Genomic DNA, 144,179 nt, shown 5'->3' with positions numbered 1-144,179 from the left:
AGGCTTGCAAGAACACCCTCCCAACCGTGAAGCACGGGGTGGTAGCAACATGTTGTGGGGGTGCTTTGTTGCAGGACGGACTGGTGCACTTCACAAAAGAGATGATATCATGAGGAATGAAAAATTATGTGGATATATTGAAGCAACATTTCAAGACATCAGTCAGGAAGTTAAAGCTTGGTCGCAAATGAGTCTTCCAAATGGACAATAACCCCAAGCATACTTCCAAAGTTGTGGCAAAATGTCTTAAGGACATCAAAGTCAGGGTATTGGAGTGGCCATCACAAAGCCCTGACCTCAATCCCATAGGAAATTTGTGGGCAGAACTGAAAAAAACGTGTGCAAGCAAGGAGGCCTACAAACTTGACTCAGTTACTCTGTCAGGAGGATATGGGCCAAGATTCACCCAACTTATTGTGGGAAGCTTGTGGAAGGTTACCCGAAACGTTTGACCCAAGTTAAACCTTTTAAAGGCAACTCTACTAAATACCAATTGAGTGTAAGTAAACTTCTGACCCACTGGGAATGTGATGAAAGAAATAAAAGCTGAATTAAATCATTCTCTCTCTATTATTATTCTGACATTTCACATTCTTAAAATAAAGTGGTGATCCTAACCGACCTAAACAGGGAATTTTTACTAGGATTAAATGTCAGCAATTGTGAATAACTGAGTTTAAATATATTTGTCTGAGGTGTATGTAAACTTCTGACTTATATATTTTTCACACCTATTTAGGCCCTTTTTTGAGTGGACACAAAACTGCTTTCACACTTCCATACATTTTTTAAAACGGGCACCGGTTCCCTTCAGATGAGTCCCGTGACACTTGTGGGGGTCGTAGAGCAGAAAAACGGTAGGTCAAATCGCTACAGACGTTTTCATTACAAGACCAATTTTTGTTATGTCTCATGGTCTGACAAACATCGCTCTCGCTCTGCCACCTTTCACTGCAGATGCGGAAGTGCAAAATCAGACGCATCGGATATCTGTAGCGTAAACTGATTGATTTTGATGGGTTGTTTGATGTATTATGTTACTAGGGGGTTAACCTGGTTCTCTCATCCCCACCCCCCTTCTAACAAAATCTCCGCCCAACACAATCACCCCCTCACTCGCTTTTCTGAATACGTCGGCTCTTGCATCCACCCCTAAAGCAGAATCTCCTGCCTCCACTCTCACATTAGAGGAAAGAACATGGATTACCTAGAGAGGTTGGATTAATGTAGGTATCTGGCTGAAACCTAACATCCATTTTAATATCACCCCCACATCCTCCAGTGAGGGTTAGATACTGTATGTCTGCACCAAAAGTCACAGATGAACATGTGACATGTCTACCGTTTCGTTGGAATGTTACAGTGCAAGAGAGGGGAATTTACTTTGTGAACTGAAGCACCCTTGTTTCCTTTAACATTATGGTTTCAGACAAGTGAAAGGAGTGCATTGGTCCTCACTGTGTTGCATTCGGCTGTCCTGTCAGTTCCTGGTAGCCTAGCATAACCCAGCACAGCTTAATTACTGAGCACATGCTTTTTACTGAAAGGGCTATATTTAGAAACACACACGTGCATGGACAAACAAGTACGCACACACACAAACAACCAGGGCCAGCGCATCAGTAAACAGACAGGACTCTTTCTTGTCTGCTAGGAGTTAATATTCATCAGTGTTTATTAAATACACCTGGCTGCCCGTACGACGGGGTGGAGATTAGAGGGAACACACCACAACAAGGTCACAGCATGTGCCTCTCCTGGTCACCCTGGTAACTGGCAAGGATGGTTCCCGGAGGCTCTTTTTGAGTAGATAGAAAGTCAAGGGAAATCTGGAGATATGCTTCTGATGTGAACAATTTAAGTTGTGAGTAGTTGAAGTTAGTCCCTCAGCTCAGAAGTCTCTTATCTTTTGTTTTTCCCTCCCATGTGAAATAATGAAAATAGGATCATAGAGAGTCTCATCAACATACTGTACAGGCTTAGAAGCTTTATTTGATTAGTCATCTTCCACTTAAAACAGAATCAGTTTCATTGCAACACACAAGGTTTGGTCTTTACAACAATTTCACAGCAATGGACTCATCACACCAAAAATGGACAGAAAGGTAAGGAATACAATATGGAGGGTATAATTATGTCAACATTAGATGACTTATAAATAATCATCTTTATAAGTAAATACATGTATGTAGGTGTCTTTTTACACTGTGTATTGCACTAGTTTGTTTGTTAGGTATATTACCATCTCAGAGTTTAAGTGAAACATTGGACATTACCTATTTGGGACTGATAATAATTGTTGTTGTTATTGAATATCCTAACTTATCATGTTTGCAGTGCAGTGTACACATTTTGGTGATAAATGTTAAAGGGTCTTGAGTATTTTCTTACTTGAGATGAACACAAACAACTCAAGTAGTTATAGTCAGGTTAGGATAGCATCCAAAACGTATTAATCCACTAAGTGACAAGAAATATATTTACAAATATATTTTGATTCTTGCACATAGTTAATTAATTACAAAAAATATATTTTGGAAGTGTATTTGACTTTCAGAGATATGGACAAAACTCGTATTGGCCATATATTTGTGTGTCATTACAACTGAGATATGTCTGTAAAAGCCTTTCTTATGGATAATTCTTGGCATTCATTTTCATTTACAATTACATGGCAGTAAATCCATTGCACTTTATATACAAACTTTTCACATGATATAAAATATATCTTAAGATTAAGTGATAAGGATGAAGTCATTAACACATACAAATTGTTTGAAAATGTTCATACCTCTGAACAAAACACACAAAACATACAAACACTCAATTAAATCCTTACTCTCTGTCTGTCTGTCTGTCTGTCTGTCTGTCTGTCTGTCTGTCTGTCTGTCTGTCTGTCTGTCTGTCTGTCTGTCTGTCTGTCTGTCTGTCTGTCTGCCTGTCTGTCTGCCTGTCTGCCTGTCTGCCTGTCTGCCTGTGTCTGTCCCTCTCTTACATAAAAACACACACACACATACTGAAAAAAGTTGGAAATGGCACAATTTCATACAGGACTCACATTCACATATTCAAAATGTAACATTTCCTCCTTCTTTTGGTTCACAATAAACATATTAGTTTACATAACAATTTATCAGAATACATTCTCTGTAAAAGATGCACTAATAATCGTAACATTTTTTTGGGGGGGAAATGAGGCAAAGCTTTTGATATATATGCGAAGTTCTTGCATAATGTGCTAAACATATTTTAGCAAAGGAAATGTGACACGTATTGTAGTCTTCACTACGCCACAAGTGCCACTTCAAATATTACTTTTCTTCCTAGTTTAGCATTTACAGTTTGTCCTGAATAGGTGCAGAGTAAAGCAAGGGAAACATCTTTCTCCTAGACTGAATGTAATTAAGCAGGCAAACACATGAGTAATAGTGAAGCAACAGATAGCTATTCTATTATATTCTATACAAGTAAATGAACAGAAGAAAAGTTCAATGATTTAAAAAAAAAATCTAATCTTGTGGTGAATATTTCAGTACAACAGACACCTACATGAGATTAGAATGATATCAAGCCCATTACGAGAAACATGAAATTAAACCTGTTTTATGGTCATCTACAAAAGTGTTTCCCAACCCTGGTCCTCAAGTACCCCCAACAGTTCACAGTTTTGTTGTAGCCCTTGACAAACACACCTCATTCAACTCATTGAGGACTTGATGATTAGTTGACAAGTTGAATCAGGTGTGCTTGTCCAGGGTTACAATACAAATGTGTACTGTTGGGGGAGCTTGAGGACCAGGGTTGGGAAACACTGATCTACAATACGCTACAGAGGGCACTCGGGAGAGGCAATCAATCAAAAGACACACAAATATCAATCGGTCTGGCAATCTGTCACATAGGGAAAGTGCTGTTACAGGTGGTCTAGGAGCTAAATCAATGTACTGCAAGGAGAAGTTATCAATTTACGCATTGTGGTGACAGGACTGATACAGAGACAAAATAATCAATAAATGTAGAAAGAGATCGAAAAACTATAATAACTATTTGGGAAGCTCCATCCATTAATCAACCAATCCATCCATCCATCCATCCATCATAAAGTAAATTCTACAGCCATGTGTGAGTAGTTGACATGTTAATCAGGTTGACGGCAATCAGATGTATTACTGGCACCAATGAAAATGAGTTTTGATGTAGGTTGGCCATCACTGTCACTAAAATACGAACAACATTTATGTCTGTAGAATATGCTAATAAGCTAGCCTAAGCCTCACAAGAGATGGAAATGCCAGAAACACGAGCTTGTGTGATTGGAGGATAGAAACAGTTATCGTTACAGCAGATTTGAAGCGAAGCCAAGCGAAGCGTCGTTAAAAACCAATTGCCCTTTTGACCCCCAAAACAGATAAAACCAAACATTTCTCATTCACTTTCGGCGCTCTAAACGAGCACCAAAGTCCATCCTCCCTATCTCCACCTCCACCTTCCTTTCTCCTCCTATCTTAACGTCTCCTTCTCCCTCGTCTCTCTCTCTCTTCCTCTGTAAACTCTGATAGCCCTATACAATAAGTCAGAGGAACGCCTCTCCTGAAAATGAACACCAAAGAGAAAGTGAGACTGAGCTGAGGACTTAACTCTTTGGCACCCCCTGTCTTTCAGTCTCAGGTGGCATTTTCCTCCTCATCATCCATATGATAGTTGAGCGTGATGACAGCGCTGATGAAGTCTCCCAGCTCCACAAAGTCAGCTGTGATGATGTTGATGCCGCTCTCTCCTGGCCTCTGGGCCCGAATCCACAGCATCATACTCGGAAGAGCCCTGCAGGGGAGTCCATGTGGATGTGAAACCATGTACACACACACACACACACACAGTTGCATCTCTGTAGTTTTGTCTTTTGTGCACTCAAGGTGTTATGCATAGTCAGTGAATAGGATGGGGTTAAGCAAAAGGAAAGAGAGCGAGAGAGAGTGACAGAGCGAGATAGAGAGAGGTATGTACTGTTTGATGATTCACAGTTGGTTGGTGTAACAGTGAGCTGGCTGGTGAGCAGCTAGACCGGTTAAGGGCCAGTATGAGTCAGCATGATAAGGGCTGTCTGCGCTGTCTGACAGACTGCTGGGTGCAATCATGTGGGGGGCGAGATATTATTATATACTCTGTACAGATGTAGGATCTTAATTTGAGCCAGTTTGCTTCAGCAGGACAACTATCCAGCAGCAACAGGAAATGTGAATTGTTATGTGGATTACAATTTATGGAAATATTTGTAGGGGAAAAGTGAAAATTACAAACTTCACAAGCCTTTTTAAACCTCAAATACAAATCAAGTTGTACTTTTCTGCCACTGCAGGAAAGTTCTCCTGCAACAGGGTGATCAGATTAAGATTATAGCTGGTGTCTGCTGTGACAAAGCTCTGTCTGACTCGTTACAATGCTACAGTCCTGGATTTGAATGCACATTGTTCAATTGACAGTAAACCCAATGTTCTTCTTGAGATCAATTGGAATTAGTCCACAATTTATGAAAAATATTATATTAAACAATCAGCACAGTTATTGAATGCAATATTTAATATTTCATCTCCAAGCAATGAAATGGGAAGAATTTGAGAGAAAAAAAGGATATATAGAGAAAAAAAAGAGACGATAGAAATAGGTCGAAAAACTCAGTATCCCTACAGTGTTGTCATCACGGAGCAAGTGAGGCCGGTGTCATATTCCTGAAGATACATATATATATATATATATATTTGCCACAGTGACTCATAGTGTGTGTGTGTTGTTTCTCGTCTCAATTTCTCTCCCACATTGAACATGAAATAACTCACAAATGTCCTTTATAACCGCACGCGCACGCACACGCACACGCGCACGCACGCACACACACGCACACACACACACACGGGGCGGCAGGGTAGCCTAGTGGTTAGAGCGGTGGACTAGTAACCGGAAGGTTACAAGTTCAAACCCCCGAGCTGACAAGGTACAAATCTGTCGTTCTGCCCCTGAACAGGCAGTTAACCCACTGTTCCTAGGCCATCATTGAAAATAAGAATTTGTTCTTAACTGACTTGCCTAGTTAAATAAAGGTAAAATAAAAAATAAACACACACACCACATACATACATACAGTTGAAGTCGGAAGTTTACATACACCTTAGCCAAATACATTTAAAACACCATTCCTGACATTTAATCCCAGTAAAAATTCCCTGTCTTCAGCCAGTTAGGATCACCACTTTATTTTAAGAATGTGAAATGTCAGAATAATAGTAGAGAGAATGATTTATTTCAGCTTTTATTTCTTTCATCACATTCCCAGTGGGTCAGAAGTGTACATCCACTCAATTACTCAATTAGTATTTGGTGGCATTGCCTTGAAATTGTTTAACTTGGGTCAAACGTTTCGGGTAGCCTTCCACAAGCTTCCCACAATAAATTGGGTGAATTTTGGCACATTTCTCCTGACAGAGCTGGTGTAACTGGGTCAGGTTTATAGGCCTCCTTGCTCACACACGCTTTTTCAGTTCTGCCCAGGTTTTTCATTTGGGATTGAGGTCAGGGCTTTGTGATGGCCACTCCAATACCTTGACTTTGTTGTCCTTAAGACATTCTGCCACAACTTTGGAAGTATGCTTGGGGTCATTTTTCATTTGGAAGACCCATTTGCGACCAAGCTTTAACTTCCTGACTGATGTCTGGAGATGTTGCTTCAATATATTCACATAATTTTTCATTCCTCATGATGCCATCTATTTTGTGAAGTGCACCAGTCCCTCCTGTAGCAAAGCACCCCCACAGCATGATGCTGCCACCCCCATGCTTCACGGTTGGGATGGTGTAAGAAATAATCTGTCTGTTAACAATTTTTGGAAAACAAATTAGCTGTCCTAACCGACTTGCCAAAACTATAGTTTTTTAACAAGAAATTTGTGGAGTGGTTGAAAAATTTGTTTTAATGACACCAACCTAAGTGTATGTAAACTTCCAACTTCAACTGTATTCATACATACATTACATTACATCATATACATTACATTACATTACATTACATTACATACATACATACATACATACATACATACATACATACATACATACATACATACATACATACATACATACATACAGAGAGAAACAAACCAGCTCACCTCTCTGTAATGGTCTCCCTCAGTCCGCTGGCTACTCCTTTCATGACGGTGCTGGCCTTAGGTGTGAGGACCACTTGGGAGACAAAGAATGTTCCCTTCCTCCTGCCATTACACAAATCACATCAAACTTTACTATACAGGCACAATTAAAGATGAAAGTAGGATCTTAAATGGAGCCAGCTTTCTACATCAGGAACATCATCCTGCAGCAACAGGAAATGTGAATTATAATGTGGACTATAATCATTTTTGTAAGGGTTGATACATTTTTAGTAAGGGCAAAGTCAGAAATTTCAGAAGCCTTTTCAAACCTCAAACACACTACAAGTTTAAAATGTCCTGCATTGCAGGAATGTTCTCGTGCAACAGGGCGATCAAATTAAGAGCCTACATCTATCTGGAAGTGCTTTCCCCAAAGGTTTAACACACTGTCCAGGAATAGACAGATAGGAGAAAGATAGAGGGCCATACAGACCTGCGGTCAGCCACAGAGGCCTGGAGGAACTGGATCAGCTTTTCAGGGTCAGTGGTGTTGGCCCAGGGAGCAGGCATCATCTGACCAGGCCATAGAAATGGCACTTCCAGGGCCATAGGACTGTGGTAGAACACCAATACCTGGTACTCTTTCTCCCACAGGTACTGGAGACTCACCTAGAGGGAGGGAGGAGTGTAGGGAGGGGTTTTGTCTTTAGGAACCTCCAGGGCCAAGGTGATCACCATATGCTCTTGAGGGAGCACGGAGATTGAAGGTGTTTAATTTGTTTGTACAGTAGAGTATCTTACCTCCTGAGCGAAGACGACGGGGGCGAGTTTCTCCCCGAACACGTCTCTCAGCATTGAGACCAGCTTCTCATGGTGCAGGTTCTGAACCCCGTAGAAGTGGTTAAAGTCCAAGAACACAACCTCTCTGGCATGGGCCGACAGGAAGGAGCTGATCTGCTCCAGACCTTCTCTCACCTGGAAGCACAACACACACCCCACAAGGGAGCAAATATGGTGTCAGGCCAGTACCCACTGAATAAGGTCCAGAGTTTTCCCTGACCTCTTGAACTGTATAGAAAATAACTATGGTCCAGAGTTTTCTTTCTGGTCAGGTCAGGTGGTCAGGAAAAACACCTGAGGTTCTGTAGGAGAAAATAGAGTTGTAGGGAGTAATTATATTCACCGTGGCGCTGAAGAGGCCATGAGCGAAGAAGAGTTCGTTGTCTGGGTCCCGGGGCTTGGTGGAAATGCGCAGGTCAAAGAAGCGGACGCCGGCCTCCAGCTGGCTGGAGAAGTTCATAGTCTGAGTGGCCAGCCATTTACGCATCAGCTTTTTGGCCACCGTGCCAAAGACCGACACAAAGTTTTGGACAGCGTCAGTCTGCTCAGGACCCACCGGAGAGGACTCGTCTATGTAGAAACTGAAGGAGTCATGGGAACCTGGGGGGAATAGAATTATTATGATTATTATTATATAACGCTTTTAATTACATAAAGAATCTCAAAACAAACAAGAATCAAGTAAAACAGCTATATGACAGCGAAGGCCTGGGCTACAATGTTCAGCCACAGTTGGACATTTTCTTTTTTCAATCCTCCAACAGATGGAGTGGCAGTCAAGAGGGAGCCACATGACTTGAGCAGAGGGAGGAGGTGGCCAACGGGGGAGAGGAGCAGGTCCTCCTCCGGAGGCAGGCAGGCAGGCAACACAATATAGGGTATGGGTTATGGCTGAGCGGAGGAAAACGTGTGTTAGCATTTGTGTGTGTGTGTGTGTGTGTGTGTGTGTGTGTGTGTGTGTGTGTGTGTGTGTGTGTGTGTGTGTGTGTGTGTGTGTGTGTGTGTGTGGGGACAGTTGTGACTTGACTTGACAAAGTGAAGAACAGTATCTCAGTGATAATAGAACAATGCCAGTGGGTTGAGAGGAGTGAGTAGTGCCCTCTCCCCCTGTCCTCTTGTCTAAACAGAGAAGTCAACTCTCTAATTATAGTCAGCCCTGAGACGCTCTCCTCTCTGTCTCCCCCTCTTCTCCTCTTGTCTCGCCCGCCTCTCCATCCCCTCCCTCTCCCTCCCTCCCTCCCTTTCCCTCTCCTCTCCCTCTCCTTCACCTCTCTCTCCTCTTCCTTTCCTCTCCCTTTCCCCCTTTCCTCTCATCTCCCTTCCCTCTCCTCTCCTTTCCCACTACAGGGAAAACCCACACTACAGGGAAAACCCACACTACAGGGAAAACCCACACTACAGGGCAAACCCACACTACAGGGCAAACCCACATTACAGGTCAAACCCACACTACAGGGCAAACCCACACTACAGGGGCAAACCCACACTACAGGGCAAACCCACACTACAGGACAAACCCACACTACAGGGCAAACCCACACTACAGGGCTGACCACACTACACTTCTTCCATACGGTTACAAAGCCATAAAGAGTTTCCATAAACACAACTGAGACAATCACTGTAGCTTGAACTTCGCTGAGCTTCACTCAGTTTCACTCAGTGAAGATGACAACAACCTCTCCACAGGCAAACAAACTGCATGTGTTATCATCAGCAATGTTATGTAGGAAGAACAAGACATAGTTGTTTATAAATGGCTCAGGTTTATTAGCTACAACTCTAACGTCCTCACGTTCGTGAGCTAGCATAACAACAACTCTTTGGCCAACGTACGCTGGCCCCTATAGGACATCAGCGGTGAGTCAAAAGGAACACACAACAATAACTCCCAGGGGCTACGCAGCAAACACAACAGCACGGTCACAGAACACAGAGAGAAACCTTCACCCTACACAGACCGACAGACACGGACACTCGCTTGACTGCACATCAACCATACAGTCAGCATCCTTCTAAGACTCACATAAAGCAATGTTCTCTGCTCCAACACAAGGCCTTGGAGTATAATAGAGACAGCAGTATGCCTTTTTGGCAAAGCGTCCTTTTATGTTTCTGTACAAATACACCTGTAACATCTATAGAAATGTCCTGACAATATTCATCTGTTGGTCCAATGGAGAAATGATTCGGTACAACAATGTGAGCTCAGCTCCAAACATAAAAAGACACTTTGGAAACCATGTGTTTGATGTATTTGACATCTTTACACTCATTCCGTTCCAGCCATTACCATGAGCCGGTCCTCCCCAATTCAGGTGCCACCAACCTCCTGTGTGTCAAATACACCTAGAGCTTTTATAGAGATGTTCTGGCAACATTCCTATTGGCTTATCAAAAGGTATGTTATGGAGTGAGTCAGTAATCACAGATGGCGCATGTAGTTTAAAAAGGTGTGCAAAACAAAATGGCACCGACACATCGCTTCTGTAACCCCAAGTTACCATTCATCACTCCGATATGAAATGTCAGCTCTACCTTGTATGACCAATGAATTCAGTAACACATCCTGGGGGAGGGAGAAGCTACGTGAGAGACGATGGCTTATCAACACACTGGAAATTACAGCTGCGTTTATCTCTCGACTCTCGGGTACTGTGTGATGATAACGAGAGAGAAAAGCAATCCATCAAAATGAATCCATTAATCAATTTAAGGCTGTGGAAATCAAATGTGTAATGAACAACATGCTTTTCATTAAGCCTAGAAGGTCAGACTAGCTGTATGTCATATTAGAATTAAATGAATCACATTAATCAAAAAATCAAATGGGGGTGACGAAGACCATTGAGCATTGGTGGAGAGACTTGCTCTAAATATGACCGCTCTTCATCTCATGAAACAAAATGGATTCCCTGCCTCTCCACCTGCTCACCACTCTTGTAAGCTGATGGTAAAAATGTCCAGGTCGAATATCAACACTAGTCTCATTAGTTAAACAGAAGACGGAGGTCATCATGCCCTGGCTGGGATCATCAACTAGATCCGGTTTCGGGCCGATTTTTTTTTCTTGAGCGGATGGTCAGGGGCCAGAACATAACTACAAATCATTTTTAGACTGCACAGAAGTAACAGATGTAATATTTGACCAAAACATAATCATTTCAAACCTTGCTTACATTTGTAAACGATCACATATCTCTCTGTTGTGCATGGGAATACTTTTGAACATATTTCCAAAATCACTTTTCTGATTTGCTGGTGTTTTTACAGTCTTATGTCCAACAACAAAAATATTATTTAAAAATATATTATTTAAAAAAGTGGGCCCACAGGCCGCCATTTGGGTAACCCTGCCCTATGGCCTCTGGTTGTGTTTTATTTAGCTAGTTCATCTGTAACACCAAAAAAAGTGTAACCTTGAAGATGACAATAAATGACTTTGACAGTCCTCTGTTTACAGCACTAGAGGGATGCATTAGGGATGAGGCAATTACACAAATAAACAAACAAATCCCTCGCTCTCACTACTTAATGGCTTAATGAAGGAGATTAGTAACAGAGATTTGTTGTTGTTTTTGTTGCATGTCATTGCTCTGTCTTTCCCCCTGATAGGGCCAGATCTACCAGATGTTTGCAACAAGTTTAAAGTCAGTAGTTGTACCTGTTTTAAACAGACGGAACAATATCAAATAAAGTGCCATGTTAAAGTGTAAAGTGTAATTGAAAACGTATATTTCTTATGGTTTACGTTCATGTTTTCGTTAAAGGGTGGTATGATATACTGACATCTGCATCCATCTGATACAGATGCTTACCAGCAGCCTACCTGAGCGCTCGGAGGGATCCGCATGGTCCTAAAGTACACCGGTGCCTCGTTTTGTATCACATTCCAATGATAAACCTGGGGGGAGGCAAAAATGCCATTTCAGAATGTGGGGAGGCATGTCCCCCCCCATCCCCAGTGAAAGTTGCGCCCCTGCGTACTACATCCACAGGATGTCAAAGACCATTGGGAGCTGGAGGAATGGACACAGAGGACAGGTCCGTTAGAGAGTAGGGCAGGGAATTGCCAGGGACCTCACGGTACGATATTATCACAATGCTTAGGTGCCGATACGATATGTTTTGCGATTCTATATGTATCACGATTCTATATTCATTGCGATTTTATTGCTTACTATGTCTACTGAAGAGGGACAAGAGAGAGCCCTAAGAAAACAAGTTTGAGATAAGTGTCCAAAACATGTTGGCTCAACATTTAAAACATAAAAAAGAAGATGAAGAACAAGCTATAGGATAAAAAATACCAGAATTTTGGAGCAGGTACAGCCAACTATAGTGCTGACTAACGTTAACTACCCAGCATTTAAAAAAATTTAAACTACATTAGGAACACCTGCTCTTTCCATGACATAGACTGACCAGGTGAATCCAGGTGAAAGCTATGATCCCTTATTGATGTTAAATACAATTCAATCAGAGTAGCTCAGGGTTTTCAAAATTCGGTCCCCTGGACTCCAAGGCTGCACATTTTGTTGTTTTGCCCTAGCACTACACACCTGATTAAAAGAGTCAACTAATCATCAAGCTTTAATAATTTGAATCAGCTGTGTAGTGTTCGGGCAAAAAACTAAACGTGCACCTCTTGAGGTCCTGAGGACCGAGTATGGGAAACACCGGTGTAGATGAAGGACTGGTTAAAGAAAGATTTTCAAGCCTTCAGACAACTGAGACATGGATTGTGTATATGTGCCATGGGCAAGACAACAGATTTAAGTGCCTTTGAACGGGTGAATGGTAGTATGTGCCAGGCGCACCAGTTTGAGTGTGTCAAGAAATGCAAGGCTGCTAGGTTTTTCACACTCAACAGTTTCCAATGTGTAACAAGAATGATCCACCACCAAAAGGACATCCTGACAACTTGATACAACTGTGAGAAGCGATGGAGTCAACATCAAATCAAACCAAAGTTTATTTGTCACGTGCGCCGAATACAACAGGTGTAGGTAGACCTTACAGTGAAATGCTTACTTACAGGCTCTAACCAATAGTGCAAAAAAGGTATTAGGTGAACAATAGGTAAGTAAATAAATAAAACAACAGTAAAAAGACAGGCTATATACAGTAGCTAGGCTATAAAAGCAGCGAGCCTACATACGGACATCGGTTAGTCAGGCTGATTGAGGTAGTATGTACATGTAGATATGGTTAAAGTGACTATGCATATACGATGAACAGAGAGAAGCAGTAGCGTAAAAGAGGGGTTGGCGGGTGGTGGGTGGCGGGACACAATGCAGATAGCCCGGTTAGCCAATGGGCGGGAGCACTGGTTGGTCAGCCCAATTGGGGTAGCATGTTCCTGAATGTACAGTTAAAATGACTATGCATATATGATAAACAGAGCAGCAGCGTAGGAAGCGGCGTTGGGGGGAGGCACACAATGCAAATAGTCTGGGTAGCCATTTGATTACCTGTTCAGGAATCTTATGGCTTGGGGGTAAAAACTGTTGAGGAGCCTTTTTGTCAGAGACTTGGCACTCCGGTACCGCTTGCCATGCGATAGTAGAGAGAACAGTCTATGACTGTGGTGGTTGGGGTCTTTGACAATTTCTAGGGCCTTCCTCTGACACCGCCTGGTGTAGAGGTCCTGGATGGCAGGCAGCTTAGCCCCAGTGATGTACTGGGCCGTACGCACTACCCTCTGTAGTGCCTTGCGGTCAGAGGCCGAACAATTGCCGTGTCAGGCAGTGATGCAACCAGTCAAGATGCTCTCGATGTTGCAGCTGTAGAACCTTTAGAGGATCTCAGGACCCATGCCAAATCTTTTTAGTTTCCTTAGGGGGAATAGGTTTTGTTGTGCCCTCTTCACGACTATCTTGGTGTGTTTGGACCATTCTAGTTTGTTGTTGATGTGGACACCAAGGAACTTGAAGCTCTCAACCTGCTCCACTCCAGCCCCGTCGATGTGAATGGGGGCGTGCTCAGTCCTCCTTTTCCTTTAGTCTTCAATCATCTCCTTAGTCTTGGTTATGTTGAGGGATAGGTTGTTATTCTGGCACCACACGGCCAGGTCTCTGATCTCCTCCCTATGGGCTGTCTCGTTGTTGCCGGTGATCAGGCCTACCACTGTTGTGTCATCTGCAAACTTAATGATGGTGTTGGAGTCGTGCCTGGCCATGCAGTCGTGGGTGAACAGGGAGTACAGGAGGGGACTGAGCACGCACCCCTGGGGAGTTCCAGTGCTGAGGATGGCAGATGTGGCAGATGTGTTGCTGCTTACCCTCATCACCTGGGGGCGGCCCGTCAAGAAGTCCAGTATCCAGTTGCAGAGGGGGCTGTTTCGTCCCAGGATCCTTAGCTTAGTGATGAACTTTGAGGGTACTATGGTATTGAACGCTGAGCTGTAGTCAATGAATAGCAATCTCACATAAGTGTTCCTTTTGTCCAGGAGGGAAAGGGCAGTGTGGAGTGCAATAGAGATTGCATCATCTGTGGATCTGTTTGGGCAGTATGCAAATTGGAGTGGGTCTAGGGTTTCTGGGATAATGGTGTTGATGTGAGCCATTACCAACCTTTCAAAGCACTTCACGGATCTGTAGTCATTTAGGCAGGTTGCCTTTGTGTTCTTGGGCACAGGGACTATGGTGGTCTGCTTGAAACATGTTGGTATTACAGACTCAATCCGAAACATTTTGAAAATGTCAGTGAAGACACCTACCAGATGGTCAGCACATGCCCGGAGCACACGTCCTGGTAATCCATCTGGCCACGCAGCCTTGTACATGTTGACCTGTTTAAAGGTCTTACTCATGCCGGCTACGGAGAGCGTGATCACACAGTCGTCTGGAACAGCTGATGCTCTCATGCATGCCTCAGTGTTGCTTGCCTCGAAGCGAGCATAGAAGTGATTTCACTCGTCTGGTAGGCTTGTGTCACTGGGCAGCTCGCGGCTGTGCTTCCCTTTGCAGTTTGTAATAGTTTGCAAGCCCTGACACGTAAGACGAGTGTCGGAGCCGGTGTAGTATGATTCAATCTTAGCTCTTAACTCTGTATTGACGCTTTGCCAGTTTGATGGTTCGTCTCAGGGCATAGCAGGATATCTTGTAAGCTTCCGGGTTAGAGTCCCGCACCTTGAAAGCGGCAGCTCTACCCTTTTTCTCAGTGCGAATGTTGCCTGTAATCCATGGCTTCTGGTTGGGATATGTACGTACAGTCACTGTGGGGATGACGTCCTAGATGCACTTATTGATAAAGCCAGTGACTGATGTGGTGCATTCCTCAATGCCATCGGAAGAATCCCGGAACATGTTCCAGTCTGTGATAGCAAAACAGTGCTGTAGTTTAGCATCTGCTTCATCAGACCACTTTTTTTATAGATCGAGTCACTGGTGCTTCCTGCTTTAATTTCTGCTTGTAAGCAGGAATCAGGAGGATAGAGTTGGTTTACCAATTGGAGGGCGAGGGAGAGCTTTGTACGCATCTGTGTGTGTGGAGTACAGGTGATCTACATTTAACATGTTGACAAAGATTTGGTAGAACTGATTTAGGTTTCCCAGTTAAGCATTAAAGTCTGTTCCGATTTGTAACCACTAGGAGCACCAATACTCTAACCACTAGGCTACCCTGGGTGAGTGGTTTCCTGTTTGCTTATTTCCTTATACATCTGACTGAGTGCGGTCTTAGTGCCAGCATCTGTCTGTGGTGGTAAATAAACAGCCACAAAATATATGTCTGAAAACTCTCTAGGCCAGTGGTCTGGCCTGCAATTTATCAAAATATACTCTACTTCAGGTGAGCAAAATCTAGAGACTTCCTTAGAGTTTGTGCACCAGCTGTTGTTTAAAAATATGCACAGACCACCGCCCTCCCTCGTCTTACCGGAGTGTGTTGTTCTATCTTGCCGGTGTAGCGTATATCCGCTAGCTGAGTATCCATGTCGTCATTCAGCCACGATTCCGTGAAACATAGGATATTACAGTTTTTGATGTCACATTGGTAGGATATTCGTGATCGCACCTCGTCTAATTTATTGTCCAATGATTGCACGTTGGCGAGTAGTATTGACGGTAATGGCAGCTTCACCACTCGCCTTCTCCGGGTCCTGACAAGGCATTTGGCCCTTTGTCCTCTGTACCTGCGTCACTTCCTCTTGCAAATAACGGGGATGTCGGCCCTGTGGGGTGTTTGGAGAATGTCCTGTGCGTCCTCCTTGTTGTATAAAAAATCTTTGTCTAATCCGAGATGAGTGATCACTGTCCCGATATCCAGAAGCTCTTTGTTGCCATAAGATATGGTTGCAGAGACATTATGTACAAAATAAGTTACAAATAATGCGGAAAAAACACATAATAGCACAATTGGCTGGGTGCCCGTAACACTGCTGCCATTTCTTCCGGCGCCATTTATAACATAGTGGACAAATATCCCTGTGGAATGCTTTGCACACCTTGTAGTCTGACGAATGAATGCTGTCCTGAGGCCAAAAGGGGGTGTTACTGTTATATTAGGAAGGTGTTCCTAATGTTTTGTACACTGAGTGTACATAAATATACATACAGTGCATTCAGAAAGTATTCAGACCCCTTAATTTTTTCCACATTGTTACATTACAGCCTTATTCTAAAATGGATTCAATTGTCCCCCCCCCCCCAATCTACACGCAATAATGACACTTCAAAAACAGGTTTTTAGAAATTTTTACAAATTTATTAAAAATAAAAAACGGAACTATTACATTTACATAAGTATTCAGACCCTTTACTTTACTTTGTTGAAGCACCTTTGACAGCAATTACAAATTCTAGTCTTCTTGGGTATGACGCTACAAACTTGGCACACCTGCATTTGGGGAGTTTCTCCCATTACTTTCTGCAGATCCTCTCAAGATCTGTCAGGTTGGACGGGAAGTGTAACGGCACAGCTATTTTCAGGTCTCTACAGAGATGTTCGATCGGGTTCAAGTCTGGGCTCTGGCTGGGCCACTCAAGAACATTCAGAGAATTGACCCGAATCCACTATTGCGTTGTCTTGGCTGTGTGCTTAGTGTCGTTGTCCTGTTGGAAGGTGAACCTTCGCCCCGGTCCGAGGTCCTGATCGCTCTGGACCAGGTTTTGATTAAGGATCTCTTTGTATTTTGCTCCCTTCATCTTTCCCTCGATCCTGACTAGTCTCCCACTCCCTGCCTCAACACATTCCTGTCACGGATCTCAACGGACAATTCCTTCGACCTCATGGCTTTGTTTTTGCTCTGACATGCACTGTCACCTTATATAGACAGGTGAGAGCCTTTCCAAATCATGTCCAAACATTTGTATTTACCTCAGGTGAACTCCAATCAAGTTGTAATAACATCTCAAGGATGATAAATGGAAACAGGATGCACCTGAGCTCAATGTTCAACCATTTCTAAATACCTCAATTCTAAATTGTGTGTAGATTGAGGAGGAAATATTGTATTTAATCAATTTTAGAATATGGCTGTAACGTAACAAAATGTGGAAAATGTCAAGGGGTCTGAATACTTTCCGAATGCACCGTATATATGTTTTTGAGTCACAGTGTTGATATAAAATCATGAAAAATAATATTGCAATACTCTACTGCAGGGTTCCCCAATAGGTGATTTGTGTTTTTGTTTATTATATCATTTTCATTGTAGGACATTAAAGGCTCTAAAATCACCCAAAATCTGTCCACGAAAATAAGACTACAAAATGAGGAATTTTTGTGTGGAGGGCAATGAGTGTCGAATTTGGCCAACAAAAAATGTAATTGCTAATATGCTACGTGAGGCTTATTTGATCAAATAAAAGGTTTGTATTGTTTAGGTTGTTGTGAATGGACTGATATACGTGGACTCACGTGGCGCTTCGGCAACCTTGGAAAAAAATTGACTTTACATCAGCGTTGTGCCTGTTGTTCACTATGTGTCACGACTTCCTCCGAGGTCGGGCCCTCTCCTTGTTCGGGTGACGTTCGGCGGTCGACGTCACCGGTCTTCTAGCCATCGCCGATCCACCTTTCCATTTGTTTTGTCTTGTCTTCCCACACACGTGGTTTCAATTCCATCAATTACATGTTGTGTATTTAACCCTCTGTTCCCCCCCATGTCCTTGTCTGGTATTGTTTGTTGTAAGTGCTTGTGCACGTTATGTCTGGTGTGCGTCGCGTTATGTGCCCATTTATTGATTGTTCTGTTTTCCGGTGGGATTTTATTATTAAGCTGTGCCGTTGGAAACAGTTTTTGCTCTCCTGCCTCTGACTTGTCTGCCGCCACCCCTTACAATCTGCCCTCTTATTGGCTGGAATGGTCCCTCCTGGTCTTGCCTCCTCCCACCTGCCTTCCATCGATGAGGACATGAATTTCCATTGTTAGAGAGCTCCGTCTACTAGCTTGTCAATGTAATAATACAAATATTTGCTAATACTCTTGTTTCATCATATACAATTACTGCTCGGTCCGCTCACTTTTTCACTAACTCCCCTCAGGGCACAGGAGAGGAGCCTGCTTCCCCTCACTTTCTCTACTCCGTTCTTCTTTATTTTCCTATTTGCTTCCATCCCTTTGCTTCTGTCTGACCCTCTCTCTCTATCCATCTCTTTCCTACCTCTCCCTCCTTTTTGCCAGTCTCTCTCAAACCCATTCGCCCTCGCTTCCCACAGTAGGTCCCTCATCAACCTCTCTCTTCTGCCCTCCTATCCATTCCCTCTATCAAATGATCTCTTTCCTCCCATGTTCTTACTCTTATCTCGTCTTTGGTACAAGAGTCATTGTGGACACAGTGTGCAGCTAAAGACTGGTGTGCACATTTTTGTTTTTGGCAACAAGATAAACTTCTTTCCTCTGTAAACTCAATTGACTGCCAGCAGAGTACTAGCATGACTACCTGATTTGTTCTGCATTCAACAATGAGGTATCAATATAGCCTTGTTCAGTAAAACTATGCTAAATGACAGGCTGACATTTAACTTCAGTGCAATTTCATGTCCTCAGATCTCCTCAATACCCACTGTCTATGTTCCTCTTAGGGCAGTATATCCTCCCTCCCCTGGAGCTCAAGTGGTGGATGAGAGAACGGACAAAGGGCTGGATGAATGGATAGATGGATAAAGCAATGGATGGATAGATGGATTGTCAGATTAACAGATAATCCTGTGCCAAGGCCCATTTCAGAAGCAGAGGATGCTGTTCTTCAATGGTTTTGTTTTTACTGGTCTCAGGGGGCTGGCCGGCTGGTTGCTTGCCGTGACGACTCATGCTGAATTGAATTCTGCTGCTCCATCGATCGCTCCAAGCTAGCGGGCGTGGCGTTTGGCCGGAGCGATGTGGATGGGTGGTCAGGCTAGCTGGCTGGGGTAAATAGATTGCCCATTTGAAAAAAATACTTGACATGTTACAACCACCTGTGGATTGAGAATGAATTCCAGGCCTGACCTGCTCGTGTATCAGTGGGTTTCGAGAAACCCCCAGAAGATCTATGGCTTCAGTTCACCCCTGGCCTAGTAAGACTTTCATCCGGCGATACACTTCAGATTCTCCTGAAGTGTGCTACCCATTCCCTCCAAGTCTTTCCTGTTTGACATTAGTCGCTGGAAAGCCGATTCACTTCTCCAAGGTGCAGTATTACTAAGTGTGTATTACACTCATTGGCAACACTCAGAAAAAGTAGCCTAGCTGTCTGTGTGGCAGAGCTAATAGTTGCATCTTGCATATCTGATGAACATACAGTATTGACTTTCTCATTTAGAGAGCTTGGGACTACAAGGTTCTATCTGCAAAAATATGAATCTGATATAATTGGTTTTAAAGTTCCGAGCCCTCATTGGTTTGAATGGTGTTCGCAATTTTATATTGTATGAATTGAGGTATAGTATTATAAAAGTAAAGAACATTGAACATAACAAGGCTATGTCAATAACAACATTTTGAGAAAAATGCAGATAGAGCCTTATAGTCCCAAGAGCTCCTGCAGAAGATGTTGGTGTAGAATAATGCAAACAAGGTCATGACTTTAGATAAAAAGCTTGAATACACACACACACACGCTTATTTTACTATCCTTGTGGGGACCAAACAATTGATTCTCATTCAAAATCCTATTTTTCCTAACCCTAAACCTAATCATAACCTTAACCCCTAACCTTAGTTCTAACCCTAAAATAGGCTTTTTCCTTTTGGGGACCAGTGAAATGTCCCCATTTGTTTGAATTTTCCTTGTTTTACTATCTACACACACACACACACTGACTCAGTAGTATACAGAAAGCCTGTTTTATGCTGACATCACAGCCCTGTGTAGTTCATCTGTCTCCTATTTTCTTCTAGAACCTCTCAACCTTGTCCTTCTCTTATCTGTTCTATTTGTTGCTCTAGTTTATGTTCATGACCTCTGTTGGTCAGGGTGGAGGCTGGCGCCGGCTCAGCTGTACGGAGCAGAACTAGAGTCAGAGAAGAGTCAGAGCAGGGGGAGGCCAGTGTCACCTGCAGGGCAAACACACAGACGTTCTCATTATGTCAAGCTGCATCCATTTCCTGTACCAGCTGACATGACAAAACAACCACAGTATGGCGTGTGCATCTATGGGGTTCAACCAGGGCAGGGTTGATGTCTGCAGTAGCCAACGCGTGGACTCTTGGAACTCCCTAAGAATAATACTGGGCTAGCCAAATGTTGACGTCGTTCATCTGGAGCGAAAATGAGTTTCACCACCTCTGGATACACAGATGAACAGTAGCGTGAGTTTAGGTTATTTGAGAGCAGCTCTGTCACCTGTAAGAGCCCAATTTAATGCCTGGGTAGCCTAACCTCCTGTAGGTGAGGAGATCAGAGGGCAACACTGGGAATGAGGGATGGAAAGACTAAGGGGGAAAAGTGCACACAGCTTTGTGTATATATGGTCTACATAGGCTGTTCGAGAGAGAGAGAGAGAGAGAGAGAGAGAGAGAGAGAGAGAGAGAGAGAGAGAGAGAGAGAGAGAGAGAGAGAGAGAGAGAGAGAGAGAGAGAGAGAGAGAGAGAGAGAGAGAGAGAGAGAGAGAGAGAGAGAGAGAGAGAGAGAGAGAGAGAGAGAGAGAGAGAGAGAGAGAGTATGTGTGTCTGCATCTGAAGAAGGAGGGCGAGGTGGCGACACTGGGAGAGTTAAGAACTGTTCCAGGGACAAATCAACTGTAGCCACAGGTAACCTTTTTCATGAGGGGGAAAATACAAAAAACTGTCCTTAGTTCAGTGTCTACTAGACTAGAGGCAACTTTATACTCCATCTGGCCTACCCAACACTATAAGTGAAAGAACTGTTCAGAATCGCCACTTCACTCTTTGCAGATTGTGTTGACAAGGGAATCAGCTAAGATTCAATGTGGTATCCATTTACAGTAACACTTAGATCAACCTGCACTAATACATAGTACTGTAGCACCATACAGATAACACATGATACTGTAGCACCATACAGATAACACATAATACTGTAGCACCATACAGATAACACATAATACTGTAGCACCATACAGATAACACATAATACTGTAGCACCATACAGATAACACATAATACTGTAGCACCATACAGATAACACATAATACTGTAGCACCATACAGATAACACAAAATACTGTAGCACCATACAGATAACACAAAATACTGTAGCACCATACAGATAACACATAATACTGTAGCACCATACAGATAACACATAATACTGTAGCACCATACAGATAACGCATAATACTGTAGCACCATACAGATAACACATAATACTGTAGCAACATACAGATAACACATAATACTGTAGCACCATACAGAAATGCAATCGGGCCACTGTCTCACAGTGTTTACAAAATTTGAATTGCAAAGTCTACATCCTAGGCTGGGTGCCAGTCTGATTGTGCTCTAGGCAGTTTTGGGGTTGGGTAACAGCGTAGCGCCTCTGTTAAATGCAGAAACACTTCAATGGATCCCCATCCCCAGGCATTATAAATGTCGAATTAGAAGTATAATCCTCTGGCGAAGAGGACTGTACTTGTGGATGAAATGATCACATTCATCCTCCCATTCGTTCCTCTCAACTGGTTCAGCGCTTCACTCTCTCTCGCTGAGAAGAGAAGCCTGTGCTGTAGTGCTCTAACCCTGCAGCAGTAACACATATAGCTGTTGCCTCCCCGAAACATCCTCGACCAAATCAGCAGCCGCCAGGTTTGGCACCAAAAACTGTAGGAGGAAATTGGCTTCTGGCAAGGAACACACACACGTGCACACGCACACACACACACCCAGGAGAAATCAATAAGTGAATGGCTTATGTGGCTGATTCTGGTTTCAGGGACATTGGAGGAGACAGAAGAGTTTTACAGTAGCCTGTGTCCAAATGGAGTGAATAGGCTACACACCAGTTTAAGATGCTTGGAGCAACTGGGCACATTAGGAATAATCATGGTTAATTACAGTGGGTTATAGTCAGCATGCTGCTTCTCCAAGCTGTCCTATGAGAAGGGAAAGGCAGGTGCAAATGCAGGTGTTTGTGTGTGACTTAACTGGACCTCTTGGCTCCATGGCGATATCCTGTAATTTTCATTTCCCAGTCTTTCATATCACGCAGTCGATGCTTAATCGAAAATCACATCCCAAAATACCCTGAAGATGAATGAATTGTGTGTGTTCCCCATTGAGAGCAGTGGAGTATGCCATGCCACACCTCTTGAGTTTCCAACGATAGATCTGAGAAACACAGCTTTGTGCTCCACCTGCCTGCATGTCTGTAGCCAGTGAATGAAGCTAATCACTAGAATTAGCCAGATGTTAATTAGCCATTCCACAAGAGTGAAACCAGCGACCGGGTCTTATTCCAGACCTCCAATCAGAGTTGACGTCTCAGGAGACCTGCCGCATGATTGGCCGAAACCTCCAAACAGCTGGTACCACTTTTAGACGCTGATGCCAAGACAATGGCCCGTTCCAACACTGCCAACATACAACTTTTCTAACCTTTGTTCCTAGAAGGGATCGCAGAGGATCTGATGTGAACTAGGCAGGTTGTATGCACATTTTGCTATTGAGATTTGACCCGTTCCATCATGTCATATCACTGGTTTCTTCAAGGAAGGAAATAAGGTCTTTGATTGAGGGAATAGATGTCGAGAGTCTGCAAACACAGACCTGAGCGGCCCGTCTAAACTTTTAAACACTTTGAATAGGGATTTAGAGATCATTGTTAAACAATAAACCCATCCAATTCACACTTGTAATATGTGACGGAGGGTTAGGCTCATTAGAGGCACATGGGCTGTCCTGGTTGCAATGCAATGAACCCTGAACTATATGCCCCATTTAGGCTAATACGCACCGCCAACAATCACATCGATAACACATAGCCTGCCAAAAAAGTGACTAGATTCACTTATATATATATTACAACATATTTTAAGGAGCACAATGGGCCATCTGTGTAAATGCCATTTTAGTGTATTCATTTGAATTAGCAATTTGCAAGCTTTTTATAAGATCATTCATGCCCTTCCCTCGAGGAGATTTGAATTAAATCAAGCCGATAGAGACCTAGAGACACGTCTCTGCTTTTGGCATATAGCCTATCGAGCCCGAACCAGCTAAACTGTAGCTTATTTCTTTGATGATGGATCCTTTGTGCTACCGAATAGGGCAATGGACTAGTGTTGCACCTACACATAGGTTTCGCCTTCCCGCAACAGGTGCCATCTCGAGAGACTACTGTAGCCTATAGGCCAGAGAGAGGCAACTAGATCCATCCAGTGGCCGATTTATGTTGGAGCGAATGGTTGGGTGACAAGAAAATAACTATAATAACGTGTACGCTGCAAATTGACCACAACTAAGCCCAAGAAGAGATGATTGTTATTTTAAAATACAATTTCACACCTTGATTACATTGAGACACGAACGCATATAAAAAAATATATATTTGTGTGAATAGTTGAGAACAGACTTCCTAAATTAAACTACATTTTTGCTGAATTCCTGGTGATGTTAGTTTTTTTTTACCCAAAACTTTAAATCCTACATTATTATTATTATTTAATAAAAACTTCAGGACAAAAAAAATAAATCACTTGTGGCCCAGTTTTGGCCCGCAGGCCACCTGTTGATGACCCCTGGTAGGCAATAGCATAAACTTTAGCTGGAATTAACAGCCTTTGCACGGAATATGATAATTCTGTGTCGATATTTCGTCTGAGACGAGACGTAGGCTGGCTAGGTCACTCGCCGTCAGTTCTACAACATACACATCTGGATTTCTATCGAAGTAAATTATTTCACTGCATGATCAACAAAAGGTTTCCAACATTTCCACACGCAACCGTGCAAACTACGATGTGACTCTTACCTGGAATGGCCAGGTTGGTAAGCGGGATGCTGTGCATGCTCTCCGGTAAATTCGCCATCCAGTCGGCGAACCGGTGTTCGTTTTTCCCGTGAGACGAAGCCATGCCGCCGCGCACTATATCCCCACTTTCCGGTGCCTGCGCGAGCTTTGAGTGCGCTTTCTCTGTGCTGCGTTCGCTCCACTTACCACACACACACACCAGCGTGACCGGGAGCGAGTGAGTTCACACCACACCCCCTGAATGGCGTGCACACATAGATAGGGAACCCATTTTTCATAGGATATGTCGATAGAGTTGTGTTTTCGATAAAGTTGTGCTTTTAGGATGGTCTCATGGCAGGCGAGTGATGTATTCAGCCATTAGTTCTTGAAGTCATTAAAATAAAGGTGCGCCCAGCTAGCCACTCAACTTAATTCAATAATCAGTCCCATGTACCATTCTACAACAATGTCTGTCTGGCTCTCCACTACTGCATCCACACGCCTTGCGTTTGCCTGTCCGTGTATAGGCTAGTGGCACTGTCCACACCTGTGGTGCTGAATTGATCAACTCCGCTTTCCCGACAATAGCGCTTCTGGAGGAGAGCATTTGGAAAGGACAAGTTGTTAACCGATTGATTTTCACTTCTCGCTTGTCTGGATTAGTTATTTTAATGCATAACAGTGGACATATTTGACACTTTGCCAGGGTTGAAAAATAAACCTCACTGAATATAGTAAGGCCTGTCTAAATAGTCTGGCAGCAACATATATTTACTATTTAGAAATGTCTACCCTTGATGAACAAGTCTATTTCACAATATATTCGCAAGAACAATTTGACATGTATGTGTTTCCCATTTATGATACATCCTCTATATTCTCTTTGAACCCAAGCGTGAAGAAGCCCTCCAGTTTCTGCTACATAGAGCCCAGGGTAACCGCACCCTGCGCTCTTCTCAAGTGGACAAATCGAATCAAGAATGTCATTGCACGCCCCTCATCTGCATGGCAGCCCGAACCTGCTGTGTGTCGACTTAATTTGCTTTAGTTGCTCAGAGGTACATAATGTCAAACCTGGCTAATGGGAACGTTGGGGCAGAACATAATGAGCGATATGATGGGTTTGAGTCAGAAAAGCTTTGCGTCTCTGAGGATAGATGGAGCCTTCATTCAGTGTGTGCCGTAATACAGAGCTCAACTCATGAAGAGATCTCCTTGTTCCAATACTCTCATAATGCTTAATTCCTTCCTTCACTGTCACACAGAAATGATGAAGAAAGATGTGAGGTGTCATAAATCTCAGAATTCCTTAGGAAGTAGTGCAGATTATTTCTGAAGAATTTGGAAACGTGAGCTTATTCATAATCATACTTTTGACATAATTTAAACTACTGTATTGGAATGAATGGTCGAATTGTATGCATACTGTACTGGTCTCTTACAACCATATACTACATGTTCAGCCCACTGTCTCCAGACAACCTTGAAGTAACCACTGATATGTGAAAAGATGGGATAGGGAAAAGCAAGAACACATTCCACATATTACTACTACGTACTTCTGAGTGTCAATACCAGTGCAGAAAATGGACACCAATATATTTTTCTCCTCAAGGTAACACACAGTTTAATTTAATATATAAATATATGGCACAGAATAAGTCCAGGTAGAAAATGGAAGGCCTCATATTCTGTAGTAGCTAAAATATCTGGAGCCATATATTTTTTTATGAAGAGTGTGTTTCCACGAGGGTAACCTTTTAACTAAAGCACCAAACTAGGATGAAATGTAGAGGCTCAAATGCAATTCAAAACAACAACAATCATATCAGTTTTCACAGCAGGGCTGCGTTTCATACCATCAAGTTGCCTCCGCCCTTCTTCTCCTATTCACTCCAATTTCACTAAATCAGAGAAAGCAGTATGTCTGAAAGTAGATGGAGTTATTGCTTATAAGGTATACATATCTACCAAAAGAAACCAGCTGATCCACATCCAAGGAAGGGCTTGAACAAGTGCAGAAGGGAGGACACAACTTTCTGGGATGAAATGCAGTCCATAATTGTTTGTGTTATAAGTCTTGGAGAAACTTTGACATAGCATTAAAACATATGATTAAAACATAACATTATTACTAAATACATTTTTAAACAGTTCCTCTTGAGTTATGCCAGGGATACCAGTCCTTCAAGTCAATTGTTACAATATGTTCAACATCATAACTCAACAATTCATTATGAATCTCACATGTTACATTCATTGACGTTACAGTAATGTTATGATTCAGTGTACAGACGTGGTGTTCAGTAACATTAGGATGAGTTCATAGTTTGTGTTCCTTCCAGCTTACATACGGAGAGATTAAAACAGCCTTCAAGTCATAGCTCCTCTCCTCGGACACTTCCTCCACCCCCCAGCTTCTAGACCTGCTGCATGGACCTCACGTTTGGAGACACCTGTCGGACATCAGAGAGAGTTTTGAAAGGAGAGAAACCATCTGTGTTACTATTGATGGTAATTCCCACCGAGCATGCTCAATAGCTTAGTCAACTGCGTTTGAGAAACGCTCTTGGTTTTCTGTTTTTTTTACGAAGACGGTTCAAGTTCAATATGGATTTACTGAGAGTATCGTGTAATTCCGTGCCTGTTTCAAGATTATATTTTTGAACGAGTAGATATGGAAAATTTGGCTGGGGGTTGAACAAAACCCTGAAGTGGCCAGTCAGTATATTCCCCGTGGCCAGACTGGCTGTCCCTGTATGACTCACCGCAAAGTGTGCTCCAGTGCATGTCTTAATGTCCTCTAGAGTGAGTCCCTCCCACACCTCGATCAGTGTCAGACCTTTAGTCTTGTCCACATCAAACACAGCCTGGGAGCGAGTGAGAAGGGGAGAGACAGAGACAGAGAGAGAGATGGATTTAATAAAACAACATCTGAAATGTTGGGTGGAGGCCTAGAGGGTTAGACCTGTACCTGTTGTGTTCTCTGACAGATGCAGTTCACTTCAAACAAAACTCATAGTCCGGCAATGCACCCTGGAGATTCCTGCATTTCAGCTCAGAGTCTGTATTTGTTCTAATCGTCAGAAAAGGATTGAAATGAAATGTTACTATTCTCACATCAACAAAAACATGGTAAGAAAGCACTAGCTGTATGAGCGAAGCCATCTGAAACAATAGGAATACCTTCATCTCCCAGCCGGACCACAGACACTAAAATCTACACGGGTCCCACTGTCTGACTTTTCTCTGTGTTCACAAGGCCAGACTGACAGTTTGGTCTGAACCCGAGACTCACCCTAACCACATTCTGTCAGGACACCAGAGGTGTTGTGCAGGTCTCTCCTGCCCTTTTGGACTGGCCTCCCAATGACTCTGGCAGCGTCTCAAATCACACCCTATTTGTGACAGCACTTCTTTGGACCAAAAGCTCCATTTGGGATAAATCTTGTTGTTGTAAGATATGGGCTTTGTCTCAACAACACTCTTAAAGATTCACAAAGGACACAGTTGGTTAAAAATGATTGAGACACTGCCGGAGACACTGCCATGGGCCCGTTAAGATATATATATATATATTTTAATGATTTTTGTGCAATTTCTCTGTTGCCATAGTAATCTACAATGAGCATTTGGCTGCTCAGTGGGCAATCGGCCGGCACCCCTACCAACATGGGCCGGCCCGGCTTTCTGATTGGCTGAGCGGAGGTCGCTCAAATTCACATTGAAAGTAAAATGCTCAGAGAGACCCGCCCCGACTCTCCATCGTTAAATCAGCTAAGAGAGCACTTTCTAAATTGTCACCTCACTCAAAACATCCTATTCGTTGGATGGCTAAATTGAATTGGTCAAACAGTAAAGTGCATTGTCCTCATGATTCCTGCAATGAAAGTGTCTGTTTTGCTCCTGTATCCCCCCCCCCCCCATGCGCTCCAGAGGTCAATGCAGTCTGATCACACATCATTTCAAAATTGCAATTGTAGGGGAAAACATCGTTCTGGAAGCTTCGTCCCAGTGTCTCTGTTGAAGTTGAGTGTCTTAGCTTTCTGTAGGTGTCATTTATATCTCTCAACTCTCAATACTCAGCTCAATAACAACTATTTTACAACCAAGATATTTGAGATGGCTTTGAAATAGGGAGCGGCACGACCATTGCGAGGGCATAGGCCGATAGGTAGTCTACAACTGCAAAACATCTTTAGGACATCACATTTACTGCTGGATGAATACATGGCTACAAGCAGTGAGCATTATATTAATAGTTAGCAATCTAGTTCATGTGTTTTGAGTTTCCACTTCCTCAGGTGTTAATCCACAAATTAATTAGCATATGAAATTAGTGGACATAAATATATATGTAATTCATCTCTATTTTTACAGTACAATATAGCAATTATGGTCTTATTGTCAACCCAAACACATATGACAGGTACTGATTTGCATTATAAACTGGGTAGTTTGAGCCCTGAATTCGGATTGGCTGAAAGCCATCTTATATCAGAAAAAATAGTTTTAATGCTCTAATTACGTTGGTAACCAGTTTATAATGGCAATAAGGCTCCTCGGGGGTTTGTGATATATGGTCAATATACCACAGCTAAGGGCTGTGTCCAGGCACTCCGCTTTGCGTCGTGCATGGGAACAACCCTTAGCCGTGGCATATTGGCCATATACCACACCTCCTCAGGCCTTTTTGCTTAAATATAGCTTTTATAAACATGGCTTAAAGACGCACTCTGGGATCTTAAACACAACAAATTTGTAACATATTGCACAAATTGGATTTGTAACATCACACGAATTGCGAAATTCGTATCGTATCACAAAATGGATGACGTAGCGCACAAAAAATGTAAGCGTTGATGGTGTGCACAGTGATGTGCGCTGGTGTGGATAAAATGCCAAGGCCGAATTCTTGTCCCAGTCTGCCACTGGTATGTAGGGCCGGCCCAGCCCCTGACATGACTCTTAAGACACTGTATGCAAGGATTATTTTGTTTTTAGGAATGCTGAATTATCTGTGTTGTTCTCAACAACCCCCATTCTGTCACACCTCTGCGAAGCATTGGCGCTGTTGTGATTTGAAGTTCACTTTTAGTGTCTCTGCCATTGATCAACAACTCATATTTTGAATACAAACAGGTCATAGGGTTAAAAAAGGGTCTTAGATTCATTGTTTCTTTTTGTTCCTGTCCTGCTTTGGCGAGGCACCTACATGGACTTCTTGGGGCATGGTCTTCTAGGCCACGTCTTCACCCTCTCTCCCTCCCTCTCTGATCATGACTAGATTATGAATACTGCCGTTTAGCTCATGGAGTCAGATAATATGCATTCTAATAGACTTTGTTTGGCATACTCTTATTATGTGTTGCAGGTCTAAGAATATATCACAAAAACATTACCCAGCAGCACTCTCGGGAAAGCTGTCAGAATCTACAGCTCATTAGTAGGACGGAGTGACAGGGAGATGCAGGAGGATGGATGAGAGAGAGAGAGAGAGAGAGAGAGAGAGAGAGAAAGAGAGAGAGTGGGAAAGGAAGGGGAAAACTTGGAAAGATAATGAGAGTAAGGGTGGAGAGCAAAGGGAGGGAGGCAGAGACTTGTCTTGGACTATCTGTGACATTAGTGACTGGACCACAGCACTGGGCAACAGCATAAAGCCATCATCACACTGTACTATGGATTAGCGTCTTCTAAACTGAGGCAAGTTCTGTTATTCACTAAGCCTGTGAAATTAGCTGGTCTTCTCATCATAATTATCCCTAGTCTGATCTTATCAGTCTGATGACTCCTTCTGTACAGACTCTCATATTCCTCATTTACCCCATCTCCCTCGCTCTCCTACTTCCTCTTGCCATCCCTTCCCTCTCTCCCACAATCTTTCTTTCCACTTTTTCATTTCCTAATGTTTCCTCTTTAACCTACACTCGCTCTTCCCTCTCTGCCTTTGCCGATAACGGCAGGCTTTTGCACCATCCCACCTATAATGCAACTGATTCAGCTCATCAACAAAACCTTGTTGCGTTGCATAACGTGTGTTAGAGCTAGGCTTGAACAAAAGCCTTTTTCACAATTGCGTTCTCCTGGAACAGGGTTAAATAACAGTTTTAACAGAAGTAGACATAGAAAGTGGGGAATAACCAGAGAACATTAAGTACAACTCTGGGAATAGACTGCCAGAGGTAGCAGTTTGCTGCTGCAATTACTCTGAACCAGGGGAATGTCTGTTTCCACTGTGAATAAATAGGTAATTATTTTGGGCTGATTTCCATTTCAGAGGGGAAGGCTGTTTCATGATTTACTGTTTACCAAACCAAGCACGTTCCTCAGGGTTACTGTGAGGAGCGCTGCCATCTAGCTAACACACATTGGCAGGCTGCTGTGAAGAGTCCTCATATGAGAGGGGCACAGAGGATCATGTGGCTACCTGATCCACCCAGAGGACAGAGAGGGGGAAGGAAGGAAATAGGGAATAGTAACAAGAGAGGATACCAGGAAGAGAGGGAAAGGTAGAAAAGAGAGTGGTGGGGGTGAGGGGAGAGAGAGAGAGAGAGAGAGAGAGAAGAGAGAGAGAAGAGGAGCGAGGTAATGAGAAGAGACAGATGGGAGGAAAGAAAACAAGGATAAAACAGAGGAGGGCACAAAGGAACGGGAGGAAAGGATGAGGATAGAAGAGGGGGTAGAGCAGAAAAAGAGGGATAAAAAAAGGGGGACAGGGAGGTGGTGATAGTGGTGGGTAGGGGACGCTTTAACCTTTATAAATGTTGGGAAGCATCTTGCGCAATCACTCTAAAACGCACCCAGGCAAAAATGTACGGGTGGAAAAAAAGAGAAGCACACACTGTCTCTCCAACTGGTCATAATTCTACAGCCGCCTTTAGAGAAAGCGAGAGAGCGAGAGAAAGAGAGCGAGCGGGAGAGGCACAGACAGACAGAAAGGAAGAGATTGAGAAAAGGAAAGATACTGGCGCGATAGGACGCCGAGAGAAACACGGCTACATGGCACACCAGGCTGCCGCATCGATCTGCCTCTCTACACCTGGCACAAACCCAAACTATCCCCTATAATACTGAATAGACACACACACACACACCACACACACACACGCGCGCACAATCAATGATCCTGTGCAGGCCTCCATTACACCTCTGTGCCCCCTGTGTAGAAGCCAGCTGAGCTGCTAATGGAGCCAGCGATGACTGCAGAAGCCCTTTGTCCTGCTGAGCACAGTAGACAGCAACAAGCATTACCCAGGGTCACAGGATGTCTGCTCTGGTGTGCTCAGATAGGTTAGAGTACAGATTATAGGGCACATTAAGCCATAGAGCCCATCAGATTAAACTAAATACGGCACAAAAAGCATTGTCAATATTTTAACACTTACAGTACCTTCAGAGAGTATTCACAACCCTTTGCCTTTTCCACATTTTGATGTGTTATGCAGTAGGAATCAAATGGATTTATTTAGCTTGTTTTTTTTGTGTCAACGATCTACACAAAATACTCCTAATGTCAAAATGGAAAACTAACATTTGTAAAAAAAAAAAAAATATATTTTTGATTTTGTCAATACATGTTAGAATCACCTTTGGAGTGTAGTCTTTCAATAGTTTTGCACATTATTTGCACATTATTATTTTTTAAATTCTTCAAGCTCTGTCAAGTTGGTTGTTGATCATTGCTAAACAAAGTTTTGCCATAGATTTTCAAGCCAATTTAAGTCAAAACTGTAACTAGGCCACTCAGGAACATTCAATGTGGTCTTGGTAAGCATATTTGGCCTTATGTTTTAGGTTATTGTCCTGCTGAAATGTGAATTTGTCTCCCAGTGTCTGTGGAAAGTGGAAAGCAGACAGAACAAGGTTTTCATCTAGGATTTTGCCTGTGCTTAGATCTATTCTGTTTCTTTTTATCATAAAAAACTTCCTAGTCCTTGACGATGACAAGTATAATGCATAACATGATGTAGCCACCACCATGCTTAAAAATATGAAGAGTGGTACACTCAGTGATGTGTTGTGTTGGATTTGCCCCAAACATAACACTTTGTATTCAGTCCATTTCTTTGCCACATCTTTGCAATTTTACTTTCGTGCCTTATTGGAAACAGGATGCATGTTTTGGAACATTTTTATTCTGTACAGGCATCCTTCTATTCACTCTGTCATTTAGGTTAGTATTGTGGAGTCGTTACAATGTTGTTGATCCATCCTCAGTCTTCTCCAATCATAGCCATTAAGATGTAACTGTTTTAAAGTCACCATTGGTCGCATGCTGAAATCCCGAAGCGGTTTCCTTCCTCTCTGGCAACTGAGTTAGGAAGGACGCCTGTATCTTTGTAGTTACTGGGTGTGTTCATACACCATCCAAAGTGTAACTTATAACTTCACAATACTACCAATAGCTTCCCTTCTTTGTGAGGCATTGGAAAACCTCCCTGGTCTTTGTGGTTGAATCTGTGTTTGAAATTCACTGATCGACTGAAGGGACCTTACAGGAAATTGTATGTGTGGGGTAGAAAGATGAGGTAGTCATTAAAAAAATCTTGGTAAACACTATTATTGCACACAGAGTGAGTCCCTGTGACTTGTAAAGCAAATGTATACTTCTCAATGTATTTAGGCTTGACATAACAAAGGGGTTAAATAAAATGGGACTAATACGGGACTCATACAAAAATGTGCCTGCTTGCTACAGTATGCAATATTCAGATCGAAACATCTACCAGTAAGGCTCTGGGCTAAATTCTGACTGATACGCTTACCTGCTGCTAAACTGTGAAATTGTATTACAGGAATTGTGCTATGTAACCCTGTAGGGGATGAATAGACATGGCAGAACAGGCGCAGAACAGCTGGTAAACATGAGCAGGAACAGCAAATGTATTGAGCCATCTGTCAGAACACTGGAATCACAACACATGTACAGCATACAGCCCCATGCTGCACACATACAACACTACAGTAATAATGGCCCAAGCTTTGGAAAACATTGTAAGAATGTTAGGCATCTTCCATGTATCTCATTTAGAACAATCACGGTAAGATAGCCTCAGAGTTGAACATTTTATAATCCTAACATAAAAAAAAGAACTGTGGCTTCTCAAACAGTATATCCTTTGAGTTACTTTTTTACTAAAGTAAAATGTACAGAGAACAAAAATAGAAATGCGATAGGCAACAATTTCAATGATTTTACTGAGTTCCAGTTCATATACGGAAATCATTTAAAATGTTGTTTGTTGTTTTTTTACCCCGCTTTCTCCCGAATTTCGTGGTGTCCAATTGGTAGTTATAGTCGTCTAATCGCTGCAACTTCCATACGGACTCGGGAGAGGCGAAGGTGGAGAGCCATATGGCTCTCCCAACCAAGCCGCACTGCTTCTTGACACAATGCCCACTTAACCCGGAAGCCAGCCGCACAAATGTGTCGGAGGAAACACCGTGCACCTGGCAACCGTGTCAGCATGCACTGCGCCCAGCCCACCACAGGAGTCGCTAGTGCGTGATGGGACAAGGACATCCCTGCCGGACAAACCCTCCCCTAACCTGGACGACGCTGGGACCATTGTACGCCACCACATGGGGCGACAGAGCCTGGGCTCGAACCCAGAATCTCTAGTGGCAATGCTAGCACTGTGATGCAGTACCTTAGACCACTGCGCCACTCGGAAGGCAAGTTGCTGGATATTGGCGAGAACTGGAACACACTGTCGTACACGTTGATCCAGAGCATCCCAAACAGTCTCAATGGGTGACATGTCTGGTGAGTATGCAGGCCATGAAATAATTGGGACATTTTCAGCTTCCAGGAATTGTGTACAGATCCTTGCGACATGGGGCAGTGCATTTTAATGCTGAAACATTAAAGGTGATGGCGGCGGATGAACGACACCACAATGGGTGTCTTTTCACGGTATCCCTGTGCTGTCAAATTGCCATCGATAAAATGCAATAATGTTCGTTGTCCCTTGCTTATGCTGCCCTTACCATAAGGGCACCATGGGGCAGTCTGTTCACAATGTTGACGTCAGAAAACCGCTCGCCCAAACTGTCTGCCATCTGCCCAGTACAGTTGAAACTGGTATTAATTATTGAAGAGCACACTTCTCCAGCATGCCAGTGGCCATCGAAGGTGAGCATTTGCCCATTGAAGTTGGTTACGAAAACAAACTGCAGTCGGGTCAAGACCCTGGAGCGGACGACAAGCACGCAGATGAGCTTCACTAAGACAGTTTGACAGTTTGTGCAAAAATTCTTCAGCTGTGCAAACCCACAGTTTCATCAGCTGTCCAGGCGGCTGGTCTCAGACGATCCTGCCGATGAAGAAGCCGGATGTGGGGGTCCTGGGTTGGGCTGTTGCGATCATGAAATGTTGTCAGCTGGGGATTGTCAAAAAAATAACTGCCGGTCTCACGGTAATTGACCATTAATTCAAATAAACACTTCTATGCATAGCCTTCAAGCCACTGATGCAGACCTTTGGAACATCTACATTTTAAAAAGTTGAATACATCTATTTAATATAGCCTACACCATCACAACAAATCCATTATTTATTTTAGACTGGTCTAAAGAAATATGAAGAAAATGTAGTCTATTTAAGAAGAACAGAATAGCATACTCTTGAGTTGTCCTTATGTTAGGCCCTGATATGGCTATGCCATAGGGCTGTGGGCTACACTAGTTAATTGAGCAGACAAGATTTACTAATAATTACGTGACATTATTTTATAGTGTGAAGAATACAATTGAATATAGCTGAATAAAATAGAAAATGATGTTTTCTCAAAACAATTTCGGAGGTAGTGCGCACATGCTGTGTTGAGCAGTTAACAAAGAAACAGGTCCTCCTATATGTTTAATTTAGAGTTATTTATGCAACTTTAGATGTGATACAAACATTGGGCTATATGTTTTGATTCGTAATACATTCTAAGGCTGCATGATGCGTCTAATGATGATTTGAAAAGTTGCATGACAGGCATGAGCTCGGCTTTGTTTCTTGCACAGGCTGCACACACTTCATCAATCTCTCATTCACAATTTGACAAGCACTTGATAAAGCCTCAAATTTCAAGACGGCATTCCCCTAACGTGACTGTAATGCCCCCTACAAAAATCCCTCCTCCCGGCTGCTTATTCTGAAGCACCTCTCACTCACATGGCTCTCTCAGATATCTCAATTCTTATTAGCAAATGCCCGTCACGTGATCGTGTTCTCGTCACAGGCATCTATCTCTGCTCCCAAAGTAGGCTACAAGTGAAGACCGACACATCCGAGACACAACTGTGGGGCGTCCTTCTTATCGAATTCTGAAGTGCATATTGAAGATGTTAGAAGAACTGTCGACATTTACTTTTCATCAGCCAACAAGATGAGTAATCCTAATGAACAGCAAAAGCACTAGCCTATGTCATTCTACTATCCCCCTTAGTACAAAAGTTGACCTATTCTATTGATCAATTTGTCCTTCTGTCCGAGAAATAAATATTCCAAACATAGTCTGGGACAGTTGTGGGATGCGATTGATGCCAAACTAATACAACCGCTCACATCAAAAAAAGCAATGAGGATGACGCAACAGATCAAAACATTTAGCTTACAATGTTGATAAACTATTAGGCTATATCTCACATTATAAGCCCAGCAATGCGTACACGGCAGTAGGCTATCAGCGCGAATGTTCCAAAATGCAATCAATTAGTGCGAAAACACCATTCTCAAAAGTGACCCCAAATGCGATTATGCATGTAATGCCTTATTATAAAGGTGCCAATTTATGGTGAAAATGACCTTCCCCAAACTTGGAACTCATGTGCCTCCTATGTACGCCAGTTAGGCTCTACACCGGTTGTGAAGCGGATTAATGTGCTTCATTTTAAGAAGTTATTTGGCCACTTTAGTTGTGATACAAACCTTATCAAAACATATAGGCCTATGGGCTGGGCTAAGTTGTTTTCATGCAGGCCAGGTAGGCTACCCTCCTGTAATGTGAAGCAATGTGCTTAATATTCGTAAAGTTGATAAATAAATATCGTAGGCCAAGCCAATATAAAGCTGACGGGATCCTCCTCTTTATAAAAACTCCGTTCTCAGGCAATTGCATAGCCTATAGAAATGTGGCTCATCATTCGCTCATGGGCTCTCATGAAGTGTTTGATTTGATTTTTTGACTACATTTGCATTGATGTCAGAATGATTAGAGGGACAATAGAGTGCTGAGTACCAGGCAGTTAGCAAGTTTGGTGGGCTACTAATGACCATCAGCAGCATCAGAGCTTGGAGAAGCCTAGTTACCGTGACTAAACGGTCACATGGAATCTGACTGTGGTCATGACTTGTGGCTGCAGGTGTTGTGGTGATATGGTCACTGTAACAGCCCTCGGCCGGCGTGGTAATACGTGGTCTGCGGTTGTCAGGCCGGTTGGACGTACTGCCAAATTCTCTAAAACGATATTGGAGGCGGCTTATGGTAAATAAATTAACATTAAATTCTCTGGAAACAAATCAAATCAAATTTCCAAATCAAATGTAATTTGTCACATGCGCCGAATACAACACGTGTAGACCTTACAGTGAAATGCTTACTTCCGAGCCCCTAACCAACAGTGCAGTTTCCAAATATACAGATAAGAATGAGATAAAAGTAACAAGTAATTAAAGAGCAGCAGTAAAAAAATAACAATCTATATAATCTATACCGGTACAGAGTCAATGTGTGGGGTGCACTGGTTAGTTGAGGTAGTATGTACATGTAGGTAGAGTTAATTAAAGTGACTATGCATAGATGACAACATAGAGTGGCAGTGATGTGGAGAGGGGGCAATGCAAATAGTTTGGGTAGCCATTTGACTAGATGTTCAGAAGTCTTATGGTTTGGGGGTATAAGCTGTTAAGAAGCCACTTGGACCTAGACTTGGCGTTCCGGTACCGCTTGCTGTGTGGTAGCAGAGAACAGTCTATGACTAGGGTGGCTGGAGTCTTTGACAATTTTTAGGGCCTTCCTCTGACACCGCCTGGTATAGAGGTCCTGGATGGCAGGAAGCTTGGCCCCATGTACTGGGCCATTTGCATTACCCTCTGTAGTGCCTTGCGGTCGGAGGCTGAGCAGTTGCCATACCAGGCAGTGATGCCTGGTATGAGCTCGATGGTGCAGCTGTAGAACCTTTTGAGGATCATCTTTTCAGTTTCCTGAGGGGGAATAGGTTCTGTCGTGCCCTCTTCACACTGTCATGGTGTGCTTGGACCATGTTAGTTTGTTGTTGGTGATATGGACACCAAGGAACTTGAAGCGTTCAACCTACTCCACTGCAGCCCCATCGAGGGGGTGTGCTTGGTCCTCTTTTTCCTGTAGTCCACAATCTATTTTGTCTTGATCACGTTGAGGGAGTGGTTGTTGTCCTGGAACCACACGGCCAGGTCTCTGACCTCCTCCCTCAAGGCTGTCTCGTTGTTGTCGGTGATCAGGCCTACCACTGTTGTGTCATCTGCAAATTTAATGATGGTGTTGGAGTCGTGCCTGACTGTGCAGTCATGAGTGAACAGGGAGTACAGGAGGGGGCTGAGCACGCAACCCTGAGGGGCCCCTGTGTTGAGGGTCAGCGTGGTGGATGGGTTGTTACCTACCCTTACCACCTGGGGGCGGACCGTCAGGAAGTCCAGGATCCAGTTGCAGAGGGAGGTGTTTAGTCCCTGGGTCCTTAGCTTATTGATGAGCTTTGAGGGCACTATGGTGTTGAACGCTGAGCTGTAGTCAATGAATAGCATTCTCAAATAGGTGTTTATTTTGTCCAGGTGGGAAAGGGTGGATTGCAATAGAGACCGCATCCTCTGTGGATCTATTTTGACGGTATGCAAATTGGAGTGAGTCTAGGGTTTCTTGGATGATGGTGTTGATGTGAGCCATGACCAGCCTTTCAAAGCACTTCATGGCTATAGACATGAGTGCTACAGGATGGTAGTCATTTAGGCAGGTTACCTTAGTGTTCTTGGGCACAGGTACTATGGTGATCTGCTTGAAACATGTTGGTATTACAGACTCGGACATGGAGAGGTTGAAAATGTCAGTGAAGACACTTGCTAGTTGGTCAGCGCATGCTCGCAGTACAAATCCTGGTAATCCTTCTGGCCCTGCGGCCTTGTGAATGTTGACCTGTCTAAAAGGTCTTACTCACATTGGCTGAGGAGAGTGTGATCACAGTCTTCCGTACAGCTGGTGCTCTCCTGCATGTTTCAGTGTTATTTACCTCGAAGCGAGCATTGAAGTAGTTTAGCTCATCCGGCAGACTCGTGTCACTAGGAAGCTCTAGGCTGTGATTCCCTTTGTAGTCTGTCTGTCTGGTTTACAGGCCCTGCCACATCCAACGAGCATCAGAGCTGGTGTAGTATGACCTGATCTTAGTCCTGTATTGACGCTTTGCCTGTTTGATGGTTCATCGGAGGGCATAGCGGGATTTCTTATAAGCTTCCGGGTTAGAGTCCCACTCCTTGAAAGTGGTAGCTCTACCCTTTAGCTCAGTGCGGATGTTGCCTGTAATCCATGGCTTCTGGTTGGGGTTGGACGATGTTATCGATGCACTTATTGATGAAGTCAATGACAGATGTGGTGTACTCCTCAATGCCATTGGAGGAATCCCGGAACATATTCCAGTCTGTGCTAGCAAAACAGTCCTGTAGTTTATCATCTGCTTCATCTGACCACTTTTTTATTGATCTAGTTACTGGTGCTTCCTGCTTTAATGTTTGCTTGTAAGCAGGAATCAGTAGGTTGGAATTATGGGCAGATTTGCCAAATGGAGGGTGAGGGAGAGCTTTGTATGTATCTCTGTGTGTGGAGTATAGGTGGTCCAGAGTTATTTTCCCTCTGGTTGCACATTTAACATGCTGATAGAAATTTGGTAAAACTGATTTAAGTTTCCCTGCATTAAAGTCCCCGGCTACTAGGAGCGCCTCCCCTGGGTGAGCGTTTTCTTGTTTGCATAGGGCGGAATACAGCTCATTCAATGCTATCTTAGTGCCAGCCTCTGACTGTGGTGGTATGTAAACTGCTACAAAGAATACAGATGAAAACTCTTGGTAGATAGTGTGGTCTACAGATTATCATGAGAAACTCTACCTCAGGTGAGGAATAGCTTGAGACTTCCTTTGATATTGTGCACCAGCTGTTTACAAAAATACATAGACCGCCACCCCTTGTCTTACCAGACGCCTCTGTTTTATCCTGCCGGTACATTGTATAATCAGCCAGCTGTATGTTGATATTGTCGTCATTCAGCCACTACTCTGTGAAGCATACGATTTTACCGTTTTTAATCTCCCATTGGTAGTTTCATCCTCCCAGTAACTCGCCCATTTTATTGTCCAAAGATAGCATGTTTGCTAGCAGAATTGAAGGTAGTGGGGGTTTATTCGATCACCTCCGACTTCTCAGAAGGCAGCCTGTTCTCCGGCCTCTCTTCCTCCTCTTCACACAGATCACTGGGGTCGGGGCCTGTTCCCGAGGGAGCCGTAAATCCTCCGCCTCGGGCTCGTCAGAGTCGTGAAAGAAGAAAAAGGATTCTGCTAGTCCGTGGTGAGTAATCGCAGTCCTGATGTCTAGAAGTTATTTCCGGTCATAAGAGACGGTAGCGGCAACATTATGTACAAAAAGAGTCAAAAAATAAGTTACAAACAACACAGATAAACGAACAAAAAAACACAACCAGTTAGGGGCACGTAAAACGTCATGCCTTCTGCTCCGGCGCCATCTTAAAGCTCTGGTGGACATTCCTGCAGTCAGTATGCCAATTGCACATTTGAGACTTCCTAATAGTTTATAGGCTAAACCGTTCAGACGCTACAGACATTTTTGTTAGAATAATGTTTTTTGGGGGATGTCTCATGGTCTTTCAAACACTGCTGTAGCTCGGCCACCTTCCACCGCATATGCGGAAGGCAGACATATGCGGAAGGCAGACATAAGCGGAAGGCAGACATATGCGGAAGGCGGACATAAGCGGAAGGCAGACATAAGCGGAAGGCAGACAGACAGACATATGCGGAAGCGGAAGGGAGGCAGGCAGACATAAGCGGAAGGCAGACATAAGCGCAAGTCAGACATAAGCGGAAGTCAGACATATGCGGAAGGCAGACATAAGCGGAAGGCAGACATAAGCGGAAGACAGACATAAGCGGAAGACAGACATATGCGGAAGGCAGACATAAGCGGAAGGCAGACATAAGCGGAAGGCAGACATAAGCGGAAGGCAGACATAAGCGGAAGGCAGACATATGCGGAAGGCAGACATATGCGGAAGGCAGACATATGCGGAAGGCAGACATAAGCGGAAGGCAGACATAAGCGGAAGGCAGACATAAGCGGAAGGCAGACATATGCAGAAGGCAGACATATGCGGAAAGGGCGACATATGCGGAAAGGGCGACATATGCGGAAGGCAGACATATGCGGAAGGCAGACATATGCGGAAGGCAGACATATGCGGAAGGCAGACATAAGCGGATGCAGATGGATTGAGACAAAGCCCATGCAATATATCTCTAGCTTAAACTGATGGATTTTGATGGTGATTTTTGTTATTATGTTACTTTGAATGACGCACGTTTTATTTATTTGGATTATTTCACGAAATTATAAAAAGTTTGACAACTCTGTTTGTAAGCTTTTAAATCATGTAAATCTCAACTGTTTATCTTTTCCAGTGAAGACATGGATGTCTCATGGTATGGTGAGGTATGCAAAATAGGTCTACTTTGAGCACCTTTAGCTCTTGAATAATTTGTAATTTAGGTCCAAAAAGTCACTTTCTGACCACTTCTACAATGGGCAAATATGTATGGAAGGTTTCGTTCCAATCAAAAGGGGTGCTGTCAAAGTGATTGAGCAAAAACATTGTAAGAACATTAGACATCCTAGGGGTAACTTGTTTATACTGAAACAGTAATAATATATGTGCAGCTTTGCAAACGCTGTAAGAACGCTAGAGCTCATTGGGGGTTAGTGGTTTCCAGATGAAGCATTATTAGCGCTTAGGTGGGCCATGTGGTGGAGCTAGTAACATCATTAAAATACATCTTCATAAAAGACAGTCCTACGTTCTGGGATATCAAATCAATATTGAGCAATCTGCTGATTGGATTACGGTTAACCAAATAAATGTAATTTTCATCTCCCCAGGTCCCTCTGCAGCATCAAATATATATATCAGTCCCTGGTGTGTGTGTGTGTGTGTGTGTGTGTGTGTGTGTGTGTGTGTGTGTGTGTGTGTGTGTGTGTGTGTGTGTGTGTGTGTGTGTGTGTGTGTGTGTGTGTGTGTGTGTGTGTGTGTGTGTGTGTGTGTGTGTGTGTGTGTGTGTGTGTGTTTTTCTCACCTTTCTTTCTGTGTTCCAATGTCTATAATAAACTTACCAGGGAAATAGATTTGGTCTATTGTTCAGAATACTAAAACACAAGCCCAGTGGCTGCTAAAGCCAAGCAATTCTGTTTGTACTCTTTCAACCTTTTCCAATGCTGTAAACGTTCATGATTCTGTGAGCTGGAGAGGAGAGTGTCAGCTCTAGGCCTACAGAGGCAGTAATGTATTGTCACTGGAGCAAAGTGTTTCACATAAAGCCTGACATTATGACTCACATTCAGCTTAGGTATGATATAACCCAGGCGTCTGAATAGGCCGAGTTGGGCTCCAAAATATACAGATTCGTTTTGAAGAGTCACTTCAATCTTTCTGTGTGGGAGGGATTCAAATGAGGCATGTGTCGTGAGGAGCTTGATTTGTAAGCCAGTGAATTGAAACTCGACAACACAGATATGTGGGACACATTGGCAAACTGAAAAGAGGGAACAGAGACACACAGGGAAACACACAGAACTCAAACAGCCCTATGCACATTCACACAGAGACACACAGGGAAACACACAGAACTCAAACAGCCCCCATTATGCAGGGGAACACACAGAACTCAAACAGCCCTAGACACACACAGGGGAACACACAGAACTCAAACAGCCCTATGCACATTCACACATAGACACACAGGGGAACACACAGAACTCAAACAGCCCTATGCACATTCACACATAGACACACAGGGGAACACACAGAACTCAAACAGCCCTACAGTATGCACTTTCACACAAACACACACCTTTTCAGTGATGATCCGATCCACACACTGTTTTCCTGTCAGTGGCAGGTTGCACGTGTCCAGAATCTTGTGTTTTCCTCCCTGACAAAGATAAAGGGAAAGAAAAAAGTGGAGAGAGAACGAGACAGAACAGTTTATGTCAAACAACCACCCAGTTTAACTGGTCACTATGGCCACACCCCTGCGTCTGTTCACTATGACAGTTATCAGGGCTTTCGATATAATGTGTGGCGGAGTGGAGGAAAACGTGTGTTAGCATTTGTGTGTGTGTGTGTGTGTGTGTGTGTGTGTGTGTGTGTGTGTGTGTGTGTGTGTGTGTGTGTGTGTGTGTGTGGAGGAAGGGCAGCTGGGCTCTCGTTATTCTCTGCCCTAAGGGTGTGTGATCCTGCTGACCCTCCCTTTCACCCCCTACACAAACACATGTTTGTTTTACTATCCTTGTGGGGACCAAACAATTGATTCCCATTCAAAATCCTGTTTTGTAACCCTAATTGTAACCCTAACCCTTAACTTAACCCCTAAGCCTAAAATAGCCTTTTTATTTTCTTCTTGTGGGGGCCGATGTCACGTCCCCACTTTTCTGAATTTCCCTTGTTTTACTATCCTTGTGAGGAGACACACACACAGGTTGCTCATGATGAGCAGAGTGGGGGACCATGATAAATAAATAAGACTGGCGCAGCAGTCAACAGGCCTCAGTAAACATCTCCATGTCCCTATTCACATCCACCTGCTCCGCCATCTGGACTGGGCTACAAGTACTCCCATTACAGTTGATAGGTCTGGAAAGCCACGGCCATAAATACTTCCATTACAGATCATCTATCAATTGTGACAGGTGGCCTAGCGGTTAAGAGAGTTGGTTCAGTAACCGAAAGGTCGCCGATTCAAATCCCCGAGCCGACGAGGTGAAAAAATAGTGTCTGCTAAATTACTAAAATGTAAATCATAAGCCTGGACAAGTAGGGCTACAAATATTCCCATTACAGAGGTTTTTGGTTTGTGCATTTTACTGCCATGATCAGGTGGGTACTACAGTATGTATTGGTAATGGATGGGAGTATTAGTCCATATAAGCACCAAGCAGCCTATGAGGAGCTCTGGGACTATTAGAGGCATCACTGAATCATTAGTTCATCCATTACTGGAATCAGAAGCGCATCAACGGGACTGACTCATCACCCTCAGAGACTGCAACAAGACATTATAGATGGAAGCTGCTGGAGGAATCCCCTTCATTAAACTCTGCTCTCTAAACCACTTTAGGAGGTTACATCACAGAATATATTTAGTAAAAAGGCAGCCAAGGAGAGCAGTATATGCATTAGCACATATCTGATGCGTAAAATATAGCTGATCTGGAGTCACACATAGACACATCTGGAACTGGGTGGCCTTGGATTGGCACGCACTCACACACACACACACACACACACACACTCTAACCTTAGCTGAGTGCTCCATGGTGACGACCACCTTGGTTCCAGCGCTGGCCACCAGATCCATGGCTCCACCCATTCCCTTCACCATCTTACCCTGAAGGAAAAAACAAAACAATACAGTAAACAGTACAGCTCAGGGGAACGTAAGTAGCGTATCTTCCACGCAGGCCACCAGTAACAGCCGACACAGAGTATGTTGCCAGTTGTTTGCTTTTCGCATAAGTGGGCCTAAGCATAGTACAGCAGTTCTAACTTTCCAATCCGGAGGCTAAACCAAACTGGCACCATATCTTTAGCGTACAGTAATCCACTAACTAGTGTGCCCGGTGAGGAATACAACGGTATAAACACTGTATTACTGCAGAGTCCAGCCCTGCCTGGGTCAGCTTATTTCTTGTTAATGGACACAGTCAACACACACATCCCTCGCAGAGTATTGAGGTCTACATTCAATACAGAGCAGAAAAAAACATTAGTTTCCAAAACCAGTGAATAATTTCTAATTAGATGAGAACATACATTTTTTGAAAAATCATACACAGGCCTCTCATTTCTCTGGGTCCAATGAGCTTTACTGGCATGCACACACCCAGGGGGTCAGATTGCTGAATAACCTAATTAAAAATCTGTTTTGCTCATCAATCGCAATAGTGCATTCGGAAAGTATTCAGAACTCTTGACTTTTTCCACATTACAGCCTTATTCTAAAATGAATACAATTGTTTTTCCCCTCATCAATCTACACACAACCCATAATGACAAAGCAAAAACAGCCATTTTTTAAAAGAACGGAAATATCACATTTACATAAGTATTCAGACCCTTTACACAGTATCTTTGATGAAGCACCTTTGGCAGCGATTACAGCCCGAGTCTTCTTGGGTATGACGCTACAAGCTTGGCACACCTGTATTTGGAGAGTTTCTCCCATTCTTCTCTGCAGACCCTCTCAAGTTCTGTCAGGTTGGATGGGGAGAGTCGCAGCACAGCTATTTGCAGGTCTCTTCCAGAGATGTTTGATAGGGTTTAAGTCCTGGCTCTGGCTGGGCCACTCAATGACATTCAGGAACTTGTCCTGAAGCCACTCTTGCATTGTTTTGGCTGTGTACTTAGGGTCGTTGTCCTGTTGGAAGGTGAACCTTCGCCTTGAGTGCTCTGGAGCAGGTTTCATTCAAGGATCTCTCTGTATTTTGCTCCGTTCCCTAAATCCTGACTAGTATTCCAGTCCCTGCTGCTGAAAAAAACTCCCCACAGCATGATCCTGCCACCACCATGCTTCACAGTAGGGATGGTGCCAGGTTTCCTCCAGACGTGATACTTGGCATTCAGTCTAAAGATAGTTCAATATTGGTTTCATCATACCAGAGAATCTGGTTACTCATGGTCTGAGGGTCCTTGAGGTGTCTTTTGGCAAACTCCAAGCGGGCTGTCGTGACTTTTACTGAGGAGTGGTTGCCGTCCTGCCACTCTACCATAAAGGCCTGATTGGTGGAGTGCTGCAAAGATGGTTGTCCTTCTGGAAGGTTCTCCCATCTCCACAGAAGAACCCTGGAGCTCTGGTTCTTGGTCACCTCTCTGACCAAAGCCCTTCTCCCCCGATTGCTCAGTTTGGCCGGGAAGCCAGCTCTAGGAAGAGTCTTGATGGTTCCAAACATCTTCTATTTAAGAATGATTGAGGCCACTGAGTTCTTCAATGCTGCAGAAATTTTTTGGTATCCACAATCCTGTCTCGGAGCGCTACGGACAATTCTTTCAACGTCATGGCTTGTTTTTTTCTCTGACGCACTGTCAACTGTGGGACTTCATATAGACAGGCGTGTGTCTTTCCAAATCATGTCCAATCAATTGAATTTACCACATGTGGACTTCAATCTGTTTTTTTAAATCTGTTTTTATTTTCAATAAATGTGCAAACATTTCTAAAAACCTGTTTTTGCTTTGTCATTATGGGTATTGTGTGTAGGTTGATGATACTTTTGTCATTTAATCCATTTTAGAATAAGGCTGTCATTAAACAAAATGTGGATAAAGGGAAGGGGTCTGTATACTTTCTGAATGCACTGTAGTCTATACGTTACAGTATATGAATAGAGTATGCTTTAGCGTTTGGCATCTCCGGCTGAGGAGGACATGGGACATGGGGAGAGGATAAGAGGAAGAAAGAGGGAAGGAGGGAGGGAAAGAGACACCCAATAAAGTTATTTCCTCTCTCTCCACCTTTGTTCATTCCAATTAGTGACGGAAGTTAGGCTTACGAGTATTTTAACGATGCATATATCCTACAAGAAACAAAGATGTAACAAAATACCACGCAGAGAGAATGGATTATGTGTCGATGCTGACAGAATCGAAAGAAAGGGAGTGCTGCTCTCAGATCAGCTTTCTCCATTCAAATCTTTCCTTAACATTAGAAATATTCCATAATACTGATGAGGGATCAGTTCCTAGTGAGATGTTGCCACATACGGCTACAAATATTGACGTGGTTTATTCTTACATGCTGACCAGAATGTACACGTCGCGTGCGCGAGCGTCGCAAAATACATTTAGAAATCGATGTTATTCAATTATTGCACCCACACTGCTTGCACGCGTCAACGAGCATCTGCTTTGCCAAGGGCTAAAATATAAGTCATTCCTATTTCTGACGCAGATCGCGCTGCAAGTCCTGCCACTCCCATCTCCTCATTAGTTTATAGAAGCAGGTACCCACGTGTCATCTTCTCATTGGTTATACCCACGTGGGTGATTGAAAGACGAAATGTTTTGCAGGTTGTCGTGGTAATACTATGAAAGTGTAGATGCCAATTACCATATAAGTTCAAAGATGAAAAGGCCTTGAAGGAGGAGAGATGACTAGAAACGATTCGGTTGGCCTTTTTATGTGTGGATTAATTGTCGGAGTAGAGGACCTTGTGCATTTCAAGTAAAATAACAACTCAATGTTTATATCCCAGGACAAATTAGCTAGCAAGTGCAAGCTAACTAGCTAAATTGCCATACATGTTTAATGCTTTTTGACCTGTCCCCAAATGAATGTCATTGGTTCAGAGTTTGTTTTGATATTTTAACCTGCGTGTCGTGATCCCGTTTGGCGTAGGGAGACAAAAGAAATGTATGTACGGTAGCGCACGATGGTGCACGATGGTGAACTCGCGCAGCCGGTTTGGGTTCCGTGTTACCCAATATGCCCTGAAACACCAATTTGGCACATCATTGCGCACATGTTAGGCTACATACACATAATTAAAAAATATATTAAGCCAAATTACAGACAGTAGCAAATTATAACTCAATTGATTGAATAGGAAATGTATTTCAACATGATTGAAATAGGCCTATAGCCTACTGTTTATATTTTACTGCAGTCATCTCGATTTGAATTTGAAGCGGTCTGCGAGCGGTCTGATGCAGGCGTTAGATTACATGCGTTTTCAAGTGCAACATTAACATGTGGTTTTGGGAAACCGCTTGGAGTTCTGACAATGCTCGTCGCGAAGGTTCTAACAATGAATTTAGCCTAACAAACACTGCAGTCTTTCAGGACTAGGTTAACACCGCTATGGTAGAACACCTCTTTTAATGGCCATACTCCCGTTTCTCCCAACCTTCTCTCTTTCTCTCTCACTGGTACAAAGCACCAGGATAAAACAGAGGAGACAGAGAATAAATCTCAGAGGGCAAAAAGATAAGTCGGCAAATGCACAAAATGGGATCGTCAGTTTTGTGAGGTTGGCACTGGGAAGTCACTCTGAAAGGACACCGTGCACTTTCTCCTATCGCCACAAGTGATTAATTATCTGCCCCTCAAAGAGCCTAGATCGCGCGCGCGCGTGTGTGTGTGGGTACGTATCACCAGCCCTGGGAGATAACGGGCTGTGACCTGAGAGAGGCAGGGACAGATTTACAGCAGAATTAGCACCTGATAATGGACCATCTCCCCCTTTGGTCTGCAGTTAGTGAAAGGGAGGGGTCCTAGTGGCACGACGATTGGCTATGTTGTTCCTTTAGTAGGCTGCCTCATAAAGTGCCTGAGTGCAAAGGCGAAACATACTGAAAGTAAAAATGACAGCCCTGATTTTCAGCAACATTTAATACTACATGAGACTATAACAAACAGCTGAGTTATTGATGTTTTAATATTAACATGGGCGACAACAACACCATAACAACACAAGAACGGTTGATTGAGGAGAATAGGCCACTTTGCCCTATATCTACACTATGGGATAGACTGCAGTTTCTCTACCTCAGAACATGTGTTAAACGCTCTACAACAAAGCTTTGAGTGTCCAACAAGCTTTCTCTGCCCTTAACCTTGTTCTGAACACCTCCAAAAACAAAGTTCATATGGTTTGGTAAGAAGAATGGCCCTCTCCCCACCAGTGTGATTACTACCTCTGAGGGTTTAGAGCTTGAGGTAGACACTTCATACAAGTACTTCGGAGTATGAATAGATGACACACTGTCCTTCTCTCAGCACATATCAAAGCTTCAGGCTAAGGTTAAATCTAGACTTGGTTTCCTCTATTATAATTGCTCCTCTTTCACCCCAGCTGCCAAACTAACCCTGATTCAGATGACCATCCTACCCGTGCTAGATTACGGAGACATAATGTATAGATCAGCAGGTAAGGGTGCTCTCGAGTGGCATGTTGTTCTTTACCATTCGGCCATCAGATTTGCCACCAATGCTCCTTATAGGACACATTACTGCACTCCTCTGTAAACTGGTCATCTCTGTATACCCGTTGCAAGACCCACTGGTTGATGCTTATTTATCAAATCAAATCCAATCAAATGTATTTATATAGCCCTTCTTATATCAGCTGATATCTCAAAGTGCTGTACAGAAACCCAGCCTGAAACCCCAAACAGCAAGCAATGCAGGTGTAGAAGCACGGTGGCTATTAAGAACTCCCTAGGAAGAAACCTAGAGAGGAACCAGGCTATGAGGGGTGGCCAGTCCTCTTCTGGCTGTACCGGGTGGAGATTATAACAGAACATGGCCAAGATGTTCAAATTTATAAAACCCTCTTAGACCTCACTCCCTCCTATCTGAGATACCTACTGCAGCCCTCATCCTGCACATACAACATCCGTTCTGCCAGTCACATTCCGTTAAAGGTCCCCAAAGAACATACATCCTCTTTTCAGTTTGCTGCAGCTAGCGACTGGAATGAGCGCAACACTCAAACTGGACAGTTTTATCTCCATCTCTTCATTCAAAAACTCCATCATGGACACTCTTACTGACAGCTGTGGTGCTTTCGCATGATGTGTTGTTGTCTCTACTTTCTTGCCCTTTGTGATGTCTGTGCCCAATAATGTTTGTACCATGTTTTGTGCTGCTACCATGTTGTGTTGCTACCATGCTATATTGTCTTAGGTCTCTCTTTATGTAATTTTGTGGTGTCTCTTGTCGTGATGTATGTTTTGTCCTATATTTACATTTTTATTTTTAACCCCAGCCCCCATCCCCGCAGGCCTTTTTCTAGGCCGTCATTGTAAATAAAAATTTGTTTTTAACTGACTTGCCTAGTTAAATAAAGGTTAAATAAAACATTTTAAAAAATAGATCAATGAACTTTGGATTTGATTGTCTGAAAACACTTTGATCCCTGTGCAGGTCAATCCGGAGGTAAAAACAGAGCCTTTTCTAATGTGTGTGTCTCCTGTTTGGCTCTGTCCGGGGGTGTCATCGGATGGGGCCACAGTGTCTCCTGACCCCTCCTGTCTCAGCCTCCAGTATTTATGCTGCAGTAGTTTATGTGTTGGGGGCTAGGGTCAGTTTGTTATATCTGGATTACTTCTCCTGTCTTATCCGGTGTCCTGTGTGAATTTAAGTATGCTCTCTCTAATTCTCTCTTTCTTTCTTTCTCTCTCTCGGAGGACCTGAGCCCTAGGACCATGCCTCAGGACTACCTGGCATGATGACTCCTTGCTGTCCCCGTCCACGTGGCCATGCTGCTGCTCCAGTTTCAACTGTTCTGCCTGCGGCTATGGAATCCTGACCTGTTCACCGGACGTGCTACCTGTTCCAGACCTATTATTTTACCATGCTGGTCATTTATGAACATTTGAACATCTTGGCCCTGTTCTGTTATAATCTCCACCCGGCACAGCCAGAAGAGGACTGGCCACCCCTCAAAGCCTGGTTCCTCTCTAAGGTTTCTTCCTAGGTTTTGGCCTTTCTAGGGAGTTTTTCCTAGCCAACGTGCTTCAACACCTGCATTGCTTGCTGTTTGGGGTTTTAGGCTGGGTTTCTGTACAGCACTTTGAGATATCAGCTGATGCACGAAGGGCTATATAAATACATTTGATTTGATTTGAAAGAACGAGAGAGGGGGAGAGAGAGAGAGAAAGATAAAAAGAAAGAGTAACAGATAGCTTTCAACCTTAATTGTAATGTAATATCGCATATTTAATAACAATTTGGACGCCCACCAATTAGGTTGATTTGGTTTTGTTTCTAGCCCGAGAGAGCGCCATTGCTAGGCAACAGTAAACCTGACCACCTCAGGCCGATCGAGGTAAGTAGTCCAGTCTTCTCACGTGAATTACTCCATTGTTGTTCTATCGATAGTTATTCAACAACAATTGGAAACAGCACGTAGAGTTTTCCTTCACCCCTCTCCACCAGAATGGTGTTATTTCACCCAAACAGTTGCTAAATACAATACAGCTGTCTTAAACAATGTGACTTACTGCAGACTATTTGAGGTAAGAGGGGAACATTAAATGAATCGATATCATCACTAATTTCCTTGTGTTTATGGTAATATTTGGTGTAATTGTTTATCTTTAGCACAGTAAGCGGTTTAGATTTAGTTCTAGTTAAAAGGTTGAGCTTGCGTATTAATGTGGCTGGTACACAAACTCAAACTGTGACTGGATAACTTGTAAGTGTAATGGGAAAGGGGATATTGGTTGAATGCATCTACTGAAATTCGTCTTCCGCATTTAACCCCTCAATTAGAGAGGTGCGGGGGGGGGGGGGGCTTAATCGACATCCACGTCATCAGCACCGGGGAGCAGTTGTTGTGAAGGTTAACTGCATTGCTCAAAGGCAGTACGGGCAGATTTCTCCACCTTGTCGGCCCAGTGATTCAACAAGCAACTTTTCGGTTACTGTCCCAACACTAACCGCTAGGCTACCTGCCGCCCAAGCCTCTGGTGTTTTCATCATGTCTGCTTGTCTAATCAGCCAATGTTATTGTGCAGCATTAACAAAATATAATTAATCCACTGCCAAACATCGCCCAAGAGCAGGAGTAATTTAATTAACACGGCTTAGAGGACATTAACCCTGCGGCTCAGACCCAACTCTCAGGTTATTAATTTCCTCCTTGCTCTGATTGGTTCCTTTCACGTGCTGGAAGCCTGACTTACTGAACCCGCAATATACAGTAGGTGCTTGGTTATGGGAAAGTGTACATGTACATTTAACTCCTATGGTGCTTCCACAGTCAAGGCTGCAACATGGCCCTCAGAGTGCCACACTATCAGAACCAACAGACTAACTTTTTGACAGGAATTAGCATTCGCCCAGTTCGTTATTTTATTCGTTCGTTCAGGCATTAGAGGCAAATCTACATGAAGATGTAAGGGAATGCATCATTCTATAGAGTTTGTAATCTAGGACTAATATGACAGTTGCACCGTAAACCAAGTCTGAAGTCATTATAATCACACTCTTTTAATATCACATCTTTTAATGAGAAAATGATCTTTATCCTTTTCTGACAGAAACATCCGTTTTGGGCCCTGCCTTCCTCATTCTACACTTTGATATGAAGCCTTGCTGGAGGCATACACCTTTTGGCTAACAAATAAATCAAATAAGCATAGTCCATCAAATTGCCTGAAAGATGTGTTTGATGTTGTCATATCAACATATTTCCACCTGTCATACAAATAGGGGTACTCTTCAATGGGGAGAGGCAGCCTTAAAGTTCCATTGGTTCAGTCTTGTGTGGCCAGGTCAGGGCTATTGCCTTGTCCAGACAATGCTTACTTGTCCAATGTTTACTTAAGTGTGGTAGTAGTAGAGGACAAAATACACTTTGGTTAAAAGCTCCTGACCAGAATATCGGAAGCCATTTACTGTTAATTCCCCGACAATTCTACGTTGTACCGCCATCCTTCGTCAATGCCCAGCAGGTGACCTCTAACAGATCACGGCAACGTCCTGCTTTTAGCTGTTCATGAACAGATTGTACATGACATTAAGGAAAATTCCACCCAAAAATCTTTTGGTATTTTTTTTTTTTCAAAAAATATTTTGCATGTCAGCAATCACGTTTTCAAGATATATAACTTTCCCCAAAAATGTTTTGCCGGAACTTTCTAACACGTATCAACACAGAAATGAATCAGGCAGCTGACCAAATTATGCAAGATTTTGCTTCTGGGTTAACAGAGATTAATTTGAGTGCAATGCAGTTTTGCAGATTTATGACAATTATTGTTAACCTCTTAAAACTCTGACACCCTCTGGTGGCATTATCTAAACAACGCATAATATTGTATACTACCCTCATAAAGTACATTTCGCCTGCAGACTGACATTGGTCGTCAGTTGAATAGTGTTTCCTCTGACACATTGGTCCAACTGGCTTCCGGGTTAAGCGAGCGGGTGTTAAGAAGTGCGACTTGGAGGGTCATGTTTCGGAGGACGCATGACTCGACCTTTGCCTGTCCCGAGCCCGTTGGGGAATTGCAGCAATGAGACAAGATCGTAATCACGAAATTGGGGAGAAAAAGGGGGTAAAAATTACAACAACAAAAAAAGTAAGAATTGTGGGATTCTGATGAAGGTGTCGGAAACATCTACAGAGCTGGAGATACAGGCCAAAAATGTTCTGTTTGTTTCCTCTTCGTGGGGGGGGATTAGAGATTTGAAAGTCTAGGTTTGAAATAGAATGTCACCAATTAATGTTCCAAAAGGATTGTACATTATTGTACATTAGGATTGTACACCTAAAGGTGGCGCTCTAAACATGCACAAATTCCCATAGGAGATCACATGACCTCTCTTGGCCACTTGCATCTGGTTTGGGTAGTGAGTCACTGTGCCAAAATGGCTGAATGGATTTTCAAGCCTGACATCTTAAAATTAAAATTAACTTAGCAAATCAGGACATTCAAGTATATAAAAACAGGGGTGAGGGAACTTCAAACATCTTTTCCCATTAACATTTCCTATTGTAAACAATGAGGTAGATCAACAGCACATGTGGAGGATGCATACAAGGAAATGTATTCCTTTTCAATTTTATTTTTAACCTTTATTTAACCAGGCAAGTCAGTTAAGAACAAATTCTTATTTTCAATGACGGCCTAGGAACAGTGGTTTAACTGCCTGTTCAGGGCAGTTCAGATTTGTACCTTGTCAGCTCAGGGGTTTGAACTTGCAACCTTCCGGTTACGAGTCCAACGCTCTAACCACTAGGCTACCCCAGTGACCATAAGGGTGTACCCTTTCCATGCATACTACATTTTGTTATAGTTTGCACTTTTTGGTGACTTGACCTTGAATATGACCATAGAGATTCTTATGACATTGCCAGGAGTAAGATTCAAATTATGTCACTTTTCATTTTCTGACAATTCATTTTTTGGGAGTACCCCCCCAAACTCAACAGACCCAGTCCAAAACAACCACTCAGAGTTTGGTCTTGGTAGCTACATGCTCCAGTTTAAACTGTTGCATTTATCAGGACTAGACTGTAAGAGGGCGCTTGTAAGTGTACGGGTCTCCATAACATCAAGTTGAAGTGGAGCAAAGGCAATGCTATTGTCTCTACTTACTCAGACACTTACAGGAGCCAATGCCCCTTCTGGTTGAATGAAAACAGTTCTAAATGGGCTACTTCAGCTGTAGTGTGGCCAATGAACGGAGGAATGTACAACGCCCCACCCAGCAGAATGTTAACCAATCACATTCACGTTGTCATGCTGCGTCACACGGTTGCTAAGCTAATAGTCACACAATCCTTTCTAAAAGGCAGGGTATGAGTCAAGAAACCTGACTATTTCCCTCAAAAGTACGTAATGTCACGATTCCAAAGCTATACGATATCACAGAGAACAAGTTAATTAGCTCAGAAAATATTTGTAATGTTGTACTTCTGGTTCACGTAATTCATGCTAATGCTGGGTTTTTGAGCTAACACCCAATTGACTCTCATATACTTCTTGAAGGAGTCTCCTTGTCCTGGGGAAGATCTCAATTGCATACTCCTCACGCACTCTCTCCTCACCTCCTTCTCAAAACCCATTGGATGAGAAAGCCAGAGGTCCCTATGACCTTCTCCTCCAATGTGTTTTGAGAAGGAGGCGAGGAGAGAGAGGATGCAAGCAGTATGCAATTGAGATTCTCCTATAGTCTCCTTGTCTCAGAATCGCCCAGAATGCACTGTAAAATACATTGACTATGCATGGGCAACGTACACAATGGGTGTTAAAGAGCGGCTGCCACTAAATAGCAACTAATCCCTTTGAAAACGTGGCATCGAAACATTTATTCTTGTGTCAACATTGAGTACAAAGTGTAAATAGGATCATTTTGGTCATCAAGTCAGTCTTGTCTAAAATAGAGTTTGGAACCTCAGTGCGTCACAACGAGTAAATTAAGGTTGGGTTTGGATTACAACTATGTCAACAAATCACACCCCCTTTTGCCAAGCTCCATTTTCTGACATGTTTGCCAAGGTATCCCGATTACCACCAGATAAAAGGCGGATTGGCACAGTATCTGTATCCGCTGGGAATATCAATGAAAGGTAAATTGTATACATTGTTATATTAGCAGAACACTGATTTTATGCTATTATGTAAAATGTTGTTTATTCTACACAGAACTGTTATTACATTTGAAAGTTATTAAAACAATTTGTTAAGAATATCTACATTAATTCAGCAATTGCATTATTCTCATATTACTCTGTAGGCTACTGACATATTCAAAGCTTCCACCTGTAGTTATTGAACTCAACCTGCAGGAGGTTTGTTTGTTGTGATTGAGTGGCGGAAAACAGCTATGGGCAAGGTTCTGACAGATGGGTGTCTTGTTGGTGGCAAGGCCACTCCCAAGAAACACCAACATCAAACCACACCCCCAACCCAACTCGTGTTTGGCTTCTGTCATGGACGTCAGCATTTTTTGAGGAGCAAGACAAAAAAACGAGGCCAAATCAGCAGGTGCAGTTCCCCTTTAATACGATTCCAATGGAGTTTCCCATCTCCTCAAAAGTATCTCTGGCGTAGCTTAACCTGTGGCGTCACCATGACAACCCGTCAAATATGTTTCCCCTTGTTCGGTTTATTGTGTTGCACTCACTTTTCCTGCCAGCCACCAAACACTAAAGGAATTACACCTTCACTTCCACCAGTTTCTACTTAACAATTGTCTCGCTTTCTTGCTCCCATTCTCCCTTCTTTCCATGCTCTCTCCTTCGTTCACACGGCACCAATATTTTTAGTCTACTCGAAATGCCCCTCTCTGTTTAATAACATAGCGACAGAAAAGCGAAGGCCTCGGTTTCCTAGACAACCAATGACAAGCATACAGAGTATTGGACAGGTAGACATGAAGACAAAGCTTTGTGTGTCCCAAAAGCCAGCCTTGTGCAACTGGATTGGACAATAAGCTTGTTTAGAGTGTTCTGTGAAAACACCGCAAACACATACTGACTGAAAAAAAGCAGTGATTGCTTTGACATTGATTGACTGATGATTTCTCATAGCAGTCCTGCAACTCCTCCTCCATTTGAGTTCCTGTTCAACTCTTTGAAAAGTCAACGTGCAGAGAAAAATACTATACAGTACAAATCACTGCCATTGTAAAGTGTTTTTCATGAGATTGCAAAATGGTAAATTAGGGCGTAAATGCCCTGAGATTGGAAGATTAGAGTACCGAAGTAAAAAAAAAAAAAAAATGGGACATGCCTCGCTGCTTGGCACACAGCATTAAGGAGATGAATTAGAGGTCTGGCCCTGCGACAGGGGGGCTGTACTAGTAAATCAAGGACATCACGCTACAGAAGCTGGTAATAGGCTTCTGCCCATATGAACCATTTGGTCCAGACAAGGCTTACTTGTCCAATGTTTACTTAAGTGAGGTAGTAGTAAAGGACAAAATACGCGTTGACGACAAACAGTTAAAAAACAGCAGGTGGCTGCCCTATCGCCTCCGACCAGAACATTTTCTGTTCATTTCCCGTCGATTCTACATGTTGTAATCGCCACCCGTGGTCAATCCCCAGCAGGTGACCTCTAACACATCGCGGCAACCTTCTGTGCGTACCGATAGGACGCATGGGGGAGTAGCTCCGTTTTGTACCATCAAAACTGGGATTATATGTAGAAGCCAAACAGCATAGTTTAAAACAAGCCTTTAAAAATCGATGGTCCAATATATCTCCAAGCAACAGGGAGAGAGTGAGAGGTCAGTTATACAGTACCTTCAGAAGGTGTTTAGACCCTTTGACTTTTACCACATTTTGTTACGTTACAGCCTTATTCTAAAATGGTTGAAATAAATAAAAAATGCTCAGCAATCTACCCACAATATCCCATAAATAACAAAGCGAAAACTGGTTTTGAGAAAATGTTGTAAATGTATAAAAAAACAGAAATACCTTATTTACATAAGTATTCAGACACTTCGCTATGAGACTCAAAATTGAGCTCAGGTGCATCCTGTTTCCATTGATCATCCTTGAGGTGTTTCTACAACTTGATTGGAGTCCACCTGTGGTAAATTCAATTGACATAACATTTGGAAAGGCACACACCTGTCTATATAAAGTCCCACAGTTGACAGTGCATGTCAGACCAAAAACCAAGCCATGACGTCGAAGGACTTGTCCGTAGATCTCCGAGACAGGATTGTGTCGAGGAATAGTTCTAGGGAAGGGTACCAACAAATGTCTGCAGCATTGAAGGTCCCCAATAACACAGTGGCCTCCATCATTCTTAAATGGAAGAAGTTTGGAATTACCAAGACTCATGCTAGAGCTGGCCGCCCGGCCAATCTGTGCAATCGGGGGGGGAGGGCCTTGGTCAGGGCGGTGACCAAGAACCCGATGGTCACTCTGACAGTGCTCTAGAGTTCCTCTGTGGAGATGGGAGAGTCTTGCAGAAGGACAACCATCGCTGCAGCACTCCACCAATTAGGCCTTTATGGTAGAATAGCCAGACAGAAGCCACTCCTCAGTAAAAGGCACGTGACAGCCCGCTTGGAGTTTGCCAAAAAGGCACTGTTACGGATACAGGTATCCCTACGGTGAAGCATGGTGGTGGCAGCATCATGATGTGGGGATGTTTTTCAGAGGCAGGGACTGGGAGACGAGTCAGGATCGAGGGAAAGATGAACTGAGCAAAGTACAGGGAGATTCTTGATGAAAACCTGCTCAGGACCTCAGAAGGGGATGAACGTTCACCTTCCAACAGGACAACAACCCTAAACACACAGCCAAGATAACGCAGGAGTGGCTTCGGGACAAGTCTCTGAATGTCCTTAAGTGGCTCAGTAAGAGCCTGGAAATGAACCCGAACGAACATCTCTGGAGAAAACTAAAAATACCTGTGCAGCGACGCTCCCCATTCAACCTGACAGAGCTTGAGAGGATCTGCAGAGAAGAATGGGAGAAACTCTCCAAAAATACAGGTGTGCCAAGCTTGTAGCGTCATACCCAAGAAGACCTAAGGCTGTAATCGCTGCCAAAGGTGCTTCAACAAAGTACTGCGTAAAGGGTCTGAATATTTATGTAAAAATAATATTTTTTGAAGAAATGTTTTATTTACAAACATTTCTAAACTGCTTTTGCTCCGTCATTATGGGTTATTGTGTGTAGATTGAGGGGAAAAAAACAATTGAATCGATTTTAGAATAAGGCTGTAACATAATAAAATGTGGGAAAAGTAAAGTGGTCTGAATGCTTTCCCAATGCACTGTATAAAGGGGTGTAAATGTGTCTATTAAGAAGGGAGGGGGGGAAAGACAGAAGTTGGGATAAACTTGGCAAGGGTGGGTAAGAGAGGATAAGGATGGGAGGTAGTGATAAGCTTGGCTTAGGGGGACAAGGGAGGGTAAGGATGGGAGGTAGTGATAAGCTTGGTTTAGGGGGACAAGGGTGGGTAAGAGAGGGTAAGGATGGGAGGTAGTGATAAGCTTGGTTTAGGGGGACAAGGGTGAGTAAAGATGGGAAGTGGGGATAAGCTTGACTTGGATGATGTAAAGGGGTGAGAACTGGGAGGGGTTGGTGGAGATGGATATATTTGGTTCGAGAGAGAGAAGGTAGGAGGACTTAATTATACTACAACGTAATTATTTTTTTTTGCGACTTGTAAACCCGTTTTAAAATGAATAAGAGTTCTGGACAGATTAGAAAAGGATGTCAAGGGCCTCCCGAGTAGTGTAGCGGTATAAGGCACTGCATATCAGTGCTTGAGGCGTCACTACAGACCAGGATTCGATCCCAGGCTGTGTCGCATGCCGGTCGTCACCGGGAGACGCATGAAGCGGCGCCTAATTGGCCCAGCGTCGTTCGGGGAGGGTTTGGCCGGCCGGGATGTCCTTGTCCCATTGCACTTTAGCGACTCCTTGCGACGGGCTGGGCGCCTGCACGCTGACTTCGGTCGCCAGTTGTACGGTGTTTCCTCCGACACATTGGTGTGGTTGGCTTCCGGGTTAAGCAAGCAGTGTGTCAAGAAGCAGTGCGGCTTGGCAGGGTTGTGGTTCGGAGGACGCATGGCTCTCGACCTTCGCCTCTCCCGAGTCTATACGGAAGTTGCAGTGATGGGACAAGACTGTAACTACCAATTAAATGTCACAAAATTGGGGGGGGGGGGGGTGTATATAAATAAGGAAAGGATGTCAAATCATTATTATTCCTTGTTTGTCACCCCCAAGTAGACCCCCACTTTCAAAATACCGAAATACAGCTGGTATCACGCATTTCAGTATGTTAAAAGTTATATATATTGCATCTTAAACACTTTTTGAGGACCATATCAACAATGCACTAATGAAACAAATACCAAAATATAGTTTTTGGGTGAAGTTTTCCTTTAAGCTTTCCATAAAAAGTACACTGAAGAAGTTCTCTTCAGAGGTAGGCAGACGAGACATTTGAAGAGGTTTGTGATTGGATAGCAACTTGTTGAAGTGGTCCGTGATTGGAGGACTGTTAAAGCCAAAAGGCTACTGGGATAACTGGGAGTTGAATGGTGAGGGTCAACAACCCTATGTGCAGAGTGGAGTGTCAGACAATTGACTATATTTACCCCATCGTTTCAAGAGGCAAGGGTGTATGTGCGAATAACAAGTAGCGCTCATCGCTCCCAATCTCAATCGGAGTCACCCCTGAAGAATAAGAATAGCATCAGAAGTGCACAGCCACACCACCTGTAGTTCCCTGTAGGCTACCTGCTTTAGTATTTGTCAGGAATCAAAGTGAAAGAGTAAAGAGTCAACCAAAAACAATGGAGGAAAACAACATAACTACCCTTCAGAGTTGTGTCTGACACAGCTATAAAGCATCAAAGGTATTTCCTGTTGTGAGACAATAGCTCTGTTATGAACGTGGCACATAAAAGATTGAATGTGTTGTCATCTTTTTCATAGTGAGAGCTGGGAGAGGAGGGTTTCCGCCGATCAAAAAGCACAAAAGTGACTGCACTTTAGTCTTCGTCAAACTCTACTCCATCCCCCGCCATCAGATAACGCTCTCCCCATGCATTCTGTACCTACATAATGACAAAAAACAGCAGCCTTTGAAACTGAAACGCTGTCATCTGACATCTCTCCCCACTGTGCTTTTTGAGCTTTGTATTTTTTAGAGGTATTTTGAATGTTAAAATACTAATGCATATATGCATATGCACCCATTTCAGATTGGTTTTCTCTCACAGCGAACTGCATGGAACAAACGGAAGATTACTGACAAGAACCTCTTTTGGTGTGTGTGTAGTCTACTCTATACAAAGACCCTCTTTCTCTGCACATCCTGATGCTCTAGCTCCTACAGTCAAATATGAAAAACTTGAAAGAGCAAAACATGACAATTGAGACCTACGGTGTAGGTACACAGAGACACACACACACACACCATGTTTTAGAGGAATAACCTTGAGCTGACTGAGGGAGCAGAAGACAGAAGGCACACACTTGCAGGCAAGGGGCAGCAGGAGGCACACAGACACACACACACAACACTGTAACCTTGAGCAGCATGATTGATCACCAGGCAGAGTACACGACACACACACACACACACACACGCGTGCGCATACGCACACGCTCACAGCATGAGTGAGCGTGAGGCGGATGGTAGGAGGCACAGAGGCGTCTGTCAGCACCACAGGGACCCTGGAGGACAAGAAATATCCCAGAATGCCGTCTGTCTGAGCCACAGTGGCCACAGGCTCAGCGTCTCAAAGGCTGACTTCCAGTCAGAATAACCCTGTCCTTACAGATCTCAAATGATGGATTCGTGAAGGGTAATAAGGCATATGGTGTTAACTACTTGTACACAGGGCACCAGTTCAGGTCCTGGAAAGATACGTTGTGTGAAGGCTTTTGTTACTATCCCAGAACCAGTAACCTACGTCTGATCTGAATGAGCAACACCGGTCTTTGCTTTATACCTATCCAGGCCTCTCAAATCTGAGGGAGTCAGTAAGTGACTAGGAAAGGGTTTCAAAGTGACCTGATTGCCAATTTCTGATCTACATGAAGTGCCCGAGTGTAGGGTCTAAGGGTGGATTTGGAACGCAGCCTTGGAGATGGATGTCTCTGGAAGTTGACAGAGGGAGCAGGCTAGGAGCAGCCTTGGCGCCACAGGGAGTTAAACAGTACCTTGGGACTGACTCACAATCAGTAGAGCAGAGCCTGGCTGTAGACACACACATGCACTACTCCCCCAGCCTCATTCCTCACATTAAGGCCCATCAGATGAACACTTACAGAGAGAGAGGAACAACAGATTCATCATAAACCACATACACTTAGAAGCTGCTCTATTCTATTCTGGTGGGCTGTAAACCCGCTCCATTTCCAAAAGGAGGAAATATTGTCCAACTTCACATTGTTTTTTTTTCACTTGGTATCCAATGTACTATTGATTTCTCAGATAGGCAAATGCATGATGCAATATTCAAGCATCTCCCAATCCCAATCTAATAGTCAAGCGAGGAACACGCGAGTCTCATCAAAATATGCGCAAAAACATGTCTAGCTACAAACTGAAAAACAATAAGGTTCAGAATGTGATGATCTGTTGTCGCTCTGCATGGGTTGTTGTTCCGCCAGCCTCTGACTGAGCAGGAGATTGACAGTCATCACTTGTAAGAGCATTTGAAAGCCCTGGACCGTAAAATGTTCATCTACATTTCGCTTATTAAAAGCATCGATAATCGACATAATCGCTGCAGAGGCGCGCTGCATTTGCGACTCCTACGTAAATCGTTTCCAATTTCACGCTTTACACCCATCTTTAGATATTGAATAATTTTCAGAATCGCAGCGGGGACATTTAATTCTCCTCTCCTTCCTCTCATAGTTCCACATAATGAAGATTGAAACGAGATGGGGGGTGAGGTAGATGGGTGTATGTAGCTCCTTTGTGTAGCTGTCAGACAGACAGAAAGACAGACGAATGAACGGTCACTGCCCTTACAGAACAAGCTCATCCAGTGCCTTGTGTGTCCTCGGCATTAAGACATTAGTTGAATAACACAGTGAATCAAGTAGGCCGCCAGCTAATTATCAATTACCAAAGACAAAAAGGGCCAATGGGAAAGCTAAGAGATCAATGGGCTTCATAAGTAGCTCTATGGTGATAAACATCTTGTTTCCCAAGGCAAAAACCCTGTGCTACCCAGGAGCACGAGTACAGGTCATCACAAGGCTGCTTCCGACTGTTTTATGACAGATGCTGGGAGCTGACACTGTCGTAGTCCATGTTGAGTCAAACGGCATGAGGAGGGCTAGCTCTGAACATCTGAAAATGTATTTTAAAGAACTGATTTTAGCATTAAAAGACGACAAAAAAAACTGCCAATTATTTCCGGTCCAGTACCATCGTTGGGCAGCGAGTGTGAAAGATTCAGCAGGCTACTGGCATTACACATCTAGCTAAAAGATTACTGTAGCTCTGCTGGAGTGACTTTTACAGCTAACTTTGACACCTTCTGGAAACAGAAGATACTCTACAGGAATGACAGAGTCCATCCAAATCATCTTGACTCTTGGACTCTGTCCACGCATTTCAAGTCTACGTTGAAACAATGACTTATCAATGACCCAACACCAGCTCAGTTAATACCTACCATTGTGACAATGAGTTGTCATAATGCTGCATCAAATGTACATAATCCTAGGGGCGTTGGCAAACACAATGTAAGTAACTTAATTTATTGCCCTGAATACCTGTTGATCCTACAGCTATTGTATGCATTAATCAGTTAGCACTGAGGCGGTATGTCCTAGTAGGAAGACCCCTTTGTGCAGCTCACCCTTCACTGTCAGCTCCAATATAAATAACACGAGCAAGTCTAGCATTAAAAACAATCAAGAAACCCAGAAAAGTGCTAAAAATATCCCATATTAATATTTGCAGCCTGAGAAGCAAGGTCCATTAAGTCAATAACTTGCTTGTAACAGATGACATTCCTATTCTATCTCTGAAACTCACTAAGATAGATCTTTGATGATACAGTGGTAGCAATACATGGTTATAACATCTACCGAAAAGACAGAAACGCCAACAGGGGCGGTGTTGCAGTCTATATTCAGAACCACATTCCTATAAAGCTTAGAGACGATCAAATGTTAAATACAGTTGAAGTAATATAGCTGCAGGTTCATCTTCCTCGCCTAAAGCCTATTATTGTGGGAAGCTGCTATAGACCACCAAGTGCTAACAGTCAGTATCTGGATAATATGTGTGAAATGCTTGATAATGTATGTGATATCAACAGAGAAGTATAATTTCTGGGTGATTTAAATATTTGGCTATCATCAAGCAGCCCACTCAAGAAAAAAATTACAACTGTAACCAGTGCCTGCAACCTGGTTCAGGTAGTCAGTCAACCTACCAGGGTATTTACAAACAGCACAGGAATGAAATCATCAACGTGTATTGATCAAATCTTTACTAATGCTGCAGAAATTAGCGTGAAAGCAGTATCCAGATCCATAGCATGTAGTGATCACAATATAATAACCATATCTAGGAAAACCAATGTCCCAGAGGCTGGGCCTAATATAGTGTAAGAGGTCATTCAAGAAGCTTTGTAGTGATGCATATGTTGATGTAAAGAATATTTGCTGGTCTGTGGTGTGTAATGAGGAGCAACCATGCACTTGACACATTTCTGAAATTGCTTTCCCAGTTACTAATAAACACGCAACCATTAAGAAAATGACTGTAAAAACTGTCAAATCTCCTTGGATTGATGAGGTATTGAAAAATTGTATGGTTGAGAGGGATGAGGCAAAATGTATGGCAAATAAGTCTGGCAGGCCAACTGATTGGCAAACGTATTGCAAATTAAGAAACCATGTGAGTAAAATAAATAAAATTAAACTATACAATGAAACAAAGATAAATGATATAAAGATATGACATAAAATGATGGAAAATTCTGTAAAGTCAGTGTGAAAGAGGTGAAAAAAATGAATGTTGTCAATCAACAATGACAAGCCACCGGGGTCTGACAATCTGGATGGAAAAATTGAAAATGACTGAGGATAATAGAGGATGATATTGACACATCTTCAATTTAAGCCTGCTAGAAAGTGTGTTCCCTTAGGCCTGGAGGGAAGCTAAAGTCATTCCAATACCCAAGAATAGTAAAGCCCCCTTTACTGGCTCAAATAGCTGACCAATCAGCCTGTTACCAACCCTTAGTAATCTTTTGGAAAAAATTGTGTTTTACCAGACACAATGCTATTTCACAGTAAACAAATTGACAACATACTTTCAGCACGCTTATAGGGAAGGACACTCAACAAGCACAGTACTTACACAAGTGACTGATGATTGACTGAGAGAAATACACGATAAAATGATTGTTGGGGCTGTCTTGCTAAACTTCAGTGCAGCTTTTGACATTATCGATCATAGTCTGCTGCTGGAAAAAAGTATATGTTATGGCTTTACACCCCCTGGAATAATGTGGATAAGGAGTTACCTGTCTAACAGAACACAGAGGATGTTCTTTAATGGAAGCCTCTCAAACATAATCCCGGTAGAATCAGGAATTACCCAGGGTAGCTGTTAAGGCCCTTTGCTTTTTTCAAATTTCTACTAATGACATGCCACTGGCTTATGTAAGGCCAGTGTGTCTATGTATGCGGATGACTCAACACTATACACATCAGCTACTACAACAACTGAAATTACTGCTACACTTAACAAAGAGCTGCAGCTAGTATTGGAATGGGTCGCAAGGAATAAGCTAGTCCTAAATATTTCCAAAACTAAAAGCATTGTATTTGGGACAAATCATTCACTAAACCCTAAACCCCAACTGTCATGTCTTGTTATGTCTGTTCCTGTCCTTTCTCTTCACTCTGTCTCTCTCTGCTGGTCTTTTTAGGTTACCTTCTCTGTCTCTCATTCTTCAGCTGTTCTACATCTCCCCTAACTAGCTCTTTCACTCTTTCCCACCTGTTCTCTCTTCCCCCTCTGATTAGGTCTCTATTTCTCTCTCTGTTCCTGCTACTTTCAGTGTCTGATTCTTGTTTGTGTTTTTGATGCCAGAAGCAAGCTGTCGTCTCGTTTGCTTCCACCTTGTCCTATCCTGCCGGAGTCTGCCTGGCAGGTGCATCCTGCACTATACTACGTTCTTTTTGTTCCATTGTCAACGTTGGAAGAGGATTTATGCCATTCCTGTTTTTCATTAAAGAACTCTGTTTTCTGTTAAAACCGCTTTTGGGTCTTCACTCAAGTACATAACAGAAGAATCAGACCAAGAATGGACCCAGCGGCTCCGGACCCTTTTCACTCCGCCGTCGAGATCCAGGGAATGCTAGGCAGACACGAGGAGGAATTGTCTGCTGCTCGACATGCCGTTGAGACCCTGGCCGTCCAAGTCTCCGACCTCACAAGACAGGTTCACCAACTCCACCTCGATCCACCGCCCACTTCCAGGGTTTCCGAGTCTCCGGAGCCCAGGATCAACAACCCGCCCTGTTACTCTGGGGAGCCCACTGAGTGCCGCTCATTCCTCACTCAGTGTGATGTGGTGTTCTCTCTCCAGCCCAACACTTACTCCAGGAGCGCAGCCCGCATCGCCTACGTCATTTCTCTCCTTACCGGACGGGCGCGTGAGTGGGGCACGGCAATCTGGGAGGCGAGGGCTGAGTGTATTAACCAGTTTCAGGACTTTAAGGAGGAGATGATACGGGTTTTTGACCGTTCTGTTTTTGGGGAGGAGGCTTCCAGGGCCCTGTCTTCCCTATGTCAGGGGAATCGATCCATAACGGATTATTCTATTGAGTTTCGCACTCTCGCTGCCTCTAGTGACTGGACCGAGCCCACGGCCTTGTTCGCTTTAGATGGTAGTTCTCTCCCCAAGATTCAGCGTGAGACGCTGCCTTTAACCCTCACTGTCTCTGGTAATCATAGCGAAACCATTTCTTTTTTAATTTTTCGTTCACCTTTTACACCTGTTGTTTTGGGTCATCCCTGGCTAGTGCGCCATAACCCTTCTATTAATTGGTCTAGTAATACTATCCTATCCTGGAATGTTTCTTGTCATGTGACCTGTTTAATGTCTGCTATCCCTCCTGTTTCCTCTGTCTCTTCTTCACAGGAATTTGACAGGGGTGCCGGAGGAGTATCACGATCTGCGCACGGTGTTCAGTCGTTCCAAGGCCACTTCTCTCCCTCCACACCGGTCGTATGACTGTAGTATTGATCTCCTTCCGGGAACTACTCCCCCGGGGTAGATTATACTCTCTGTCGGCTCCCGAACGTAAGGCTCTCGAGGATTATTTGTCGGTTTCGCTCGACGCCGGTACCATAGTCTCCTCCTCCTCTCCCGCCGGAGCGGTTTTTTTTTTTGTTCAGAAGAAGGACGGGTCCCTGCGCCCATGCGTGGATTATCGAGGGCTGAATGACATAACAGTTAAGAATCGTTATCCGCTTCCTCTTATGTCTTCAGCCTTCGAGATCCTGCAGGGAGCCAGGTTTTTCACCAAATTGGACCTTCGTAACGCCACCATCTCGTGCGCATCAGGGAGGGGGACGAATGGAAGACGGCGTTTAACACTCCGTTAGGGCACTTTGAATACCGGGTTCTTCCTTTCGGCCTCGTTAACGCTCCAGCTGTCTTTCAGGCACTAGTTAACGACGTCCTGAGAGACATGCTGAACATTTTTGTTTTCGTTTACATGGACGATATCCTGATTTTTTCACCGTCTCTCTCGATTCATGACGCGTCCTCAGCGCCTTTTGGAGAACTGTCTTTATGTGAAGGCTGAGAAGTGCACTTTTCATGCCGCCTCTGTTCCTTTTCTCGGTTCCGTTATTTCCGCTGAGGGCATTAAGATGGATCCCGCTAAGGTCCAGGCTGTCATTGATTGGCCCGTTCCTAAGTCACGCGTCGAGCTGCAGCGCTTTCTGGGCTTCGCTAATTTCTATCGTCGTTTCATCCGTAATTTCGGTCAGGTGGCAGCTCCCCTCACAGCCCTTACTTCTGTTAAGACGTGCTTTAAGTGGTCCGTTTCCCAGGGAGCTTTTGATCTTCTTAAGAATCGTTTTACATCCGCACCTATTCTTGTTACACCTGACATCTCTAGTCAGTTTGTTGTTGAGGTTGACGCGTCAGAGGTGGGCGTGGGAGCCATTCTTTCTCAGCGCTCTCTCTCTGACGGCAAGGTCCATCCTTGCGCGTTTTTCTCTCATCGCTTATCGCCGTCAGAACGTAACTATGATGTTGGTAACGAACTGCTCGCCATCCGCTTAGCCCTAGGCGAATGGCGACAGTGGTTGGAGGGGCGACCGTTCCTTTTGTCGTTTGGACTGACCATAGGAACCTTGAGTACATCCGTTCAGCCAAACGACTTAATGCGCGTCAGGCTCGTTGGGCTCTGTTTTTCGCTCGTTTCGAGTTTGTTATTTCTTATCGTCCGGGCTCAAAGACACCAAGCCTGATGCTTTATCTCGTCTCTTCAGTTCTTCTGAGGTCTCCACCGACCCCGAGGGATTCTCCCTGAAGGGCGTGTTGTCGGGTTGACTGTCTGGGGAATTGAGAGGCAGGTAAAGCAAGCACTCGCTCACACTCCGTCGCCGCGAGCTTGTCCTAGGAACCTTCTGTTCGTTCCCGTTCCTACTCGTCCGGCCGTTCTTCAGTGGGCCCACTCTGCCAAGTTAGCCGGCCACCCCGGCGTTCGGGGTACGCTACTGCTTCCATTCGCCAGCGTTTCTGGTGGCCCACTCGGGAACGTGACGCGCGTCGATTTGTCGCCGCTTGTTCGGTCTGCGCGCAGACTAAATCTGGGAACTCTCCTCTTGCCGGCCGTCTCAGACCGCTTCCCATTCCCTCTCGACCGTGGTCTCACATCGCTTTAGATTTTATCACCGGACTGCCTTCATCAGCGGGGAAGACAGTTATTCTTACGGTTGTCGATAGATTCTCTAAGGCGGCTCATTTCATTCCTCTCGCTAAGCTCCCTTCTGCTAAGGAGACGGCTCAGATCATTATCGAGAATGTTTTCCGAATTCATGGCCTTCCGTCTGACGTCGTTTCCGACAGAGGCCCGCAGTTCACGTCTCAATTTTGGAGGGAGTTTTGCCGTTTGATTGGGGCTTCCGTCAGTCTCTCGTCCGGCTTTCATCCCCAGTCTAACGGTCAAGCCGAACGGGCCAATCAGACTGTTGGTCGCATTTTACGCAGTCTTTCTTTTCGTAACCCTGCGTCTTGGTCAGAACAGCTCCCCTGGGCAGAGTACGCCCACAACTCGCTTCCCTCGTCTGCTACCGGTCTATCTCCTTTTCAGAGTAGCCTCGGTTACCAGCCTCCGCTGTTCTCATCTCAGCTCGCCGAGTCCTGCGTCCCCTCCGCTCAGGCTTTTGTCCAGCGTTGCGAGCGCACCTGGAAGGGGGTCAGGTCGGCACTTTGCCGTAATAGGGCGCAGACTGTGAGGGCCGCTAATAAGTGTAGGACCAAGAGTCCTAGATATTGTTGCGGTCAGAGAGTATGGCTCTCCACTCAGAACCTTCCCCTTAAGACAGCTTCTCGCAAGTTGGCCCTGCGGTTCATTGGTCCGTTCCGTATTTCTCAGGTCATTAATCCTGTCGCAGTGCGACTTCTTCTCCAGCTATCTTCGTCGCGTTCACCCGGTCTTCCATGTCTCCTGTGTTAAGCCCGTTCTTCGCGCCCCCGCTCGTCCCCCCCCCCATCCTTGTCGAGGGCGCACCCATCTACAGGGTTCGTAAGATTTTGGACATGCGCCCTCGGGGCCGTGGTCATCAGTACCTAGTGGATTGGGAGGGTACGGTCCTGAGGAGAGGAGTTGGGTTCCCTCTCGGGACGTGCTGGACCGTTCGCTGATCGATGATTTCCTCCGTTGCCGCCAGGTTTCCTCCTCGAGTGCGCCAGGAGGCGCTCGGTGAGTGGGGGGGTACTGTCATGTCTTGTTATGTCTGTTCCTGTCCTTTCTCTTCACTCTGTCTCTCTCTGCTGGTCTTTTTAGGTTACCTTCTCTGTCTCTCATTCTTCAGCTGTTCTACATCTCCCCTAACTAGCTCTTTCACTCTTTCCCACCTGTTCTCTCTTCCCCCTCTGATTAGGTCTCTATTTCTCTCTCTGTTCCTGCTACTTTCAGTGTCTGATTCTTGTTTGTGTTTTTGATGCCAGAAGCAAGCTGTCGTCTCGTTTGCTTCCACCTTGTCCTATCCTGTCGGAGTCTGCCTGGCAGGTGCATCCTGCACTATACTACGTTCTTTTTGTTCCATTGTCAACGTTGGAAGAGGATTTATGCCATTCCTGTTTTTCATTAAAGAACTCTGTTTTCTGTTAAAACCGCTTTTGGGTCTTCACTCAAGTACATAACACCCAACTATGTCTCGTAATGAATAATGTGGAAATTGAGCAAGTTGAGGTGACTAAACTGCTTGGAGTAACCCTGGATTGTAAACTGTCATGGTCAAAACATATTGATACAACAGAAGCTAAGATGGGGAGAAGTCTGTCCATAATAAAGCGCTGCTCTGCCTTCTTAACAACACTATCAACAAGACAGGTCCTACAGACCCTAGTTTTGTCACACCTAGATTACTGTTCAGTAGTGTGGTCAGGTACCACAAAGAGGGACTTGGGAAAATTGCAGTTGGCTCAGAACAGGGCAGCACGGCTGGCCCTTAAAGTACACAGAGAGCTAATATTAATTACATGCATATCAATCTCTCATGGCTCAATGTGGAAGAGAGATTGACTTCATCATTTCTTGTTTTTGTAAGAGCTGTTGACAAGCTGAATGTACTAAGCTGTCTGTTTAAAGTTCCAGCACACAGCTCGGACACTCATGCATACACCACAAGACTTGCCACCAGAGGTCTCTTCACAGTCCCCAAGTCCAGAACAGACTATGAGAGTCACACAGTACTACATGACTACATGGAACTCTATTCCACATCAGGTATCTGATGCAAGGAGTAAAATCAGCTTTAAAAAGCAGGGAAAATACACCTTATGGAACAATGGGGATTGTGAAGAGGCACACACAAAAAGCTCCAGACACATGCATACGCACACATTGTGATATTGTTGTATGGTGGTAGTGAACATTTGGTGTTGTGGATATGTGGTGGTGTAAAAATGTTATATGATGTACTGTTTTATCTTTAGCTCATTCAGTACAAACATAGTTCACTGTTTTATATTTTGTTTCACTGTAGACGTTGGATTTTCACATACACCTTAGACAAATACATTTAAACTCAGTTTCTCAAATTACCTGACATTTACTCCAGGGAGTAAAAATTCCCTGTCTTAGGTCAGTTAGGGTCACCACCTTATTTTAAGAATGTGAAATGTCAGAATAATTGTAGAGAGAATGATTTTCTTCATCTTTTATTTCTTTCATCACATTCCCAGTGGGTCAGAAGTTTACATACACTCAATTAGTATTTGGTAGCATTGCCTTTACATTGGTTAACTTGGGTCAAACGTTTTAGGTAGCCTTCCACAAGCTTCCCATAATAAGTTGGGTGAAATTTGGCCCATTCCGCCTGACAGAGCTGGTGTAACTGAGTCATGTTTGTAGGCCTCTTTGCTCGCACATGCTTTTTCAGTTCTGCCCACAAATTTTCATGAAAATTTTCACGTCTTTCATGAAGCTCCCGACAAACAGTTGGCCTACCACTTTGCGGCTGAGCCGTTGTTGCTCCTAGACATTTCTACTTCACAAAAACAGCACTTACAGTTGACCGGGGCAACTCTAGCAGGGCATACATTTGTAAAGGTGGCATCCTATGACGGTGCCAGCGTTTGTCTATGGAGATTGCATGGCTGTGTGGTCAATTTTATATACCTGTCAACGATGGGTGTGGCTGAAATAGCCAAATCCACTCATTTGAAGGCGCGTCCACCTACTTTTGTCCATGTTGTGTATATCATCCCAAGGTCTCGACAGAAAACGGGATGTTTTTGATGCTCCAATATCATGATCAGTGAGTCTCCAATTTTTTTCTGAGGTCTTGGCTGATTTCTTTTGATTTTCCCATGATGTTAAGCAAGGAGCCACTGAGTTTGAATGTAGGCCTTGAAATTGATGTATTTTATTAATTTCACCTTTATTTAACCAGGTAGGCCAGATGAGAACAAGTTCTCATTTACAACTGTGACCTGGCCAAGATAATCTCCAGGTGCACCTCCAATTGACTCAAATGATGTCAATAAGCCTATCAAAAGCTTTTAAATCCAACTTTCCTAGATGTTTAAAGGCACGGTCAACTTAGTGTATGTAAACTTCTGACCCACTGGATTTGTGATACAGTGAATTATAAGTGAAATAATCTGTCTGTAAACAATTGTTGGGAAAATGACTTGTGTCAAGCAAAAAGTAGATGTCCTAACTGACTTGCCAAAACTATAGTTTGTTAACACGAAATTTGTGGAGTGGTTGAAAAACGAGTTTTAATGACTCCAACCTAAGTGTATGTAAACTTCTGACTTCAACTGTATATTTAATGTGGGTACTTGGTGTTTTTGGACCCCAGGAAGAGTAATGGGGATCCTTAATAAATACAAATAAATACTAGACGTACAGTATTTGCGTTGAGCGTAATACAAATAAATACTAGACGTACAGTATTTGCATTGAGCGTAATACAAATAAATTCTAGACGTACAGTATTTGCGTTGAGCATGTTCCTGCTGTCAATCCTCTCCAGCTTTCAGTAGCTCTGTGGGTGGTGTTGCTAGGCTGCCCTGTATTAGGAGCAGTGATTCTAGTGGCTAACCTCCATTAAGCCTCTGTAGTCTCTGCCCTCACGCCGCTGCTTGATCTGGTTGGCTGAGGGGCTGGAAGTGGCTACAGCCTCAGGTAATAACTGACCTACCACACAGTCACTCCATTACCGCTCCCCATAGGTCAGAAATTATACTACAGGTCATAATGGCAGACCGAGGAGCAGGGGCAGAGCCAGAGGCACGCTGGTTTGGTAAACTGTACATGTTTGTCTACAACGTAACGACACACAGAGGCGTGCAGTGGAGAGAGGGAGTGTGCAGTCCGTGTCAGAGAGACAACAAAAACGAAAATGCAGTGAAGAAATACAATTTTTTGTTGTGTTGTCTCTCCCTGTGCTATAGCTCTGTGCATCAATAGAAGAGGAACCATGACCTTGTACCACACAGTAAAGTATGCCAGCTTCTTCTTAAGTGGGGGTCATATGCCTCTGAAGCCACATTCAGGGTAGTAAACAACCATAAGTTCAATAATAATAATAATTGACAAGGATAGAGAATAACCATTTGTAGACAGGATAACAGAGAGAGGCAGGGGGGCCCATCCTGCTAAAGCCATGCTAGGGGAAACACTGATAGTAACTATGGTGATGTTCGTACCGGGATCATCCAGTTGGCCAGGTCTCCCATCTTAGAAACCTGCATGGCTCCCAGCATCGTCAAGTTGATGTGACCACTGCAGAGTAGACAAAAAATCACCGTATCAATCAATCTATACATCAATTAACTAACCCAATCAGTCCATCAATCACCAACAAGGTAAACGTGGCAAATAGAGACAGAAGGAGGGTTTGATACCTCGTCAAAGGCATAAGAAACATCAACTGTGTTCTGAGTTATAGAGAGAATGATGTTGGGTTGTTCCACATGATTAAACATGTGCTATTAAACTATGAAGACATTCTAATTAACTCTGTGTGGGAGGGGTGAGGAGTAGGATGGTTTCAATTTGTAACTCTGGTAATAGGACAGCTGGTGTAATCAGACAGGTGGCAGCCAATTAGAATAGCCATGTTCCCTCGCCTTCACCTCACCTCTGAGACAAGACAAGGAGACATTGTGCCACAGGGAGAGAGAGACCTGAGCTACACACACAACGACAGGCCAATGTCATGCGTTTCAGAAATCTCTGCAGAAACCCACCCAAAACTGTTTACGTCACCTTCACCGGATCAACTTTTAACACCAGTGGCACCATGCTCAGATCTAAGAGGGACAGTGTGTATGCGTCTCTCTATCTCCCTCTGTTTGTGTGTGTGCGTTAGTGAGTCAGTGGGAGGGAAGGGCACACACAGCCAGATACCCTGTAAAATCAGAGCATAGACACTGCAGTGCAATGACTCACTATAACCAGCATGTCTGTGTGTGTGTATGAGCCATGTCTTTGTGCGGTCTCTGGCACATTGGCCATTAGCCCTCTGTATTTATGAATCTTATTGGATTTCCACGGGTGGACAAACAGATCTACTTCTATAGGGTGGGTGGGCCGAGTCTCAACTGATCCAGAAATCAATATCAACCCGTGAATTATCGCCATCGCTTTTGCCGAGCTGCATGGTCAACAATAGCTAACAGCTAATATACAAGGCTTACAAATCAGGGCTTGGCCATGGTTGTTAAGCAGCATTTCATGGTTTCATGGCAGTTTTGTTGAGCTCAGACAACATCTATTTATCTAATATACACTATATGACCAAAGGTATGTGGACACCTGCTTGTCGAACATCTCATTCCAAAATCATGGGCATTAATATGGAGTTGGTCCCCCTTTGCTGCTAGAACAGCCTCCACTCATCTGGGAAGGCCTTCCACTAGATGTTGGAACATTGCTGCGGGGACTTGCTTCCATTCAGCCATTCAGAGCATTAGTGAGGTTGGGCACTGATGTTGGGCGATTAGGCCTGGCTCGCAGTCGGCTTTCCAATTCATCCCAAAGGTGTTTGATGGGGTTACGGTCAGGGATCTGTGCAGGCCAGTCAAGTTCTTCCACATCGATCTTGACAAACCATTTCTGTATGGATCTCACTTCGTGCACGGGGGCATTGTCATGCTGAAAAAGGAAAGGGCCTTCTTATCTAGAATGGCATTGTATTAAGACTTCCCTTCACTGGAACAAGGGGCCTAGCTCGAACCACAAAAAAACAGTCCCGGACCATTATTTCTCCTCCACCAAACTTTACAATTGGCACTATGCATTGGGGCAGGTAACGTTCTCTCGCCAAACCCAGATTTGTGATTCATTACTCCAGAGAACACGTTTCCACTCCTCCACTCCAGCCAACGCTTGGCATTGCGCATGATGATCTTAGGCTTGTGTGTGGTTGCTCGGCCATCAGAAACCCCTTTCATGAAGCTCCCGACAAACAGTTGGAGCTGACATTGCTGACGTTGCTTACAGAGGCAGGTTGGAACTCGGTAGTGAGTGTTGCTACCGAAGAAAGATTTTTACGCACTACACGCTTCAGCACGCGGTCCCGTTCTGTGAGCTTGTGTGGCCTACCACTTTGCGGCTGAGCCGTTGTTGCTCCTAGACATTTCTACTTCACAATAACAGCACTTACAGTTGACCGGGGCAACTCTAGCAGGGCATACATTTGTAAAGGTGGCATCCTATGACGGTGCCAGCGTTTGTCTATGGAGATTGCATGGCTGTGTGGTCAATTTTATATACCTGTCAACAATGGGTGTGGCTGAAATAGCCAAATCCACTAATTTGAAGGCGCGTCCACCTACTTTTGTCCATGTTGTGTATATCATCCCAAGGTCTCGACAGAAAATGTGATGTTTTTGATGCTCCACTGTCCAAGCTAATCCTAGTGTCTCTTTCTCAGTGTCAATATCATGATCAGTGAGTCTCCGATTCCATATTCAATAGGACTTCATGTGTCTCACAAAGGGTCATTATGCTTCATGGCATCCACATCTTGTCAATAATGGTCAGACAACCACTACTTTTAGAGACAACCCCAATATGCGCCCACCCACCCACCCACCCACCCACCCACACAACACAAACTTCCTGCCCCCACATCCCTACAGTTTCCTTCTCCTGATCACCCTTAGCCTAAACAGTTGCCCGATCATTCAGCCCTAACCTAGCCCCCTAGAGTTTGACTATAACGCACAAACAAAAACACAGAGCCCTCTGTCTCGATGACTTCAAACAGCAATAAATCAGTTATACTGCCGTTACCCTCTGATCATGGCAAACGATTCGTCACTGGAGAAGTAGGAAGCTCCTGGAAGCACAGTCACCGTTTCTTTACCTGCACAAACACAGGGGGAAATGTCAACATCTCTCATAAACGAGATAGTTTGCTTTGTTTCGTGTGTGTGTGTGAGGCAAAAATCACTTACCGGCGTTAATGAGGTCAGCATCCACTTCGTCTTCTGTGGGGTAGGGGCCCTACACAGAACACACACATTCATCACACAATGACACACATCCGGTCTCTAAGCACCATAACACACACACACACACACACACACACACACACACACACACACACACACACACACACACACACACACACACACACACACTTTCTCTCCCTTCAACAAAGGAACAGTCCTTGTTTCTTTACAGCACTATAAAAGGAGGAGGAGGGGAGGAAGAGAGCTTCTGTCATCATATCTCTTTACCTGACATTCATAATTGGGGAAACATTCTCACAAATGAGGCATTGGCATATTTCTGCGGAAATTTCTCTGACAACAGAATTGATGTGAAAGGCTTGGTGGAGCTGCAGTCTTTGTTAACACAGCCCACAGCTGTGTGTACAAATAATGGATGGAGGAAAAAGAAGGCAGATGGTCGCAATCACCACAATGTTGGGTTAAGAATCCGGCACGTTTCAGAACGTCAGTCCCAACACCTGTTGTCAAACCATGTTAGTATGGTTTTACAGTGAGGGGGGTTTATATGAGCGTTTTACCAATCCCAGGATGCCGTTCTCGCTTTGCAGGTGGACAGTTATGTCAGGTTGGATGAAGTTGCTGGCCAGCATGGGGATGCCAATGCCCAGGTTAGCTGACAGGGGTTAACGTTAAAGAACACACACTGAATACATGAAAGACATACTAGTACCCTGATCTAATCTGATTCTGCACTACCGATGCCAAAACCTGGGTTAACTGATGGGGTTGGTTTGTCAAGGATAATGAACTTTCCCAATTTCAAATCAAATTGTATTGGTCACATACACATATTTAACAGATGTTATTGTGGGTGTAGCGAAATGCTTGTGTTCCTAGCTCCAACAGTGGAGTAGTGTTTAACAATTCACACAAATCTAAAAGATAAAGAATGGAATTAAGAAATATATGAATATTAGGACGAGCAATGTAGGAGTGGCATTGACTAAAATACAGTAGAATACAGTATACACATATGAAATGAGTAAAGCAGCATGTAAACACTATTAAAGTGACTAGTGTTCCATTATTAAAATGACCAGTGATTCCATGTCTATGCACAGTTGAAGTCAGAAGTTTACTTACACTTAGGTTGGAGTCATTAAAACTTGTTTTACAACCACTCCACATTTCTTGTTAACAAACTATAGTTTGGCAAGTCGGTTAGGACATCCACTTTGTGCATGACAAGTCATTTTTCAAAAAATTGTTTACAGACAGATTATTTCACTTATAATTCACTGTATCACAATTCCAGTGGGTCAGAAGTTTACATACACTAAGTTGACTGTGCCTTTAAACAGCTTGGACAATTCCAGAAAGTGATGTCATGGCTTTAGAAGCTTCTGATAGGCTTAATTGACATAATTTGAGTCAATTGGACGTGTACCTGTGGATGTATTTCAAGGCCTACCTTCAAACTCAGGGCCTCTTTGCTTGACATCAAGGGAAAATCTAAAGAAATCAGCCAAGACCTCAGAAAAAAATTGTAGACATCCACACATCTGGTTCATCCTTGGGAGCAATTTCCAAATGCCAGAAGGTACCACGATCATCTGTACAAACAATAGTACGCAAGTATAAACACCATGGGGACCACGCAGCCGTCAAACCGCTCAGGAAGGAGACGCGTTCTGTCTCCTAGAGATGAACATACTTTGGTGCGGTAAGTGCAAATCAATCCCAAAACAACAGCAAAGGACCTTGTGAAGATGCTGGAGGAAACAGGTACAAAAGTATCTATATCCACAGTAAAACGAGTCCTATATCTTCAAAACCTGAAAGGCCGCTCAGCAAGGAAGACGCCACTGCTCCAAAACCGCCATAAAAAAGCCAGACTACGGTTTGCAACTGCACATGGGGAAAAAGATTGCACTTTTTGGAGAAATGTCCTCTGGTCTGATGAAACAAAAATAGAACTGTTTGGCCATAATGACCATCGTTATGTTTGGAGGAAAAGGGGGAGGCTTGCGAGCCGAAAAGCACCATCCTAACTATGAAGCACGGGGGTGGCAGCATCATGTTGTGGGGGTGCTTTGCTGCGGGAGGGACTGGTGCACTTCACAAAATAGATGGCATCAAGCCCTGACCTCAATCCTATAGAAAATTTGTGGGCAGAACTGAAAAAGCATGTGCGAGCAAAGAGGCCTACAAACCTGACTCAGTCACACCAGCTCTGTCAGGAGGAATGGGTCAAAATTCACCCAACTTATTGTGGGAAGCTTGTGGAAGGCTACCCAAAACGTTTGACCCAAGTTAAACAATTTAAAGGCAATACACTCAATTAGTATTTGGTGGCATGTAAACTCCTGACCCACTGGGAATGTGATGAAAAAAATTAAAGCTGAAGAAAATCATTCTCTGTACTACTATTCTGACATTTCACATTCTTAAAATAAAGTGGTGATCCTAACTGACCTAAGACAGGGAATTTTTACTAGGATTAAAATGTCAGTAATTTTGAAAAACTGAGTTTAAATGTATTTGGCTACGGTGTATGTAAACTTCCGACTTCAACTGTACATAGGGCAGCACCAATATAGTAGTACATTTAAACGCTTTTACTATTAATCCACCTTTTGGTGAGATGTCATTGATGATTTGTTCAGTCATCTCCCATTTCATGTTCAAGGATACCATACATCCCATCCTCAAACTCCAGAGCTGCCCGGCGAATGATCCTCTCTCGTACGATGTCAGAGTCCTTCTTTGGTTTTGGCTTCTCTGCTTGGGCCTTCTGCACTGTACGCCTCTGAAGAGTGGAGAGAGAGAGACAATTCAGTCATTTCGGCTTAGTACCAATTGATTACCCACACTTCCATATTGACAATTCCCAGGTTTTCCAGAAATCCTGGTTGGAGGTTTTTCAGATTTCCTGCTTATTCCCTCCTAGTTTCGAGAATCTTCCAACAGAGATATCTGGAAAACCTGGGAATTTTGGGAAAGTTACTGGAACTTTTGCAACTCTTTTTAAACAGTAATACTGCCATTCATTTGATTCCTCATGGTACTAGAACAGGGTTAGAGAGGACTTGATTGCACATCAACTTAGTCCAAAAGATAACAGGAAGTCTATAATTCATAGGAAATAACGAGAATTTTGCAACCCCGTATGAATCCACTGAGATGTCTGGAGGCCCACCTCTATCCTCTTCTCGTAGCTGCCCCCCTTGATGATCCTGTGGATGTAGATGCTAGGGATGTGGATGTCCTCTTCAGCAAATGTCCCCACGTCCACCACCTCCTCTACCTACACACAGATAGTTGGATGAAGCATCACCTTTATTTAACCAGGTAGGCTAGTTGAGACCAAGTTCTCATTTACAACTGCGACATGGCCAAGATGAAGCAAAGCAGTGTGATCAAGCATGAATCAACAGAGTGTCGTTGGTCACTCCAAACACTGATCCTAGGGGGTTAACTAAAGCCACACTCCTCGATCTCTGTTTCCAACCGCTGTGATGGATTCACATTTGTAAAATACAACGTTCAATGTTTTCATTCTGGTCTTTGTTTACGGCTGATAGAGGGTGGAAACAGAGTTTTAGAGAAGTGTGTCTTTAAACCTCTCTTTTTCTATCTGCTAACAGGGAGCAGGAACCACACTGTATTCATTTCCCCAGCTTTGACAACCACCAAGCATGGAGTAAGCTGCTTTCATGCGACAGCTTGGCAGTGGGGCCTTTAGAGGTCGAGCCCAGGGGAAAGGGCCTGATCCTGGGATCAGAGGTGATGGAAGGTGGGTGCAGGTTCTGTCCATCACAAGGAGAAACCCGGTGTTACATTACAAGCTCTGTCCCAATGTTATTAGATTTAGAAGGACTTGGAATGGTCCAAGTATGGCCTGAAGAAGGGGTGTTGGCAAGGGTTTCAAGAAGCATCACAATCATCATCTCAATTGCCTTCATCGCCATCATGATCATGATCATCAGTAATCCATTAGTGTCAACCATAAGGGAATTACACAATGTGGAGGTGAAGACACCATTACTGACTGTGTCACTTAGCAAGGAATCTAAACCCCAATCATACCAGCCACATAACAGAAGCTATGACGACTAGCAAAGATGATAGCTAACGTTCATTAAAAAAAGCTTTAAAATGAACCAGTCTCAGTTGGCTGGTTACTAAGCAACATTTTCAGAAAGCTTCCTGCTAAATGAATTACTTCCAGCGTGTGTCCTGGGTTCTGCCTGAGATATGTTCCCCATGTTATTTAATGAGACATTCATTGTAATAGGTATTGATCCCAGGAAGAAAGAGGTCAACGTGACTCTGTAAAAAGGGCAGAAGGTAAACACTATCTTCCTTTATAGAACCCGGTGACTAGAGATATTTTGACAGCACACTTCTATTTACCAGAAGTACGTTCAGCAAGGGAAATGGCTAGTTTGTAAACGTTAACACAAGCTCACACATTCCGCTTGTTTTGTGTTAAATCGCAAACGTTAGCTAGCTGTCATAGAAGGTTGTGTGCTGCAAAAGTAAGTGTCTGTTTTGGGTCTAAACCTCTTTGCAAGAATATCAACATCTTTGGAGTGAGCCCGTTGTTTTCCGACCCCTTCATCCCATCGTCGTATGCTGTTTGTTATGGTACCCCAGTAGCCTATGAAGAGCAGCATGAGATAACAACAACACTTTCTACTGAAGTAGACCCTCGCTAAGCTTTAGAGATAGAGAGAGAGGGTGAGAGAGTGAGAGGAAGAGCGAGAGAGAGAGGGGGAAGAGACAGAGAGGGGGGGGAGAGAGGGACAGGGGGAGACAGAGAGCGAGAGAGCGAGAGCGAGAGAGAGAGCAGGGGAAGAAAGGAGACAGAAAATGCTAGAGAGAGGAAGAGGGGCTCAGGGACTCTTTCAGGAGCAATAATCTTATAATACGATGCTGAAATCATCCCTCTTCATAAAGACTCAGAGGGGAGACACTTCAGAGAGGGAGAGGTAGGCCAAATCGACTTGCAGAAACGAGGAAAAAAAGAGATCTCTACAGAAAGGGGGACAACATCAATTGCAGCCCTCTACTTTCCCCCTACATTCTCCACTCCAATGTAACAGAGGTTATTATATATTTATTGCATTCACACATGGGGGCAGCAGGTAGCCTAGTGGTTAGAGCGTTGGGCCAGTAACCGAAAGGTTGCTGGCTCAAATCCCCGAGCTGACAAGGTAAAAGTCTGTCGTTCTGCCCCTGAACAAGGGCAGTTAACCCACTGTTCCCCGGTAGGCCGTCATTGTAAATAAGAATTTGTTCCTAACTGACTTCCCTAGTTAAATATATTTTTTTTTAAAGGGAGACGACAGGTGGGCATTTACAGACACATAGAATTGAGTCCTTCCTTATCTCAGCTTCCTCTCCCTCCACACTCTACAATGACTGACTGAGACAAGCCAATGGGTAAAAGCCAAAAGGATTCCATCTAAGCGTTGTCATGGCTACAGGGGCTTTGGTGGTTAGCCGGGCGGTTCAGGGCAGTAAAGAGATTGAAGCGAGTTCTCTCTCTGGGTTAAATCTCTGATAGTGCAAAAGGGGAGCCAAGGGCGGGGATGAGAGACTGGACACTTTGCTAGGGGCTGATGCAGCATCTGACACAAGCAGATGCACACACACGGAATGCAAGCACGGACACACACACACCAAAGTTTCCCTTAGCAGGTAATTGCAGGCGTTTGCACGATAAAATTAATTAGAAGCCAATAAAATTGCAAGTGGCCAAATTGTCTGGGGTAATTCTACATTTGTTGTAAGCCCAGCTAGTATGGACACTGACAGTTGTGAATCTGATGCAGCCGAAGAGCTACTGCCCCCTTACCGGGAAAGCACCGAACAAACAGGGACGTTGAACCATCGAAAATATGCTGAGAACTACATTGATTTGGGGTTCACTTATATTGGGAGTCGTGCCTTTCCTCAACCACAATGTGTTATATGTGCAAAAGTACTATCTCACAACTCGATGAAAACGTCACTCTTGGGCAGACATTTAGAAACAAAACATGACAATTTGAAAAATGAGTTTTTTGAGCGAGAATAAAGACGACTTTCGAGTAGTAAGACAGGTATAAAAGCAACAGATAACATTAATAAGAAGGGGCTAGAAGCGTCTTATATGGTGAGCTACCGAGTGGCTAGGACAGGCAAGCCCCATTCTATTGTGGAGGGCTTAATACTTCCTGCTGCGGCGGATATGGCTGGGACAATGCTGGGGGAAAAGGCCCCAAAAAACTATACAGACAATGACCTCATCAAACAACGCTGTTTCACAACGCATCAGTGACATGGCAGGAGATGTTTTGAAGCAATTACTGCTTCGCATACAAGCCAGTGAATTCTATGCGTTACAGCTGGAGGAGTCAACAGACGTGGCGGACCTGGCACAGCTCCTGGTATATGTCCGTTACGTTTTTGGGGGATCAATTAAGGAAGACATCCTCTTCTGCAAACCACTGGAAACCAGGACAACAGGAGATGATACTGGACAGCTTCGTGACATCAAATGGACTTTGTTGGTCAATATGTGTTGGTATCTGTACTGATGGCGCAAAAGCCATGACAGGGAGACATAGTGGAGTGGTAACGCGAGTGCAAGCAGTTGCTCCCGACGCCACTTGGGTACACTGCAGCATCCACCGAGAGGCTCTTGCTGCCAAGGGAATGCCTGACAGCTTGAAAGACGTTTTGGACACCACAGTGAAAATGGTTAACTTTGTTAAAGCAAGGCTCCTGAACTCCCGTGTATTTTCTGAACTATGCAATGATATGTGCAGCGACCATGTAACGCTTTTACAACATGCAGCAGTGCGCTGGTTGTCAAGGGGCAAAGTATTGACGGGAGCGTAAAGTTTTCTTTACTGACCATAATTTTCACTTGTCTGACCGCTTGCATGATAAAGAGTTTCTCACACGACTGGCCTATCAGGGTGATGTTTTTTCTCGCCTGAATGATCTGAACCCAGGATTACAGGGACTCTCCGCAACTATATTCAATGTGAGGGACAGAATTGAGGCTATGATTACGAAATTGGAGCTCTGTCTACATTAACAAGGACAACACACAGATCTTTCCATCATTGTATGATTTTGTGTGTGCAAATGAACTCAATGTCAAATGTGATATAGCGAAGCACCTGAGTGAGTCGGTTGCGCAATTACGCAGGTAATTTCCCAAAACAGATGACACAAACAACTGGATTCGTTATCCCTTTCATGCCCTGCCTCCAGTCCACTTACCAATATCTGAACAGGAGAGGCTCATTGAAATTGCAACAAGCGATTCTGTGAAAATGTAATTTAATCAACCACGTACCTTGCAACCACATAACTATGTGAGAGTGGATTCTCAGCCCTCACTAGCATGAAAACTAAATACAGGCACAGACTGTGTGTGGAAAATTATTTAAGACTGAGACTCTCTCCAATACAACCCAACATTGCAGAGTTATGTGCATCTGTTCAAGCACATCCTTCTCATTAACCTGTGGTGAGTTATTCACAATTTTTGATGAACAAATACAGTTTTATATGTAAGATAGTTCAATAAAGAGCAAAGTTATTGATTATTATTATATTATTATTTGTGCCCTGGTCCCATAAGAGCTCTTTGTCACTTCCCACGAGCCGGGTTGTGACAAAAACTCACACTCATTCTTTGTTTAATAAATGTATTGTATAGTGTGTGTGTGGCAGGCTTACAATGATGGGAAAAAAAACAAATTTGAGAGAGTGCGCTAGCCCTGGTGCTAGAGGGGGTATGCAGCTGGAGGTTGAATGTTTGAAGGAGTACGGAACTATAAAAAGTTTGGGACCACAAGTTTAGAGCAATCAGGCAAGGTTTTCCAGATTAGTGGAGAACTAGGCTTTTTTTAAATAAACTGCTTCAGACAGGTTGCAGCTGTGCCAGTGAGTGATTGACAAGGCATGCTAGAGGTTCATATTCCCTTTCTCTAGTTGTCAATAGCGCTCCGGTGTGACCTTAGTGGTTGAACGTATGGAGGGGGGATGATTGTAGACTAGTTTCTATATGTCTTCTGTATGTGCTTCAATAGCCTACATTCTAGATACCCGATTCAATCACCAGCCCTGCTGCCTTAGAGGATGATGGCGATAGTGATGATGAAGACGACATTGTAAAAGGGGGGGGGGGTGTTACACCACCCATGTCGCTCTACCCTGCCTCACTCGAAACACAGTCTGTCCTCAGCTCAGTGAGCTGTTGCCTAAGCTAAGCTAAGCCAAGCCAAGCCTGCACAATAAACAAACTCAGCCAATTTAAATATTATATGTGTATGAAGGGCCCAGTGTGGCTTTGATCTGCGTGGTGGGGGTGTGAGTGGGGCTGCAGCAGGGCTCAGCAGGACCGAACAGAACTGGAATGAATCAAAAGACAATGAAACACACAGGAACGCAAACGCACACACAAACCACCTAGCGACACACATATGTTAATTGATATTCCTGTGTCTGTAGTAGCATTTTCACGTCAATGAGAGTGGGGAGAGGCTTGAAGTGACCTGGGAGGGAGACACAGGGAATGAAAGGTCCACTGGGAAACACACACACACCTTTTTTTTTGGTCTGTGTGTTCTTTTTGAGAACTCTGAGCTCTGTCAGGGCATATTAATCTCAAACTGATGGGCATACAGTGTGTATATGTGTGTGTGCCTTTGTCCTAGTGTGTTGTGGTTAGCTGTGCCCAGCATATTCACCTCCTTCAGCCCCAGTCATATTATTAGATCAAAACGTCAAGTCAAGGCACAGCTCGCTGATGTGATCAATGGAAATGAACAAGACAGGAGTTACACCCACACACACACACACACTAGGCTGTTGATAAGACCTTTTTACAAATCCACGGATGTGAATGAACTGCTGTGACCCAACCCTGTACCACCTCAGCTGTGTGTGTGTGTGTTTGTGTGTTGACATTAAGGGACGTTCAGACAAATTGCTCTGATCAGTACACATATGAAGGGCATCCATTTCTCTTTGAGTGGAGGCTCAGCCTTTTCTAAACCTTCGTTGTATACCAAGGAGCCAATCAAAAGCGATGAGTACTTCGCTACTTCAGTCATCTCTCTCCGCACTCTCTCTCTCACTCACTCTCCCTATCGCCCTCCATGCCCCTTTCCACACAGACCTAGCCACACCCCCTATCACTCAAGGAGCACATTTGTTGTTCCTCCTCGACAAGGGCTGCGGTTCAAACTCATAAAAGTCACACCCTCGTCCACTTACCCTCATCTTATGCCCTTGGGGGAATCCCCATCACCATTTTTGAGGGAGGTCCAAATGATTAACCAAGCAAGGGTAGTTTGCAACGCAAGCCCCTCAGCCCTCGTTTTTAGTCGAGTTGGCGAGTGTACAATTATGTTCACTCCGGGGCCTGAAACTCCCCATAATGCAATTCGTGATGATGTACATTCGCTAAGAAAAGTCAGCCAAAAATTATAACCTCAACATCAATATGGAGTGAACATATAAGTGTAAGTAAAAATGAATGTAAATAAGTTAGAAATTGTGCTACTAATACACGACGGCACAAACGCATCTCGTAAAAGTAATGACATTTTTGTTTGGTTAGCTTTTGGAAATTGTAGAAATAAAACATTTTCGCAGGATTTGTAATGTTATTTAGCTCATTGATTTGCTAGCTATCGTACAGTAGGCATATTTTATTTTTTAATTTTTTATTTCACCTTTATTTAACCAGGTAGGCTAGTTGAGAACAAGTTCTCATTTACAACTGCGACCTGGCCAAGATAAAGCATAGCAGTTTGAACAGACAACACAGAGTTACACATGGAGTAAACAATTAACAAGTCAATAACACAGTAGAAAAAAAAGGGGAGTCTATATACAATGTGTGCAAAAGGCATGAGGAGGTAGGCAAATAATTACAATATTGCAGATTAACACTGGATTGATAAATGGTCATGTACAGGTAGAGATATTGGTGTGCAAAAGAGCAGAAAAGTAAATAAATAAAAACTGTGGGGATGAGGTAGGTGGAAATGGGTGGGCTATTTACCAATAGATTATGTACAGCTGCAGCGATCGGTTAGCTGCTCAGATAGCTGATGTTTGAAGTTGGTGAGGGAGATAAAGGTCTCCAACTTCAGCGATTTTGCAATTCGTTCCAGTCACAGGCAGCAGAGTACTGGAACGAAAGGCCGAATGAGGTGTTGGCTTTAGGGATGATCAGTGAGATACACCTGCTGGAGCGCGTGCTACGGATGGGTGTTGCCATCGTGACCAGTGAACTGAGATAAGGCGGAGCTTTACCTAGCATGGCCTTGTAGACGACCTGGAGCCAGTGGGTCTTGCGACGAATATGTAGCGAGGGCCAGCCGACTAGAGCATACAAGTCGCAGTGGTGGGTAGTATAAGGTGCTTTAGTGACAAAACGGATGGCACTGTGATAAACTGCATCCAGTTTGCTGAGAAGAGTGTTGGAAGCAATTTTGTAGATGACATCGCCGAAGTCGAGGATCGGTAGGATAGTCAGTTTTACTAGGGTAAGCTTGGCAGCGTGAGTGAAGGAGGCTTTGTTACGGAATAGAAAGCAGACTCTTGATTTGATTTTCGATTGGAGATGTTTGATATGGGTCTGGAAGGAGAGTTTGCAGTCTAGCCAGACACCTAGGTACTTATAGGTGTCCACATATTCAAGGTCGGAACCATCCAGTGTGGTGATGCTAGTCGGGCAAGCGGGTGCAGGCAGCGATCGGTTGAAAAGCATGCATTTGGTTTTACTAGCGTTTAAGAGCAGTTGGAGGCCACGGAAGGAGTGTTGTATGGCATTGAAGCTCGTTTGGAGGTTAGATAGCACAGTGTCCAATGACGGGCCGAAAGTATATAGAATGGTGTCGTCTGCGTAGAGGTGGATCAGGGAATCGCCCGCAGCAAGAGCAACATCATTGATATATACAGAGAAAAGAGTCGGCCCGAGAATTGAACCCTGTGGCACCCCCATAGAGACTGCCAGAGGACCGGACAGCATGCCCTCCGATTTGACACACTGAACTCTGTCTGCAAAGTAATTGGTGAACCAGGCAAGGCAGTCATCCGAAAAACCGAGGCTACTGAGTCTGCTGATAAGAATATGGTGATTGACAGAGTCGAAAGCCTTGGCAAGGTCGATGAAGATGGCTGCACAGTACTGTCTTTTATCGATGGCGGTTATGATGTCGTTTAGTACCTTGAGTGTGGCTGAGGTGCACCCGTGACCGGCTCGGAAACCAGATTGCATAGCGGAGAAGGTACGGTGGGATTCGAGATGGTCAGTGACCTGTTTGTTGACTTGGCTTTCGAAGACCTTAGATAGGCAAGGCAGAATGGATATAGGTCTGTAACAGTTTGGGTCCAGGGTGTCTCCCCCTTTGAAGAGGGGGATGACTGCGGCAGCTTTCAATCCTTGGGGATCTCAGACGATATGAAAGAGAGGTTGAACAGGCTGGTAATAGGGGTTGCGACAATGGCGGCGGATAGTTTCAGAAATAGAGGGTCCAGATTGTCAAGCCCAGCTGATTTATACGGGTCCAGGTTTTGCAGCTCTTTCAGAACATCTGCTATCTGGATTTGGGTAAAGGAGAACCTGGAGAGGCTTGGGCGAGGAGCTGCGGGGGGGCCGGAGCTGTTGGTCGAGGTTGGAGTAGCCAGGCGGAAGGCATGGCCAGCCGTTGAGAAATGCTTGTTGAAGTTTTCAATAATCATGGATTTGTCGGTGGTGACCGATATATTATATTATATATATTAATAATTATATATTTAATGTAAGTAGACATGCAATCATAATTGACTGTAGCGCATATAAACCACCCACAAGCTACCGGTAGCTGAAAACACAATCATCTTGGGATGAAATAGTGACGAATTTCCGGTCATGGGCGGTCCATTTAAAAATCATTACTTCCTCCCTCGCCCCTTGCCACGCAAGTGTATTTTTTATTTATTTGTTTTTATTAACAACAAATCAATACAGGAAGTACATGTGGGAACACAAGTATATATAAATAATATACAAAAGGACAATTGGGCTAGGAGGTACAATATCACAATACACAAGGACCATACACTTATTAATCTAACAGCTTTTTTGTTAGTAGAGTATTTAGATGTCTTAAAATACAGTTAAATGTATTTTTGTAAGGTAGGAAAATGTGGTGTTTTGTTTGTACATTTACATTTGTGAATATGAAATTTGGCCAAAAGAATAATGAAATGAATTACATAAAAATGTTTCAACTTATTTCTATTGTAGGTAAAGAATCCAAGCAGTACATCTCTCCACAATAGTGTAAGATCTTCATAAATGTGTTCAATTATAAATCTACTGATGTCTTCCAACAGTTTTCTTACATGAATACAATACCAAACAACATGCAACACTGTTTCTTAGTGGTCATTAGAAAAGGAACAATTTGAGTTTATGTTTTCCTTAAACTTCTTCATATAATGGTTGGCAGGATAATATTTATGAATAATTTTAAAGGAAACTTCCTTAACTAGTAGGTACAGTGGGGTACAGTGGGGCAAAAAAGTATTTAGTCAGCCACCAATTGTGCAAGTTCTCCCACTTAAAAAGATGAGAGGCCTGTAATTTTCATCATAGGTACACTTCAACTATGACAGACAAAATGAGAAAAAAAAATCCAGAAAATCACATTGTAGGATTTTTAATGAATTTATATGCAAATTATGGTGGAAAATAAGTATTTGGTCAATAACAAAAGTTTATTAAGTTGCTGGTATTTTGGCCCATTCCTCCATGCAGATCTCCTCTAGAGCAGTGATGTTTTGGCTCTGTTGCTGGGCAACACGGACTTTCAACTCCCTCCAAAAATTTTCTATGGGGTTGAGATCAGGAGACTGGCGAGGCCACTCCAGGACCTTGAAATGCTTCTTACGAAGCCACTCCTTCGTTGCCCGGGCGGTGTGTTTGGGATCATTGTCATGCTGAAAAACTCAGCCACGTTTCATCTTCAATGCCCTTGCGGATGGAAGGAGGTTTTCACTCAAAATCTCACGATACATGGCCCCATTCATTCATTCCTTTACGTGGATCAGTCGTCCTGGTCCCTTTGCAGAAAAACAGCCCCAAAGCATGATGTTTCCACCCCCATGTTTCACAGTAGGTATGGTGTTCTTTGGATGCAACTCAGCATTCTTTGTCCTCCAAACACGACGAGTTGAGTTTTTACCAAAAAGTTCTATTTTGGTTTCATCTGACCATATGACATTCTCCCAATCTTCTTCTGGATCATCCACTTATTGTAGGAGGGAGAACATTGTTTTTAATACTCTCTAAAAATACTTAAAATAGGAAGGGAACTACTTGTTCAGAAAATTATTTGTAAAATTCTGATTCTACCAACACCTGGTGATTTATTGTTCTTTAGATGTTTGATAAACTCTATAATCTCTTCAACTTTGATGGGTTCATCACACTGTTTCGATTCTATATCACTGATAGAGTAAACATTATTCAGTAAGTCAAAAAACATATATCTGTGGATTAATGACAGTACGTAGAGCTATACAATTTTCTGTAAAAATTTCTACAGTATTTAGCAAATAATTTTTGGTAATATGTAATAACACCATCAATTTCTAGCTTATGGATAGTGTTATTTGTAGAGTGAAGTTTCTCAAGTCTAAAGAAATAGGATGAATTCTGTTCTCCCTCCTCAATCCATTTTCTCCTAGATCTAATAAAGGCTCCTTCTGCTTTTAATCTATATATATTATCCAGTTTATTTTGTAACTCAATCAGTTCCATCTTCTCCTCCCCCGAGAGGCAGGCTGGGGACCTCTGAGAAAGGGAAGTTATCTTAATGATCACATTTTCCTCCTCAGCTCTTCTGGTCTTAGCAAGATTACTACCATATTTTCTAAGGTATTTGGACACCTCAAATTTAAAGAGCTCCCAGTTCTTGCATTAAGATTTTTCTTCACAAGCCCTTTCCCAAAAGTGTGAAAGCAGATCTTTAACCTCAAATGTAACGATACAATGATTTAATAACGAGCTATTTAGGTTCCAGTAGGATGCTCTACCAAGGTTAGTATCAGGGGTAAATATTATGATATCAATGTAAATGGCCCTGTGGTCTGTGAGGGGAGTAGTACAAATATTTGTAGTAACACCCTCACTTATCAATACATTTGGATATAAGCCAAAAATCTATTCTGGATTGTCAGGAACCTGTTTTGTTACTCCAAGTGAATGATCTTTCGGCCGGAAACTTCTCTCCATATATCAGTAAGATCAAACTTTTCCATAAAAAGTATTAAACCCAAATTCTGATTGGTTGGCCTACCTGGGGGCCATCTATCAGTTGAATTATCTATAGTAATGTTAAAGTCCCCTCCTATCAATAATAACAAATTTGGACATTTAGATAACCAATGATGTATATGTTTCTCTATAGATTCAAGAAACTCATCATTCTCATGTTTGGTGTTGTACCCATAGAAATGTACAGTAATGAGCATAATGTCATTGTAACTGATCACAAGACAAATAAAAGGTACCAAAGGGGTCACATTCCGAGTGTAGAATATTACCAAAGGTATTTTTCATTGTAGTGACACCAGCAGAGCGTTCAGATCCATGGGAAGCCAGATATCGTTGCCCCACTGTGACCTCTAGAAGTTGGCATCAGCCGAAACGGAGTGAGACTCTTTAAAAAAGCAGAAATCTGTTCGAAATTGTTTAGCAAATAAACACAAGGCCTTGTTCTTCACATTGTTTCGTAACCCCCTAGCATTAAGAGAAACTATAGACAAAGACAAAACAACAAAGATTATATAAAAGTATAACCTGTAGTAGGATGAGTCAAACGTAGGAGCAGTGAACGTAAGCGATAATGAACCGAGATCTGCACCATTTAAGTCAATTTAAAGTGAAAAAAGCTTATTCCATAAACTCTGAGCTAGATGTTAACCAGCTTATGAAATTCACCTCAACAGAAAATTATGTTCAAGACCAAACCAAGGGTTCTTTGTAGTAAGAGAGACTAAAAAACCCTCTTTAGTGTAATCAGGAACTATTCTGAGAAATAAAATACAAAATAATATTTTAAGGGCATATGAAAACTGATCATAAAAAAATAGAATATATATATATATTTTGTACATATACAGTGGGGAGAACAAGTATTTGATGCACTGCCAATTTTGCAGGTTTTTCTACTTACAAAGCATGTAGAGGTCTGTAATTTTCATCATAGGTACACTTCAACTGTGAGAGACGGAATCCAAAACAAAAATCCAGAAAAATCACATTGTATGATTTTTTAAGTAATTCATTTGCATTTTATTGCATGACATAAGTATTTGATACATCAGAAAAGCAGAACTTAATATTTGGTACAGAAACCTTTGTTTGCAATTACAGACATCATGTGTTTCCTGTAGTTCTTGACCAGTGTGCTACCACACACTGTAGCAGGGATTTTGGCCCAATTCTCCATACAGACCTTCTCCAGATCCTCCAGGTTTGTCGCTGGGGAATATGGACTTTCAGCTCCCTCCAAAGATTTTCTATTGGGTTCAGGTCTGGAGACTGACTAGGCCACTCCAGGACCTTGAGATGCTTCTTACGGAGCCACTCCTTAGTTGCCCTGGCTGTGTGTTTCGGGTCATGGTCATGCTGGAAGACCCAGCCACGACCCATCTCCAATGCTCTTACTGAGGGAAGGAGGTTGTTGGCCAAGATCTCGCGATACATGGCCCCATCCATCCTCCCCTCAATACGGTGCAGTCGTCCTGTCCCCTTTACAGAAAAGCATTCCCAAGGAATGATGTTTCCACCTCCATGCTTCATGGTTGGGATGGTGTTCTTGGGGTTGTACTCATCCTTCTTCTTCCTCCAAACACGGCGAGTGGAGTTTAGACCAAAAAGCTCTATTTTTGTTTCATCAGACCACATGACCTTCTCCCATTCCTCCTCTGGATCATCCAGATGGTCATTGGCAAACTTCAGACGGGCCTGGACATGCGTTGGCTTGAGCAGGGGAACCTTGCGTGCACTGCAGGATTTTAATCCATGACAGAGTAGTGTGTTACTAATGGTTTTCTTTGAGACTGTGGTCCCAGCTCTCTTCAGGTCATTGACCAGGTCCCGCCGTGTAGTTCTGGGCTGATCCCTCACCTTCCTCATGATCATTGATGCCCCACGAGGTGAGATCTTGCATTCTGCCCCAGACCGAGGGTGATTGACCGTCATCTTGAACTTCCATTTTCTAATAATTGCGCCAACAGTTGTTGCCTTCTCACCAAGCTGCTTGACTATTGTCCTGTAGCCCATCCCAGCCTTGTGCAGGTCTACAATTTTAACCCTGATGTCCTTACACAGCTCTCTGGTCTTGGCCATTGTGGGGCGGTTGGAGTCTGTTTGATTGAGTGTGTGGACAGGTGTCTTTTATTCAGGTAACGAGTTCAAACAGGTGCAGTTAATACAGCTAATGAGTGGAGAACAGGAGGGCTTATTAAAGTAAAAATAACAGGTCTGTGAGAGCCGGAATTCTTACTGGTCGGTAGGTGATCAAATACTTATGTCATGCAATAAAATGCAAATGAATTACTTAAAAATCATACAATGTGATTTTCTGGATTTTTGTTTTAGATTCCGTCTCTCACAGTTGAAGTGTACCTATGATAAAAATGACAGACCTCTACATGCGTTGTAAGTAGGAAAACCTGCAAAATCGGCAGTGTATCAAATACTTGTTCTCCCCACTGTACATGTTCCTAAGTCCTTTTTCATTTGGAAATAAGTATTAATAACTAAATAGAACAATAACTGTGTAAAGTCAGAGCAGACCTGTATGCCCTTTAAAACAGTATCTTAGTTACTGTATACATAAAAAATAAATACAACTTTCAGTCTTCTGAAAGTAGGCCTGCTGGTCATAGAAGAACAAACTAATAAATTGAAGTACCCGAATTTTCCGAAAAATGGTCACCTGATGCTTGTTAGGTAACATTAATCAATACAAGGAAAATGAGAATACCATGGCCAAAACCATCAATCTATTCCTTCTGGTGAGATTCTAGGGAGGAATATGGATTTCTGAACCGTTGATGAAGCCTCATCCTCCGACGAAGTAAGCAGCTTTTCCCTCATTTCGTGCTTTCTTGATCGTTGGCCACAACTTGTTCCTTCTTTCTATGTCCTCCAGGCTGAGATGATCGGCGAAACGGATACCATGGCTCTGAAGGAAGGAGTTCTTCCTAGCAGCTTTCCAGACAGCATCCCTGTAGAATCTGGCAGTGAAGAGGATGATGATACCCCTTGGTCTTGAATCGTTTTGCTGTTGCTTCTTGCCGAGGCGATGCACAACGTCGATGGTATCGCCAACTTTGTTCTTCTCTGCAGGCATAACTTCTTGGCAGATGTGGATAGCCTCTCCTCGCACATCCTCATTCTCCACCTCTAGCATGCCGTAGAGTCTCAGGTTCCATCTTCTTGTGTTTTGTTCCAGATCAGTGAGACGTCTATGGTAGACATTGTTATTCTTTTCCACCTTTTCCACACTTTTTTAAACTTTTGCCACTCTCGTTTTCACATCCTTGATTTCACCGCATGCAAACTCCAGTCTTTTTCAAGCCTTCGATAACCATGGTTTTCACGCCTACCATTTTCTCAATGGCGTCATACCTGGAGTTGATGAGTAAAGAGAGGGTAGCCACAATGTCAGAGTTCATGTTGGGTTTTTTGGAGGGTGGAGGTTTGCACGGAGTAACCGGTAAAGAGGGGAATTCGTCATCTTCAACAGCATTCGAAAGCATGATATTATCAATAGGCGAAGCGTAGTTATGGCAGTTGTCTATAAGCACGATACTCTCTTGTTGATTAGCAATAGAACAGCTAGCTTCTTCCTTTCTATTTTTGTCACGACTTCGCATGGACATGCAGAAATAAATTATCCAATTCTTATTCCAGTCACAGGAATGTTTTTATATATTGAACAAATAAAAACAGTAATAGTAATGACCGTAAACTTGTTTTTTTTTCTCACAATCTTTCTGAAGTTTGGTGCGGAGCTCTGTAAAAAAGCGTCTGTTCAAGCCGCCATCTTGGCCTTCCCTTGCCATGCAAGTGTATACGCGTCAGATGTCATGATACGTCATCAGAAGTGTCCACTTAATTATGCGGGCTGATGGGATAGGCTGACTTTTAAATGTTTGGACTGTAGCCCAGAATACACGTATGTTCAGTCTCTGCATGGTCAATACAGCATTTGCAACAATGTTGATGACAACGATGCTGTTTTCACATTTTTTCTTAATATAAATCCACTAGTGTTCTATAATTACACTATTTGTTTTTGTTTTTTTTACATCTGCAAACATCTAACCACTAATGCTAATTGCTAGCTAGCTTATAAATGTACTGAGTCAGAGAACGTAACTAGCTTTCCAGCCTGATAATACCAGTGATGGTATGTATACCTAAATCTGCATGATTTTTTGCAGCGGTATCTTCTAAATCGAAGAGGACTATGCAAAGCAAGAATATGTATGCGTCATGAAGTAGCTAAGAGATTACATTCAATGTAGCCAAAGATTATAGGGTCCTATAGGAAACACTTGGGTTCCTATGTGTCACAATAACTTCTCCTTGGCATTTTCATTTGTTGTCATGTCAAACACTGAATGCCCCCTACTATATTCTAACTATAGAATTAGAATAATCATTCTATTTCCATGATTCCAACAGTTGACCAAAGTGTTTTGCTCTAAATCACAAGTCAAATTGCAATTGCAACATTTTGGTTTTGGGGCGGCAGGTAGAGGGTTGGGCCAGTAACCCAACGGTTGCTGGATCAAATCCCAGAGCTGACTAGGTAAAAATATGTCGTTCTGCCCCTGGACAAGGCAGTTAACCCACTGTTCCCAGGTAGGCCGTCATTGTCAATAGGAAGAGGAATTTGTTCTTAATAACTAGCTTGCCTAGTTAAATAAAGGTTAAATAAAAAAAATAAGACCTAGATTGTTGTGCAGCCCTACATGGCAGCGTGGAAATAACCTCAAATGAGGGCAGGAAATGCAGAAACATAAAATACTGTCATACCATCAGAAAATTATAATAATACTGTGATATTATGTTTTTGCTATATCGCCCAGCCCTAGACAAAACACATCATGACAAAAGAGACATCACAACATTACATAGACTAAGACAACAACACAACATGGCAGCAGCACAACAAGGAAGCACACACATTTTTAGGCAAAGACAACAGCACAAAGGACAAAATTGTACAAAAAAACATATCACATGAAGCAGTCACAAGTGTCAGTAAGAGTGTGCATGATTGAGTCTTTGAATTTAGAGATAAAACTGTCCAGTTTTAGTGTTTTTTGCAGCTCGTTCTAGCCGCTAGCTGCAGCAAACTGAAAAAAAGGAGTGACCCAGGGATGTGTGTGCTTTGGGGACCTTTAACAAAATATGACTGGCAGATAGGTTGGAGTGAGGCGGGTTTTTATAAATAATCATCAACCAGTGGGTCTTGCACCGGGTATACAGAGATGACTAGTTTACAGAGGAGTAAAGAGTGAAGTGGTGCATCTTATAAGGAGCTTTGGTGGCAAATCTGATAGCCGAATGGTAAAGAACCTCTCGCTGCTCAAGAGCCCCTTTACCTGCCTATCTATAAATTACGTCGCCGTAATCTAGCATGGGTAGGATGGTCATTTGAATCAGGGTTAGTTTGGCAGCTGGGGTGAAAGAGGAGCGATTACGATAGAGGAAACCAAGTCTAGATTTAACATTTGCCTGCAGCTTGGATATGTGTTATAGAGAGAGAGAGAGAGAGAGAGAGAGAGAGAGAGAGAGAGAGAGAGAATGTGTGTGAGTGAGTTGAGGCGTGTCGGCGAGGGGAAGTAGGGGTCAGTCTGGCTGCGGGCGATGGAGCATGAGGATGACAGCGACCCTTAGCATCCAACTTATTCATAGCCACTCCATCTCCCTCTGTGTCTGTGTATATACATGCGTGTGTAGACTCTTTGCCACAGTCTAGTCTCAAGCTTAATTCCACTAACCTGGAAAACAGACGAATATTGACATCACAAGCAATCTGTTTCCAACAAGCTCTCTTAGTTGAAGGCCTTTTTGCTTCAGAATGTGTGTGTGTACTTTGTTTGAGAAAAATATGACAGTGTCCTGGTGTCTTATGTTCTGTATATACCAGTAGATCTGAACATGCAAGCAGGGAGTCCCACCTGCCTGTCTGAGATCACTAGCGCCATTAGGACGCTATGCTATAGCTATGCTATGCTACAGCCATTACTGTGTGTAGGCAAGCAGGTGAGCTGTGCCACGGATTCTGGTGTGTAGTAGTTCAGAGGTGAGCACGTTCACACAGAGACAGACAAAAAAAAAATGTCTCCCACAGTGAATATCAGAAAGCTTTTATGCAAATGTGACCACTGTTATTACCTGCAATTTTCTGTGATTCCTTGCAATTACCTCAGATTGCTCTGGAGAAAATGTACCACGGGAGGTTTTGGCTAACAAGGAGTAGGATTGAACGAGCAATGCACTGGTTTTCAATATGTACGCTAGCTCAGCTACCAGTGGTCAACGGGAACTTTGCATGGTCCAGACAATGTCAATGATACGCGATTGGTAGCACTGAACATTTTGTTAACCTTTATTTTAGCAGGGAAACCCCATTGAGACCAAGGCCTCTTTTCCAAGGGAGCCCTGCGTGAACACAAATCATACAAATGTACAACATTTACAAATACAACACAATAAAAAACAATATTTGCAGACAATTTAATGGGATACTTTGGCACTTCATATACTTCCCCAGAGTCAGATGAACTCGGGGATACCCTATTTATACCTCTGTTATAACCTATACTGTATATAGTTCCTCCAATAGGGCATTAAAGAGGACTGATGTTATAAAGTGCTGAATATGTTCTTGAAGTGGAACAGCTCTCCATCATGCACACTACCCACAACGTTCAATGAAGGCACTGAAGTCTTACAATCACAGACACACTCTTCACCCATACACAGAATTTTACTTCTTTCTCCTGCAGTTTTAGAGGGGTCACCAACTATTTTCTCTGAAAGCATACATTTCCTGCACATACAGTGCCTTCAGAAAGTATTTATACCCCGTGACTTATTAAACATGTTGTTGTGTTACAGACTGAATTCAAAAAGGATTTTAAAAAGACATCTCAACCATCTACACACAATATCACCATAATGATAAAGTGAAATACATAAATATCGAATTTACATAGTATTGACTCAGGGGTGTGAATACTTATGTAGAAACATCTTCGGCAACGATTACAGCTGTGGGTATGTATGGGTAAGTCTGTAAGAGCTTTGCACACCTGGATTGTACAATATTTGCACATCGTTCCTTTTATAATTCTTCAAGCTCTGTCGAGTTGGTTGTTGATCATTGGTAGACAGCCATTTTCAAGTTTTGCCATAGATTTTCAAGCCAACTTAAGTCAAAACCATAACTAGGCCACTAACTACGCCGTCTTGGTAAGCAACTCCAGTGTATATTTGGCCTCGTGTTTTAGGTTATTGTCCTGCTGAAAGGTGAATTTGTCTACATGCGTCTGTTGGAAAGGGGACTGAACCAGGTTTTCTAGGAATTTGCCTGTGCTTAGCTTAATTCCATTTCTTGTTATCCTAAAAAAAACTCCCTAGTCCTTGCCGATGACAAGCATACCCATAACATGATGCAGCCACCACCATGCTATAAAATAAGAAGAGTGGTACTCAGTGATTTTTTTGTGTTGGATTTGCCGCAAGCATAACATTTTGTATTCAGGACATAATGTTAATTTTTTAAACACATTTTCTTCAGTTTTACTTTAGTGTCCTACCACAAACAGGATGCATGAGCTCGAAGGAATTGCCTGTAGAGCACCGAGACCGGATTGTGTCGAGGCACGGATCTGGGGAAGGGTACAAAAACATTTCTGCAGCATTGAAGGTCCCCAAGAACACAGTGGCCTCCATCATTCTTAAATGGAAGAAGTTTGGAACCACCAAGACTCTTCCTAGAGCTGGCTGCACGACCATACTGAGCAATTGGGGGAGAAGGGTCTAGGTTAGGGGGGTGATCATGAACCCGATGGTCACTCTGACAGAGCTCCAGAGTTCCTCTGTGGAGATGGGAGAAACTTCCAGAAGGACAACCATCTCTGCAGCACTCCACCAATCAGGTCTTTATGGTAGAGTGGCCAGACAGAAGCCACTCCTCAGTAAAAGGCACATGACAGCCCGCTTGGAATTTGCCAAAAGGCATCTAAAGGTCTCTCAGACCATGAGGAACAAGATTCTCAGGTCTGGTGAAACCAAGATTGAAGTCTTTGGCCTGAATGCCAAGCGTCACGTCTGGAGGAACCCTGGCTCCATCCCTACGCTGAAGCAAGGTGATGGCAGCATCATGCTGTGGGGATGGTTTTCAGCGGCAGGAACTTGGAGACTAGTCAGGATCGAGGGAAAGACGACTGGAGCAAAGTACAGAGAGATCCTTGATGAAAACTTGCTCCAGTGCTCAGGACCTTAGACTGGGGCGAAGGTTCACCTTTCAACAGGACAACAACCATAAGCACACAGCGAAGACAGTGCTCTGAATGTCCTTGAGTGGCCAAGCCAGAGTCAAGACTTGAACCTGATCTAACATCTCTGAAGAGACCTAAAAATAGCTGCTCCACCTCCAACCTGACAAAGCTTGAGAGGATCTGCAGAGAAGAATGGGAGAAACTCCCCAAATACAGGTGTGCCAAGCTTGTAACGTCATACCCGAGAAGACCCGAGGCTGTAATCGCCGCCTGAATACTAATGTAAAAGTGACATTTCAAATGTGCAAAAATGTCTAAAAAAACAGTTTTTTCTTTGTCATTATGGGATATTGTGTGTAGATTGATGAGGAGGGGAACTATTTAATCCATTTTAGAATAAGGCTATAACATAACAAAATGTGGGAAATGTCAAGGGGTCTGAATACTTTCCAAATCACTCCAAATAAGAAAGCTCAGGAAATATGTATATACATGTATATTTTCTTTACACATATTTAAACCTATTTTTTTGGTAGGCACAAAACTACCTCCATACAAATGTTTATACCGTTTCCTTCAGACAAGTTCAGTGACACTTGTGGGGGTAGTAGAGCAAAACGGAGAATCTCCCCTTTCCACAGTGGAGACACATTAGTTTGTAGCCCAAACGGTTCGGACGCTACAGACATTTTTGTGAGAAGACCGACTTTCGGGATGTCTCATTGTCTGACACAGCTGCAACTCGACCACCATCCACCTTGGTTGATTGAGACGCAGCCCACGCAACAACAACAAAAAACATATCTCTAGCTTGAACAGACAGATTTTGATGGGGATTTTTTCAATTATGTTACTTAGATTGATGCAGCGGTGCGTCAATTGACTCTAGGTTAATTGAACAACCTTTGCATTACAGCCCACAATCCATTGGACATGGTGATTGTACCTGTGATAAGGGGACAAGAGACAGAGAGATGTGTGCTACGGAACGTTCCACAATGGAGCCCAGCATAGACTCGTTGCCTAGCAACCAGGGTGGCCTGCAATTATTCCGTCATTTTCAAAGCATTCTATCCATCTCCTAAGAGAATGAGAAAGTTGCCTACTTTTTAAATTCTTTTACCAGTAAAACCTTTAGCTAGTTCCACCACCTTTGGAAGACTGAGGGATAAGTCAAGCTAGTGTGTAGTGTCGTAGCCTATATCTGAGGTTGAGTTGAGGATGAGTGTCATTCAATACTGTTTTCATTGAAGTGTGACACAGTCGGGAGCACAGTGGTAAGATCCATCTTCAACAACACGGTCACAAATAGATTAGCCATGTAGGAAAGTGACTCCTTTTATTTTCTGCACACCACAACCACCAGTATGCCACTTTATGCTAGTATGGCACCTTTCCAACAAGTCAGTTCGTCAAATTTCTGCCCTGCTAGAGATGCCCCAGTCAACTGCAAGATCTGTTATTGTGAAGTGGAAACGTCTTTTTGAGCAGCAACGGCTCAGCGGCAAAGTGGTAGGCCACACAAGCTCACAGAACGGGACCGCCAAGTGCTGAAGCACGTAGCGCGTAAAAATAGTCTGCCCTCCGTTGCCGCACTCCCTACCGAATTCCAAACTTCCTCTGGAAGCAACGTCAGCACAATAACTGCTCGTCGGGAGCTTAATGAAATGGATTTTCCATGGCCGAGCAGCTGCACACAAGCCTAAGATCACCATAAGTAATACCAAGTGTCGGCTGGAATGGTGTAAAGCTCTTCGCCATTGGACTCTGGAACAGTGGAAACATGTTCTCTGAAGTGATAAATCATGCTCAGTCCAACAGACGAATCTGGGCTTGGCGGATGCCAGACGAACGCTACCTGCCCCAATGCATAGGGCCAACTATAAAGTCTGGTGGAGGAAAAATGGTCTGGCACTGTTTTTCATGGTTCAGGCCTCTTCGTTCCAGTGAAGGGAAGTCTTAACGCTACAGCATACAATGCAATTCTATATGATTCTGTGCTTCCAACTTAGTGGCAACAGTTTCGGGAATGCCCTTTCCTGTTTCAGCATGACAATGCCCCCGTGCACAAAGTGAGGTCCATACAGAAATGGTTTGTCGAGATCGGTGTGGAAGAACTTGACTGGTCTGCACAGATACCTGACCTCCACCCCATCAAACTCCTTTGGGATGAATTGGAAAGCCGACTGCGAGCCAGGTCCTCCACTGAGGCCCACTGGTCTGTCTGTCTATCTGCCTGCTGTACGCTCTGTCCCTGGGGGTCAGAGCCATACATACATTATTACTGGGGCCACTCCAACACCTGACCTATTCCAACACACTGCTCAACCCAGGAAGCATTTAGTAGAATGCCACCAGATCAATACCCACAACACCCCAGACTGAAGGCAGAACATGTTCCGAATTTCAAAGATGAACTTATCTTCAGTGAGGCCATAATTGTTTCCCTATCAGAGATAAAAGGGTTCTTAGTGGCTATGGAAATATAAGGCGATTGCTATATTGCCTCAATTTCATAGATATTTGTCATGTGCATTGGCACCATGAAAAAGAGTCGCCATAAAAAGTGGTTAATGAGGATATGGTCATTTTCCGGTCACAAAGTTAACACAGGTGGAAAGCGTTAAGACTTGTGCCTCATATTGAACGTGTTGCTTTATGCAAACAAATTGACAGAGTAGAAGTGTTACATTCTAGATAGACAAGAGAGGCTAAATTCCAGACATATTCTCATTACCATTTTTATCCTAAATCATTATTGGGTGCACCGTGGGAATCGAACTCACAACCCTGGCGTTGTAAGCGCCATGCTCTACCAACTGAGCGACACGGGACCGTGGTGATTTTCTATGATAGCTATTCCTTGTGTGTGAAGAAGACATTTTTTAGAAGCGCTACTCCCATTACACGTGAGAATACTATTTGACATGTCTATGCTTGGCTTCAGTGCAATTTAGACAATAGAGTGGATAGAAGCGTTTATTTTATATGCAGATCTCGGTTTGACAGGCACTTCTGAATTAAAGTAAATGAAAAAGAGCTAACAAGTGAAAAATGTAAAGCTTACTGCTGAAATGTATTTTGTGCACCCTGGTTTGGGTGTCAGGGAAAATGTTATACCTTATGTTTAATGGCGATTAATTAAGGAGTTGGATGCAAATTTCAAACTCTGTTTCTGTTCATAATCTGATTTCAAAGGATGTTTGGGAAGTGTGTTAAGTTAGAAACTATTCATTAATTGCGACGTGACCACAATTTCAAACAGGCTACCTACAGTAACATTTCTTTAGTCTAAACTAAGATATCATATCCCCTTTTCAAAATAATTTAACTCCTTTCTCACCTTGCTTTAAATGCAATTCCCTTCCCTCTTTTTCCTCTCTAGGGTGTTCCTCCCTGCCACAGTCGTTCTGTGTCAAATTAGTTCGTAAAAAGCATGACATAAATACCATTTAGGTGTCATGAATTTAGAGCATTTGACCTGCACTCCATAAAATGTGGCAGGTGCAATAACGTTTTACAACCAAGCTTGATGACCAAGTCCCCTGAACAACAGTTGCCGTCAAGCTTGATTCATTAGACTGAGATAAAAATATTGCACAAGCCACACTTTACTATTGGTTTGCATTCCAGATCAACCATTCATCCCTCAACCTGTAGGCCCAGTGTTTCAGTTGCCCGCCGCTGCTAATTGAATATAGGGGAAACACTGGAGGCCTATTTGTTTAGCACTTTCTGAGTGAGTGAGTGAGTGAGTGAGTGAGTGAGTGAGTGAGTGAGTGAGTGAGTAAATTGGTAATACAAACATTGTCATCCTGCAAGAAACCTGGTATAGAGGAGATGGACCCACTGGTTGCCCTCTAGGTTACAGAGAGCTGGTAGTTCCATCCACCAAACTACCAAGTATGAAACAGGGAAGGGACTCAGGGGGTATGCTAATTTGGTATAGAGCAGACCTAACTCAATCAAAACAAGAACATTTTACATTTGGCTTGAAATTCAAAAGGAAATTATCTTAACAGAGAAAAATGTCCTCCTGTGTGCTACCAATATCCCCCCACTAGAATCCCCATACTTTAATGAAGACAGATTCTCTATCCTGGGGGGGGGGGGATCAATCATTTCCAGGCCCAGGGACATGTACTAGTCTGTGGCGACCTAAATGCCAGAACCGGACAAGAACCTGACACCCTCAGCACACAGGGGGACAAACACCTGCCTGCAGGTGACAGCATTCCCTCCCCCATATGCCCCCCTAGGCAAAACTATGACAACATAACCAACAAAAACGGGACACAACTCCTGCAGCTCTGTCACACGCTGGGTATGTACATAGTCAATGGTAGGCTTCGAGGTAACTCCTATGGTAGGTACAAATATACCTCATCTCTTGGCAGTAGTATTGTAGACTACTTTATCACTGACCTCAACCCAGAGTCTCTTAGAGCAGCCAACTGACACCCCGATCAGACCACAGCAAAATCACAGTCTACTCTAACAGAGCAATACTCAATCATGAGGCATCAAAGCGAAAGGAACTGAGTAACATTAAGAAATGCTATAAATGGAAGGAATGCAGTTTGGAAAACTACCAAAAAAACAATTAAGCAACAACATATTCAATCCCTTTTAGACAACTTCCTGGGTAAAATGTTCTACTGTAATAGTAGTAGTGAAGTAGTAGTAGTAGTAGTAGTGAAGGTGTAAACTAGGCAGTAGAAAATCTTAACAGTATATTTGACCTCTCAGCTTCCCTATCAAATCTAAAAAATCTCAAATAGAAAACCGAAGAAAATTAACAAAAATGACAAATGGTTTGATGAAGAATGCAAAGATTTAAGAAAGAAATTGAGAAACCTATCCAACCAAAAACATAGAGACCCGGAAAACCTACGCCTTTACTATGGTGAATCACTAAAACAATACAGAAATACAAAACGGAAAGGAAGGAACAGCACGTCAAAAATCAGCTCAATGTGATTGAAGAATCCATAGACTCTAACCACTTCTGGGAAAATTGAAAAAAAAACAAACAACAACACAAAGAATTATCTATCAAAAAAGGAGATGTACGGGTAAACCACTTCTCCAATATTTTTGGCTCTACAACAAAGAACAAACAGCAAAAACATATACATGATCAAATACAAATCTTAGAATGAACTATTAAAGACTACCAGAACCCACTGGATTCTCCAAATACCTTGAATGAGCTACAGGACAAAAAAAAACCCTCCAACCCAAAAAGGCATGTGGTGTTGATGGTATCCTCAATGAAATTATCAAATATACAGACAACAAATTCCAATTGGCTATACTAAAACTCTTTTAACATTATCCTTAGCTCTGGCATCTTCTCCAATATTTGGAAAAAAGGACTGATCACCCCAATCCCCAAAAGTGGAGACAAATTTGACCCCAATAACTACCGAGGGATATGAGTCAACATCAACCTTGGGAGAATCCTCTGCATTATCATTAACAGCAGACTCATACATTTCCTCAGTGAAAACAATGTACTGAGCAAATGTCAAATTGGCTTTTTACCAAATTACTGTACAACAGACCACGTATTCACCCTGCACAGCCTAATTGACAAACAAAAAAACAAAAACAAAGGCAAAGTCTTCTCATGCTTTGTTGGTTTCAAAAAAGCCTTCGACTAAATTTGGCATGAGGGTCTGCTATACAAATTGATGGAAAGTGGTGTTGGGGGAAAACCATACAACATTATAAAATCTACATACACAAACAACAAGTGTACGGTTAAAATAGGCAAAAACCACACAAATTTCTTCCCACAGAGCCGTGGGGTGAGACAGGGATGCAGCTTAAGCCCACCCTCTTCAACATATACACTGCTCAAAAAAATTAAGGGAACACTAAAATAATAAATCCTAGATCTGAATGAAATAAATAATTTTATTAAATACTTTTTTCTTTACATAATTGAATGTGCTGACCAAAAAAAAAATCACACAATTATCAATGGAAATCAAATTTATCAACCCATGGAGGTCTGGATTTGGAGTCACACTCAAAATTAAAGTGGAAAACCACACTACAGGCTGATCCAACTTTGATGTAATGCCCTTAAAACAAGTCAAAATGAGGCTCAGGAGTGCGTGTGCCTGTATGACCTCCCTACAATGCCTGGGCATGCTCCTGATGAGGTGAGGGATCTCCTCCCAGACATGGACAAAAGCATCCGCCAACTCCTGGACAGTCTGTGGCGTTGGTGGATGGAGCGAGACATGATGTCCCAGATGTGCTCAATTGGATTCAGGTCTGGGGAACGGGCGGGCCAGTCCATAGCATCAATGCCTTCCTCTTGCAGGAACTGCTGACACACTCCAGCCACATGAGGTCTAGCATGGTCTTGCATTAGGAGGAACCCAGGGCCAACCGCACCAGCATATGGTCTCACAAGGGGTCTGAGGATCTCATCTCGGTACCTAATGGCAGTCAGGCTACCTCTGGCGAGCACATGGAGGGCTGTGCGGCCCCCCAAAGAAATGCCACCCCACACCATGACTGACCCACCGCCAAACCGGTCATGCTGGAGGATGTTGCAGGCAGCAGAACGTTCTCCACGGCGTCTCCAGACTGTCACATGTGCTCAGTGTGAACCTTTCTTTCATCTGTGAAGAGCACAGGGCGCCAGTGGCGAATTTGCCAATCTTGGTGTTCTCTGGCAAATGCCAAACGTCCTGCACGGTGTTGGGCTGTAAGCACAACCCCCACCTGTGGACGTCGGGCCCTCATACCACCCTCATGGAGTCTGTTTCTGACCGTTTGAGCAGACACATGCACATTTGTGGCCTGCTGGAGGTCATTTTGCAGGGCTCTGGCAGTGCTCCTCCTGCTCCTCCTTGCACAAAGGCGGAGGTAGTGGTCCTGCTGCTGGGTTGTTGCCCTCCTACGGCCTCCTCCACATCTCCTGATGTACTGGCCTGTCTCCTGGTAGCGCCTCCATGCTCTGGACACTATGCTGACAGACACAGCAAACCTCCTTGCCATAGCTCGCATTGATGTGCCATCCTGGATGAGCTGCACTACCTGAGCCACTTGTGTGGGTTGTAGACTCCGTCTCATGCTACCACTAGAGTGAAAGCACCGCCAGCATTCAAAAGTGACCAAAACATCAGCCAGGAAGCGTAGGAACTGTGTCTTGCTAATTGCCTATAATTTCCACCTGTTGTCTATTCCATTTGCACAACAGCATGTGAAATTTATTGTCAATCAGTGTTGCTTCCTAAGTGGACAGTTTGATTTCACAGAAGTGTGATTAACTTGGAGTTACATTGTGTTGTTTAAGTGTTCCCTTTATTTTTTGAGCAGTGTATATCAACGAATTGGCGCGGGCACTAGAAAAGTCTGCAGCACCCGGCCTCACCCTACTAGAATCTGAAGTCAAATGTCTACTGATGATCTGGTGCTTCTGTCACCAACCAAGGAGGGCCTACAACAGCACCTAGATATTCTGCACAGATTCTGCCAGATCTGGGCACTGACAGTAAATCTCAGTAACACCAAAATAATGGTGTTCCAAAAAAGGTCCAGTCGCCAGGACCACAAATACAAATTCTATCTAGACATCATTGCCCTAGAGCACACAAAAAACAACACATACCTTTGCCTAAACATCAGCGCCACAGGTAACTTCGACAAAACTGTGAACGATCTGAGAGATAAGGCAAGAAGGGTAAGGCATAACATTCAACATACCAATTAGGATCTGGCTAAAATTACTTGAATCAGTTATAGAACCCATTGTCCTTTATGGTTGTGAGGTCTGCGGTCCGCTCACCAACCAAGAATTCACAAAATGGGACAAACACCAAATTGAGACTCTGCATTCAGAATTCTGCAAAAATATCCTCAGTGTACAATGTAGAACACCAAATAATGCATACAGAGCAGAATTAGGCCGATATCCGCTAATTATCAAAATCCAGAAAAGAGCCGTTAAATTCTACAACCACCTAAAAGGAAGCGATTCCCAAACCTTCCATAACAAAGCCATCACCTACAGAGATGAATTTGTAAGTCGCTCTGGATAAGAGCGTCTGCTAAATGACTTAAATGTAAATGTAGATGAACCTGGAGAAGAGTCCCCTAAGCAAGCTGGTCCTGGGGCTCTGTTCACAAACACACCCCACAGAGCCCCAGGACAGCAACACAATTAGACCCAACCAAATCATGAGAAAACAAAAAGATAATTACTTAACACATTGGAAAGAATTAACAAAAAAACAGAGCAAACTAGAATGCTATTTGGCCCTAAACAGAGAGTACACAGCGGCATAATACCTGACCACTGTGACTGACCCAAACTTAAGGAATGCTTTGACTATGTACAGACTCAGTGAGCATAGCCTTGCTATTGCGAAAGGCCGCCGTAGGCAGACCTGGTTCTCAAGGAAAGACAGACTATGTGTACACTGCCCACAAAATGAGGTGGAAACTAAGCTGCACTTCCTAACCTCCTGCCCAATGTATGACCATATTAAAGACACATATTTCCCTCAGATTACACAGATCCACAAAGAATTCGAAAACAAACCCGATTTTGATAAACTCCCAATTGAGAGAGAGATGTGGGGGTGTGTGTGTGTGTGTGTGTGTGTGTGTGTGTGTGTGTGTGTGTGTGTGTGTGTGTGTGTGTGTGTGTGTGTGTGTGTGTGTGTGTGTGTGTGTGTGTGTGTGTGTGTGTGTGTGTGTGTGTGTGTGTGTGTGAGAGAGAGAAATAATGTGTGAGAGAGACATTTCCTACACCAATTCGATAAAAAGTCAATAATAAAATCATAATAATCTGACTGAGTGTGCCACATCAGCCACAGCATGGGGGTCAATAAGGGTATGGTATGGTAATAGTAGTAAAGGTAGTGCTGGATCAGATGTTGTCCAGGTCCGTCAGCTCAGACAGACACTCTGGACAGATGGTTGAGATGCCTAAAGGTTGAAGCTGACAGTCCATGATTAAACATGCAATTACGTCCCCAGCAGCCTGAATCTCTCCTCTTCTCCCGCTCAACTCAACGGGTGTATTATTCAGGGGACTCAAGAGAACACACATGCACGTGCGTGCGCACACGCACATAACACACACACATCGACAAAGCATCAACATACATACATACATATATATACACATATATACATATATACATATATATATATATATATATATACAGTGCCTTGCGAAAGTATTCGGCCCCCTTGAACTTTGCGACCTTTTGCCACATTTCAGGCTTCAAACATAAAGATATAAAACTGTATTTTTTTGTGAAGAATCAACAACAAGTGGGACATAATCATGAAGTGGAATGACATTTATTGAATATTTCAAACTTTTTTAACAAATCAAAAACTGAAAAATTGGGCATGCAAAATTATTCAGCCCCCTTAAGTTAATACTTTGTAGCGCCACCTTTTGCTGCGATTACAGCTGTAAGTCGCTTGGGGTATGTCTCTATCAGTTTTGCACATTGAGAGACTGAAATTTTTTCCCATTCCTCCTTGCAAAACAGCTAGAGCTCAGTGAGGTTGGATGGAGAGCATTTGTGAACAGCAGTTTTCAGTTCTTTCCACAGATTCTCGATTGGATTCAGGTCTGGACTTTCACTTGGCCATTCTAACACCTGGATATGTTTGTTTTTGAACCATTCCATTGTAGTTTTTGTTTTATGTTTTGGATCACTGTCTTGTTGGAAGACAAATCTCCGTCCATATATACATACACATACATATATATATATATATATATATATATATATATATATACACACATACATACACACACATATACATATATATATATACATATATATACATACATATACATACACATATATATATATACATATATATACACATATATATATATACACATATATACACATATATATACACATATATATACACACACATACACACACACACACACACACACACATACATACATACATACATACATACATACATACATACATACATACATACATACATACATACATACATACATACATACATACATACATACATATGTGTATGTAAGCCAGGTGAGTGCTATACTTGTGTAGTGAATGAAGAGAGTTTCCCGCCATACAATGTAGCCTAAAGCACTTTGAGTACCTGGTGGAATAAACCATTGTAAAATGTACTTGTATACAGACAGTAGTTTTAGCATTTCACTTGACTGGCCTCAATGACCTTGCTAATACATCTTTTACCTCCTTAACTTAGAAAATATGCTTCTTGCATTGAATAGAGACAGCTCTCCAGCTCACTGCACTCTATAGGATGATAAATCTCCTTAATGTCTGCCTTGGCTTAATTGAAAAAGAGAAGTACATTAAAAGTGTCTAATGGAATATAGGAAAGCGCTTCTCTCTCCCAGCTCATAAATCCAGCCCAGAGCACCCAGCTATTCCGGCAGACTTTCTTCTCAATTTTATGACTAAGAAGGTTTATTTCACCAGAGAGCCCAAGGTGGGGGCCAAGGGATTCATGTCAGCCATCGTAAGTTTGGAGACAGGGGTGACAGCGAGTTTATAGCCCATCTGGGGCTGGGGGGGTCGGTCAATGTTGGGGCGGCAGGGTAGCCTAGTGGTTAGAGTGTTGGACTAGTAACCGGAAGGTTGCAAGTTCAAACCCCCGAGCTGACAAGGTACAAATCTGTCGTTCTGCCCCTAAACAGGCAGTTAACCCACTGTTCCTAGGCCGTCATTGAAAATAAGAATTTGTTCTTAACCTCTTGATGCTATGGGGGCGCTATTTCATTTTTGGATAAAAAGACGTGCCCGTTTTAAGCCCGATATTTTGTCACAAAAAGATGCTCGACTATGCATATAATTGATAGCTTTGGAAAGAAAACACTCTGACGTTTCCAGAACTGCAAAGATATTCTCTGTGCGTGCCCTAGAACGTGAGCTACAGGCAAAACCAAGATGAAACGGCATCCAGGAAATCAGCAGGATTTTTGAGGCTCCGTTTTCCATTGTCTCCTTATATGGCTGTGAATGCGAGAGGAATGAGCCTGCCCTTTCTGTCGTTTCCCCAAGGTGTCTGCAGCATTGTGACGTATTTGTAGGCATATCATTGGAAGATTGACCATAAGAGACCACATTTACCAGGTGTCCGCCCGGTGTCCTGTGCCGAAATTGGTGCGCAAACCTCAGCTGCAAGTATTTTTCCATGGAATTCAGAGAAGAAAGCAGGCTTCCACGAACGATATATCAATGAAGAGATATGTGAAAAAACACCTTGAGGATTGATTCCAAACAACGTTTGCCATGTTTCGGTCGATATTATGGAGTTAATTCGGAAAAAGTTTGACGTTGTTGGTGACTGAATTTTCGGTTAGTTTCGGTAGCCAAATGTGATGTACAAAACGGAGCGATTTCTCCTACACAAAGATTCTTTCAGGAAAAACTGAACATTTGCTATGTAACTGAGAGTCTCCTCATTGAAAACATCCGAAGCTCTTCAAAGGTAAATGATTTTATTTATTTGGTTATCTGGTTTTTGTGAAAATGTTGCGTGCTAAATGCTACTCAAAATGCTAAGCTAGCTTTGCATACTCTTACACAAATTAGTGAATTGCTATGGTTCAAAAGCATATTTTGAAAATCTGAGATGACAGTGTTGTTAAGAAAAGGCTAAGCTTGAGAGCAGGCGCATTATTTTCATTTTATTTGCGATTTTCAGAAATCGTTAACGTTGCGTTATGCTAATGAGCCTGAGGCTTTATTCACGATCCCGGATCCGGGATGGGGAGTATCAAGAGGTTTTAACTGACTTGCCTCGTTAAATAAAACAAAATAAAAATGTATCAGAGCTTACTGCATGACCCAGAGACAGGACCGGCGTTATGGGCGGGCATATTGGGGCCTGCCCCACCGTACTTCCTTGCACATCCCAAAAAAATATTGATAATTTATTTGACTGGGACACACACCAACAGAAAGACCCATCAATCTCAGATGAAGCATCCGAGTGAGCGAAACAGCGCCCCTCTGTCTCACTATATGTAGCCCATGAATCTGATGCTGTCTGGACAAAAATAGTATAGCATGTCATACTCTTCTTAGCCAGACAGCATTTGATACATGGGCAACATATAGTGAGACAGAGGGGCACTGTTTCGCTCACTTGGATGCTTTCTACAGTGAGATTGTTTCAGCAGAGAGGAAGAGGCGACACGAGAGGGCTCACTCTCACCTAAATCTGTCCAGAATAAGCCCAATGCATTTTTATGGGCTTAACTTCTTTGGGATAGGGGGTAGCATTTTCACTTTTGGATGAATAGCCTGCCCAGAGTGAATTGCCTCCTACTCAGTCCCAGATGCTAATATATGCATAGTATTATTAGTATTGGATAGAAAACACTGAAGTTTCTAAAACTGTTTGAATGATGTCTGTGAGTATAACAGAACTTATATGGCAGGCAGAAAACTGAGAAAAAATCCAAACAGGAAGTGGGAAATCTGAGGTTTGTAGTTTTTGATCTCAGCCCCAATTACATTCACAGTGGGATATGGGTTATTTTGCACTTCCTAAGGATGTTGTTTTAGGCTTCTCGTGTGAAGGGGGGCCAGATGGGAGCTGTTTGACTAAGGGGTCTGCCAGCAGCCTTGTTCTCAGTCACGCGCATTTCACGAGAGGTATCTGTCATTCCATTGCTTTTCGGAATTCTCCGGTTGGAACATTATTGAACATTTATGATAAAAACATCGTAAAGATTGATTCTATACTTAGTGACAAGTTTCTTCAACCTGTAATATAACTTTTTAAACTTTTTGCCCGACTGGACCTGAACGCGCTTTTGGATTTGTTTACCAGATGCCCTAACAAAAGAAGCTATCTGAACATAAATGGACATACATGATGGACATTATCGAACAAAACAAGCATTTATTGTGGAACTGCGATTCCTGGGAGTGCACTCTGATGAAGATCATCAAAAGGTAAGTGAATATTTATAATGCAATTTCTGACTAATGTTGACTGCGCAACATGGCGGATATTTATTTTGGCTGGTTTGGGCTCTGAGCGCAGTTCTCAGATTTTTAAATCTGACACAACGGTTGCATTAAGGAGAAGTGTATCTTAAGTTCCATGCATAACACTTGAATTTTCATCAACATTTATAATGAGGATTTTTGTGAATTCATGCGGCTCTCTGCAATATCACTGCATGTTTTGGAACTACTGACCATAACACGCCAATGTAAAATAAGATTTGTGGATATAAATATGAACTTTACCGAACAAAACATACATGTATTGTGCAACATGAAGTCCTATGAGTGTCATCTGATGAAGATCATCAAAGGTTAGTGATTCATTTTATCTTTAATTGTGCTTTTTGTGACTCCTCTCTTTTTTTACTCTTTGACTGACCTTCATGTCTTAAAGAAATGACGGACTGTCGTTTCTCTTTGCTTATTTCAGCTGTTCTTGCCATAATATGGACTTGGTATTTTACCAAATAGGGCTATCTTCTGTATGCCACCCCTACCTTGTCACAACACAACTGATTGGCTCAAACGCATTAACTTCTTATGTCTGCAGGGGCCGTATTGAGTAGCTTGGATGAAAGGTGCCCAGAGGTGCCCAGAGTAAACAGCCTGCTTCTCAGTCTCATTTACTAATATATGCATATTATTATTAGTATTGGATAGAAAGCAATCTGAAATTTCTAAAACTGTTTGAATTATGTCTGTGAGTATAACATAACTCATATGGCAGGCAAAACCCTGAGAAGAAATCCAAACAGGAAGTGAGAAATCTGAGGTTGGTCAATTTTCAACTCAGGCCCTATTTAATTCACATTGGGATATGAATGAAGTTGCACTTCCTAGGCCTTCCAACGGATGTCAACTGTCTTTAGAAACTTGAATGAGGCTTCTATTGTGTTGTGGGACTGAATAAGAGCTGAATGAGTCAGGTTACTGGCAGAGAGCCATTTCCTGGTCACATACATTCCACATGATATCGCCTTGCGTTCCGTTGCTCCTGTAGACACAAAGGTTTTCTCCGGTTGGAACTTTATTGAAGATTTATGATAAAAACATCGTAATGATTGATTCTATGCATAGTTTGAAATGTTTCTTCGACCTGTAATATAACTTTTTGAAGCTTTTGTCCGAAGTAATGCACGAGCGTTTGGATATGTGTACCTAACGCTAAAAAAGTAGCTACTTGGACATAAATAACAGACATTATCAAACAAATCAAGCATTTATTGTGGAACTGCGATTCCTGGGAATGCATTCTGATGAAGATCATCAAAGGTAATGGAATATTTATAATGTGATTTCTGGTTTCTGTTGACTCCAACATGGCGGTTATTTTGATAACTTTTCTGAGCGCCGTCTCAGATTATTGCATGGTTTGCTTTTTCCGTAAAGTTTTTTTGAAATCTGACACAGCGGTTGCATTAAGGAGAGGTATATCTATAATTCCATGTGTATAACTTGTATTATCATCTCCATTTATGATGAGTATTTCTGTTGAATCGATGTGGCTATTCAAAATCACTGGATGTTTTTGGAACTAGTGAACGTAACACGCCAATGTAAAAGTTCATATTTATATAAATAAATCTGAGTTATCAAACAAAACAGACATGTATTGTGTAACATGAAGTCCTATGAGTGTCATCTGATGAAGATCATCAAAGGTTAGTGATTAATTTTATCTCTATTTGTGCTTTTTGTGACTCCTGTCTTTGGCTGGAAAAATGGCTATGTATTTCTGTGACTTGGTGGTGACCTAACATAATCGTTTGTGGTGCTTTCGCTGTAAAGCCTATTTGAAATCGGACACTGTGGTGGGATTAACAACAAGATTACCTTTAAAACGGTATAAGATACATGTATGTTTGAGGAATTTTAATGATGAGATTTCTGTTGTTTTGAATTTGGTGCCCTGCACTTTCACTGGCTGTTGTCATATCATCCCCGTTAACGAAGGAAATAAATTCCACAAATTAACTTTTAACAAGGCCCACCTGTTAATTGAAATGCATTCCAGGTGACTACCTCATGAAGCTGGTTGAGAGAATGTGTGCAAAGCTGTCATCGAGGCAAAGGGAGGCTACTTTGAAGAATCTGAATTTGTTTTAACACTTTTTTGGTTACTACATGATTCCATATGTGTTATTTCATACTCTACAATGTAGATAATAGTAAAAATAAAGAAAAACCCTGGAATGAGTAGGTATGTCCAAACTTTTGACTGGTAATGTATATCGATCTCTGGTTTTGGGCAGCCATTTGCAAATTGGAAAGTAAAGTTGGCGGGTGCACAGTGCACTGTTCAGCTGCTGGCTTCCACAAAAGTAAGTTGAGGTTTTTCCTAAAATTATATAATTATACCTGTCAAAATAAAATACTAAAAAATACTTCACTAGAGAGCATGACTTAGGCCTAATAAACACGTAGGCCTATGCCTATTTGGGAAGCCCATTTGGCAACTGGCCTAGCTCATAAATGAGTTGCGGCTGTCAGTGAAAAGCATCTAAAAGATGTGTAAAGATAATGTGTCTTGAGTATATTTTAAAATGTTGAGACAAGAAGAAGGGGAGGGGGGTGTAGCTAAGATATGGCTCGTCTCTCTACAGAATGCATGCACTCAGCTCTCCAGAATGCACTCAGCTGTCTCTAGCCAATTCTTGCAAATTCATTGTTTCATTATGAGAATTGTTTTGCCTTTGGACTGTTTATTTTTATCAATTCCCCATTACATATGTCACCAGTAGGCCTAGTAGATGTACCGTTAAACCCCGTCATTTGGTTACATTCATTTTTGTTAATGCATGTATTAATTAGGCTATAGTAATTTACTGTTCTCAATCTCGGAGAGGAAACATTTTTTGCAGAGTTCACAACCTGCTACACTTGTGAAAAACAAGATTTGGTTTATTTCATAACCATCATTTCCGAGTAGCGGTCGACCGATTAATCGGAATGGCTGATGAATTAGGGCCGATTTCAAGTTTTCATAACAATCGGAAATCGGTAATTTTGGACGCCGAGTAGACGCAGATTTTTATTTAGTCTTTATTTAACTAGGCATGTCAGTTAAGAACACAGAACACAGTTAAGAACACATTCTTATTTTCAATGATGGCCTAGGAACGGTGGGTTAACTGCCTTGTTCAGGGGCAGAACGACAGATTTTTACCATGTCAGCTCAGGGATTCAATCTTGCAACCTTACGGTTAACTAGTCCAACGCTCTAACCACCTGCCTCACAAGGAGCCCGCCTGTTACGCAAATGCAGTAAGAAGCCAAGGTAAGTTGCTAGCTAGCATTAAACTTAATCAATAATAATCACTAGTTATAACTACACATGGTTGATGATATTACTAGTTTATCTAGCGTGTCCTGCATTGCATATAATCGATGCAGTGCGCATTCGCGAAAAATGACTGCCGTTGCTCCAACGTGTACCTAACCATAAACACCAATGCCTTTCTTAAAATCAATACACAGAAGTATATATTTTTAAACCTGCATATTTAGCTAAAAGAAATCCAGGTTAGCAGGCAATATTAACCAGGTGAAATTGTGTTACTTCTCTTGCGTTCATTGCACGCAGAGTCAGGGTATATGCAACAGTTTGGGCCGCCTGGCTCATTGCGAACTAATTTGCCAGAATTTTACGTAATTATGACATAACATTGAAGGTTGTGCAATTTAACAGCAATATTTAGACTGATGGATGCCACCCGCTAGTTAAAATACGGAGCGGTTCTGTATTTCACTGAAAGAATAAACGTCTTGTTTTCGAGATGATAGTTTCCGGATTCGACCATATTAATGACATAAGGCTCGCATTTCTGTGTGTTATTAAGTTATAATTAAGTCTATGATTTGTTAGAGCAGTCTGACTGAGCGATGGTAGGCAACAGCAGGCTCATAAGCATTCATTCAAACAGCACTTTGGTGCGTTTTGCCAGCAGCTCTGCTGTTTATGACTTCAAGCCTATCAACTCCCGAGATTAGGCTGGTGTAACGATGTGAAATGGCTAGTTAGTTAGCGGGGTGCGCGCTAATAGCGTTTCAAACATCACTCGCTCTGAGACTTGGAGTAGTTGTTCCCCTTGTTCTGCAATGGGTAACGTTGCTTCGAGGGTGGCTGTTGTCGTTGTGTTCCTGGTTCGAGCCCAGGTAGGAGCGAGGAGAGGTACGGAAGATATACTGTTACACTGGAAATACTAAAGTGCCTATAAGAACATCCAATAGTCAAAGGTATATGAAATACAAATGGTATAGAGAGAAATAGTCCTATAATTCCTATAATAACTACGACCTAAAACTTCTTACCTGGGAATATTGAAGACTCGTGTTAAAAGGAACCACCAGCTTTGATATGTTCTCATGTTCTGAGCAAAGAACTTAAACGTTAGCTTTCTTACATGGCACATATTGCACTTTTACTTTCTTCTCCAACACTTTGCATTATTTAAACCAAATTGAATGAAACAAATGTTTCATTATTTATTTGAGGCTAAATTGATGTTATTGATGTATTATATGAAGTTAAAATAAGTGTTCATTCAGTATTGTTGTAATTGTCATTATTACAAATACATTTTAAAAATCGTCCGATTAAATCGGTATCGGCTTTTTTTTGTCCTCCAATAATCAGTATCAGTATCGGCGTTGAAAAATCATAATCGTTTGACCTCTATTTCCGAGTTGTCAATTATTTGATTGTCTTTTGTTTGGAGGGTTCCACGTGAGCAATAAGCATGTGTCTGGTTTCTCTGTGCCAATAATGTTGAGAGAGCATGCATAGAAGTACCTGACCTGCTGAACTGTCTTAACCCGTGGTGAGTTAGACCTCCAACACAAACGTTTTCTTCACCTCAGACAGTAAGTCAACAAAGTCTGTTTTTAACATCCATTTCAATGATAATAGTTCCTCACATAGAAAAATCTTTCCAACACTATCCAGGCCTCAATAATCCCCAAGCTTCAGCGTGAAAGAGCAAAATATCATGATCTGTTGATCCCATATATCCAGTGGAAATGTCATAAAATACCTGAACATTTTTCCCTTAGGCATAAACAGCTGTCTGTCCCTGAGCTCACTGTTGGTGGAAACTCTGAGGTTGATACAATGTTGCAAGTTAACTAGGAACAGCTTCAGGCCAGATCCAGTTGATTGATTTAATACAATGTTGCACTTCACTAGCCATGGTTCAAGTCAAGACAGATAGAAAGGGAGGCAGACAGGTGGAGTAGAGAGGTGAATGACATTGAAAGAACCTGATTTTTCATCCGGATATTTTCTACTGTTTTTAATTTGTTGGCTTTTGGCCTATTAATTTTACTTTGTTGATGATGGACGTTATAGGCCTACTGCTATATTGGCCTATGCTATCCCTGAGTTCCATGCACTCATTTCTTTAGCCTCCAATGGATCACAGTGTATCAATGTGTCCATATGGCATTAGTGGAATTTGAACTTTCAGATTTGTATCATTTTAATGCCAATTTTTAGGATTAACCATGTGACATTGATTTTGAGAAACGAAAGAGCAGTAACGTCACCACACAAAACCCCAGCCCAGTCTGTATCACACTAATGGAGAGAGAGGCCAGACTACTAGAGGAGTATTACTAAACGTTTTTGCACTGTGCCCCATCTAAAGGTTTTTGACCAACAAAATGTATCTCAGGACAACCCAGTTTTTAGCCGTGACTGCAGAAGGACTGGCTGAAAGCCACCATGTGGGAATCACTGGACCACACGATATTCTGTGACCCCCAACTCATGTACTCAGACTCTTTATGTCGAGTACCTTGCTGTTGACATAATACCAGAAGACTGAGCCAACTAGTAGAATCTAGACTTTCAATCAGGCCATCCTACTGAAAGGGACAGATATTTATTTATTTATTTATTTAACCTTTATATAACTAGGCAAATCAGTTAAGAACAAATTCTTATTTGATATAAAACAGGAATCACATTAAAACGCAGCTATTAAACAACCATTACTCATGCTCTAGGCAGACACAGCCGAAATCATATGACTGATTTCTTCATGTCTGTGTAACAAATCCGAAAAAGTTGAACAACAGGTGAAGACAGCAGAACAGTGCTATAGACATGTAAGGGGGTACATGGGGCTGGGGTGCAGGGACATGGCTCATACCTCCACAATGGTGACTTTGGCTGCCTTGCACATGGGCTGGTTGAAGTTCCTGGCTGTTTTCCTACATGGGAGAGAGAACGAAAAGAGAGAGAGAGAAAGAGATGGCATTAGCTAACAAGCATTCACGAGGGAGGCAACAAGGGAGCAATACAAGAAAGCAGGCACAGAGAAGTAATGGAATGGAAGTACAATAAGTCAATGAAGCATTAAGGCATAACAGGCAGTGCAGTATCATGAACACAGTCACAGGTAAATGGCGTTGTTCGGCCCGGTGCGATAAGGAAGGTTTTATAACATGAGTTACAGCATCAACATAGAGCAATCATGATCAGTGCAACAATCATTTCAACATTGCCTGTTTTTGCCTGTAAAATCAAAAGGGGATTTTTTTATTGCAAAGTAGATACTGCGCTCTTGTGGTGACCAATTGAATTGTATTTACTATCACTTATTTTCAGTGTACAGGAGAGTAAATATTCAGGGGCAAAAAACAATACGGGCCCTGTTTTTATGTGGACCGAGAGAATGTTCTTCTCACATACTGACAGACAAGGGAACTAAGAAGAAAAGTCAATTTTCTACAGCTTTTCTGGAGAACGTTCAGTCTCTTTAAGCGGTCTAGTGTCAACATCTTAATTCAGTCTCTGAGCCTAAAAGTGAATATCCTACCAGCAATCCATATGGCACAGAGCGACCTGCAGGCCCGCAGTTTTGCTTATTGTGGAAACATAACTAGGTGATTAGAAAGGGCGTAACCTGTCCTGGGACAAGCAGTGGCCTAAATCACAGTGCCTTGGGTAAATATTTAGTGTCAAATGGATATGTATTACATAATGTACATTTACTCAATACTATGCTGATGGCTTTTTTGAAATAATGATGCACCTCGTCTCAACGACGGCATTACAGGTCTTGGTGACAGCAGACTTAAGGGGTAAATATGCGCCTATGCTTTGTGCAAGGATTCAAGGGTAGGAGGAAGTAGCTTGCCCTGATATCAGGTAACATTTATCCCCAGAATAAGTGATTGACAGACAGGTTAGAGTGAGTGAATGTATTGGTAGCTACCTGAAGATTATGTTCCCGGCCTTGTCGGCCTTCCAGGCCTTGACCAGAGCAAAGTCTCCAGTGATGGCCTTCTCCATGATGTAGTTCCTTCCATTAAACTCCCGCACCTGCCAAACAACAACACAGCAAGCGGCTCAAGAGACAGACTAGAAGACTGCTGGAGAGGACAGCATTTTGAGTGTTGTTACAGAGGCTCGTGCTCCATGTCTGTATAGGCAGATTGTGTGATGAAAACAGACAGTGGTGAGAAAAACAATTTGATGCAATAACATTAGGTGATGTGTCACGATGTGGTGAATGTGGTGCTAGAAACCACATGTTGGTAGAGGCTGGGGTCTGACCTCTCTCTGTTCACTGGCGATGGCGATAGTTCCGTCCTTGTTGTATTTGATGGGGGAGCCGCCCTCCTGGACGAGGGTACCATAGCCTGTAGCCGTGAAGAAGGCAGGAACACCCGCACCGCCAGCTCTGATCCTCTCTGCTAGGGTACCCTGGGGGAGAGAGGTCATGGTCATCAATTGGATCATTACTCAAAATCACTGAACCTGGACATTCCAAACCTCCACAACAAATGTATAGGACCTCGAATAACTCAAATGGATAACCTAGTAAAGCAAGGTGGTATGTGTGTGTGTGCGTGCGTGCGTGTCACCTGTGGCGTTAGCTCCACCTCCAGCTCCCCAGACAGGTATTGTCTCTCAAACTCAATGTTCTCTCCCACATAGGAGGAGATCATCCTCTTGATCTGTTTGGTCTGTAGGAGCAGACCCAACCCAAAGTTATCCACCCTGCAGGGAGAGAACACACACAGGTTACCACACACACACACACGCACTTCAGCCTACAGAAAAAGCAAAAAGATCATCAGCTCCTCAGGGTATGCTGCCTCATGATGCACCACATACTCACACCCTACCCAGGTAGGTTCATATTATTCCCAAACTTTTACAAAAAATGCTTGTTGGATTTTATTTCTAATACTCATTTCGATGTGTCACTTATGGGATACACCTTAGGGTGGGTCAAAAGCTTGAAGTACGCTATCACACAGTGTCTGTTGGAGACATAGGTCGAGTGGCAAATGAGGTGAGCTCTTCTCCTCAATAAAGGGCCCGCCAACTGGTCATTCTGGCCTCTCTTCCTTGTAGAAGTGAATGTGTTCACAAGAAGCTCTCCTCAGCACGACTAGATTCCTGTCTTCCTATTGAACTTTTCTCAGGCGAACCGTGAGGTTAACGCTGACGAATGTAGGACCTCAGCTCCTGTCGATAATGTTGAGAACTGATTGAAAGGAAGATTTTGCTTTGAGTAGAATACATTTTCTACTCGTCAGTCCCTGTTGTAGCTAACGTCACATGGCTAGCTATCGAGACTTGGTTAGCCCTCGCTGCAATGCTTTAGCTTACCTGGCTAGCTAGCTGCAAGCGTGCCAGAGGGAAAACACAACTGGGACAAGCCTTTGTCCAGCAATGGCCAAACCAGGCACTTTCTTGGCATGGACATTCAGGGCATAGAGGAGAAAGGCTTCGACAAGCCTTGGGGTGGTTATCCACCCCAACCCCAGTGCCGTCTATAACCGGCACTGCCCTCCCTGGAAAGGCGGAGCGCTTCACCGCCTCCCTATTCCATAAGGTCTATATGTCTGCGGCACATTCAGTACAACTTAATGTCCCTATTGTTGGCTTACCAGGCCAATTTGCTACTAGAGATGGGCATTGTCTTAGGCAAAGGTCAACCAGTACCTATGGAACGAGATGTGCGTCGCTGGAGATCTCAACCTACGGGCCTCTAGAGGCGCCATCCAAGCGCCTTGAGCATTGCGGTGGTGGGGGAGAGAGCCTTGTGGCTTGACTTGAAAGCCTTGTGTCTAGCCTCTCAGAAAAGGAAAAGGCAGATTTCCTCGACGCTCCTATCACGCCAAAGGAACTGTTTGGGCCTTCTGTCGCCGACATGCGACCGAAGTGCGAACTTCGTAAGAAGGAAGGCGAAGCCATTAACTGCTGCTTGCCCCGCAGATCTGGGGTTTGTGGAAACCCGGTCTCACCTTCCACAAGCAAAGGCTCGGCAGGAGGGAGTGGGTAAAAAGCTGGTACCAGGTTTTTCGGTAATGCAAAACCCCAATCAATGTAGCAGGCTGTGAATCCACAGTTCAGCTCTCCTATCAGAGGCCGACAGAGGGGGAAGCCCTCTGCTGCTTCCACAGATGTCCCACCCATCTACTTCTCCCACGGGGAAAGATGGGATGTCCAACCTAGGAGTACGTCCCCAGCGGCAGAGAGGGTCAATCAGTGTCCTGAACTGCCTCCTCTTAGGTGGAGAACCGACCCGACCCCCCCATTCCCACAATGTGGGAGGCACATCTGTGCTCCTTAAACCCTCCCCCTCACGCAGCGGCTCATCTTTATGCATCTGCTCACGGTACCTCTCCCTGCCCAACAGGGGGCATTCTGTCATGCTCTGTACATGTTTCCGAGTGCTGGGGTTGATGGCCTTTACCATCTCAATTGTACCGCGAGGATCAATGAGAATGAGAGACTTTCGGCGTTGGGTTTAAACCCATCGCCTATATCCACTATGGAACTTCAAATCAATAGATAGGTGTCCACAGACTCCGAGTTAAGTGAGAATTGTGTCAAGAAGCAGTGCGGCTTGGCGGGGGTCGTGTTTTAGAGGACGCATGGCTCTCGACCTTCGCCTCTCCCGAGTCCATACGAGAGTTGCAGCGATGGGACAAGACTGTAACTACCATTTGGACATCAAGAAATTGAGGGGGAAAAAGTGGTAAAAAAAAATATTTTAAAAAGTGTCCACAGACTGTCTCTCAGCTCTCTGTCACTAGAAGAGCCTCTCGATCACAGACACCTCAAACTGATGATAGTGTTTCATGCATTGACACACTTTCCACCCTGCCGTCGAAATGGTCACATCCTGGTCAAGGCAGACAATATGACTGTGGTGGAAAGTGGAGCGGTTGGCACTTGCTCTTTGCATCTACACAGACTAACTGTCAAGAATATTCTGTGGAGCAGGGCACAACTATATTCAATACCCGCGACTCATGTCCCAGGCGTATTTGAATGTGGGAGCGGACTTGTTGTCCAGAGGGAATCCCCTACACAAGGATTGGAGGCTGCACCCCCAGATGGTGAACCAGATCTTATATCTATTCGCATTGCACAAAGACACGCACTGCGCATTGTTATTTGCTATAGCATGATACACATCACTGGGACTGGATGTGCGGGCACACCCTTGAAGGGTGGTGCTTTACGCTTTTCCCCCACTCTGAACAGAGTATGGGAACAAGGATTATACCTCCTTGATAGACCCTCGATGACCAGGGAAGCTCTGGCTTGTGGACATTCTTCTTTCACTTTACGCCGAGCCCTGGAAACTGCCGTTACTACCTTTTAATCCACGTGAACAAGGGGATTTTCCACCTTCACCCGGAACCCATTGCCCTCTGGACCTGGCCCGTGAGGAGGTAAATCTGAATTCGATAGGCTTGCCCTTCTACGTGCTCACTATATACAGTTGAAGTCGGAACACTTAGGTTGGAGTCATTAAAACTCGTTTTACAAACCACTCCACAAGTTTCTTGTTAACAAACTATAGTTTTAGCTAGTCGGTTAGGACATCTACTTTGTGCATGACAAGTAATTTTTCCAACAATTGTTTACAGACTATTTCACTTATAATTTACTGTATCACAATTCCAGTGGGTCAGAAGTTTACATACACTAAGTTGAATGTGCCTTTAAACAGCTTGTAAATTTCCAGAAATTATGTCATGGCGTTAGAAGCTTCTGATAGGCTAATAGACATCATTTGAGTCACTTGGAGGTGTACCTGTGGATGTATTTCAAGGCCTACCTTCAAACTCAGACCTCAGAAAACAAATTGTAGACCTCCATAAGTCTGGTTCATCCTTGGGTGCCATTTCCAAATGCATGAAGGTACCACGTTCATCTGTACAAACAATAGTACGCAAGTATAAACACCATTGGACCACGTAGCCATCATACCACTCAGGAAGGAGACGCGTTCTGTCTCCTAGAGACTTTGGTGGAAAAAGTGCAAATCAATCCTAGAACAGCAGCAAAGGAACTTGTGAAGATGCTGGAGGAAACAGGTACAAAAGTATCTATATCCCCAGTAAAACGAGTCCTATATCGACATAACCTGAAAGGCCGCTCAGCAAGGAAGAAGCCATTGCTCCAAAACAGCCAGAAAAAAACTGACTACGGTTTGCAACTGCACATGTGGACAAAGATCGTACTTTTTGGACAAATGTCCTCTGGTCTTATGGAACAAAAATATAACTGTTTGGCCATAATGGCCGAAGAACACCATCCCAACCGTGAAGCACAGGGGTGGCAGCATCATGTTGTGGGGGTGCTTTGCTGCAGGAGGGACTGGTGCATTTCACAAAATAGATGGCATCATGAGAAGTTGGGGAAACCAGTTGGGGAAACCTGGTCTAAAATGACTGGTTCTTCAGGTTTCTGTCAAAGAGATTAGGTACAGTATAGAGGAAGGCACATATAGAACAAGCAGCAGGGGAAATGTTTTTTCGGTGGATGTCCTCGTCATAGCTCAGCATGGCCAGAATTATTTTATCCAGCTCCTGTGGCATGTCTGGGATGTTCCAAAAGTCATCTCTTTATAAACTAACACACTGAAATGGAGTATGCGACGAGACAAGAATATAACCCTGGCACCAAGTCCACAACTACTTTTAGATTCAGTCTGCCCCACTGCTTCACATTAAGCCTACACACGAGCAGTTAAGTCGTAGGCCAACATGAATTAAGCATGAAGAATTTCTCTGCTTTCTGAAGACAAACAGACACTTTGTTCCAGTCGGTGCTTCATCCTTAGAGAGTTGGTGCTGCAGTTCACCACACGTCTAGCAGGATTAGTTCATCCTCACTGATAGCTTGGGTTGAAACTAGCCAACCACTCAGCACAGTGGTCAGTCCCTCCCTCCGGTCACTGGTGCAAAAACAGCTCCCCTGACCCTAAAAGACCGGACAACATTACATCGATAGAAAACCAAGACAGTTTAGGAGTGGGTGCAAAACTGTCATTCAAGGTCAGGACCCCTTGTGAAAAGGTGCTTTGACCCCAGCTCTGTGTGGAAGTTGTGTACATTGTAAAACTGACCTTAGATTAGCATCTTGGGGCAACTTTATCGTACCCCCCTGGCCCCACACACAGAAGCTTTGTTATGAGAAACTCTTGTTTAAAATGTTTGGACCTGACAGGGTCTCTGTTAGAGTTCAGTCATTATAAACATATTCTAAATGGCATTATAAAAAACACTGGTCATGATCGCAGCAAAGAGGAGAATGCACACATTCTCCTGAAGTTGGGTTCTCAACTAGCACTGCATCAGTGGCAACAAACATTTCCGAACAGCTGTAACAAATCAAGGTTGAGATAATTCAAGTGAATGAAAAATCTATTGTACTAGTCAGACACAGGTGAAAAGTAATTTGGTGCAAGAATATACAGTTGAAGTCAGGAAGTTTACATACACTTAGGTTGGAGTCATTAAAACTTGTTTTACAACCACTCCAAAACATTTTTTGTTAACCTCTTGAACCTCTGGGGGCAGTATTTCATTTTTCGATGAAAAACGTTCCCGTTTTAAACAAGATATTTTGTCATGAAAAGATGCTTGACTATGCATATAATTGACAGCTTTGGAAAGAAAACACTCTGACGTTTCTAAAACTGCAAAGATATTGTCTGTGAGTGCCACAGAACAAATGCTACAGGCGAAACCAAGATGAAATTTCATACAGGAAGTGAGCCAGATTTTGGAGGCGCTGTGTTCCAATGTCTCCTTATATGGCTGTGAATGCGCAAGGAATGAGCCTTTCTGTCGTTTCTCCAAGGTGTTTGCAGCATTGTGACGTATTTGTAGGCATATCATTTGAAAATTGACCATGGAGACTACATTTACCAGGTGTCCGCTCGGTGTCCTGTGTCGAAACTATTGCGTAATCTCCAGGTGCGTGCATTTTTCCATTTTGAACAGAGGAGAAACCAAACTGCAACGAGTGATTTATCATCGAATAGATATGTGAAAAACACCTTGAGGATTGATTCTAAACAACGTATGCCATGTTTCTGTCGATATTATGGAGTTAATTTGGAAAAAAGTTTGCGTTGTAATGACTGAATTTTCGGGGTTTTCTTAACCAAACGTGATGAACAAAACGGAGCGATTTCTCCTACACAAATAATCTTTTGGGAAAAACTGAACATTTGCTATCTAACTGAGAGTCTCTTCATTGAAAACATCCGAAGTTCTTCAAAGGTAAATGATTTTATTTGAATGCTTTTCTTGTTTTTGGGAAAATTTTGCCTGCTGAATGCTAGGCTTAATGCTATGCTAGCTATCAATACTCTTACACAAATGCTTATGTAGCTATGGTTGAAAAGCATTTTTTGAAAATCTGAGATGACAGTGTTGTTAACAAAAGGCTAAGCTTGTGAGCCAATATATTTATTTCATTTCATTTGTGATTTTCATGAATAGTTAACGCTGCGTTATGGTAATGAGCTTGAGGCTATAATTACGCTCCCGGATACGGGATTGCTCGTCGCAACAGGTTAAACTATAGTTTTGGCAAGTCGGTTAGGACATCTACTTTGTGCATGACACAAGTAATTTTTCCAACAATTGTTAACAGACAGAGATTATTTCACTTATAACTCACTGTATCACAATTCCAGTGGGTCAGAAGTTTACATACACTAAGTTGACTGTGTCTTTAAACATCTTGGAAAATTCCAGAAAATGATGTTCAAGACAAAATCATGTTTTTAGAAGCTTCTGATAGGCTAATTGACATCATTTGAGTCAATTGGAGGTGTACTTGTGGATGTATTTCAAGGTCTACCTTCAAACTCAGTGCCTTTTTGCTTGACATCACGGGAAAATCTAAAGAAATGAGCCAAGACCTCAGAAAAAAAAATTGTAGACCTCCACAAGTCTGGTTCATCCTTGAGAGCAATTTCCAAATGCCTGAAGGTACCACGTTCATCTGTACAAACAATAGTGTGCAAGTATAAACACCATGGGACCACGTAGCCATTATACCGCTCAGGAAAGAGACGCATTCTGTCTACTAGAGATGAACGTACTTTGGTGCGAAAAGTGCAAATCAATCACAGAAAAACAACAAAGGACCTTGTGAACATGCTGGAGGAAACAGGTACAAAAGTATCTCTACAAAAGTATCTATATCCACAGTAAAACAAGTCCTATATCAACATAACCTGAAAGGCTGCTCAGCCTACGGTTTGCAACTGCACATGGGGACGAAGATAGTACCTTTTGGAGAAATGTCCTCTGGTCTGATGAAACAAAAATAGAAATGTTTGGCCATAATGACCATTGTTACATTTGGAGGACAAAGGGGGAGGCTTGCAAGCCGAAGAACACCATCCCAACCGTGAAGCATGGGGATGTCAACATCATGTTGTGGGGGTGCTTTGCTGCAGGAGGGACTGGTGCACTTCACAAAATAGATGGCCCCATGAAGAATGAAAATGTGGATACATTGAAGCAACATCTTAAGACATCGGTCAGGAAGTTAAAGCTTGGTCACAAATGCGTATTCCAAATGGACAATGACCCCAAGCATACTTCCAAAGTTGTGGCAAACTGTGGCAAAAGGACAACAAAGTGAAGGTATTGGAGTGGCCATCACAAAGCCCTGATACTCAATCCTATAGAAAATTTGTGGGCAGAACTGAAAAAGCGTGTGCGAACAAGGAGGCCTACATACCTGACTCAGTTACACCAGCTCTGTCAGGAGGAATGGGCCAAAAGTCATCAAATGTATTGCGGGAAGCTTGTGGAAGGCTACCCGAAACGTTTGACCCAAGTTAAACAATTTAAAGGCAATGCTACCAAATACTAATCGACTGTATGTAAACTGACCCACTGGGAATGTGATGAAATAAATAAAGGCTAAAATAAATCATTCTCTCTACTATTATTCTGGCATTTCACATTCTTAAAATGAAGTGGTGATCCTAACTGAGCAAAGACAGGGAATTTATGAGGATTAAATGTCAGGAATTGTGAAAAACTTGGTTTAAATGTATTTAGCTAAAGTGTATGTAAACCTCCGACTTCAACTGAATAAACAATACTGAAATGAGAGGAGAATTTCACCACTTAAACAAAAATGTAAACAAAGAAATTATGTGATGTGAAAATCAATCCAGCCATGGCAGAAATGTAAAAAAAACAAATTGATCCTGTCCTTTCTCAACTTGGCCATTTATTATTGAAACAAAGAGAGTGGGATTTGAGTGTGTTGAGGATGTCGTGACAACTTTCAAAAGCATGGCCACCACAATGGAATGCACCCACGGTTTTGGGTTGCATGCTGGAACCTGCACATGTGAGCAAACACACATGAAGACACCCACCCCCACTCACTCACTACTTACCCAGCATTGTTGCTGACGGCTGTGAGGCTCTTTACACCAGTCTTTAATAAACTGTTGATAAGGTTCTCTGGGATGCCACACAAACCAAAACCTAGTGAGAGAGAAAGAGAATCAATCAATCAACGTTTACAGTCATTTCTATTAAAAAGGAGAGCATGGCCCATTACTATGAAGTGGACACAGTGGAACTTCCCCTGCTGAAAAAGATAAGCAGGATGCCATGAACTGGTTCATATAACACATTTGCCCATATCCAAGTTTATCTATACCCTTCTCTTACAGCTGTCACTGTAGACTGTGTACCCCTTAACACTTCATAGATTTGAAAGAATTTGATAGGAATGTAAGCAAAAAACATTCCACCTAGCCTATCAGAGGGCAAGGTGGGGCTATTATAATATTGTTAATACCCTTCTCTTACAGGTAACACTATGAAGTGTTAAGGGGTAAACAGTCTACAGTGACAGCTGCATTTGTAATGAATCACAGGAAAAAGCCCTTTCAAACCCCACAGTGAAGTCCTGATGGTCTCCTGATATTACCTCCCACTAGGATAGTGGCTCCACTGGGGATGTCCTTCACAGCGTCTGTGGGGTCTGTGTAGAACTGGGAGTTTCTCTGTCTGGAGGTGGAATAGGAGCAGCCACACATCTGGGGAACACAAAGGAAAAGTCCAAGTTTACTATAGTAAACAAAAACTAAGACATAGAAGAAAAAAAAGTTAGTAAACTGAGATAAAACGACAAACTATACTGAAACCACTTGAATTATTCTTAAACAAGAAATAATAATACATAGAGGGCAAAAAACCTAATGAGGTTTTCAAGCTACTGAATCTGGTGGTCACATTGAGATTGACTTTAAAATGTAAAAAGGTAGACTCAGCAAAATGATGTTGCTATGAGCAGTTATTGGATGCGTTTGAATGGTAAGGCTAAAGCAACCGAATGTAAAAAAAAAAGTTGAGGAGTGAAGACGGGGGAGGTGCATCTGTGACAGCCGGGCCAAAAAAACAACAAATGATTGGTTGACAATAGAGCCTCCCACAATGCAGGCGATGGCTCCAGGAGGAAGTTGGTGAAGAGCAACTGCTGAAATTTGCAGTTGACTGCAGTCAAAACTTCATGACCTTTGATCACATCAAGTTCACGAAGTTGGCATGGTGGCGCAAGTCTGACCATTTTTATCCGCTGAATGCGACACTTTGAAAGGCCAACGATAGTCACCGACTTCACAAAAGTGATCCGCTCTAAGGTAGCCATTGAGATGAGCACGACGCAAGACTTTGCTCTCACACAGAGTATCAGCGCATGTGCATGCTTCACACTGCTACGTGGTAGCTACAAGACCAGCTACAAAACAGCTGAGAACTTCAGCCTCACGGGGGGGGATTGAAAGCTAGAAAGTCAGCGAGCATCACAAATTCCAAGAACGATGGATTTTTGGGGACAATTTTGACAGGGAGGAAACCAATTGCACTGGGGGCCGCATTCGTACCTCGTTGAAGAAGACCGAATGCTGCCCTGGTGCAAAATGAGTTTGACCCCCCTAAACAAGGCAATCAGCCCTATAAAATCAGCACTTGACATTGACCGCAGTGAGATAAAAACCCAGGCCTATAGTAAAGAATGTATTCAACTACAGCACAGGAAAGACAAACAAGAAAGGCAACGGCACAACAAACAAAGTGGACATATGGCAAGGAAACAACAAGCTTGAACTGGTGGGATCTTGGGAACTCTGCAATGAAGCAAATTTCTACCGCTGAGACGTGGAGAGCAGACGGAAGCCGTTTAACCTCATCAAGCTTTTTATTTTCAGCCATTATCCCACCACTCGCTCATCCATGAACTCCTCCACTGTAACTAATTATATCCACCGTAACGGACTACTGTAGATGGAAGGCTCACTGGAGGAAATCGGAAGCCTGGTGGATCTGAGACGGTCTCTGACAATACAGAAGTTATTTTTCTTAGCTCTGACATTAACCTCAAGTCCCTGAAGTACAAAATAAAATATTATTCAAGTGTCTGCAATCACCCCCTGAATGTAATTAATTTAGTGGTCCGTAATAACCAGCTTAAGTTGACATCCATTATCCCACCTTCCACGCTACTATGATCCATTGAACTATCGGGCAGGAGTATGATGGATTTCTGTCATTTGACATACATGGCTCGACTTGGCCCTCAGCTCATGTAAAAATTAATTAGATATTATGGCCAATCAAGTGGAAGGAATATGATCCCAGAAGGAAAAAAAAAGTTCCAAAATAGGTTTGACTGTAAACCTTGGATCAGCATCTTGTGTTAAAAGGCCCAGTGAAGTCAAAAACGTGAGTGTTCTGTGGTTTAAAGGTCCACACTATGGAATAATACTGTGAAATTGCACACACCAGGAGGTAAATTAGTTGATAGACCAACAAGAAATATAGTTCCAAGCCTCCCTGTCTATAACAGCTAGATTTTGTTTTTCCAACCCCAATCAGACCACTCCCAGTCGTAATAAAATTACTGCTTGAGAATGTTTTTTTTTTTTTCGAACCTTCAAAATTGAAAACAATCACATTAAGGTACTTGATTGTTACCGAGAAACTATTTGTTATCGTGGTAAAAAAAAAAAACAGTGGCATTGGGCCTTTAAGGTTATATACCCAGGCTGACCTAGATGGAACCTTTCAGGAAGATAAACGACCATTAGCTTTATTTACTGTTATAACCTACAGCACCTTATCTTAGGGTCAGTCTACACACACTGTACTGTGGCACAAATAACACACAGCAGCAACTGCATTACATGTGACTAAAGGAGGTCAAAACACAAACAATACAACATGTTATAGGATTACTGAGAGGCTAACTTCTATTGGTAATGGGATGCACAATAAAATGCATAGAACATTAATGGCATTGTGTCAATGACTGTAATTCCCTAATCATTGTAGTGTATAGCAAAGCACCTCAACTCCTCCACAGAGTTGAGAGCAGACTAGAGTTTTTGAAATGAACCTCCCGACTCCTTCGAGTCGCTATGGAGTCGATACTTCAAAAACATACTTTCTTAAACCCTTACCGTGTTCTTATGTTTGTCCTCGGTTGTTGTGTGCCTTTCTTTGTTTGCTGAAATCCATACTTTTTAATAAAACCTTAATCAAATACAACCCCCGACTGATACTCGTATCGTCTGACAGCGACTCGATGTAGTCGGAGGTACAATCCGCCCACTCGTGTCTCCACACAACTCCGTTGATGTGAAGTGCATCGTTGAGTTTTACTTGGTTATATAATGTGCTGTACACACTCAAAAATTCACTTATTCTATAACAGAAATGCAAACATAGACAAAATTAACAATACCCTTATTGGAGAACTGTAGGCATTGCTTTATTTTCTATTCTACTACCGGTAGACTACACCTCAGTTTACAGACTGTTTTGCACTACAGTTTTTTTTTTTTTTGCCTCTAAATTTGGCTGTCCTTTTAGTGCACATGGCTTGCAAAGGGTCCAGGGGCACTGGGTTGCAACTGCAATGGAAACATTCTTGGGCTTCTGAGTTATACTACATCGGTAGAGGTCAATTCTTTATACAGTCTAGCTGGGGGAGTGTCTTCAATAGGAACTAGCTACTGTACACAATGAACACAGTGGCACTGGCAAAACAAACAATTGGTCACATTGAATTGGAATCCTAAGTCCTTTCTCAACCACAAGGTCATGTGAGTGTGTAAGGGTGACAGACTCGTTATAGTAGCTACAACAGTAGCCAGCTAACATGCTGGGAAACATGTATGTGTCCAGTTGCATGTGGTGTATTTTAATTTACAAAATGCTATGCTGTAAAAAAATATATATACAGTACCATTCAAGGGTTTTTGTTTATTCATACTATTTTCTACATTGTAGAATAATACTGAAGACATCAAAAGTATGACATAACATATGGAATCATGTAGTAACCCAAAAAAGTGTTAAACAAATCAAAATATATTTTAGATTTGAGATTCTTCAAAGAATCTCAGTTGAAACCAGGATTCATCCGTGAAGAGCACACTTCTTTAGCATGCCAGTGGCATTCGAAGGTGAGCATTTTCCCACTGAAGTCGGTCACGATGCCGAACTGCAGTCAGGTCAAGACCCTGGTGAGGACGATGAGCACGCAGATGAGATTCCCTGAGATGGTTTCTGACGGTTGGTGCAGAAATTCTTTGGTTGTGCAAACCCAGTTTTATCAGCTGTCCGGGTGGCTGGTCTCAAACGATCCCGCAGGTGAAGAAGCCGAATGTGGAGGTCCTGGGCTGGGGTGGTTACACATGGTCTTTGGTTGTGAGGCCAGTTGGATGTATTGCCAAATTCTCCAAAAACGATGTTGTTAGAGAAATTAACATGGAGTGCTGCACCAGATGACCTGGCCTCCACCATCACCCGACCTCAAACCAATTGAGATGGTTTGGACTGAAGAGTGACGGAAAAGCAGCCAACAACGCTCATCATATTTGGGAACTCCTTCAAAACTGTTGGAAAAGCATTACAGGTGAAGCTAGTTGTGAGAATGCCAAGAGTGTGCAAAGCTGTCATCAAGGCAAAGGGTGGCTACTTTTGAAGAATTTAAAATACTACATGATTCCATATGTGTTATTTCATAATTTTGATGTCTCATCTTTGGCCACATTCACGTGCCAAACAAAAACAACTTAATGATTAGTTGACAATAGAGCCTCCCACAATGCAGGCGATAGCTGCTGGATGAAGTAGGTGAAGATCAAATACAGAAACTTGTAGTCAACTGCAGTCAAAACTTTGACCTTTGATCACATGATTTTTGTCAAGTTCGTGCAATGTAGTCTGACCATTTTTATCCCCATAATGCAACACACTTTGAAAGACAGTGATTAACGATGGTCACCGACTTAACAAAAGTGATCCGCTCGAAAGCACACAGTTTTCAAAAATAGAAGGCAATCGGAAGGAGGCAAGATCAAGTGGGACAACTGAACAACAGGCACAACGATTTCTACCTAGTTACCACAATCACAGAGTAAAAATTGTCTGTATCGTAAAAATGTTGCTTTTATGGTATTTATTCATAAGGTTAGCAGTGTGGTCAAGGTTAGGTTCAAAATCACATTTTAAGATAAGCAACTGTAGAAATAAGCAGGGTTTATGACTTTGTGCCTGTGCTAACTAGTGACGACCATGCACAACTCCGATATAAAGTGTTTTTCCTCAAAGTTGCTGGGATTTCACGTGTTCTACTTATATCAGTACACTTGTAACAACCAAATTTTTGTTAACCAAATTCGACACTCATTGACCTCCATACAAAAACTCCTTGCTTGGTGTGTGAAACCCCTCCAAAATAACACCAAAATCATGGGCATTCATATGGAGTTGGTCACCCCTTTGCTGCTATAACAGCCTCCACTCTTTTGGGAAGGCCTTCCACTAAATGTTGAAACCTTGCTGCGAGGACTTGTTTCCATTCAGCAACAAGAGCATTAGTGAGGTCGTGCACTGATGTTGGGAGATCAGGCCTGGCTTGTAGTGGCGTTCCAATTCATCCCAAAGGTGTTCAATGAGGTTGAGGCCAGGGCCCATGTGCAGGCGAGTCAAGTTCTTGCTCGCCGATCTTGACAAACCGTTTCTGTATTGACCTTGCTTTGTGCACTGTTGCCACAAAGTTGGAAGCACAGAATTGTCTAGAATGACATTGTATGTTGTAGCATTAAGATTTCCCTGGAACTAAGGGGACTAGCCCAAACCATGAAAAACAGCCCCAGACCGTTATTCCTCCTTCACCAAAAATTACGGTTGGCACTATGCATAACGAAAGGTAGCATTCTCCTGGCATTCGCCAAACCCAGATTTGTCTGTCAGACTGCCAGATGGTGAAGCGTGATTATCACTCCAGAAAACGCAGTGTCCAGTTGCAGGTGGTAAGTTTGAATTTAGAAAATGCAGTTACACATATATATATATATATATATTTGCTCCATGAAGTAATCCAATAATGTGTATGCCACCATCTTGTCTATTTCAAATCTTCTCCCGAAAGAAAGAGGCAAAGCGAGAGGGACAATTGGGCCAAAAATCTGTCTAATTTCTTTTCTTTTTTTTTTCGCTCACCAAGTGAGGAGTTTTTGTATGGTCAATGAGTGTCGAATTTGGTTATTAACAAAAAATGTAATGGCTTATTTGTCTAATGTGGCTTATTTGATTGAATGGAAGTTTCGTAATGATTAGGTTGTTACAAGTGTACTGATATAAGTAGGACATGTGACATCCCGGCAACTTTGAGGAAAAACACTTTATATCGGAGTTGTGCCTGGTCGTCACTAGTTACCACAGGTACAAAGTCATAAACTCTGCTTTATTTCTACAGTTGCTCTTGTTCTACGAACATGTGTCCACATACTTTTGGTCATGTAGTATACATGTTTGGCCGAATCGAGAACAAAGAAAGAATTGCCAATACCAGCTTAGAAGAAAAATAAGGAGACGTTTTGCATAGGCAAACCTGTAACATCCAGTTATGGATAAAAAAATACTTGGTTACATCACATTGTCTGGTGTACAATCTGTAGCTATGAAATACCTATGAAGAATAGCATGGAATGGAAGCATTAAAAATCACCCGCATTTTTAAAAGGTATCATCATTACTGGTAGCCTAACATTAGCAACTTCATTCAATATTTTATGGGGCAAGCCTATATTGGAAATGAAAATAATGAATTTGGATTTCAATTTAGGGGTTAAAATTGAAGGTGCCCTATATGTCCCAAGCACTAAAGGCAGTCTCCCAATCGCTGTAGCTAGTTAGCTAGCTATATAGTGGTCTATTCATATTTAGTCTAACGTTATTTCATTGACGCATTTTGATACTGACCTTGAACATGGAATGGGTGATGGAGTTCAAATTGAGTCTGCAGGTGGCAGATATATTTTTCAATAATAAATTCTCCGCTCTTGACAATACTTTGAGGGCCGCCATGTTTTTGGAGCTAACCACCAGTCTTCAAAACGATGAGCAACGTGGGCTACCGGGCGTTTGTGTTGTGTTGTGTGTGTGTGTGTGTGATCCCAGCTGGTTAAATGACACTGAAACTAGAAGGGTGTACGGGGCGGGGCTAGCGGAGGAGAGACAGAGGCTCGGCGAAGCTCATTACAATTTAACCGTTTCGCTGCTAGCCACTCTTGGGTCCGAGTGCTGCGGGCTTTTGTTCGAGCCTAGCCCATATGCTATCAACCGATTTAAAAATAACTATTCATTTTGTTATACATGTTCTTGGCTGGAACAAGCCGTCACTGTGGGTTCCCTAAACCAGCATTGACTGCACTATATAAATGCAATCGCCAAGAACATAATTATATGCAATTGACAGAGTGGACAAATCCATGGATATATTTGGAGCAAACATGTCGTGGATCAAAGTGCCGCAGAAAAATCAAATAAAGACCTTTCATCACGTGAATAATCATAGCGTCACGTGACAGTGTATTTAGTCATGGCGGACGACTGCAGACGACAGGGGTTTGAGCTGGAGAGAAGGATTTTTGAGTTGGACAATAAGTGCGCCAGTCTCAGAACTGAGAAACAAGGTATGTGTACGCAAAGTTACAGTGATCAAGAAAGGTTATGTTGCGTTGATGCACCTCGTGTTCAGTTGAAAGCTATTTTCCGCTAGCTAGCTAAATTCGCTAGTGCTACCTAATTAATACCATGTACACTTGTCCAATGTCGTAGCTAGCTACTATACTAATCGAACGTAGCAGGCGTAAAAAGACCGCGTTACTTCGTTGGTCACCTTGGTATTGCAACAACCCTAAACCATAGTTATAACACAACATACGTTTGCTAGATAACTAGCTAGTTTGGTGGGTTTGCTGGGCTACGTAGCTAACGTGATTTAGCTAGTTAAGTTAGCTTTAGCGAGCAAGCTTGGTAGCTAGTTCTGTACTAGGTAACGTTTAGTTAGGTATCGTATAGCTAACAGCGTTAACTTAATGTCGACAAAGATACTGTCGAGCTATGGTCCACTTATAATGTACTTTTCGACATTCAATGCCTATACTAGTATTGTAGCTAGATTGTGCAATGTCCTTTGTAACGTTAGTTTAACTAACAACTTCAACAACCCATCGACTTGCCACAAACAGCGATGTTATCCTGTTCAGATCCGCTGAATCAGGAGAGAAACCGTTAGTTAACGTTAACTATTTGGCCGCAGAAACCGTGCACACCACCCCGGGCCCTACCCAACGTTAGTGGTTCAAGCTGTTTTCTAACTAGTCTATTCTTAAATGCTGCTATGCTGCATGGATTAACTAGCCTAACACGGTTCACGTATTCCACGTTGTGTAGTTCGTGTTCACGGCCAATTATCCAATTTAAATTACTACCATCTCTCTGATTTCGACATTAGGCACTGCATACACTACTGATTCTGGTGAAATAATAAAATAGGTGTCGCTAAACGAATGTGTAATGTGATACGAGTAATACTTAGTCTACACTGTATTAGCCTAGACTGTCAACCGTTGTACACACGGTTTTTTTACAGACTAACTCAAGGTGGAATTTCCTTACGTTCTATGCCACTCTCGGTGAAACGACTTTGTAAAGTCATAGATATGATCGGTCTTTATGATGACTAACACTTTCATGTTTACAGAGTTCAATGTTTCAATTAGAGGCACTGTTTACATATAGGCCTGTAATGTCCTTAACATACTTTATTTTCTCCTAGATGATGACTATTTACAGAATGCTTCTGCGATACTAGACAAGTTGAAAAGCTTTTACAGACAAGGGGGAGAGAGTAGCAGTCTGCCTAAACTGCTTCAGGATTACACTCAGGTATTGCAGTTCATTAAATATAATTGTTCTAGATAGATTCTAGACAATGTTTTAGGCTAGGTGTAGATTCAAATGTTATTATTCAATTCCCTACATATCTGATAAAGGAAATTGTTACCATTCTGTTTTGGTGAGATATATGGCATGCTCAGGCTGGATCACAAGACTAGCAAATTCCCCCAAATGTCTCTTTGTGTCTGCACAGAATGTTCCACCTGCTGTTTGAAAATGGATGATGGTACTCAATTGTATTAACTTGTTGTCATCCAATGACATGAGCTTAAATTAGCCTGAAGGTGTGAGAGCGCATACACACTTCTGTCCTTGATGCTGGAAGTTTCAACTGACCAGTGTCCTCTGACTGTTCACACTTTTAAATGTATTCTTCCTCACTGCCTAGAAGCAACTCAATCACTTATCTGTTAGTGAATGCAATGTTTTCATCCTTTCACCTGTTAGACCATAGAAGATCGGTGACTACTTTCAAAGATGAAAGGACAGAATGATGGACTTCAAAAAAGTAGTGGGGCTAGGCCACAAATATGGAAATCAGAAGAGTTCAAAAGATTTGAATGTTAATTTCAAAGTACAGTGATAAACTGTGACTTGCCACATTTGCTACAGACATTGACAACTTCCAACCCACAGTCTGAGTTATCCACATCATCCCCACCCACCATAACCAACATAGGTTGGTGACAAGAGCCAGGTGGAGATAGATTTTCTTGCACCCTTTGCCTAATTGATGGAAGAATTGGCCAACAGCTTGTGGACAAATCTAGGCTCTACAAAAAGTCTGCAGTTCACCTGCATTAGAGTTGAAGGTGGCATGTGATACCTGTCAAATGTTAACCAAAAATAAGCACACCAGACCTCAATGGATGAATTGCACAACTATAATTGTCAAATCATATTTGTGTTAAAGTGAAGAATGAGACGAGTGTATTGTTCTGTGTAGGTGATCCTGGACATCACGTTCTATGAGGAGAACAAGCTGGTGGACCAGGAGTTCCCAGAGGACTGCTCGCCATTTAAGATCCAACAGCTGCTGCAGGACCTCACAGAGCCAGAGGTGTTGGCAGGGAGGCTGGCACCAGCCCAAGAGGTGTGTGCAAGAGATTCAGCCCATCATGAAGGGCAATGCAAGTGCCACAGTCCTCATATGCACAGAGTATTTTGTTCACTAGTTAGCAATTTGTTATTCTTCAATAACACAAACTCCAAAGCAAATCGGGGGGAGGAAAATGGGTTTATTCAAAGAGGTCAAATCATTCAGGGCGGTAGATGGTCATTCTCCCCTGTCCTCAGTGATGCTCTGTAAGTGGTTCTCCGGTGATTTATCTCGCAACAGAACAAGTATCCTATTTCAGAAGACATAGTCCTCACATGTCTCTGAACCATTGATCAATAGTTCCCTTTTACAGAAAAAACACTTTACATTGATCATTAGTTCTATTCTTGTACTCTGTCTCTGCGTTGTGTATTTATCATCCAAATATTATTACACACACACTATTGTTAACTGACAGCTCTCCCTGTTCCAGGTGCAGTCAGTCTTGGGGCTAGAGGTGTTGGAATGCCTCTACTGGAGACGTGGAGCACTGCTCTACATGTACTGCCACACCCTCCACCAACGCAAGCAGTGGATCAAGAAGAACAAGGCCACTTTCCTCAAGGTAGGGGCACCTCTACTCATTTGGCCAACTTCTAACTTGATATAGTAAGCATGACTTGAATTTCAGTGTTCCTACCACTAGCAGAGTGCCGGTTATTCATTCTCAGTTTGTCTTTTTTCAGTGTCTTCAGGAGGGTGTACGCTACCTGATGAGGATGCTGCAGGTGAGGAACTCTGTGAAGCTCAACGATGGGGTGGTGTTTCATGACTCTGCTACCGCCAACTTCCTGGCTGAAGGTATGCATCATTGGATTGTTATGGCTTGTTTTTAATATTGTGCCAATGTTACACATTTGTTTAGTTGACATTATCAAGACAACCTTTTTCTTTACCTGATTTATATTACATCCTTGTTTTGTTGACTAGTCTTTTTTCTTTTTTTCAACGGATGAGAAATTGTCTGACTTATTTTGTTTTTCCAACAGGCATTTTTTCAGACACCCACCTGTTGACGATGATGTACATCGGGGAGATGTGTTTCTGGGCAGTGAAGTACGAGGACTGCAGCGTTGAGTCCACAGAACGCAAAGAGGACCGGCTCCACTTCCGGGACATTGGGACACAGATCCTGCACAAATACGTGCTGGCCTGTGAGGGCCCTCTTCAGGGCCAGGGCTGGAACACTGAGAATGCCAAGGAGATCCTTAGTATCTTACAGTGAACTGGGGAGGGCTCTGTGTACAAGTTGCCCATAGGGACTGATATTGGATCAGATGCTCAAACCCCAAATTGTAATGCTAAGCATTAAGAGAGGGGGAGGGGGAATCTGACCTTAGATCAGGTTCTATGAGGAACTTTTTCCTGTTCTGAAAGGCTCCGGCTGAAATAGGTGGGCAAGGTTGGGGAAGAATGAAGGGGCAAGGGTATGGAGGGATGTTAACAATTTTATTCTGTGTCTCCTGAAAGAAGCACTTATCTTCCAGATTCTGGACTGTTGGACAGGCATGTGTTATGCTCTGAGAATGTGGTAGAATAATAATATTAAAAGATTAAGAAAATAACACATTGTTACAAAAAATAAAACAAAGATTGTTTGAAGATTAATGATAATCCACCTGGTAATGAGACATCGCACAGCAACTGTTTTTATTTATTTGTTTTTATTTTTTAAAATTAATTGCATTTATATAAATATATATTTAAAAAAAGTTAAGGTGGGGAATACACAGAGTTGGAGACTGATGGATTCATGAACATTTTCGAGTATGTACAGTTTTGTTTAAGATATCAGCTTTGTAATATGCCACTTCTTTTTCTCACTTATAAAACAATTTTTTTGCCCACACTTTGACAAGGAGTAATGTCTCAGTGATGGAAACTTTGATATTTTGATAGTATGCATTTAAATGGAGAATCTCTGTGGTGTTCGTTTTGAAGGAAAATGTTTTTCATTTAATTTTGTCGTCATTGAAAATAAATACTGTATGTTGGTTTCAAAATGAGTTGTAAAACGTATTGCACTGTATAACTACAATAACCACAATGCACCTCTTTCACGCCAACAACAAGGAAGTGGGCGAACTACCAACTACAAGAATCGTCAGCTTCGTTGTCAACTTCACTTTTCGCCGTAGTTAGCACCCTATTTGAGCTATTATAAATGTTTAGCACATAGAGGACATCGCAGACGCATTATCATTCTTACCAAATCAAAAGCAAGATGTCAGGGAAAAGTCAGAGCGACGAATCTGTAGTTATACGAAGTCTCAGACATTTCCGAGAGAAGTACTTCAATGCAAGGAAAAACGTTAGTGATCAGGCGCATGCAGCAGAAGTCACCAGTGAAGATGCACCGCCGGGCTTTTTGGACTGTTTACCCGTAAGATACAGGCCTTTATAAACGCCAGTTGACTACTTCACAAGATTAGATTTTTTTGTTGTGGGGATCAAATGAGAAATGCCATAACATGTTGTGAGTATAGGGCAAGTAACGTGGAGTATTTTGATTTATCGGACATTTGATAAATGTACTGGTCATCCTTATGCATTGGGTGGGTAACCTATTAATCAAATGTATTCATATATCACAGTGCTGTACAGAAACCCAGCCTAAAACCCCAAACAGCAAGCAATGCAGGTGTAGAAGCACAGTAGCTAGGAAAAACTCCCTCGAAAGGCCAAAACCTTGGAAGAAACCTAGAGAGGAACCAGGCTATGAGGGGTGGCCAGTCCTCTTCTGGCTGTGCCGGTGGAGATTATAACAGAACATGGTCAAGATGTTCAAATGTTCATAAATGACCAGCATAGTCAAATAATAGTATTCACAGTGAACAGGTCAGTGTTCCATAGCCGCAGGCAGAACAGTTGAAACTGGAGCAGCAGCACGGCCAGGTGGACTGGGGACAACAAGGAGTCATCGTGCCAGGTAGTCCTGAGGCATGGTCCTAGGGCTCAGGTCCTCCAAGAGAGAGAGAGAAAGAAAGAATTAGAGAGAGCATACTTAAATTCACACAGGACACCGGATAAGACAGGATAAATACTCCAGCTATACCCGACACATAAACTACTGCAGGATAAATACTGTTCAGGTAGTCCAAGTCCATTTTCTTTCGTTTAGTGGTGCCTATGAATGTTTGGTGAATATGACCCTGATGTGTAGACTCATCAAAACAGTCGTATGCACCATCATCAACCAGCAGATTCAATACTTTCAATACTCTCCTCCTTCTCTCCCCATCTCTCTCACTACAGGTGGACCTACAGTTCCTGATCATGACCCTGCTGTCTCCTGTGGACCTCTGTCGTCTGGGGGCCACTAGTAGCTACTGGAGGGCTATGGTCAGAGACCCCTTACTATGGAGATACTTTCTGGTCAGGGACATGCCTAAATGGCCCTCCATCAACCATGTGACCATGCCCCGGTTAGAGGCCTTACACACCCCTCTGTTTGTGGGGGAGAAGGAGATGGAGGAGCCAGCTCATGACTTCATGACAGAGTAGGTACTGGTCTGAAACTCTGGTATTGAAATGCATGAGGAAGACAAGGATTTACTGTGATATTTGGTAATCTTACATAAGTTGAATGCACTGACTGAGGTTCTGGATGAGAGTGTCTGCTAAATGACAAAAATGTAAGTAATGAAGCAGTAATGAAGACTTATCGAATGCATATATAGTTTAGTACCCAGGCTATGGAAAGATTGTGAATGCATTTGGTTGGTAGATTGATTTTCCAGGAGGCCATATAAGTCAGACTTGTCAAGACATTTTGCTTGAGTCATTGGTCGTCCAAATGTATTAGTCACTCACTTCAGCAATGGAACTGTCCCTCCCTGCCTACCTAAGTAATAATTGCCTGTCTCTTCTTAGTTATCTAAAGGGCGACCCAGCCTGCAGACAGCAATGGTTTCCCCAGAGGCCGCCATACAGCGTTGTGACTTCCTTCCTCCAGTCGCTGGTGCCCACCGCCACGGAGCCGCGCTACGCCATGTTTGGCCCCGGCATGGAACAGCTGGATGTCTCCATGGTGACCAAGCTCATGCATACCCCAGATGTCCTCCTTGTAGCAGGGATACCCCAGAGACAGATCAATGGTGGGTTACCCACTGTCCTCTCTGATCCATCCTTTTACAGGGTGAACCTCCTCGAGACATTCTGTTGCAGGCGAAAGCAAAATCAGAGTTACAATAAACACGTTTATTGTAATCCACAGTTACTATAAACATCCACCATATTGGTGTTACCTGAATTGTATTTGCTTACAATAATCTCAACAGTTGAATGCTGAATAGGTAAGTTAGGTACAGTACATGGCGAACCGTAGTAAAACCATCCGGCACTAGTACTGACCAACCAGAAGCAGTTGCCAAGTTCTGTGCTGTGATGGGCGGCCCACTTAAAGCCTTTGTTTTTTGGGGGGGCTCACCAACTAAACAAAACCAATGTTGTTTTTTCCAGGTATTGGATCTGGGATTAGTTACGTGTACAAAAACCAGCACAAATTCAACATTCTGACTCTCTACTCAACCAACAGGTTAGTGTTATCACTATTGTCCTCCTATGACTGATAAGGGATGTAGAGTTACCATTCAAGGTATTGCAATGGCGCTCATGTGCATGCGTGTGTGTATATGTCTACCATTACCCGTTGTGGTTGTGTGTACAGGGCAGAGAGGGAGAGAGCCCGCATGGAACAGCAGAGTGTCAGCAACAAACTCTTCATCCAGGAGGGAAGGGACCAATCAGGACATCCACATTTTAGCCCCACCCCTCAGGTCCAGGAAGTGTGTCAGGCGGTGGATGGGTTCATCTATGTGGCCAACGCAGAGCCAGGAAGAGGTAATAGCAAGATTCCATTACATTCCTCATACTTGCTCCTATTCCTAGGGCCTTGTTGTCTCCTTGCAGGCTTTTTGGTCATTTAGCAGATGCTTACTCTTTATTCGTGACACAATGTAATCGCGATTTTCTGTGAAAATGTCACCATATGATGTGTCTGTCTCCTATTAGGTGATGATGGGGAGGTGGAGTGGGCTCAGATCCAGGCGTTGGTGGACCCTGCCTTAGGCTCATCCTCCAGACCCCTCCTGGTCCTGTCCTGTGTGTCCAGAGAGGAACCAGACCAGATCAGAACCACCAGCTCCAATAGTGCCAGAACTCCCTGTGTGGATATGGCTCAGAGACTCTGCCTGCCCATGCTGCCCAACCCCTGGATGGTGAGTCAGTGTCTGTCTCTGTCTGTCTGGTCTGGTCTGGTCTTGTCTCTGTTGTGTGTCTGTCTTGTCTTTGTGAAATACCCTTTATATTTGGCCATGTCTCTTTCCAGGTTCAGGACACAGTAGCAGAGTCTCTGTCTGGTGTCTTAGATGGGATCTCCTGGCTGCTGGGGTGTTCTGGTCTCAGGCTGTAACTACCTGTCCAAGGAAAAACCTTCAGGACCGAAACAACACACTAAAGAACCGGCACAAATGCTTCTGAAGGAATGTTTTCCCTCTGATGTGCCTTGTTTCAATGAATCACATAAAAAAAGTTATTATTGGGTAAATACAGTGTATTGTTTTTTGCCAATAGTGGGTTGTACACAAATAAAACATACGTTTTAACTGTAGCTATGGTACTGTAATTAATATTACAAAGATTAATGAATGGTTTTGATATTACTACTACTGTGTACTTTAGAATCATATTGAATTATATTTTTTGGTACCTTTTTATTTAGGGAAATCATGCAGTTATTCATCTGTTTCTTTCATATAATTTATGCAATTTTATACTACGAAATGTGCATTGTTTTATTTTCTTTAATTATTCATATGGTTATTTACCCCTCTATAAGTTGTTATAAAGGAACTGAAAATACATGCATGTGTATGCACCTCAGTGAAGTGTTGTTTCTTTCAGGACTGTGAGTTTGGAGTACATGTGGAAAAGTCCACTGTTTACCAAATGGTGTGCTGTGGCCGATTTTGTTTTCGGTTGTTGTTAAAGACCACATTTTGTTTATTCATTGTGTCAAAGTAGAATTCCAAAAGCTTTTGGTGGGTCACAGCACAGAAACAGTGGTGAGCTGAGTGTGTGGAACAGACAGGCATTTGCTCTGTTGTTCATCTTATTTGTCTAAAGTGGCTTCCAACCCTTTTCATTTCTTTTTTTATCTGCACCAATGTAAAATAAATATATATATATATAGTATATAAATCAAAAGTTTGGGGTCACTTAGAAATGTCCTTGTTTTTGAAAGAAAAGCAACATTTTTGTCCATTAAAATAATATCAAATTGATCAGTGTAGACATTGTTAATGTTGTAATTGACTTGTAGCTGGAAATGGCAGATTGTTTATGGAATATCTACATAGGCATACAGAGGCCCAATATCAGCAAACATCACTCCTGTGTTCCAACGGCACGTTATGTTAGCTAATCAAAGTTGATCATTCTTAAAGGCTAATTGATCATTAGAAAACCCTTTTGCAATTATGTTAGCACAGCTGAAAACAGTTGTTTTGCTTAAAGAAGGAATAAAACTGGCCTTTAGACTAGTTGAGAATCTGGAGCATCAGCATTTCTGGGTTTGATTACAGGCTCAAAATGGCCAGAAACAAATAACTTTCTTTTGAAACTCGTTGACATACACTTAGGTTGGAGTCATTAAGACTCATTTTTCAACCACAAATTTCTTGTTAAAACAAACTATAGTTTTGGCAAGTCGGTAAGGGCATCTACTTTGTGCATGACACAAGTCATTTTTCCAACAATTGTTTACAGACAGATTATTTCACTTATAATTCACTGTATCACAATTCCAGTGGGTCAGAAGTTTACACACACTAAGTTGACTGCGCCTTTTAACAGCTTGGAAAATTCCAGAAAATTATGTCATGGTTTTAGGAGATTATGATAGGCTAACTGACATAATTTGAGTCAATTGGAGGTGTACCTGTGGATGTATTTCAAGACCTACCTTCAAACTCATTGCCTCTTTATTTGACATGGGAAAATCAAAAGAAATCAGCCAAGACCTCAGAAAAAAATGTGTAGACCTCCACAAGTCTGGTTCATCCTTGGGAGCAATTTCCAAACGCCTGAATATGCCACGTTCATCTGTACACACAATAGTGCGCAAGTATAAACACCATGGGACCACGCAGCCATCATACCGCTCAGGAAGGACAGGCGTTTTGTCTCCTAGAGATGAACGTACTTTGGTGCGAAAAGTGCAAATCAATCCCAGAATAACAGCAAAGGAACTTGTGAAGATGCTGGAGGAAACAGGTACAAACTTATCTATATCCACAGTAAAACGAGTCCTATATTGACATAACCTAAGAGGGTGCTCAGCAAGGAAGAAGCCACTGCTCCAAAACCACCATAAAAAAGCCAGACTATGGTTTGCAACTGCACATGGGGACAAAGATTGTTCATTTTGAGGAAATGTCCTCTGGTCTGATTAAACAAAAATAGAACTGTTTGACCATAATGACCATCGTTATGTTTGGAGAAAGAAGGGGGCTTGCAAGCTGAACAACACCAACCTTGAAGCACGGGGGTGGCGGCATCATGTTGTGGGAGTGCTTTGCTGCAGGAGGCATCATGAGGGAGGAAAATGATGTGGATATATTGAAGCAACATCTCAAGACATCAGTCAGGATGTTAAAGATTGGTCACAAATGGATTTTCCAAATTGACAATGACCCCAAGCATTCTTCCAAAGTTGTGGCAAAATGGCTTAAGGACAACAAAGTCAAGGTATTGGAGTGGCCATTACAAAGCCCTGACCTCAATCCTATAGAAACTTTGTGGGCAGAACTGAAAAAGCGTGTGCGAGCAAGGAGGCCTACAAACCTGACTCAGTTACACCAGCTCTGTCAGGAGGAATGGGCCAATATTCACCCAACTTATTGTGGGAAGTTTGTGGAAGGCTACCCAAAATGTTTTACCTAAGTTAAACAATTTCACTCAATTAGATTGTTTATGTAAACTTCTAACCCACTGGGAATGTGATGAAAGAAATAAAAGCTGAAATAAATCATTCTCTCTACTATTATTCTGGCATTTCACATTCTTAAAATAAAGTGGTGATCCTAACTGACACAAGACAGGGAATTTTTACGACGATCAAATGT

At 42.9% G+C, this 144,179-nt stretch overlaps 4 protein-coding genes across 5 annotated transcripts; 2 read left to right on the top strand and 2 right to left on the bottom strand.

The window, feature by feature from the left end:
- Positions 1–3,189: 3,189 nt before the first annotated feature.
- plcxd3 (phosphatidylinositol-specific phospholipase C, X domain containing 3) lies at positions 3,190–24,791 on the bottom strand. The gene is made up of 6 exons (XM_064972623.1): positions 24,337–24,791; positions 8,323–8,579; positions 7,941–8,114; positions 7,633–7,808; positions 7,158–7,259; positions 3,190–4,821 (listed from the first exon to the last, which is right to left on the bottom strand). The coding sequence occupies exons 1-6, from the start codon at positions 24,437–24,439 to the stop codon at positions 4,665–4,667; spliced, it is 969 nt and encodes a 322-aa protein (XP_064828695.1). The 5' UTR covers positions 24,440–24,791; the 3' UTR covers positions 3,190–4,664.
- A 1,126-nt stretch (positions 24,792–25,917) lies between these two features.
- On the bottom strand, positions 25,918–133,169 carry oxct1a (3-oxoacid CoA transferase 1a). 2 transcript variants are annotated; one of them, XM_064972621.1, is made up of 17 exons: positions 132,972–133,169; positions 126,628–126,736; positions 126,086–126,176; positions 118,260–118,395; positions 117,949–118,098; positions 117,608–117,714; positions 116,540–116,600; positions 77,954–78,061; positions 77,449–77,563; positions 75,333–75,427; positions 74,755–74,803; positions 74,591–74,663; positions 71,998–72,073; positions 43,910–43,999; positions 42,464–42,544; positions 27,087–27,188; positions 25,918–26,774 (listed from the first exon to the last, which is right to left on the bottom strand). In XM_064972621.1, the coding sequence occupies exons 1-17, from the start codon at positions 133,074–133,076 to the stop codon at positions 26,739–26,741; spliced, it is 1,584 nt and encodes a 527-aa protein (XP_064828693.1). In that variant the 5' UTR covers positions 133,077–133,169; the 3' UTR covers positions 25,918–26,738. The 2 variants fall into 2 exon arrangements, with proteins under 2 accessions (XP_064828693.1, XP_064828694.1); XM_064972622.1 differs by lacking the exon at positions 132,972–133,169 and adding an exon at positions 129,158–129,273.
- A 389-nt stretch (positions 133,170–133,558) lies between these two features.
- On the top strand, positions 133,559–138,056 carry rimoc1 (rab7a interacting mon1-ccz1 complex subunit 1). Its single transcript, XM_064972620.1, has 6 exons — positions 133,559–133,684; positions 134,833–134,942; positions 135,901–136,047; positions 136,487–136,618; positions 136,740–136,854; positions 137,043–138,056. Exons 1-6 carry the CDS (start codon positions 133,591–133,593, stop codon positions 137,276–137,278), a joined length of 834 nt encoding a protein of 277 aa, XP_064828692.1. The 5' UTR covers positions 133,559–133,590; the 3' UTR covers positions 137,279–138,056.
- Positions 138,057–138,124: 68 nt separating this feature from the next.
- Positions 138,125–142,345, top strand: fbxo4 (F-box protein 4). The gene is made up of 7 exons (XM_064972619.1): positions 138,125–138,436; positions 139,309–139,553; positions 139,927–140,150; positions 140,515–140,590; positions 140,723–140,895; positions 141,067–141,272; positions 141,383–142,345. The coding sequence occupies exons 1-7, from the start codon at positions 138,278–138,280 to the stop codon at positions 141,464–141,466; spliced, it is 1,167 nt and encodes a 388-aa protein (XP_064828691.1). The 5' UTR covers positions 138,125–138,277; the 3' UTR covers positions 141,467–142,345.
- The last annotated feature ends 1,834 nt before the right edge of the window (positions 142,346–144,179 follow it).

The sequence above is a fragment of the Oncorhynchus masou genome, chromosome 1 (assembly GCF_036934945.1).
Source record: "Oncorhynchus masou masou isolate Uvic2021 chromosome 1, UVic_Omas_1.1, whole genome shotgun sequence".
Taxonomy (NCBI): domain Eukaryota; kingdom Metazoa; phylum Chordata; class Actinopteri; order Salmoniformes; family Salmonidae; genus Oncorhynchus; species Oncorhynchus masou.
Note: the sequence above shows the minus strand (reverse complement) of the source record. Positions and strands in the feature narration are given on the sequence as shown.

Coding starts and splice junctions, on each gene's coding strand:
- plcxd3 (XM_064972623.1), bottom strand. CDS start 24,439: ATGGCTTCGTCTCACGGGAAAAACGAACACCGGTTCGCCGACTGGATG. Junction 7,809..7,940: donor CCGTCGTCTTCGCTCAGGAG/GTAAGATACTCT, acceptor CCCTCCCTCTAG/GTGAGTCTCCAGTACCTGTG. Junction 7,260..7,632: donor GCCTCTGTGGCTGACCGCAG/GTCTGTATGGCC, acceptor GTGTAATGGCAG/GAGGAAGGGAACATTCTTTG.
- oxct1a (XM_064972621.1), bottom strand. CDS start 133,076: ATGGCGGCCCTCAAAGTATTGTCAAGAGCGGAGAATTTATTATTGAAA. Junction 118,396..126,085: donor GCCGTCAGCAACAATGCTGG/GTAAGTAGTGAG, acceptor CTCTCCCTGCAG/GGTGGATAACTTTGGGTTGG. Junction 44,000..71,997: donor TGGCCAACTGGATGATCCCG/GTACGAACATCA, acceptor TTTTTCCTTCAG/GGTAAGATGGTGAAGGGAAT.
- rimoc1 (XM_064972620.1), top strand. CDS start 133,591: ATGGCGGACGACTGCAGACGACAGGGGTTTGAGCTGGAGAGAAGGATT. Junction 133,685..134,832: donor TCTCAGAACTGAGAAACAAG/GTATGTGTACGC, acceptor ATTTTCTCCTAG/ATGATGACTATTTACAGAAT. Junction 134,943..135,900: donor TGCTTCAGGATTACACTCAG/GTATTGCAGTTC, acceptor TGTTCTGTGTAG/GTGATCCTGGACATCACGTT.
- fbxo4 (XM_064972619.1), top strand. CDS start 138,278: ATGTCAGGGAAAAGTCAGAGCGACGAATCTGTAGTTATACGAAGTCTC. Junction 140,896..141,066: donor CAACGCAGAGCCAGGAAGAG/GTAATAGCAAGA, acceptor GTCTCCTATTAG/GTGATGATGGGGAGGTGGAG. Junction 141,273..141,382: donor TGCTGCCCAACCCCTGGATG/GTGAGTCAGTGT, acceptor GTCTCTTTCCAG/GTTCAGGACACAGTAGCAGA.